Source organism: Ciconia boyciana, chromosome 1 (assembly GCF_034638445.1).
Source record: "Ciconia boyciana chromosome 1, ASM3463844v1, whole genome shotgun sequence".
NCBI classification, from domain to species: Eukaryota; Metazoa; Chordata; class Aves; order Ciconiiformes; family Ciconiidae; genus Ciconia; species Ciconia boyciana.
This window is the reverse complement of record NC_132934.1, coordinates 57994806-58113316: the sequence shown is the minus strand read 5'-3', so window position 1 is coordinate 58113316 and position 118511 is coordinate 57994806. Positions and strand designations below refer to the sequence as shown.

General features: G+C 46.9%; 8 protein-coding genes across 33 annotated transcripts; 4 read left to right on the top strand and 4 right to left on the bottom strand.

Moving 5' to 3' along the window:
• Positions 1-1155: 1155 nt before the first annotated feature.
• Positions 1156-2280, bottom strand: LOC140644226 (endosome-associated-trafficking regulator 1-like). Its single transcript, XM_072846879.1, has one exon. It carries the CDS (start codon positions 2278-2280, stop codon positions 1156-1158), a length of 1125 nt encoding a protein of 374 aa, XP_072702980.1.
• A 14780-nt stretch (positions 2281-17060) lies between these two features.
• KDELR3 (KDEL endoplasmic reticulum protein retention receptor 3) lies at positions 17061-23908 on the top strand. Its single transcript, XM_072869207.1, has 5 exons — positions 17061-17571; positions 18553-18653; positions 19285-19443; positions 19771-20023; positions 23072-23908. Exons 1-5 carry the CDS (start codon positions 17481-17483, stop codon positions 23110-23112), a joined length of 645 nt encoding a protein of 214 aa, XP_072725308.1. The 5' UTR covers positions 17061-17480; the 3' UTR covers positions 23113-23908.
• A 4-nt stretch (positions 23909-23912) lies between these two features.
• Positions 23913-44546, bottom strand: DDX17 (DEAD-box helicase 17). The gene is made up of 13 exons (XM_072869103.1): positions 44182-44546; positions 39819-39969; positions 37646-37745; positions 37376-37509; positions 36562-36627; positions 36124-36265; positions 33863-34023; positions 33602-33774; positions 33172-33282; positions 32631-32692; positions 32185-32244; positions 27711-27950; positions 23913-27041 (listed from the first exon to the last, which is right to left on the bottom strand). The coding sequence occupies exons 1-13, from the start codon at positions 44223-44225 to the stop codon at positions 26518-26520; spliced, it is 1968 nt and encodes a 655-aa protein (XP_072725204.1). The 5' UTR covers positions 44226-44546; the 3' UTR covers positions 23913-26517.
• Positions 44547-46919: 2373 nt separating this feature from the next.
• Positions 46920-80859, bottom strand: DMC1 (DNA meiotic recombinase 1). 17 transcript variants are annotated; one of them, XM_072869115.1, is made up of 26 exons: positions 80417-80483; positions 79735-79927; positions 79113-79242; positions 77895-77995; positions 76599-76981; positions 76037-76110; positions 74932-75048; positions 74105-74140; positions 71350-71409; positions 68304-68374; positions 66621-66711; positions 63308-63432; positions 60579-60686; positions 58756-58847; positions 58080-58124; positions 55081-55227; positions 54702-54784; positions 54051-54103; positions 53088-53129; positions 51802-51874; positions 51071-51162; positions 50158-50231; positions 49946-50060; positions 48999-49059; positions 48333-48449; positions 46926-47644 (listed from the first exon to the last, which is right to left on the bottom strand). In XM_072869115.1, exons 14-26 carry the CDS (start codon positions 58813-58815, stop codon positions 47575-47577), a joined length of 1032 nt encoding a protein of 343 aa, XP_072725216.1. In that variant the 5' UTR covers positions 58816-58847; positions 60579-60686; positions 63308-63432; positions 66621-66711; positions 68304-68374; positions 71350-71409; positions 74105-74140; positions 74932-75048; positions 76037-76110; positions 76599-76981; positions 77895-77995; positions 79113-79242; positions 79735-79927; positions 80417-80483; the 3' UTR covers positions 46926-47574. The 17 variants fall into 17 exon arrangements, 15 of the variants coding, with proteins under 15 accessions (XP_072725216.1, XP_072725207.1, XP_072725236.1 ...); XM_072869106.1 differs by lacking the exon at positions 71350-71409; XM_072869135.1 differs by lacking the exons at positions 66621-66711; positions 71350-71409 and having other exon boundaries at positions 76599-76740; positions 76820-76981.
• Positions 80192-84585, top strand: CBY1 (chibby 1, beta catenin antagonist). The gene is made up of 6 exons (XM_072869234.1): positions 80192-80468; positions 81140-81406; positions 81879-81984; positions 82069-82184; positions 82995-83971; positions 84560-84585. Exons 2-5 carry the CDS (start codon positions 81329-81331, stop codon positions 83073-83075), a joined length of 381 nt encoding a protein of 126 aa, XP_072725335.1. The 5' UTR covers positions 80192-80468; positions 81140-81328; the 3' UTR covers positions 83076-83971; positions 84560-84585.
• TOMM22 (translocase of outer mitochondrial membrane 22) lies at positions 83836-85892 on the top strand. The gene is made up of 4 exons (XM_072869219.1): positions 83836-83971; positions 84082-84200; positions 84560-84677; positions 85127-85892. Exons 1-4 carry the CDS (start codon positions 83864-83866, stop codon positions 85199-85201), a joined length of 420 nt encoding a protein of 139 aa, XP_072725320.1. The 5' UTR covers positions 83836-83863; the 3' UTR covers positions 85202-85892.
• Positions 85893-86162: 270 nt separating this feature from the next.
• JOSD1 (Josephin domain containing 1) lies at positions 86163-97081 on the bottom strand. Of its 4 annotated transcripts, XM_072869099.1 has the most exons (6): positions 96008-96073; positions 95362-95580; positions 94771-95126; positions 90293-90421; positions 89982-90176; positions 86163-88587 (listed from the first exon to the last, which is right to left on the bottom strand). In XM_072869099.1, the coding sequence occupies exons 3-6, from the start codon at positions 94953-94955 to the stop codon at positions 88488-88490; spliced, it is 609 nt and encodes a 202-aa protein (XP_072725200.1). In that variant the 5' UTR covers positions 94956-95126; positions 95362-95580; positions 96008-96073; the 3' UTR covers positions 86163-88487. The 4 variants fall into 4 exon arrangements, with proteins under 4 accessions (XP_072725200.1, XP_072725180.1, XP_072725190.1 ...); XM_072869079.1 differs by lacking the exon at positions 96008-96073 and adding an exon at positions 96793-97081 and having other exon boundaries at positions 94771-95580; XM_072869089.1 differs by lacking the exon at positions 96008-96073 and adding an exon at positions 96565-96584 and having other exon boundaries at positions 94771-95580.
• A 514-nt stretch (positions 97082-97595) lies between these two features.
• Positions 97596-117689, top strand: GTPBP1 (GTP binding protein 1). Of its 7 annotated transcripts, none has more exons than XM_072869017.1 (13): positions 98998-99357; positions 100573-101305; positions 103475-103586; positions 106001-106292; positions 107395-107743; positions 108195-108318; positions 110273-110387; positions 110847-110991; positions 111134-111316; positions 112137-112272; positions 112857-113035; positions 113544-113741; positions 115347-117689. In XM_072869017.1, exons 2-13 carry the CDS (start codon positions 101273-101275, stop codon positions 115437-115439), a joined length of 1959 nt encoding a protein of 652 aa, XP_072725118.1. In that variant the 5' UTR covers positions 98998-99357; positions 100573-101272; the 3' UTR covers positions 115440-117689. The 7 variants fall into 7 exon arrangements, with proteins under 7 accessions (XP_072725098.1, XP_072725108.1, XP_072725147.1 ...); XM_072869037.1 differs by having other exon boundaries at positions 99012-99357; positions 106112-106292; positions 115347-117688; XM_072868997.1 differs by lacking the exons at positions 98998-99357; positions 100573-101305 and adding an exon at positions 97596-97802.
• Positions 117690-118511: the final 822 nt, after the last annotated feature.

Sequence of the window (118511 nt, the reverse complement as noted above, 5' to 3'; positions counted from 1 at the left end):
CATCAGGAAAAAGCACTTTGGCACTGAACTCTGCCAGCACCCACCCCCTCACCGCCCTACAGCGTCCAAGTCTTTTAGGAGGGTCAGTTTGGCCAGATACGAGAAATTTTGTTGTGCGGCTGGGTAAACCTACAGCAGAAACTGGGGTCGGTAACCTAAATTCATCAGAAATGTTGAGGGATGACCAGGTGATGAAGAAAGGTCACTTCATGCCCACAGATGGTCCCACTAGGATAAAGCTAAGACATATCTTCAGTGATTACATGGTGAGTTTGAACTGCCAGGTCCCTCAGGTCTTTAGGAGGTGACAAAGGCAGGTAATTTAGGTATACCCCTCTATGCCAGCTCCAGCCAGGAGACGAAGGGCATCCTCTCCAACCGGCACCTTCCTTAGCCAGCCTGCATAAGCAAAGCTCATCCTTAGCCAGCACTGACACTGATACCGGAGGAAAGGCACTGCCACAGCTCATGTATGGATGCTTCACAACTTCCTAAAGGTTTCTAACCACCACTACCACCCCTTTCCCCAGCTTCAGGAACGGGTGTGCAATTTCTAGAGACTTCGGATTTCTGGCCCAGGTGGTGGCCACTTCCAAAACAAGAGGAAGGAGGACCTAAGGAGCTTCTGCCCACTGAAATTATGTGCAGCAGCACCTGGATGTCTGCTCCTAATCTTCCCTACCTCACCGAGAAGGGGCAAAGGAAGCAGATGAAATGCAGGTACCGCAAGGGCTGTGCTCATCTCCGGTTCTGGCTGGTACAGCTACGGGGAAGGGATGGGCACGCTGTTTAAGAGCGCTGCATCCCCTGCTGCTGTGCTTCCTCCTGGCTCCCATGCACGAGCTCAAGTCAGCCAGAGCTGTGGCACGGCCTCTTGCGCAGAGCCCCACCATGGCTGGACCTTGCAGCTCAGAGCCTGGGAAACATTTGCTGCTGGCTCTGCAGTGCCAGAACAGAGCATCAGCAGCTAAAACTACATCACTACCTGCAATTTGTACTCAACCACAAGAAAAGTATTTCCATGAATAATAAAGGCTACAAATCTGAACACAGACATTCAAGCACATGAGAGCAAATGGTTTTAGTATAGGCTGTAGTGGGAGACCCATGGTCTTGGTTCATACACTCATTTGTAGGACCCACACAGAATTGAGTTCATAGCTCTTTTTCTGCTTCAACTTCAGAAATTTTGCCGGTAGATTTAAGGACCTCAGCAACAAAATGCAGTGAATCCGCTCCAGAGGCAAGCTGTCTGATGGACCAGTTTGCGCCCATTATTATCTTGTGGAGGTTCTGCAGGGCAAAGTCGATGTTGTGCTTCACTGCCCCCAGGTCGGTCATTTGGTCTGCTCTCAGGTTTTTGTTCTCCACCTTGGAGCTCTCCAACTCCCCCTCAAGAATAAAGATCTCCTGCTTCAGCTTCTCCACGTTGCTTTCTGCCTCCAGAGCCCGCTGGGTCATTAGCTGGAGACTCCACTCAGTCCGCTGGACAAAGGACTGTAGCTCTTGGGCTTCCCTCTTCTCTTTGGCCAGGCTAGCCTTCAGCTGCCTCTCCAGCCTCCGCACCGTGCACGCCTGGCTCTCCAAGGAGCTTTGCATGCTCCTGACCATCCTCCTGAGCATGGTGTTCTCCTCCCTGAGCACGTTGTAGGTCAGCTGCAGGGACGGGGAGTCTCTGTCCCCGATGGCCTCCTCGTGCAGCATGTGGGGCTCTGCTCCCCTGGTGCACTCTGGGTACCCCAGATAAGGGTCACTGGCATGGGCCCATGGGGCAAACAGATCCATCCCCAAGTGCTTGCCCGCGCTAGACTGGAAAGAGTCGTAGGGGCTACACGGTGCTGTACTGGCAGCTCGGGACACACGCAACCTTTGATGCACAGGAAGGTGATAGGTCCTGGTCCAGCTGTGGTCCTCGTCTTCAGACAAGCTGCCAGGCATTTCCGTGTCTTTATAAAATGTTTCCTGAAACTCTGGAGCCTCCTCCTCAAGCTCCAGTGCATGCTTGGCCAACATCTTGGCATATATTCTATTTTTCACTCCTTCATCTTTCACCATGTGAGAGTGCCTGGGATTTAGGGAAAATGGGATGGGTTCCCCCAGATCCTCCCCCTGACTGTCACTCGAACTGTCATGGCTCTTGCACTGGGGTGGAGGACATGCGGAGTGGCAGGGGTAGCTGAATTCGTCATCGGTGTCATCGTTCTCCTCATCATCTTCCAAGCCTTGAGATTCTGGGCAGACGCTCTCCATTGTCCCAGGGATGCCAAGCAGCCATGACATTTTTCAGGACGCTTTGGGCTGCAGCAAGCAGGAGGATCCAAATTATTCTCCTGGAGCCTGGGTCATGCAGGCAGGTGGCACTGACAAGCAGTGTGCCAACTTCTGCAGCCTCAGCAACCCTCGTAGGGGAAGAGGCAGTCACCAAAATCCCTCCATTTAGATCACCAGGGTGTTCAGGAGGGAGCGGAGGGGAGGACCAGGCATCTGTGTCTTTGCTATGGGGAGAACAGGAATCACCAAGGTTTGTGATGTCATTGTGTGACTTCACTGCCTGCTGTGAGGTCATGGCCAGGGGGGAGAAAAACTGATCAACTGCAAAAGTGCTTTTTTGGCAGCAGGAGGATGAGCTGGGTCCCCATGGCCGCAGAGTCGACCCTAGCTCAGGGATGCTGACAGTGTGCAGAGAGGAGCTCATGAAGCCACCTGAGACCTCTGGCTTGCATTAGGGACAGGGACCGGCCGGCCCCAGGCAGGCAGCATGGGGCAGAGGGGACAACCCTGCCCCGTAGGCTTCCACAGGTTAGCTGCGGGAGGGTGAGATGAGACCGAGAGATCTCTGGCACCGAGATCAAGCCGCCGGCATTTTGGTCCCAGGGCTCACCCTGGGCAGAGGCAGGAGACATCACCAGCGCTTTGGCCAGAGGCATCACCCCAAGCTGGCCGGCCGACGAGGGGTCCACGCCATGGTGCTGCCGATCTGATTCATCCGCTGCTGCCAGCTGGCGCAGGGAAGTGTTAGTAATACCGGGCGCCACAAACTTGGAGCGGCACGAGCCAGGAGACGAACAAAAATAAACCCACTTACCACTTCCACCCCAACACACCCCCACAGCGCGCGGTGCCGCCATGGGAAAGACAGACAGGCAGGTGAGAAGCCCTGGGCTGGGGGCTGCCATCACATTGGGTTGACATTCTCATTAGCCCCCCTGGAGATGCCACGCCGGCAGGTGATGTAGCCACCGTCCCTCCTCAGCAGCTGGTGGCCCAGGGCCACCGCTGACATCCCTGCCTGCAAAATGGGTGTCGTGAGCTCGGCAAGGCCAGGGGCCATACCAGGAGCCCGAACCCTATGCAAACTCTGTTCAAATGGCTGTGAAAGGTTCCTGTTGCTCCTTGGAAACCTGAAACACAAATGGGATGAGGGGGGAAGGCTCAGAGATGCCTCCAGCAAAACGGGATGCCATTCCCATCCTGAACAGGCAGCTGCCTATTGCACAGACCAGGGGGAGGAAAGCCTGGCCAAAGCCAGAGGTGCGAATCCTGGAGCATGCCCGAGGACATTTCTTGGAGTTTGCTCTGCCTCCTGGGACCCACATGTGCACAGAGGAAGCTGGGGAGTCAGCGGTGACTCCTGGGGAGTGGGATGAAACCCCACCAGTGTGTGCAGCATGGGGCGCCCTGGGAGATGCTAGGCAGGAGACTGCACTCCTGAGAGATGCCTCTCCATCCCTCCTGTCCCCAGCATACATGAACACCCACGTATTTCATGGCCTGAGGAAGCCCCCCGGTGCTTTAGGAAGCCACTGCAGTGTGGGCATCACAGCCCGTCTTGCAGCTGTCAGCCAGGTTGGTCCCCAGGGGCCAACAGCCGCCTCCAGCCCTGCAGCCTGGGCTGCCTTTCCCTCCTTCCCAACCACTTTCGCCCTCCTGCACCCTAGATTGAGCGATGCCGGGGACACCGCCACCGTGCTGCAGTCATCCCCACCTTCCCAGGTGACACGACGCTCCAGTGGCACAAGCCATCGCACCAGCCCACGCTGCCAGCCCGGCGCTGCTCTGACCCCGAGCAGATGCGCAGGGCCAGGCTGCTGCCATAGCTTTCTGAGGGCTCTGCAGGCTAATAATAACCTTAGGGCATGTGGTGCTGATGCAACGCCTCCATCACTCCATCCCAGTACACAGTGCATCACCTCGTACATCCCAGGCTTTCTCCAGCCCCTCCAGAGCGGATCAGATTTGTCAATCCTTCCTTAAATTTGCGGTGGAAGAGTCTCATGAAACAGAACAGAAAAGTCCACACTGAAGCACTCCCCCACTTCTCTTTTTATAACAACCGTATCTGGTGCTCTGGGATGTACACCGTGAACGACGACGATGGAAAAATCCCAGGGTATTTTTACACTCTTAGTCTTTGCTTTATCTGGAGTCGTCTGGCAAACGCTTCCCTCCTGTCTGTGGTCAATACCGCAGCCACTGGTTGCGCTGCGCTTTGTGCCATTATTCCTCTTACCAGCTGCGTAGCACCGTCTGGTTTTGAGATCAGCATCCACAGACCCATCCTGCCAGCTCAGGCACGGTGACAACACGGCAGATATCTTCTCACCTCTCGGGGAGCCGGGGTGGAAAGACCCGCAGCAGAGAGGGGACCCCTTTGGCTTTTTGCAGAGCCTCACAGACCCGTGGCATTCAGTTTGTCCTCTCCATCCTCTTTGTAACTCCGTCTCTTCTCCTTTTCCTCACAAATATTCCCGGGGTTCAAGCTGGGGCTCATAGGGCAGGCTTGGTGCCTTGGGGCTGTCTTGCCGCAAGAGGCAGCGGCTGAGCTCTCACTCCTCCGTGCCGGCAGGGCTGGGTGCTAGGCGCTGTACGAGCACACGCGAAGGCACAGTCACCGTGCGGGAGACTTTTACCATATTTAAAAGGCAAGTGACATATGGAAGGTGAGGGGAGGAAGCTGTAATCAACTCCATACCATTTTTATATACACACTTCTGCCTTTTCGTTCAATAATTATAAATAGATCGAGTAAGTGCCAACAGTCCCCATCTGCCCTGCAAGGCATGATCCGCTGACCAGTTTCTCTCTCCAAAAGAGGATTTTATTAACGTGCCTCTGTCCAGTTTATATTTTGGGGTGGAGTGAGGGGGGGGATTTTTTCCCCCCTGTGAAGCCCTGGAGCCTGGGGATGGGTAATATGAAAACAAAACAAAATGATTTGAAGTTAAACCATCTCAGTGTGTGACTCAGAGCTATTCATAGCTCCCTGAAGCCAGCTGCAGCAACGGAGCCAGAAGGATTCTGCCCGTATTATTATTCCAATTACCATCTGAATTAAAAGTTTGAGCAGTGATCAGCCCACATACTGACGGGAGGGGGAGAGAAGAAAGCAAGAGAGAAGGAGAGAAAGAGAGAGAGGGAGAAAACACAGATTAAAATGGGATCCACACAAAGGTCCCCGGGATGACAAAGTCGGGAAGAGGCACGGCAAGGTGACAGCATCACCTCCTGCCTGCTCCCACACCGCCCCGGCGATCCCTGCTCCAGCCGCGCCGTCCAGGCAATGGTGCTGCAAGAGCGGCCGCCCGCTCCCCGGGATCCCGGCCGAGTGGGGGTACCCCACGGCGGGGCTGGTGGGACTGGCACGGGCGCTCACCCGCTCTCCTCCAGCCGAAACGGGGCTGGGGGGACAAGAGGCAGGGGCTGGGGGCGGCCGAGCAGGAGAATAAGGGGAGGATGCTGCTGGGGCGGCAGCCAGGGAGAAGTCCCTGCTTTTTCTTGTCGAGTGAGGTAGGTGGGTGTTATTCTTCGTGGCTGGCATCACAGGGAAAATTAAATGCTCAGAAGGCCCCTGGCCTTCCCTGGGTGGTGTTCTCGGCCAAACAGGAGCCGGGCTTTGTGGCAGCCAGGGCGCAGACCGTGTCCCATCTGCTCCCGAGGAAGCGCTGGGACTGATGTCCACCCCGGCAGCCGTCTTGCCAAAACTCTGGACTGGGCACTGAAGGGTTGGTGCAAAACCCGCAAGAGCTGAAAAAACGAAAGCGCTGGGGTGTTCCCCAGGTCCCCACATCCCAGGTGGCTGCGATGTGCTCAGGTCACCTCCTCCAGCTTCCCAGTACGACTGCACCAGCGAAAAGGGCATCTCCCCTAACCCCACCACCGCAGGAGCTCCCTTTGCTGAGCACCCCGCCCTGTGGGAGCCTTGCCGAAAGGCCATCCCCAGCAGCGTCCCTGCGCCTCAGCGTCTCTCCAGCACAGAGAGCCTCTTGAGCCCGTGCCGGCCTGGCCAGGAGGGCTGCCCACACGTGGCCTCTCGATGGCTTTTAGCTAGTCAGGGACAAGGATCATTTATCGGTGCACAGGAAAAGGGGGGTAAGGGTGGCCGACGTCATCTGCCGGCCCGCTACGGTTGCACTCCTGACAGAGCAGGGATGGTCTGCCAATGCCTCTGCAAAGCGCCCAGCAAGGCAGGAACCTGCAAATGGGTTATGAATGATGATAACAACAGCGACAGCAGCAAAGGGTGAGCAATAGCCAGGGTGAAGCCTGCCCTGCACCGAGCCCCCAAGCTAGAGAGGCTGCAGCCACTGCTCTGCACCCGGCTGCTGCACAAGGGCTGAGTTCTCAGCCTGGCCTGGCTGCTCAGTGCTAACCCATCAGCAACAGGGGAAAAAAAATTCCCCCCCAAACCCTTGTCGCTACTCTAACAAGGAACCCAGCGGAGCCACCAGCCTCCTGAGGGGCTCCCAGCTTCTCCCCTTTCAGGCATGCCTGCTGGGCACCAGGAACAGAGCTGAGGGAGCATCCCAGGTAAGCTGCAAAACTGCACTCCCGCAGAGACCGGATCGACTATTTCACTCTAAGTCTGTTGACTTGTATTGCTGCAGCTTGCTTGGTCTGGTTAAACAAATGCACCTGAAAGACGTCAAGCCTAAGTGCTGCCCAACGCCCGCTGTACCCAGGACCGTCCCCCCCTCCTTCACCTGCCCCCTGGCTCCCCAATGTGGCAGGGGCTGCCAGCGCGGACGGGCTTGGGCGCAGAGGGAGAGTGGTGTGAAGCGGGACACGGCAGCTGCGTTTGCACACTGCTACGCCTGCGATCATCCCCCCGCCATCATTACGGGTTGCTGCCATACCCCTGCTCCTCTGGGCTGCGATGCTCACTCCCACCGGCGCCCTGCCTGCTCGCCTGCCTCTGCCCCGCTGGCCCTCGGTGCTGCCCGTGGCTTCTGCCTGGTCGCCTCCACCCAGACACGAGGCTCTTTCTTGGTGACAGGGACAGGAGAGGAGAGGATTTCTGGGGCTGCTGGGTCTAGTCCTGTGGCAGGCACTGCCTCATCAAGTGCATCCTCAGTAAGTTTGGGGATGACATCAAGTTGTGCGGGAGTGTTGATCTGCTTGAGGGTAGGAAGGCTCTGCAGAGGGATCTGGACAGGCTGGGTCAATGGGCTGGGGCCAATTGTATGAGGTTCAACAAGGCCAAGTGCCAGGTCCTGCACTTGGGCCACAGCAACCCCATGCAACGCTACAGGCTTGGGGAAGAGTGGCTGGAAAGCTGCCTGGCAGAAAAGGACCTGGGGGTATGGGTTGACAGGCGGCTGAATATGAGCCAGCAGTCTGCCCGGGTGGCCAAGAAGGCCAACAGCATCCTGGCTTGTATCAGAGATAGTGTGGCCAGCAGGACTAGGGAAGTGATCGTGCCCCTGTACTCGGCACTGGTGAGGCTGCACCTCGAATACTGTGTTCAGTTTTGGGCCCCTCACTACAGGGGAGACATTGAGGTGCTGGAGCGTGTCCAGAGAAGGGCAACGAAGCTGGTGAAGGGTCTAGAGCACAAGTCTGATGAGGAGCGGCTGAGGGAACTGGGGTTGTTTAGCCTGGAGAAAAGGAGGCTCAGAGGAGACCTTATTGCTCTCTACAACTACCTGAAAGGAGGTTGTAGTGAGGTGGGGGTCGGTCTCTTCTCCCAAGTAACAAGCCACAGGACAAGAGGAAATGGCCTCAAGTTGTGCCGGGGAGGTTTAAATTGGATATTAGGAAAAATTTATTAACCGAAAGGGTTATCAAGCATTGGAACAGGCTGCCCAGGGAAGTGGTTGAGTCACCATCCCTGGAGGTATTTAGAAGACGTGTAGATGTGGTGCTTAGGGACATGGTGTAGTGGTGGACTTGACAGTGCCAGGTTAACAGTTGGACTTGGTGATCTTAAAGGTCTTTTCCACCCTAAACGATTCTGTGATTCTTCATAGTGCCATCGGCCTTCTCAGAGGGATGAAGTGCCTGCCTGTCCAGCCCCCGGGACCCCCGGTGCCCTTCAGCCCCCGCACTCACCAGGCTGCTGGCGGGGCTGACCTATACAGCTCTCACGGGGCTACAGGGCTGCTTTACCCTCCTCTACAGTGGAGTCACTTTGGACATCCTCTTTCTATAAGTCTCTTTTCGGCGTGGCCTCTGTGCAGGTGCCTAAGCAGGCTGCCAGCAAATGCCTTGGCCCGGCACAGAAAGGGAGCGGGCAAGAGGAGAGGGGAGAGCAAAGATGAAGGCAGGGGAAGGGAGAAGAGGCAGCGGAGAGGCAGACGGGACGAGGCCAGCAGCTCATTGCACCAGTGCTGGCACCGCTCGCCGGGGAGGGAGGAAGGGAGGGAAGGAGGTGAGGACGAAGGCAGGAAAGGTGTCGGGGTCTTTTCTCTGAGCCTTCCGCAGAGGACAGAGTGGGGGAATGCTGCTTCCCTTGTTTTCACACAGCACCAGGCTCCCTCTGAAGCATTTCAGGAGAAATGTTGCCATAGAAATAAAACAGCCGTCCAGATTGCGAGGGGCAGGCCCGCCGCCATGGTGGCAGGGGCTGGCGCAGGCACAGGCAGAGCGGTGGCAGGAGTCCCTGGACGGCAGCGTGGGGCAGTGCCGGGCCAGAGGATACCTCGTCCTCCGTCCTCCGCTCCCTCACCTCTGGTGAGAGTGGCGGTGGTGCTGCCGTGCCAGTGTGGCCGGTGCCAGCCCCCGGTGGCATCTCCTCCCCAAAGGCACTGGTGGGTGAATGCCGAAACCACCCCTGTAGGAAAGCTGCCTGCCACCAGGCTCCCAAGAGGATGGGCATGGAGGTGCACGGGTCTCTGGGGCAGCTGGGACAGGGTCAGGCTCCCGTCCTCATCTGGCCGGGCCGCAGCACCACCTTCACGGCTGGAGAGCAAGCCTGAGAGCTCTGAGGGCGAGAACCAGCTCAAAGACGGCCCCTGCCCATCCCAAGCCCCCCACTGCCGGAGGATCAGCATCTCTCCCGAGATGGGGCTTCAAGACCAACCATCCCGGGTAAAGCCACCTTGTCTGGGGAAGAAAACCAGAGCCGGTGCCTCCGGGGGCTCCACGTGAGACCCCTCCACCCTGGTAAGGGGCACAGGAGCAGCGCCGTCGAGGAACGCAAATTTAGCCCGGTTTCGCAGCGCTGCGAGGCAAGCGCAGACAGCTTCACTCGGTCCTTACCATTCACAGAAAAAGGAGCGCCAGTGGGAGGCTGGGGAGCTGCACGCGTGTGAGTAAGGGATCGATCGTTAAGACGCGAGCATCCATCTATTGATCCCCGTCCACGCTGTCGGGTTAAGCCAACCCAGTGCAATAACGAGACAGGACAGTGGGAACTTGCTGAGGGCAGATTGCCATTAACCGCTCTGCTCTGCGTCTGCACTGATGTCAGCGCGCGGCAGGCGCAGGTATCCATCGCTGTGTCCTCCTCCCCCTTGCTGGCACCCTCCCACTGGCAATACCACTCCAGGAACGCAGCTGCTCCCAGGGTGGGGGCCGGTAGCTGAGCTTGGGGTGGCCAAGTGGCCGGAGGGGCCAGTGGGGACCCATCCTGACAGCTAACTCTGTCCTTCCCTGGCCACCTTCTGGATTCTTGGCTTTTCTTGCAAACCATGGCGGGGGTTGTGCAGGGCAAGGACCACTGCCAGCCCCCCGCCAGCACGGCACGTCATGGTGCTCGGTCTTAGCACCCGAGGAGGGGGAGAGATGGAAGAGGAGAAAGGTAGAGGAGAGGGACCTCCACTTCCCTCTGGATCAGCCCTCTCCAGCTCATCCTGTCTGTTGCCATCCTCACCATCCCTCCTCTTCCTCACCATCTCCTGTCCCCACCAGGCTCATGTTTCCCTCCTAAGACACATATTCCCCCTGTACTTATTATTATTCTCAGTGGCTACAAACAGGGGTGGCCACATGCCGGGGTGACTCAGGCATCTGCGCGTGCCACTTCCGATGGCAAATGGAGAGGGGGCACGTCCCCACATCTTCGGCAAGACGTGCTCCCCGCACACCCCCCTGTCCCCTCCCAGGCTCTGGGTAACCCCAAGCCCGGGTCCCTCTCCACACCTCCCACCTCCCGCAGACGCCTCCTCCCAAGAAGCCGAGGAGGGCATGGAGCGGGGGTTGAGGGTAGTCTTGGAGCCATGTCACTTCTGCCATGCGTCCCCCGCGTGCGCTGTCACCTCCTGCCCTCCACAGCGCACACCACGGCGGGGGTGAAGGGAGGAAGGGGAGAAGAGAGAGGCCCTGGAGCCGCCATTCGCTTTGCCACGAATGGAGCCGGGGCTGGGCAGTGGGGACAGGAGACTCCAGGCTCTTGGCAGAGGGATTTGGTTGTCTCCAGGCAGTTTGCCCAGGAGGGAGGGCATCGGGGGCTGAAGGTGGCACCAGGGATGTCGGAGGTGACCTGCCCGCGCCATGCAAACCTGCCTGCCAGCTCCTGCCCTGGCAGGGACACTGGTCTTGCCAATGGGGAGCAAGGGCAGAGTTTCTCCTGAGATCCTTCACCCAACCCCAGTATCCAGAAGACCCTTTGCACCCTGCCTATCTGGGCAACGTTGGCCCACCACCAGGAGTATCAGCCATGCTGGGACTAGACGAGCTTGAAGGCAAGGCAAAGGGGAGCAGGTCTGTGGAGCCCAAAAAGCTCCACAGGCAGCGGGAGAGCCAACGCGGGTGCTTCGGCCCCGGACACATCCGAGTGCTTGGAGAATGGGTCTCCAGCTCCATTCTTCTCCAGGCTGCCTTAGGGAACCAGGCAGGACCATTGCCCGTGCAGAGCAGGAGAAATAAATGGCGAGGAAGACCCAGCCACGGGCGGAAAGCACTAAGGAAACACGGGGAGCCGAAAAAATGAAGAAGTTACCTGCAAAGCGAGGGAAGTCAGGGCAGCGAGGGGAGGGGAGGGGATGGAAGTTGGGGAGGTTTACAGGCAGGTACCCACCCCTGCCCCTCGGCTCATGGCTGCCCTGGTAGCCGTATGTGCATACGCCGTGCACACAGGCAACTTTATTATTCACTGGCACGCTCACATGAAGCCACGCATCTCTCCCTAAGTTATATTTATAGCTGTTCCTCAGAGCAAGCGCTGATGAAACAATACATTATTTTCCTAAGGAAAAAAACCCTTCCCGGTCTCATGCCGGTGAGGGGAGCAGCACGCCCCGGCACCGCCTCTTACCCGGGTCCTGCCGAGGGCTGCCGCCTGCTCCAGCCGTGCCGAGCCAACATCAGAGGAAGGGGAAAGCGGCCGGTTTCTCCATCTCACCATGAAACGTCTCAGCCGGACCGGAGGAATCAGGGAGGTCTCTCTGCAGCCCTCGCTCGCCTCTGGCTTGGGGTTCCCTCCCTCCCCCCCAAGGAGCTACTTCTCCACCGCGACCTGCTCCTCTCCTAACTCTGCCCTGCCCACGCCAGTGCTCTCCTCCTGCCTCTGCCTCTCCTCAGCATTTTTCGCTCCCGGGAGCGTCCATCCCACGGAGCGCTGATGTGCCTTCGCAGCTCGGCGACGGGTTCAGGTCTTCCCCTCCTGCCTGGCTCCCTCCTTCCCTGGCATTATTCGCCCGTGCCCCTCGCTGGCCCCCTGCTCTGGTCCCCAAATTCCCCCCTCTCCCTTCCACTCTTCCTCCCTTTGCGCTCCGCTCCCTTTCCCTGGCTGCCTCTCCCCCTCGCTGATTGCTATGCAGTCTGTAGCTGAGAAGTCAGTAACTCTGTGGTAGGATCCAACAGCTTTCCGCTACTTTAGCCCATCCTCGCGTGTGAGCTCAGAGCCGCGGAGGCACCGCTGCGGAGCCGCCATGGGGGAGACGAGAGCGCAACCATTGGCAGCGGGAAGGGGTCGGCGGGGCCGCCGGATGCCCCAGGGGAGGCGAATCCTCCCGCCGGGCTGGCACAAGGGACTGAAATACCCACTGTCGGGGGTTTCTTCCCACCTGGATTTGGGGTGCTGGGCTGACACCTTGCCCTGAGGAAGGACCAGGCTCTCCCGGCCCGTGCAGAGCATTTGCCGCGGGGCATTGCCTCCCTGCATCCACAGCCCGGCCTCCCCAACCTGCGGTGCTGGGGCCATCCTGCCAGGACGGGCGATGCCGGGGACAGGGGCAAGGAAGGACCAGCCCTCGGGGCTCCAGGATGGTGCATGTCCGCCCCGCCAGGAAACCCGACCTGGAAACCTCCCCCGAGTTTCCATGGCCGGCAGCATCTCAGGGGCTTTGAAGAGGTCCCTTCTTGGTGGCAAGGCAAGGGGCTGGGGGACCCTGTGGCAGTGAAGCCGCCCCTTTCATGCAGGAGGGAAGCCAGAGGCTGAAGAGGGCCCTGACCCCGCAGGCAGCGGCTGTAGTCACAGGCTCCCGGGGACAGCCCTGCACCAGGCCAGCGGGGTCCATGGGCATGGTTTCCATCTCAGCGTCTCATCTGCCATCTCAAACATTAAGACCTCTGCTAGAAAGTCAAAAAAGATCAAAATAACCACTTTTTGAGTGTCCTCTGGGTCCCAATCCTGCAGCAATCGTGACCCTCCCTCCCAAAATCATCCCAAGATCCCCTGGCACACGGATGCCCCCTCGCACAACACGCTGCAGGGACCGCCCTCCCCTGCCAGCATCGGTGAGCACCACCGCAGCGACTGCAGCCCCCTCTCACCTGGCAAAGCCACCCCAGGGGGAGCAGAGGGTGTTTTTAGCAGCTCTGCGTGCAGATGAGCAGCTGCAATCAGGGAGCACAGCAGCCTCCTGCACTGGCCAGCTCGCCCCGGCCCAACTGCGGCTGCTCCCCGCCGCTCCAGCTGGGGGTCCCGGGGAGCCACAGCGCCCGGATGGAGGGGGCCAGCCTGCTCCCTCCATCTCCTCTGCAGACGTCCCTACGGGAACCTGCTTGGGGGGGACTTGCTTTCCCAAAAGACCCATCCCCAGGGCCCGTGGGGCTGCATCCCAAGAGCTGCTGTCTGGGAGCTGCACGGGTCCCCTGCTGGAAAGCGTACCGGCCCTCTGGCACCACAACAGGCCTTTCCCCTCTGTGCAGTCAAGGGATGAAGATGCTGCTGAGACATCTTGCTCCTTCTCCAGGCAGGTGAAGCTGCCAGGCACCTGCACACCCCTGCAGCCCCCTCAGCTTCAGGTTGGGTTTCACCCTCTCTGCCTTTCACTCCTCATCGCTGGCTCCCCCCGAGACCTCGCCGTATTTCCCTCCGCCTGCGCGGCAAGAGGATGAATAGCTGCACCTTGTGCATGGCGCGGCACCCTGGCACGGCCAAGAGGCAGCCGGCACGGCCAAGAGGCAGCCAGCACGGCCGGGGCCATTGGGAGGGACATGGAGATGTTGCATCAAGGACACCACCAGCCCCTTGCTGTCCTTGTGCCCCCGGGGTGCCGTGCCCCGGCCGCCCCAGGCCCGCCGGCCCCAGCAGCGGGGTGGCTCACACTCACCACCCCCGCCCGTCTCCACCGGTACCGTCTTTAATAAGAAGCATGGAATATTTTAGCACCTATGGAAAAGCCACCACAGACGGTGGTGGCAGCCGTTGCCAGGGAGACGATCCCAAAAATAGCCCCTCTCCGCCAACCTTTCCCGATGCTGCTGTGGGGATGGGGGAGGCAGAGGGACAGAGGGATGGAGGGATGGAAGGGTGGGGGCATGGATGGAGGAATGGAGGGATGGAGGGATGGATGGAGGAATGTTTGGAGGGATGGATGGAGGCGTAGAGGGGTGGATGGAGGGATGGATGGAGAGGGATGGAGGGGTGGATGGAGGGGGAGGCAGGAGCTCCTGGGAAGGTGAGCAAGTGCTGCCTGACCCCTCTCCTGCCTGGGGATGAAGACAAGCACAACCCCCGTGCCAGCAGCCCCTGCTTGGGCACATATGGTCCCGCTTTCCTGCAACACCAGCTAAGCCAGCACGAGCCCTCTCGGCCCTGGGCAGGTCTGATGTTTAGCGTTTAGACCAGACAACACAGTTTTGGACTTAGCACCTGCCAGGCTCCCTCTGCCATCCTCCTCTGACCGTCCCATCTCTGTTCCCAGTGCTCCAGGACTGCCCTGGCCAAGCTGTCCCGGTCACGGGGGCAGAGGTGGTGAGAGATGGAGGTGGCCCATGGTGCTCAACCCCACCATGTTCCCCAGACCTTCTGGGAATGTCGAATTGCTTCCCTCTCTGGGCCTGCTCTGGGATGAATCCTGGGGGCTGCCCACCTTCCCAGGGGGTCTGGATGGGGCCTGAGGTGCAGCCTGCAGCAGAAATGGAGGGGGACTCCCGGCCAAATACCTCCGGGGGCAAAAGCACAGAAGCCTTCCTGGTGGCAGGAAACCAATGCTTTAGTGAGAAGGAAACCCCCTTCTCCCATCTTCCTGCGCCATTGCTATCGCCTCGCAGGACAGGCGGAGGTCGGGAAGGGCCCTTGATGGAGCCGCTGCCGCCTGGCCCAGGGGCTCTGCAGGAGAAGCAGCCTCCCAGACCAGCAAAGGCAGAGAGGGAAACCCAAAAATAGAACTAAAGGGAAAAAAAAAAAAAAGAAGAAACCCAACAACCCCAAATTCCCGTTTTTAATGCCAAATCCCAGCTTGCTTGCCTCCCTGTCACCCTGGCGACATTCCTTGTGGTCGCCATGGAAACAGGAGGCATGGAGAGAGCATCACCGTGCAGGGCGGTGGCAGCGCCCGGCATTATTTCGGGAGGCAGGGAGACACCCGGTGCAAGGCGCTTCGTGTTGTGGCAAAGAGGGAAGGTTTATTTTTACTTGCTCCCACTTCATGTGCCAGTTTTTCCTTCTCTAAGCGTCCGGGTGCCCCTCGCCCTCCTGGCAGCCTTCCCGCAGCCCTCCCGCATGCCACACGGGGACGTCCCATGGCGAGACCCCGGCCCCACCACCATCGGCTGAGCTGCTCCCGTGATGTCCCTCTGACGGTCACCTCACATGGCGGTTCCTGGTGCCACAGCCGGAGATGATGTCGTGGCTTGGGCCCATCAGCTCTTCTTGGGAAGGCACAAGATGAAGAGAACAAACCTTTGCCACCCACAACAGCCTTACCCCTCCGCAGGAGGCTTCATCCCCTGGGTGGGACAAGAAGCTGTGAAGAGGAGCAGAGGGACCAGAGGATGATGACGGCTCTCAGACATCGAGCCCCAGGGGCTTGGAAGGGGATCTGTCAGCACAGAGGACCCTAAATCTGTTCCCCCAAAACCTCCCATCCCCACTCCACAGCTCAAACCTTTCTCTGCCCACCTGCAAAAGGACCTGGGACACCAGGGACCTGCTGGGCCACCCGGGCTGGGGCTTGGCTTTCACCAGCACCTGCATCTGCACGGCCTTGCAGAGCCCTGCTGAAACCCCAGGCAGCTCCACTCTGATGGCTGGAAACCCAATTTCAGCCAGTCCCTACCCCCTCGCTCCTTTGCTGATGCTCTCCTTTGGTCTAACCTGCTCTTCTCCCACCACACTGACCTCTGCCTCGATGCCCTGGCAGGGGCAGGCAGGGCCCTCCCCGGTTTCGCGGGGCCAAGGGGGTGTTTTCCAGCCCAGCCCGGGAATGTGGCTGGAAAAGCCGGGTGCGGCAGGTGCTGGAGCAGCACAGAGGGAAAACACGGCAGCCAGCCTAATGGGCAGAGAGGAAATGTATGCAAATGTATTCAGAAAGGAATCCGGTGATGCTAATAGACTCGTTAGTCCTCTCTGTAAGCACCGGGAATAATATTTTTACGCTTTAATCATTAAGGATTTTACTCCAAGCGAGCCCATAAGGACATGCCGACGGAGGAAGATGCGGAGGAGATGGCTGTGGGTGACAGCTGGGGACAGGGAGGGCGGCAGCCAGAGCTGGCCCCGGGGCAAGAGCAGGTGGGGTCACACAACCCTTAAGTAACCAAATTAGACCCACGGCCAGATGTGATTTGCGTGGGGACAAGGTGACAAATTAAAACATCCATTTGGTTGTATTAAAGCAGCTTTATATTAGTGATTAGATAATGAATATCTAAAGGCCCCGTCTCAACGCCGAGGTCCCCTCGCGCTGCCATGAGACCTCCCCGCATAACCGCAGCTGCAAGGACAAGATTTACCCCAACCAGGCTGGTCACCCAGGGCTGCTTCTGAATATATTAAAACTTTATAACCATCACTACTAAGCTCATTTCTGTTAAATCTATAAAAATTAAATCTATAAAAATGTCAGTACCGATGCGCTGCTTTCACACAACAGATGTATTACGTTGTTTGTAATCCACTTGCAGGAATCCAGGATTAACATTTTCAGTGAAGCTTGTTTCAAACCAGCCCTTGGGAGGATCTTTTTTTTTTTTTCCCTCCTGGGCTGGGCTCTGGGAGCCGCATCACTCCAGACAGGACACCCAAAGGTGGGGGTAGCTGGTGGGGAGCTGCCGGGGAGCGGCTGTGCATGACCTGCCACGGGAGGGAGCGGGTCCGGGTGGGATGTGACTTAGAGCCGCAGCGGCCCGATAATTCAGATCTCTCCCTGCTTCTTCGTTTGCTCCAGGAGACGAGGTGGAGCACCAGGGAGAAGGTGCTGGAGGCGGGATGGGGCCGGGAAGGGCAGAGGGCAGAAGGCTGCAGCTGGGAGCAGGACAGGGGTGAATGCACCCACAGGGAATGTCCCTGGGAAGCCCAGCCCTCGCCAGAAGGTGCATCCCCAAGGACAGAGGATGGGGATCCCTTTCCTTCTGCCTTTTCCCCTTTAACGACACTTCCGCGTGTAACTTGAGACAAGTTGGGGAAGAAAAAAGAGGAAGGAAAAAAAAAGAAAAAGGGAAAAATAGCGCAGTTATTCCCGCCTCTGCCTCCTCCTCCCTCTCCTCCCCGGCCAGCCAGGAGCCACGTCACCGTCACCCAGCGCTGGTTTCGGGGCTGCTCAGCAGGCTCAGCCTGGGGCTTTCCAGGGGACAAACCCCAACTTTCGGCCTGGAGCAGGGAGAGAGAAAATCCACCTTGGAGGAAAAGTAAGCAAGGGAGACATCCAGCTTGAGCACTTGGCAGGAGAAAGACACGGGCGACCAGGGGAGAGAGGAGCCTGAACTTTTCTCTGCCAGAAGAGAGGGCTCTGTACTGGGGAAAAAAGGAAAGTTGAGCCAGAGGAGAGTGTTCGCTTGGTCAAGGCTCGGGGGGGAAAAACTCCCTGCCCTCACCCTCCCCGCTCGCAGAAACTGCCCCGCTCCCTTTGCCCCAGAGGAATCATCTCGGCGCCATGAACGTCTTCCGCATCCTGGGGGACGTCTCCCACTTGCTGGCCATCATCATCCTCCTGCTGAAGATCCAGAAGTCCAAGTCCTGCGCAGGTGAGTGCTCCCACACCCCGGAGAAGTAGGGGGGCCCTTCTCGGAGGGTGGCTCAGCGAGGGGCGCGAGCAAAACGGTTGCTGAAAAGGCTGGCAATAGCCCATGCAAGCTGGCAGCCCTCCCCGGTGGGCTTTTTGAGGGTAGTCATCCTCCTCCAGGAGGTCTCCCTGCCAGGAAGAGAGGGCTGCGTTGGAAAGTTGTGATGTGGCAAGGCGCACGGCCGCGGGCAGATGTTGGTGTTGGGGTGGTGAAGCAAAGGCAAGGGCAGCAAGGCCGGAGGGAGGTGGAAAATGAGTGTGAAAAGTTGTGGTGGCACCAAAACCAACGAACTCGAGAGAAAGCTGCTTTAGGTCGGAGGTCCTGCCAGCTGGTGGGCAGGTACCACAGGCCCATCCCTGGGTGAGGAAATCAGGGCAGCAGCTTCCTGCAGGAGGATTTTGCTCAGAGTTCATGGTTTCATCCCCAAAAGACTTTGGGGCTGGGCTGCAGCACCATGGTCATTATCACAGGTAGAGAAATGGGTGGGTCGGTCTCCCTCTCCCCACCAGCGGTGACTAAGCTCCATCAGCGTCCCTGGGCTGGTCCCTGATCCCGCGGGTCTCCCCTGGTGCGGCAGATGTCACATCACACAACCGCCCGGCAAGGCGGGCAGGCGAAGGGGGCGAGGGAGGGAGCAGAAAGGCATTTTGATGACAGTAAGGATTGAATTGGCCAAAACAGTGAACGTGCCCACCCAGTGCTGATCCCTACAACCCGAGGCAGGGCTCAGGGGTGTCAGCAGGAGCCTGCCCTGTTACCTGGGAGAGTCCGGCCGGTCCTGTGGTAGGTCTAGAGCAACCACAGCACCTACACGCCAGACCAGGCCCACAAAGCAAAACACATATATACAACCACTTCCAAAGAAGGTGTAATGGGAAACCACCATCCTAAGCGTCCTTCCTCTCATCTGTCTTACCTTCCTTTCTTCTCCCTGCCACGCAGGTATCTCTGGGAAGAGTCAGATTCTTTTCGCCCTTGTCTTCACAACCCGCTATCTGGACCTGTTCACCACCTTCATCTCTGTCTATAACACCGTGATGAAGGTAAGGAGAGGGCAGTGCAGAAGCAGAGGTTCCCCCCAGCTCGCCATGGTTTCTCGGGGAGGCGAGGGTATGCATTCATGGCAAGGGTATGCATTCACTAAGTTTTTCAGCCAGAGGGAAGAAGGAGCAATTCCATCTTCTTCACTTGTCACCAACACTACAGGGGGTTATTATACATAGGAAGGGTGGATAAAGATGCTTCCTTTGGTGTCATTGGCCCTCCATTGACCAAAAAACCTCCTCACCACAGTCAGTGGGCGAGCTGAGCCTGCCACATTTAGTACCACCAAAGCCAGAACAAGACATCATGAATCAAGCCTGGGTGTCCTTGCACAGCAGGAGCATTAACAGACGGCTGCCACCAAGCCAACCTCTTCACACAGAGCCCTAGAGGGCTCAAGCAAGTGTGATCCTCATGGTGGGGCAAGCTTTATTTGACCACTGGAATATCTCCAGCAGAAGTCAATCCACAAGCCAGTGCAGAAAAAGCATTTACCGCTATCTCACCCTGGCATGGATGACCCCACCAGAACTGGGTTAAAAGATCTTGACTTTGGCAAAGCCATCCTCTCTTCAAGCACAGAAGGTGTAATTGCAGGTAAGGTCTTGCCATCTCCCTTCCCTCCCCCAGGTCATTTTTTTGATATGTGCCTACGTCACCGTGTACATGATCTACGTGAAATTCCAGAAAACATTTGACAGCGAGAATGACTCCTTTCGCCTTGAGTTCCTGCTGGTCCCTGTCACAGGCCTGTCGTTTCTGGAGAACCACAGCTTCACCCCCTTGGAGGTAAGGAAAACCTGAGGCAGGAAAGGGGAGGGGAAGCAGCAGCCTGACACCATGCAGCAGAGTGAGCGGCATGTTGAATAGTTGAGATTTTTAATAGCAAAAGCAGGCAGAAAAGGCAAGGTTGGCAGGCCTTGAGGATCGTACCATCTATAGAGCAGCTCAGTGATGTCTCCTCTCAGTCCCAGCACAGCAGGCTCATTTTCTCCAACTCCAGCAGCACTATTCATCCCCCTTGCATATCGATGCTCTGCCAAACTAAAGCTTTGGCTCTTAACGTGTATTAATCAGCACCAAGACTCTCCACTGCCTTCATTTTGCATCGCACAGATACTCTGGACCTTCTCCATCTATCTGGAGTCCGTGGCTATCCTTCCTCAGCTCTTCATGATCAGCAAGACGGGGGAAGCAGAGACCATCACGACACACTACCTTTTCTTCCTGGGCCTCTACCGTGCTCTCTACATTGCCAACTGGATCTGGCGCTACTACACAGAGAATTTCTACGACCAGATCGCTGTAGTTTCCGGGGTGGTACAAACCATCTTCTACTGTGACTTCTTCTATCTCTATGTTACCAAAGGTAGGTAAAGGGGTTGGTATAAATCCGAAACATTCATTCGGCATTCTTGCAATGTACGGTGGAGCTGCAGCTTGCCATGCATTAATCCTTACGTGACTCTATTCTTTGCTGTATTTGTGATGCACGTTGTCCACCTAAAATCCAGTTTAAAAAAACGTATCTGTTGAATGCAAGTGGGCATCTCTGCTCACAAGGCTCTAGACGTGCATGTGAAACAAAGTAGAAGTTAAACCAGAGCTAAGCCTGGTTTAACCCCACCTTGGGAAGTTAACAATTGAGGTATATTCAACTCTACGTACATTTTGAAAGATTATGAGTCATGCAAAAATACTTTTGAGGGGGGGGGGAAAATAGCTGTAGGCAGACAATGTACCTGAGAAAGCAACTGCAGACATATGGAGATATTATTAAGCCTACTTTTTCTTTTGATGGAAAAGATGTAACATTCCCAAGAACTGATTCTGTAGGAAGATGGGCATCTGCACGGGCAAGACACCCCTTTCTGTTTCCCAGAATCAGACGCCCCTTCCACTTCAGTGCTGTGCTTTGGTAAATGGCTACATACCAGAGCTAACAAGTGCATCAAGGGCATAAAATTTGGTGGAACACGCTATGGTTTGCTGAGGCTGAAGTACGCTTTAAAACACTTTTCTGTTGAGGAGGATGGAATTTGATGAAATCTAGCTGAGCGAACAAATATTGTCTCTTCCTTCTTCACATTCCCAAACTAGTCTGCCAAAAGCAGTAGCAACGGCCCGCGTTTGATGTTTTGAGGGATGGATCTTTGGTAGCTTCATGCAATATACCTGCTGATAGAGAGGTGACAGGAGCACTGAGCAGGTGGCTGGCCTTGGCAGATTAAGACTTCCTTCTGTCATTAAAACATTTTTTAGCCAGAAAAGTACTTTGTAAAACTGCCATCAAGGTGCTCTACGTCAATTCCTTTTCTTTTTTTTTTTTTTTAAACTAATTCCCATTTTAGCTTCACTCAATTCATGTGTCCCATGCCCTTCTGTATTTTGTGAGAAATCCATACCCTTTGTAGTTGTGGATGGTGGAACAAAAGGGGGAAGAAAACCAACTGCTGGCATTCAGTCTCGCATTGCTAGTGATAAAACTGCAAAATTTAGATGATACAGGAGGCAGAAGAAAAAACATTTGTCCCTGGGACGTCACAGCAGGAAGAGAATTGCTTTTTTTTTTTTCTTTTACACAAATGTTCTGGATCATGGGAGAGAAGAGGTGACTGAAGATATGCAAATGCTTTGCAGTCATTTATGAAACCAGCAATATTATAGCAGGTTGCATCTCTCTTACGCTCTTGTTAAAAAAAAAAAAAAATCTTTTCAAAACATTTCTAACACAGAAGAGCTCAGACAAAAGGGCAGTGATGCTGCCAAAAAAGCAAAGATGTGTTACATAAAGAAATGTATTTAATAAGACTTCAGAGCCTATACCAAAGCATTGTAAAGGCGTTTTTATAGAACACAACTTCTCTTTATCTTGTTTTCAAAACTAGATGAGCTCCTTTCTGTTTAACACAAGGACCTGAAAGATATCCCGAGGAAGCTTTTAGCTCCCAAAAGCTTGTATTTCACAGAACAGCTGTGGTTGGGAGCAACTCGAGGGACCATCTCATCCACCCCCCTGCTCACAGCAGGGTCACCCAGAGCAGGTTGTTCAAGGTCCTGTCCAGGCAGGTTTTGCGTATCTCCAGGATGGAGGCACCACAGCCTCTGAGCAACCTGTGCTGGCGTCTGACCACCCTCACAAGTAACAAACTTTTTTCTTATGTTTACGTGGAATTTCCCCTTGCCCCATCACTGAGCAGAGTCTGGCTCTGTCTCCTTTACTCCCCTCATCAGGCATTTGTACATGTCCGCAAGATCCCCCTCAGCCTTCTCCAGGCTGAGCAGCCTCAGCTCTCCGGCTGCGCTCTTACGTCAGACGCTCTAGTTTCCTTAACCATCCTTGTGGTCTTTCTGGACTTGCTCCAGTATGTCCCCGTCTCTTTGTACCCATCGCTCCAGCTGTGGCCTCCCCAAGGCTGAGTAGAGAAGAACCAGCTCCCTCGACCTGCCAGGGATGTAGCTCAGGAGGCTGCTTGCATTCTTTGCCACGAGGGCACAGTGGTGGCTCGTGTTCGACTGGTGTCCACCTTCACACCCAGGGCCTTTTCTGCCAAGCTGCTTTCCAGCTGGGCAGCCCCCAGCACAAACTGGTGCGTGGGGTTGTTCTACCCCAGGGGCAGAACGTGGCATTTCCCTTTGCTGACCTTCATGAGGTCCCCACCAGCCCATTTTTCCGGCCTGGCACAGTCCCCCTGACCCTGTCTAGTCTATCAGCCACGCTCCTCCGTTGTGCATCATCAGCAAATCACTGAGGGCACGCTCTGCCCTTCCCTCTGGCACCGAACAAAGACGTTCAGCACTACAGGAGATGGGGCAGGCTCCGGGGGGTCTGGCCACAGACCGTTTATTCAGGCCATGTTCTCTATTAAAAGGAGGGGGAAAGCACTGGGGATAGAACAGTAGACTCCATACTACGTCATCAAGAAAAAAATGGGGAAATTAAGAGGGTCCACACATGAGAAAGAGTAACCATGGAAAAGGAAACACAAACTTTTTCCTTTAGCATAGGGGAGAATAAATAGGTTGTGGAGTTTCCACTCTTAGAAGCAATTTTGTAGTGGCTGTCTCCCACAAAGGATCACAAATTCTCCCGTTCTCAGGATTCCTTAATTTTACCCTTCTCGCTAAACTCTCCTAGATGCTCCTTCCACAATGAATGGGACTCTCCGTAGCTGTTAGCGCTGTCATAACTGAGGACAAGCAGTTGAGTTACTGAAGACAGCACAGCTCTATTCCTACTAGCCTACAGCAGCACATGGAGGTCTATTCGATAGCCATAATCTCATTGCCGTTTGCAAACCTGGCAACCCACTACCTAGGACTCTAAATAGCAAGTTCAAAAAAAAGATTTGTTGAAACAATGAAACAGTTGAATTCCCGGAAGTTCCTTCATTACCTTCTCTTTCTCTTTGCACAGTCCTCAAAGGAAAGAAGCTAAGTCTTCCCATGCCTGTTTAAAGACATTTCCACAGACAATGCAAGAAATGCTGAAGGTGAAGCTCTTAAGATCACAGCTTTCCTTTCCTGGCCTTTTTTGACTAATGGAAGGCTCAGCCAAGTTTCACTCCAGTGCCAGGAAGACAAGGCCTGGAACGCTGATACGCTTTTCATCCATATGAGACTTGCCCTCAATTTTTTTTGGTTTTTATTTCTTCTTACTTGAATTTGGTGCTAGTAAGTAGTGCTGGCCAATACTGAAATACTGCAAATTATTCTCTCCCAGCTCTTCCCAGCATCTACCTCCAAAACACGCCTCTACCTTCACCCTGAGGCAGCACAAGGAGTATAAGGGAAATTGTCACTGCCTTCAGTCCTTTAATGAGTGCCTATGGTAAAGGGAACATGGTACTAAGTCTGGTAACATATACAACGGCCATTGACCCATTTCACATGTGGCCACATCTGACACAGCAGATGCTACAAACTATTACTTTAACTCTGTATGAACTAACATCCTCCTGAGAGTTAACTCTGCCTGACGCCCATTCTATTCAAGTCCCATAAGATTCAGGAAAAAATATATTCCCTTTGCATGACATGCATCTTCCAATTCCACAGGTATTCAGACATCCTCCCCACGCACTCACTTTCAGTGACAATTCCTCATATTCTACAAACAGGATCATTTCAGTTAAAATTCAGTGGGTTGCCAACAGGTGTTTCCAACTCCTGGAATTTAACTTTTTTTAAGAACTGGGAAGAACAGGGGCAAAGATGGTTTTACACTCCAAAAATAAAGACAAAGTTCACAATTTATTGACAACAGTGTTTTTATTTATACCTACAAAAGAAAACAAGATGGTATCAAAAGGACAATTTACAAACTAAGAATAGTAACATAGCTCTTAGTATCCTGTGTCTGAACACCACAGATCTATGAATCTCTCAATTCAAGTCTTCATTAATACAACAGGAATGTGTTCAGAGACCAGCAGGTGTGTGAAACAAGATGCTGATCCCACACAAAGTCACTAACCCTTCCATTGTTCAGAGAAGTCCAAACAGTAAATTACTTCAGGAAGTGGGAGGGGAGGAGACACCCAACTCATTTGACACTCCCACAAACTTTTACAGATTGAAAACAAGGCAAACAGTACTAGACGCTAACGCTTTATCAACAAGGGCCCTCCAGCTGGTATATGGAACAGAGCAGTGAGCACCAGGTGGGACAGGGGCAGCACATGCCACGGTGCATTTATGCATTCAACAGTCTGGTTAACACTCCAAACTGAACTGAGACCCTGGACTTCAGCTGACCTCAATGGCAATAAAGCACTGCAAGACTTGGCATAGACATTTACATGTGCACAAGTCCCCCCCAAAGAAGTGAAAGCTATAGCAGACTATAAGGCAGCTTTGGCGGTCCAGAGACCCTTTTTAAAGCCAGTCAGTGAGATGTCCTACTCCTACACCCCTCAAACACATTTCTGCATTGAAATCACAAATTAAAAAAAAAAAAAAAAGCTCTACATTTGCTTGCGAGGGAGGCCAAAGACAAATCAGTCAGTGCCTGGATAAGCGACATGTTTCTGGCTTTCACTTAACACAAGCAAAGAAATTTCCTGCCCCAGCACTGGAATTAGAAGATGGGACGAGGGAACCAAGGTTCTGAAGATCTCTCCCTTTTCCCTCTGTGTCAGCAACCTACCTGTGTACTGCACAAAAAAAAAGTGCATTCATCCCCCAAAATTTTACTCTGGGAAGAAATTAAATTAAAAAAGAAATAATTTCTGTGTAAGCAAGCTCTTCTCCTGGGCTATAAGAAGTCCCACTCTGCTACAGAAGGAGTGGGCTGCCTTGTTCATCCATATGCAAGAACACCAACAGAAAAAAAACCCCAAACCCTGCACTCTCACAGTGCAAAGATTATGCCTCACAAATCAGGAGATGTATCCATTCTTTTGTCATATTATCAGATCAAGAGCAGCCAACTCCTGTTATCATCTACTGTCTCTGAACCGTCTGGTATTAGAAATAACAAGTCAACAACATGCTTTACTAAAGGGGGAAACCCCCTCACACCCACCTTAGCCTGTAAAATAAACAAGTTTTATTTACGTATTTACTAAAATTTCACTCTTATCTAACATTTTCTAAAATGCTACCTACCTGCGAGAGCTCAGCTCAAAGGGACCAATGGAGCAGGGAAATGCACTCAAAAGCCAGGAAAAGCAATAGTCAGAGCAAGGTACAAAAGAAATAAAGCTTCAGAATCAAGATGCACTAACCAGCTCACCGCTTACCTCATGAAAAGGAGATTCCAGGCAATCTCCTCCTCCTCCTCCCTTCCTCCCCTTGCCCGCCCCCACCCCCCCAGCCCACCCTACTTAAACCTCTTAAATTTAAGTGTGGAAAACTCTGCCACATTTTATTCAGCGAAACAGCATTCAGAACATTCCCTGTGGCAAAAGGTAGTTTGTTCGTGAAGGACAAACAAGATATGCTGTTCATCATCCCAGTTCTGTTTAGTTTCTGGGCTCTCAAATAAGACTTCTTTCAATAAACTCAACAATAGGAATTTGAGAGCAGAAACTAACTTAAGGATAACCAGGCTCCACGCTTTTACGATGCTGCAATTTACCAATCATAGGGAAAGAACTTACTTGGCTAAACATTATAGCAGCAGTACCTACAGTGACCATCTGCTTTTCAGGTATCGCATCCAAGACAGGTTTGGTCTCTTGACACTGGGGTTTTAATCCCAGCTTCCCTACTGCAGGCTGCTACAGGTACCAGAAGATGCAGAAAACACCAACAATGTGCCTGGGACATTACTCTGAACACCGCCCAGCTCAGACAAATGAGCAGAGTTTTCCTACAGAAAGTCACCTATGATAGATTACAAGCAATAATAGTGAGCTATTTAAAAAAAAATTAAGATTAGGAGAAGTGAGCATTGCTCCCTTGCATTTGTAATTTTAAATGAAGTGCTTTTTGGCTCCCCAAAGTTTCCCACCTCTCTTGATACTTCCTGAAATTAATTTAACATGTTACAGAATAGAAACTTCCTCCCCTCAAAAGCAAGTTTTCACACAAACCTTAGACACCAAGATGATCGAGCTGGGACCTATCTGCCTTATACCCATTTCCTTTAGAGAAAATAAAATTTCCAATTTCCTCAACATGCAAGACAAAAAATAATAAATTTTCCAGTCAACTATATATATCTCTTAAAAAAAAAAAAAAAAGGACAGGGTCAGTAACGTGGACTGGGGGCCATTTTTGATGGGCTCGAGGGATTTGAATGGTGAATTCTAAGCCTAACCTGCATGAGAGAGACATCACAATGGGAAAGAAGAGAAAGAAAAGGTTCCTTTAAATGCAAGAGGTCTACACTGGTCACCAGCAGGCGGGTGAGTGGTCTCATTTGCGCGAGGGGGGCGGGGGTGGGGGAGGGGGCGGATATTGGTAGGTGGCAGTCTGTCCCATATAGCCCATCACATTAGTGGCAGGGGGCTGCGGAAACTGTTGTGACATGAGCGGCTGCGGCTGCTGGCCCGAGCGCCCCACCATCCCTGCATACTGCTGTTGGGTAGTGCTCTGTGAGGTTCTCCCAGCGGTGGCAGCTGTGGTGCTGGCACCATAGCCACTAGCACTGTACTCTGCAGTGCCATAGCCACTCGTGCCATAGGCAGCTGCTCCATAGCTCCCTTGAGTGTAACCATACTGGCTCTGTGCTGCCCCAAAAGCAGAATTTGGGCTCCCGTAGGCACTGCCATAGGTCTTGTTGGCTCCGTTGGCATAACTGTCACCACGCTCACGGTCTCTGAAGCCACCTGAGTCTCTCCGGCCCTCTTTCACTCCCCGGAGCCTCCTGTCACACTCTTCCTGGTACATCAGGTTAGGGTTGTTTACTGAACTGCTCGTTCGGTAACGAGAACGACCTCCTGGCGATGGATATATTAAGATTTAGTACCATGAACAAGTCTTAAACAATGAACTCTGGTACAATTATGCCACCCTTTCTCCCCCTTCTACATGCACAATTTTGCCCACAAGGAGCAAGTTCTTTTGACTTCCCTGCACAGCTGTGCACACACCTGTTCAAGGTGTAAGTACGAAGTTCAAAAAGGGTTCTCAATGCTTGTTCTTGGAGACAAAGAAACAGAAGAAATTCAGGACTAACTTGGAAATATAATGAAACTTACTATTCCTTCAGGGAATGGGAGGAAAAACAGTCTCAGTCCCTGAAGGTAAAGTCAGTGTATCCCTTTGCTGATTTCAATGTCTCATGTGCATGCACACACATCCTGTTGCCTGTGCTTAGGTAGAAACTGCAAGGAATTAATTAATTCAAGCAAAATTAGCCTTGTGAGGACCTTATCAGGAAAAAAAAAAATCTACAGCTAAGGCAAAACAGTGGACTACCTCTTTTTTGGACAGAAATACTACATCTACCTAACTTGTTGAGATCTCAGGTACAAACCAGCTTTATTACTAATCTACTGTTTGTTATCCTAGACTTGCGCTTACTACTTCCCTACCCTCTTTCAATCTTCCCTCCCTCAAAATGGGGAACCTATTCCCTGTGTAGCCCTTTTCCCATGTGCCTTTACCTCCACCACCACCTCCTCCTCCTCTGTGGTCCACAAGCTGCATCAGTTTTGGATTGATGGCTTGATTGGCTTCTTCCAACACTTTGATAAGCTCCCTGGCTTGTTTCAGGTTTCCTGGTGTGAAGAAGGTGTAGGCAGTACCTTTGTTGGTACTACGTGCGGTACGGCCAATACGGTGCACGTAATCTTCAGAGCTGTTCGGATAGTCGTAGTTTATCACAAATTTAACATCTTCCACGTCTTGTGAAGTGCCCAGGTGCGAAGCACAGTGAAGGGGTGGGGTTGAGGAAAGGGGAGAAGAAGAGAGGACGTGCCAACGAAAGGTGGGGAGCACGAATGCAGGTGACAGTAATAAGAAAAAAAAATACAAAGTTAGTAATTGCATGGAATAAATACAAGACAGACTCATCCCAAAAGAGTAGAAGACTCAAATTTAAGATCATCAGGAACAAAGATCAGTGCCCTGAAAAACAACGGTAATTTTAAAGCAGTTTTGCCCTGCACTCAAATTCATCCTCCCCGGAATGCATTTCTCTGTCTTCATACGTCAAAGACACTGATGTTTGTCAATGAGCTAACTGAATTTCATACTTTTTTTTTTTATTTATTTAAACACAATCTGTAAAGTGCAAATGCCACCATCAGACAGAGCAAACTGGGGTGGAGGAAAGGCAGAACTGCCATGGTAAAGCTTTTACTCTGTTGGGAGAAGTCTAACAAATAATAACGGTAATAAGATCACTTACCTTCCACTTGGTAACATGAAATAAAAGGCAATCTTAAAAATATTTACTTTTACAGTCCTAATAAAAATACAGTGAACTACTTTCCCTAGCCTAAAGCTTAAGACACTCCAATTACATTAGTATTATTCAGCCAGCTCATTAAAAATTATCCAGACCTAGAATATCTTAACTCAGCTTTGTAGTTATCACCAGAATATATTGCACTAACATTTCCTGTGCTGTTCCGTCCAGTTGTGGCAAGCTTTGTAATCTGGACAATCCTGAATTCCATTAGCAATTCCCTACTTCCAGTGTCAGACAGAAGCAGGAAATGAAATGATCAAAATTGCTTTGTATACAAATATTAAAATTTAGGAGATCAGAACTGCATACCTTTTGGAAAGTCAGACTTCGTCAACTTATGGGACCGAAACAAAGTAAATGTTAGTGTAACACTTCAGTGAAAGCACCTCAAGTACCAAAAGCACCTATTTGCTATAGTATACAATACTTTAAAAAGCATGTTATTACAGTAAGTGCCCTAACAGCTCATAAAAAAAAAAATTAAAAATCTGCATTTTAAGAAGAATATTCTGAAAATATCCAAGATAAAACACAGATTTTTGTGATTTCCTTTCCTTTTTTTTTTTTTTTGTTGTTGTTTTGTTTTAAAGAGAGAAACATTCTCTGTTTGTTACCAGACCGATGCACACTCCCTCCTCCTGTGGGAAACCGCTGCAGCCGATCCCGTCTCTTTGCCTTTTATTTTTGGCGGCCTCCTTTCGAAAACTCCGCCCTCTGACACGGGACCACTGGAGCGCGGGGAGCATGCATCAAGGGTCCATGGCAGCGAGAAGTCCCCACACACGCTCGCTCTGTGAACTGGCTTAGACGCTTCTCTGTAGCCCCATTTGGTTGTGAAGCGCCGGAGAACCTGGGTTCAGGTAAAAGTTTCAGGTCCTCCAACGCTTTTTGTCCCCTATTCGGGGTTCTTAGGGGCAATTGTCAAAAAAATGAAGATACAAAAATTACATCCAAAGGGTCAGACTGCATCTATTGCCCAGACTGCATCAATTTCAAAGGGGTTGTAGGAAAAATAAAAACAAGAGGGTTGTAGTGACAAGAGGGGGACTTTATGTCTGTTTCTTATTACAGCAAAGGGGGGGCTCCTCAGTCTTTGCTGACTCCAAAGTCCTGAATCACACCAATAAAAGGGAGTGAGAAGGCAGGTTTCACAGGGGGCTGCGCGAGTCTCCAGCTAGGGTCGTTGATGCAACAGTTTTTTTAAAAAGGGGAAAGTGAAGTAAAGAGAGGAGTGCATATGACAGATTGCATCTTCACAGCCAGGGTGTAACTAGTCTGATAAGCTGCAGGCTACATGATCCTCAGTCAGTCCCGTTCTGCACATCCACCAGTAGCAAAGCGACTTGAATTACCACAGAAGATACAAGGACGTGCTTTCCCAGCAGAAAGCACAGGGAATTGTAGCTACCAGTGTAGACGGAACTGACTTGACTGGGAAGGAGTGGGAAGAATGGGAAGGCAGGAAGAGGAAAATGCAAGGGTGTTTTCCAGACTAGAAAGTGGTCCTGGTAGAGCACGCAGCTTGCTGAAGAAAGACCAGAGCAAGTACAAGACTCGGCTTCTCCAGTCTAGCATGCTCCAAAGTGTTTGTGCACACTCGCAATCTTCCTGCGCTTTTAGAAGATAACGTAGCAGGATCAAGAATTGAAACTGTAAATCATTTTTGACAGCTACCTGGGAAACTTTCCCCTTGGCAGACCATCAGAATACCCTATGGCACAGACAGTCTCCGATTATTAATCGGGAGAGATATAAACTAGCAAACATGCTAGTCTAGAGAGCTGTTTAGACCATCAATGTAGATGTGCCCCCACCCCTGCACTGAGAATGATCTGCAGCTGATATCAAAGCTTCTGTTAAAGAAAACAAAACAAAACAAATTCAATGTTTTTAGTTTAATAGACTGAACAAAAAAATAAAAGTTAAAAAAAAAAATCAGTGCAGAGAGAGGACCTCACTCCAGGGAATTATCACAAAGAAGTCATTACGGGACTCAGAACTTACCTGGAAGAAGCTTTTTTGAAACCAATGTTCCATTAGGAAGAGGGAAAGCCCTGGTGACTCAGCCAAAAGGCGCGCGCCCCTGTTTTATGTTATTTAGGTAGAAGCCTTCACTTTCCAGGATCTTGGAGGAAGTCGTCCAGAAGTTTGCCAGTTAAGTGACTTATTTTAAGAAGCAGCAAACTCAGGGCCCCAAAATAAGCAGAGATGTTGTTCAGTAACAAGAAACAGACTCTGGTACCTTTCCCCCTTAGCTCAGGTGAAGTGGAGGATGGGAGATGGGGGGACTGTTTTCTGAAGTGTTATCCAATTGAGTAGTTTTGGGGGGAGTGTTTTTTTGAGGGGGGTGAGGCTGTTTTAAATGTCTAGGCAAGATGCACAAAGAAGCTACCAGCACATAGCAAGCCTGTTTAAAAAATGCTGCTAGAGAAAGCAGCTCTCTTTCATACAAACTGGTTTCAGGCCTCAGTCCCTTCTCCCAACAGGCCCAAGTTCTAACTGCACAGGTCCAGACATGACCCTAGAGGGCAGAGACTGAAGTCCATGTAATCACCTCTCTGAGGAAGTGTTGGACGTTTTTTGAGGGGGGAGGGGAAGGAGGGGTGAAGGTTGTGTGAACAAAGGCTGCCAAGTCTAGTAATGGTCTGCCTGTATTAAAGTGACCATACGATGCACAGCACAGCCACCCTTTCAGCATATGAAAAAAAAAAAGAGAGCTCAGATAACTGAGATTTTTAACAGCTAGAGATTTTTCTGAGCTTATTTGCAATGACTTGCAATAATTTTGTCTAAAATACACTACAATGAGACATCGACCCCCAAGTAGTTTATCTTCTACCAGACTCAGGGAGGGGGCAATATTCAACGTTCATTATTAAACTCAGAGCACTTCAGAAGTCATCCTCCCCTTCTAGAGTGGGCAGATGTATAAGGACTGTGCTTAGCACACAAAGTGTTTCACAATACAAATACGCTTATTAAAAAAGGGGGCACAACTGATGCATCCAGACAGATCATTTTCATACCACCAGAATAGAGCTGTGCAATTTTGATTCAATTACACATTTGGGTAACATGATGTTAAAGGCCATATATAATCTCAGTGGTCCTGCCTAGAAGGAACACAGAGGAGGGAAGGTTACATGTCAAGACCAAAGATCTGGAGCAGTGCTTTCTCAGATGTGAATACATCTGTGGGGTAAACATGCGTGTACACTGGGGTTGGTATGTTCAAATCTGTGGTGTGTCATACAGGGAGAATATTAGCTATTTGCTGTTGAAATGCTCTCCCACAACTTCCTACTTGAACTTTATCTGACACGCTCTGAACTGAGAGCAATCCATCCCTATCCTCCAGCAACAAAAGCTGGATTTGGGGAAGAAGTGAGTGTGGTGGAAGGGTTGGGTTGCATAATTGGACGTCTCTTCTCCCTCTTGGCGATCGATTGGTCATGCCTAGGCCTTGCTGCAGACCAAAGCCTGTTCATTAGGAGCAGGAAGAGACTTTGAATATGAAAGAAAAAAAAAAGATTAATGTTAAAAAACGTATTTCACATGTGGGGGAAAATCACGCTTTGAATTTTTTTTTTTTTAAAAGAAAACATATTTCAGTCCAAAGAAGAAAAATATGCAGTAGTAGGCAAGAGTGGTCTATGTGTACAAACCTAGCCCACGAGATGCAACGTCGGTAGCAATGAGGATAGGAGCCTTTCCAGAACGAAACTCTGTAAAACAAAGCATGCTATGAAGTAAGATTTTTCAAAAAGATAACAAGTTACCTGAACTCGATTTACACTAAATGCTCATTTTCCAGAATCTAGGTAAGATGGGTCAATTTCAGAAACCCCAGCAAGTCGGGATATAACGTGTCAACTATTTTTCAAAATCCAGCTCTCTAGGTTAAAGAATTTTCCCATTGTGTTTTTATAAAAAAAAAAAAAAAAGGGCAAATACAAGTACTGAAATTAACAGTAAAAAGGCAAAGGAAGTTCTTTTGAAATGCATCTACTGGGTAGAGAGACAAAAAAACAAAAAAAAGACCAGAGAAAAGCACGTCTCAGTAAATTACGTACAGCAGCCCGAGTTATTCTCCCCTCAGTGATGGACTCACCATTAAGCACCCAATCTCTTTCTGGCTGACTCTTGTCTCCATGGATACACATAGCTGGCCAACTGCCAAACAGAGATGCACATTAGTATAGACAGAAAGTACATATATTAAAGGCCACAGGAAGCTTTATTGGCATTTCAGTAAAGAGACAAAAAATAAAAGACTTGAGAAATATTTTATTCCCTGTCCTCCTCTGGCCTGTACCTACCTAGCATGTATGCTGGTTTGTTTCTTGCATGTTAAACCCACTACCTACATAAATAACCATCTAAGCCAAATCACATTTGCTACATCGATACAGTCCCGTTCAGCGTGTCAGTGTACCGATACACTAAAAGCTGCCCAGCCTACAAATACTCTCTCTTGCACTAATGCTTTGATGGACTGGAACCTTCTCAGAAACTAAGACTAAATTCAGCCAAGAAAAGAATGGACAAGTTGTTCCCAACAATAGCATCGTGAACACTTAAACCTTACTGCTTTTGATTACAATTTCTGTTTCCCACGAGAAACAAGGGGAGGGAGGGGGGAAACTAATCACCCATCTCTGCGCATCCTTCGAGTGAGATCATCACATCGCCTCTTTGTCTCCACAAAGATGATAGTCTTGTTTTCCTTCTCCGCCATGATTTCTTCCATCAGTTGTATCAGTCTAAAATAGACATGAGAGCCAAGATGTATATCCACATATACAAGAATATAGGAGCACTCTCTCAGCTTACATTGAGAACATACACAACACATCTACATGAGTAACTCAGTATCACTTACACAGAATTTAGGTCTGTTGTACGTTACGGTTAGAATACGCAATAGACTAGTTAATTACAGGACTTACTTATTTTGTAATACTCAAAGGTTAAATAATACTACAAGTAACTTCACTATCCAGAATTCGTATTTGGCTTTCAAAGCAATGTAGATTTTTAAGTACAACCAAAAAAACTGAAACGGTAGGAAAATCAGCTTACTTATGGTCTTTCTCGCTTTCCATGCATACATCCACTATCTGCAGGATATTGTGGTTGGCACTCAGCTCCAAGTTTCCCACATTGATCTGAACATAGTCCTGCAGGAAGTCCTCAGCAAGCTGGCGCACTTCTTTTGGCCAGGTGGCACTCCACATCAGAGTCTGTCTGTCAGGCTAAGAAAAAGGGAAAACGGATTTATTTAAGGTACTAGACTTTGAATGGGAAACCAAAGGAGGCTGTCCTTTTACAAGGTTCACGCACCCTTATCTGGTCAACAATTTTACGAATTTGGGGTTCAAATCCCATGTCCAACATCCTGTCTGCTTCATCCAGCACCAGGTACGTACAGCGACGAAGGTTGGTCTTTCCTGCCTCAAGGAAGTCAATCAAGCGACCTGGTGTAGCAATGCAGATCTCCACACCTTCAAAACAGAATGAGGAAAAAGAGTAAGACTCTTCATTTGAATGTCAATTGGTATTTTTAGTCAGAATGAATCACCTTCCAGAGCAAAATTGTTTAAAAAAAAAAAAGCACCACCCTCATTCGTACCCAAGATTGAGTCATTTCAGTAGAAGCCCTAGTTTCTTTTAATATTTTTTTCCATTCTGAAATTACTGTTACAGCGCCATTAGAATAATAAATGCAGTACAGAAGCTAAAAGCTTATTGTCAGAAAACACCAGCGAAGAGCTGTCCAAAAATCAGAAGTATAATAAGCTTCTACTCAAGCCTGACCCACCTTCATCCAGAATTATACAGTCTAAAGAGCTCTCTAGAAAAATAAGAGCAAACTCCAGCTGAACTCCCCATGTTAAGCAAACATGAAGTGCTCCTCTTACTATACAGGTCAAATTACTTCCACCTTTTTTTTTTTTTTTTAATATATAAAGCCAAAGTGTGGGCTTTAATACTGAGTAATTATGCACCAATAGTGACAGACAACCATCCTGCCCATATCTGTTAGCATCAACAAATATTCATAAACTAGTATCAGGTATGGCAATTTATACATTCCTCAAAAAGAGGGGCTGGTTTCCACCAATTCCCAAATCTTACGGGCAAGTCCTTCAGTGTCACTGAAATGCCCGCAGAAGGTAAGTTTAGGTAAGCAGTGAGGTGAAAAAGAGCAAAAGCCCAACAGCTTTCTTGATACTGCACTTACAGATGCAGAGTATTTTGTGGCAAACCAGATCTTTTTGTCTGTGTCAACCTGGACTCCTCAGAGCTGTCAAAGCTGGGCATACTTCTAGTTTCTATAAAGCTCATGCAAGAATTAGATTTCTAATGGAGCCATTAGTCTGCCAAGGAGACTGAAGAAACTGCAATATCTGTTGTTAATGCTGTACTCCTCCAAAGTAAATTCACTAAATACCCAAAAAAATCACAAATGAGGAAAAAAAAAAAGTTTTCTGGACTCTTATCTATTCAACAATCTTTGCTGCAGAAAATACTAAGCAATCATCCAAAGACAGTAACACCTGAAAGGACTGAAAGCACTGAACCTGTCCACATGCTCTAGCCAAACAGTTTTCTTCGTAAGCAGGAGAACACCTATTTTACAGCACTCCACAAAGCTGTGCAAAAACCCACCAAGCTGATCCTCCCAAGGTCTCTTCATGTAACCTTTGACTCTTCCATTGAAGATGCTACATTTTAATTGGAATGCACTACCACTTTCTTGAACAGAGGTATCCACACCGCCTTCTACCACGCATGCCTTTATCCCATTCTTGCAGTTTTCAATAATGACTCTGCAAACTGCAGTGGTTAAGTAAAATTTTCTGATTTCTTGAGTAGGTCTGTATATATAAGCTTACCTTGATAATACTTCTTACATCTTTTCACGTAATTCTATTACATTTTTTTAATCTAGTGAAGATGAAAGCCATCAGCACATTCCTGCATTTGAAACTGTATGTAACTAGCCCTTGATACGAAGGTTAGGTCACTTGCGCACTACTGTGTTACAGTGGTTGCTGTAGAACCATGATTCCTCATCATTCCCAACTCCAGCCCCTTGCTACGTACAGAAAGGCAGTTACAGAACGTTATGGGGTTCATGAACAGAAATAGAGCTTAGCGCTTAAGAACAATAAAAAAACCAAAACCGACGGTCTAAAGAAGTTTCTATACATTCAGAAATTAAGTTTGATTATTTGAACAAGCCTGGGCAGAAAACTTGCAATTTGGCTTAAGAAAAATAATTTCTTAAACCTGCTGCTACTGCATTTCCTCAAAATAACCTGTTCTCTTTCTGGTAAGTTTCCCCCTTCCTATGTCCTGATGATCTTCACAAGTGGAAAGTTCAAAGAGAAAATGGAAAGGAAATCTAATATCCAAGTAAGCCGCTACACAACAAAGAAGAGAAATACTACATGCACTATCATTGTAACTGGAGAAAGAGATAGCCGCTCATTCACGTACACCCCCCTCCAAACAGTTTTTAAGACTGTTTTATTTTTACAGAGATTTTATAATACCACCTCCTCCAGAAAATGCAAACGCCCATTTTAAAATATTACCTCTTTCTAGATCTCTGATTTGGGGACCTTTGGGTGCTCCTCCGTATATGCAGGTACTCTTCAGTCTTGAACATTTGCCATAATCATCAGCCACCTGCTGCACTTGCTGGGCCAACTCTCTAGTAGGTGCTAGAACCAGACACTGCAAAAGGAATCGATTCAGGATAGCCAAGCTGCACACACATCCCTAACTTAAGGGCTCTGCACAGATACCATACGCAAAGTTGGACCATCTGCTCTTTATTAGCTAAAACATTTAAGTATCTTTAGACTATGTCAACAATTGCACAGAATTTCAGCTAATGAGTGGGATGTTCACATTGTGATAGTAAACATTTCTCTACTTACTATTCTGATATACCAATTAAATAAAGTACATATCTCATTAACAATGCCATGCCATACACATAAAAAGGAAGAGAGTTGACAAGCACTTACAATTGGGCCATCCCCTCTCTCCAAATATGGCTGGTGGTTGATGTGAACAATTGCAGGCAGCAAGTACTAAAACAGAAGAACTTTAAGTCAAGACACAGGACTTCAATATTCAGTGCCAATGATCACCTGCCATGACAACTGGATCACAGCAAGAGCCCACTTAGCCTAACATCCCTTCAAAAAGCCAACACCTGATGTGAGAGACAGCAAGAAAACTTGGTTATATAAAAATCAGGATTCTGCAAAAACAGATACTTGTTACCCAACAGAACATAACATTTTCAGAGCTGCTGACCAACCATACCTGCTTTGACATGAGCACAAAATATAGTTGCTCAGCACCTCTGAAAGGAAGGCTCATTTAAATTTGGAGTCTAAGTTAGTAGAATCAAGCAATCTTGGCTCTAACCAATGCTTTTCATAAAGGATAAAATTCCTTCTTAACCACTGCAGATAAAATTAAAGTATATCTTGAAGACTCAACCATTCTCTAACTTGCATAGTTAATAAAACAAATATGCTAAAGAACACATACTGTTTTTTAAACCACAATGTAAGCATAGACCAAAGAGAAGTGACTAAGCATCCAAAAAGACATACACATAAAATACATGCCTGTGAATAAGACAGACTAGTTGAGTTGAGACTTAAGTCTCACCCATGATGCAATAAAGCAAGCTTTAAAAACAGGTAATCATCTCACTTTATGCTTGTAGTACTGACAAGCCCAAAATCTACTAACAAGTAGCCAAGGGTAATTTCTGCAAAGCGACTAGGAAAACTAACCAAATAAATAAAAGGGAAGAATACATACTGCTAGTGTCTTCCCAGAGCCAGTCTGCGCAATGCCCACCATATCACGACCACTGAGGGCTAGAGGAAAGCCTTGGCACTGAATTGGAGTGGGTTCTGTGAAGTTCTGGTCCATCAAAGCATCCATCACATACTCTAAGAATTTAAGAGAAGAAAAAATTTCTTAAAGGATAACTGAGGCTTCAGAAGACCTTTTAGAAAACAGAACAGGTCTAAACAGTTATTGTTTTTGAGTAATTGTCGTTATCTTAAAGAATGGCAAAATACTTACGCGGAAAGCTACACTGGTGGAAGGCAAACACAGGCTTGGGGCAGCCTTCCATTCCTCGAATTGTTATCTCTTTCTTTCTTCGCAATTCTTCAACTTCATACTATTTGGGGGGGGGGGGGGGGGGAGGCAAAGACAAATGTCAAATGTCAGCATGGACTTAAAGTGCACATTTCTAACTATTAACTCATTTCACACCTCTAGATAACAGCTTCGTTAGGGAACTGAATTGAAACAGAGATCTAAAAAGGACTGCTTTCCTAAGGATTTTTTCTTGAGATTGAGCTATCACATAGCTTCTGCAATATTCAGAGGTATGAGCTCTCTATGTAGTCTAGAAGAACTAACATCTCTCTCTTCTTCCAGCCAGTCCTTTTTAATGGAAAGTATATTAATATAGTATTTTTAAGAAATTTACTCTTCTTCCAGAGGCCAGAAATGATCAACAGCTTCAAAAGTGATTAGAAACAGAGGATCAGATAAGAAACATGTTTTATGTGGCAGTGCTAACAACTAAACAAAATAAATAGGCCCTAATATACTACAAACAAGCAGAAGGCAGGGCAGTCTCCCTCCTTCAATTAACACATTCCAGAGGTGGTTAAATACAGAGCTCTTGCTGGACAACTTGCAACTCAGAAATGTTGCTTGGAATCTTTTCAGAACCAGCACTTTTTTTCTGCATGAAAGCAGCCCAGGCAATGTCATAATGACACCCTAAGACCTCACAATTTTTTTTAATAATGGAACTTCTTAAAATATTTCTGAAATGTGTTACCCACATAAGCATAATTTTAGGATTAGAAAAAGTGTTTTATCTTTGTCTAGGTTGTCTTGCAAGTCCAACTGCACCTTGCAACATGCTTCCACAATTCATGACCTTATTCTAATGCTCATTTAAAAAAATCAATAGAAAGATGCGCATCAATACCAAACGTGCACTTTATCCACAGCAATAAATTTACTATTTGTGAGAATCTCTTGAGCTTGAATTAAAAGGTAAAAAAAGAAAACAACCTCTGGGAAAAACGTGAAAATCCTTTTAGCTGGCTAAGGCAAAGACAGCTACAGCATCTAACACTGTGGTTCAGTAGCTCAAGTTGTTGTCTCTTTAAAAAGCCAATGCCTCCTTCAATTCCTTTATGCTATATAAATATCTCATTAATATTTCACATAAAGATTTGTAAGTCTATGTAATTGGATAAGAACATTTTGTCTGTTTGTTTCCCTGTGTTAAGAATGAAATATCTTAACTTCTAAATATAAAAAGACATTAAAGAGGGAAAAAGTACTCTATACTCAAGTGGGGTAGGAAGGGGAGATTACTGTATCTACAGAGTAAATACAAAGTACTGTGTCCAGTTTTGAGCCCCCAATGTAAGAAGGACATTGTTTTAACAGGGCATGTCCAATTATGGGGGGAAAGCTAGAGGCCAGAGCACAGGCGGTACGAAGAAAGACTGGAGCGCTGGATTTGTTTAGCTGGGGAAAGAGAGGATTAACAGGGGAATTCAAGTGCTACTTTCAACTACCCCATGGGTCGCTATAGAGAAGATGTTGCAAATAATTATTAGGGGGGAAAAAACACCATGAGAAACATTAAGCCCTGAGACAGCCACCCAGACAAGATATAAACTCTCCCCATCGCTGGGGATATTCAAACTCAAAAGCACAAGGCACTAAGCAACCTGCTCTAGTTTTGTAGTAAGCCCTGCTCTGAGCAGAGGATTAGACTAGACATCTCCCATGGCCTTTTTCAGCCTGAATTATCATTACAATAAAATACTCTTTCAAATGTTTCTCATATATTTCTGCAACTCTTAGTTCATTATTTTAGGTTCTTTCAGGGCCTTCCCAGTACTGCAACTCTCAAGCCCTCTAAGTCTTATCGACACTGACGAATAGCTAGACCAGACAAGCATTATGATTATGAATTACAAGTGACCAAAGGTAAAATATCTCGTATAAAACCAGCTAAGAGCAGAAGCATCAACTTTGCTAATGTTAAATGTTGAAGGCAACTAGAACAGGTATCCTGCAGAGTACACACGTACCAAACAAGCTTAACAAAAAGACAGTTCTATTACACACCGTCCCAGACTTCCTAGGACAAGTTTTCCCACTTGTGAGATTTTTTTGTTGTAGGCAAAATGGAACAGACAGGATCTGAACTTACCGGAGTTAGCCTGGCCACTTCCGGATGTTCCACATAAAAATTCTTCTCAAACTTGGGCAGTTCATTTAAATCCCATTTTTTCTTACGTAAACGTTCCCCTGGATTACCAAATTTCTTTGGAGGAAGAGGACCTCCACGACTTGCTCCAAACCTGGGAATGTCAATGTTAGTTATAAAGAAGCGTATTTAATTACTCTGGAATTTGCAGGTTTCTTAAGCATTTTCCACTCTTTTTTTCTCCCCAAGTTCACACAAGCCCAATATTCTAGCAAAAGTCACTCCTCCTCTCTCTCCTCCAACCACTATGATGGCATACAACTTCTTGAAATAAAACAAACCTGCTCTAAGTCAGTTCTAAACCCAAAACCATCTTAAAGTTTCCTTCTTCCAGTACTGCCATTTGAAAGTCACCGCCTTAAAGCTCCTGTCTCTAGGTTTCTACCTCAAGGTTCTCTCCCTCAGGACAAAGCTGCGGGTACAGCTGTAGTACTTATCTTTTCTTGAAACTGACAGTACACTTAAGACACGGTTAGATGAAAGGGATAAGAAAAATCTCTAATTGCAAGTTCCTTGTATTTCTCTCAAGGTTAGTTTTACACAAAAATAGCTACTTCACTGTCTTCCCCTCTACGTCGTCTCTCCTTTCTTATCAAATGGTATGCCTCAAATAAAAACAAAAGAGTGAAGAACAGAAAGTAAAGTCCAGCGAAGCCTGCAAGTCCATCGGTAACTCTGGAACCAAATTAAAAAAAAAAAAAAAAAAAATTTTTAAACCAGAGTCTAACTGGGGGGAAGGGGGGGGGCGGGGGGGGAAGTATCTGGGAAAAAGCTAATGTTTATTCTGCTAAAAAATTCCTAACTAGCAGAACTACTCAGAAGTTACTGCTCTTTCTCTCTCTCATAAGTTTTCTTCACCTAGTTAATTTAATGCACTTAAGAAGGTTAAGAACTAACTGTAATTAGTAACTGATGCATTAGACAAAACATGAGCTTCCAGCAATAATCTGGAAGAGTAACTGAAAATTGAGTAGCATAAGATGATTATTTACTGTAAATATTATAAATTATATATTTTAAAATTCCATTTAAAAAGTTATAGCTCTTTTATTAGTATCATACAAACACAGCAGAAGGTACTTTTCCAAATGCTATCAAGTCAAATTTTGTCCTAATTCAGATTTTGGTTAATAAGGCTTCATCTTTTGCAAAAAGCTGTATTCATGAGAAATGCCTGTTTAAAACAAGACTTTTATTTAGATAGCAAATCCAAAGTGTCTGCACCCTACCCAGGCAGTCCACTAGTAAATAAAAAACTGTTAACGAAACAAATGAAAGCAACAAAAATCCCAAAGCAATCTTCTTACACTAGTAACTGGGGGGAGGGAGGTGGAGTTGCTAAAAAATAAAGACGATCTGAAATAAATTTCTGAATTATCTGAAGTACAAGACTATCTGTTCAGACATTAACTACGTTTGTTCTTTAAATCACTTCCCAAAGGAAACTACACATTACAGTGTAATCACTGTAAGATTGTGAGACCACTGTGAGACCAAAAAACCAGAATTCAGATCAACATATTAACAGGAAGAAGGGGTTACATTGTTGGAAAAGCTAAGTATGGTAGACATAATGTAACTTAAAACCTGCTAAGTTTTAAAATGTTTGCTTTGTTGCAACTGTTTCATTAAGTCTCTTCCCTCTCCTATAAATATCCCTTATTTTCCTATCAGTATGTCAATAAGATCCCCCAGACAGCCTGCATAATCAGCAATTTTTGTCATATGAAAAGACTGAAACACAACTTAAAAAATTCATTTAAACATTACATTTTCTTTCATGACAAAGTAAAAAAAAAAAAAGTATAGCTTTTCATTCACAGGAACATTCACCTTTATTGAAGATGTCTGCTACCGATCATGCTAACTTGAGGCCAAAATGACAACTATTTCTGTATCCAAGGAGTTCTAACAAAACCCATAGTCTCACTGAAGTCAGCTGGAGGCTCAAAGGGTCAATGAGTTTCCTTATGAAAGGAAACATATGGAAGAACTGATTGCAAGACTGGACACTGGAACAGCTGAGTACTATGAATATTTGCTCCACAGCTATCCAGAGGGAAGAATCAATACATTTTCCATAGAAGTCACATAACTTCAGTTCTCCATTTTTATACACAATATGGCTGTATGCTGACCTGAAAGAAGTGAGCCCCGCAGCAGCCCTTGAACACTGCCTCTGCTGAAGTTCATCCGCTAAACTGGCAGTAACTGACGCTTTACATTCCAATTACAAGTAAAACGAGATTCCAATTCCAGTTAAACTGATTTAAATCTAAGATTATTCCACTGATTTGCCAACAGTTCTCTTTTTGAGTGTAAATTCAGACTGACAAAACATTATTCTCTAATATTACTGGTGCCATCATTTCTGGGACAGAACCAAGTGAATTTGTTACATTCCAGAGCAAAACAGTACAACTTTCCAAGAAGTCACCTACAACTCGTTCCTGACATGAGGAAAACAGAAAGCCTGTATTTGTTTAGTCTGCAAAAGAATCAGCACTGAGGTGGTGATAAACTTTCAAATGGTGCTTAACCAGCATGCTGGGTGGCCCAAAATTTTATAGAGGTTATTTATGAAGTATGATGGCTGTTAGCGGTTACAAATATTTTCACACCTTAAATAGACGTATGTAACAAATTGAATCCCGATGCATTAAAGCTTCCAGGATAATATGCCAAGAAAACGATTTTCCATGCAAGTGTCCAAAAACTTCACAAAGAACTGTGTAGGCACTCCTTTTACTTATGCAAAACCCCTGATCTAAAAGGGAAGCATCCACCTATAATCAAAAGTCTTTACACAAAATGAGAGTACACAAATTTTAAGGCACATCAAGCATTGTGACAGTGCTTTGGACAGTGTTCTTTTAAGTAGCTGTATATAAATCTGCATACCCAAACCCACTCACTAAACTCCAAAAACAGCTGGGGTCTGAACTATCTCAGACTTGCCAAAGCATTTACTCCAGTGTCCTTGTGTTAAACTGAGCTGGAAATCTCATAGTGGAAGAACACCAGAACCCTCCTCTCTGTGAAAAAAATAAAAGTATCTTTTAATTTCAGAGCATGAAATGTGGGTGTAAGATAAAGCAAGGATGCAACTATCTCTCTCCACAGACGACGAGAAACTAAATGTTAAAGTGCATTGCAACATATAAACAAAATATTCCTGAATCTCCCAGTGAGGAGGGAAAACAAGAAGGAACAGAAAGGCAAGGGAAAAAAAAAAAAGAAAAAGAGAAGACTCATTAACTGAGATTCTAGTCTAGTCTAGAACCCACATGATATGTTTATTGTTAATCCTTGAGAATGGAGGCCTAACTACTTGTGATCTGAAGGACGGAAATGCCACTCTCCTAAATTAGTTCTAACTTTCTCTTTAAAAAGACCTGGGATGAACGTTTTATTGCTTTCAACCCTTAAAAAACTCAAGTCTCACACTAGTTATATACAATAATGCTATTGTATTTATTGCTGCCATCCTCAGAAGGAAAAAAAAAAAAACCAAACAATCAAACCTGCAAAAACCTTTTCCAAGCCAAGCTTCCTTTAAATAGCAGAATCAAGAGTATCAAGCACTAGGCCTCTGCCGTGCCACACAGACAACTCCTGTTTGACTGCTACGTAAGCTTGGTCATGCTCGTTAAGTGTGGTCCAGGGCCATGTTTACTGAGATCACCCTCCCGAGTATGCAAGTCCTTTGCACGGCAGCAGTTTTCAATCTCATTTCCTCTCACGATAAGCCTGGGAGTGCAACTGAGAAAGATCTTTCATCAACTGCCATCTTTCTAGTAAGTCCAGAAGGAGCAATGACAACCAGAAGGGCACAGCGTCCAACCAGCCTTGCCAGGGCCACCAACACCTTCGTGGCTTGCGGGGGAGGGGGGGGAGGGGGTAGGGTAAAGAAGAAGAGGGCTGGAAGAAGATAAATTGGGGGGGTAAGGAAAAGGCAGGCCTTAAAATTGCAAGCAAGGCAACACACGGTTACACACGAACGATAGAAAAACTAAATTAAAAAAAAAAACCAACCCACCACGACTCCTTGCTGCCAGAACCGTACTAATAAAGTCTACAGCTCCCCCCACCCCCACACGATAATTTTTTTGGGAAAAGCTAATAATTCCCCCCCCAATATCACAAGCAGAACGCGCCCCCCTCGTCCCCACGACTCCTCCCCGGCCTTCCTCCCACCAGGCCCCTAACGCGGGGGAGACGGCTCCCTCCACCGCCCCCATGCTGTGTCGACCCGCGCCAAGCCAACTCCCCCCCCCCACCCCGGCCTGTCCCCCCCGCCCCTTACCCGCCGCGGTCTCGGTCGCGGCCCCGGTCCCCGAAGCCCCTCATCGCACCCGGAGGGGTGGGAGAAAGGCAGCGGAACGCCGGCCGTGGGGACGGCGAGGGACTGGGGGTACGGGGAGACGGTCCAGCCAGGGGCGGCTGTGTCTCGGAGGAATCGCTTTGCGCCACCTCGCTTCTTTGGTGGGATACAAAAGGAGAAGAGGTGGTCAGTGGGTCAGAGACCCGCTGGACGTCGGCGGAGGGAACGGCGGGGCTCTCGGTCGGCTCCAGGGCCCGTGAAGTGTGGAGACACCAGCGTCTTCTTCCTCTGGGCTCCCGGCACAAAATGGCTGCCGCCGCCCCAACCCGCTTCAGTTACGTTACGGGCGGCCCGGCGCTGCGCAAACTGCGGCCCTCGAAAATACCTACGCCTATTCCCGGAAGCCAACTACGCCCTAAACTCGCTTGGCGAAACAGTGCTCCACGCGGCAGGCAGGATACGAAAGGTGCGTAGCGTTCTTTACTTGAGCCGGGCCCCCGCGTGAGGAAGGGAGGGAGGAGAGTAACGCTCTCCCTATTCCTCAAAGTCTGCTACGCAAGGAATCAACCCCGTAACCCCTTCTAGCCGGTAAGGAAAACCTAGGCCGAGGCGTACGTTACGTAAGTACACGGCGTACGCAAGTTGCGTAATTCAGGCTGGCGTAGGGCAGGAAGAGCCCGTGCTTTTTGCGTAAAATTCTTCCGCGGGTTGTGCAGGCAGGGTTGGCGGAGGGTCGGAAGATTACGTTAATTTTGCAGCGTAGCCGGGTTTGGAGAATACGGCCTTTCGCCTACGCACTCGCTGGCCCCGTGGAGGGTGGCAGCGGGGCTGAGCAGACAATAACGGCAGCGCGGGGGCCCGGCACGGCACGGCACGGCGGGCGGTAGCGGCCCCTCGGGCCTCCGCGGCGGCGCCGGCCAGGCTCCACGGCGGGTCCGGCGGGTTTGCGTTTTTCCCCCGCTTTTTTTCCCTGGCAGATCACTAGGGGGATCTTGGCGCGGCGCTGGGGCAGGAGCGGGAGTGACAGCAGCCATGATGTTTGCCTTCACCTGAGTGCCAGAAGGCCGGGAGAAAATGGCATAACGGGCCCCAAGATGGGTCGTGCCGGCAACCGCCGGTCACACACCGCCCTTCGTAGCTGGAGGAGGTTCGTGGGAACCTCTCCAGAAAGTAAACTGGTAACTAATTCACCCCTTCGCCCACTGTGGTGTTACTGCATGTGATCAAGGGGATGTTCTGAAGTACTTGAAGGACACGAGGCACGGTGTAGGCGCCATGTTTACGGCCTGCTGGTGTTTGACTCCCCAAATCAACCCGAGACTTGTAGCTGAAAGATAAAACAAGCCATGAGGCAATTATGTGACATAGGCCGTAAGTTATTTTGTGCTGTGCTCATGCTTCTAGCACCTACCAACAAGTAGCCAGTCAGTCCATCCTGGCACGAGAAGCCATGTCTGGTGGGTGATCTGTGTACACCAGCCAAACCAACCCTTGGCCCAAACCACAGTCGCGCTATCAGCAGTGCCTTCTGGGCTATCAGATTATCAAAAATCAGTTACATTGGCAGAAGAGAAAGTGAGTCCCCTTTACTTTCAGACCCTTGAAACAAATAACAGCCTGGAACGAGACACGAATTGTTTACCGTTTTAGTTTTACTTGCTGTATGTATGTATGGCATATGTGAGAAAGCAAAAAGGAGTCTCGGTGCTTAAAATAAAATATTGGAACAAACTTGGGCCTTTCTAAGTGGGTGGGAGGGAGTCAAGTGACACTAAGCTCTCACTGACATGTGGTACTTCGCCATTAGATATGAATGCCTGCTGTGGGAAAGACTGGTACATGCAAAGAACTAGATGTTACGGGAGATAACAACTGATCCAACATGGCTGATCCATTCCTGGTTCTCGCAGATCAGCCAAACTCCCTGCCTTTGTCTCTCTAGACTTCTCTCCACTGTGAAAAATAGTGCTTTACCTCAGGAAAAATATCAAAGATACATTAAGAAACCACTCAAGGAAGGCAAACTCTCTAGCTCTGTCACAAGGTAAACCCTGGCTACAGCATCGGGCTTTTCTTGCATGAATTTCTGGTCATTGCTGCCTTTTTACTTCATGTTATCTTACATGCATTGGTTAATCTAAATGAAAAAATTCTTGTATCAGTGAGGACAAGCTCTCTAATCAGACACCAAAGTTAGACCCATTCTAATCAGCATTTTTATACAAGAAGACAAAGTAAGGCCTTCCCTTAAAGCATCTCATATATAAATTTTTCATTTTAAAACAAGCAATTCCATGAGCATTGGAGGTAATGCACACTGAATTGGTATTTCGTCCCCTGATCCCCATTTCTCTCTCTACTCCCGGCTTCTTCGCTTGCCCCCCGTGACATACATCTCTGGCTAGTTTGGAGCTATGCCTGTGCTGGCTGGCCTGCGGGCACGCTCTCTCAAGCTGAGTCACAAGTACCTTTCTCTCGGTGTAAGTACTGGTGTCAGCCTCTCTCTCCTATCTAGCCACTGGTTTTGTTTTCGTCTGCTTTTTAATAATAATATTTAATACTATTTAATAATAACTTTTAATATTCTTATATTAGGAGACTGACAAGGCAATTATATAAAGTTTGTTTCTTTAGAGAACTGGACAAAAGGTTTTAAAATGTTGGGGCGCATCCAGTTTATTTCTCTCATGAAAGATCAGTGAGATTATTGAGAGCAGGGTTTGATTCAAAGCACCCAAACATAAGCAGAGTGCTGTTCTAATTCATAATCTTTATTTTTAAGTTTAATAGGAACAGTTTTAAAACATTCTCTCCAAAAAGTAGAAAATGCGAAATAAAAATACAAAAATTACCTAGTCAAGACAAAAATGCCTAAAAACATATTTTTAAAGTAACTCATTCGTCTACGGTACATGAGAGTCCGTCAAGTTCTTGGGCTGTTCCTCCTGCCACTGCCTTTTCCATCTGTCAGTTTTATAACTGAGTTTATTCCAATTCCGTTCCATTTAGCACTATTAAATTCTACCACATAGACACTCTTTGAAAGAAACTAAAAAAGAATATATTAATCTCATGTGAAAGGACAGCCTTGATTTTCACAAAATATTGGAAAAGGATTCTTTGAACAGTTCACAAGCCTATTTCTTAAATCTTTGTCTGCTGAAAGTTCAGTTGAGAAGCGAAGACCCTAAATGAACCAAATTCTATTAAGATCAATAAAACTGAACTGTACAGAGTTCACCCCAGGGTTCTCCCAAAATGTCTCAAATGGTTCCCAAAAGATAAAAATGCAGCCAGGCAGTCAGTGACTTTGCACAAATCTTCATCTCAACTGCCCAGGCGGTTTTCAGCTGTACATTTACATCAATTATCTACCTATTCCTTGGCATCCCCAATCCCTCCAGCAGTTATTGCAAATGTGGCTTCATTTTCAGGCATCTCAGGGCTGGGAAGAAAAAAGAAACAAGGAACTTGTGGGTTTCCCCATGTTAAATACAGTTGTGAAACAGTCCCCAAAATGGGTAAGCAACCTGGAATACTTCATCTTTACACTTAGGTGCAAACTGTAAAACATGATCAAGATTATCAAGATCAGAAAATGCGAAATCCACCTCTTGGAAGATGACAAGCACAAGAGAGGAGAATGGAAAAGGTGCAGGAGAAGGAAAGATTCTGTCTGTGCAAACTCTCATTTCAGTTTCTTAGTTCCTGACCAGAAACACTGGTCTCTCCATGCAGTTCCACTAGTACAATTTTTAATTACTTCCGTCTGCCGCAGCTGACCAGGCAAAATGATACTAATTGTGTCAGCAAAACTTAGTAATGTGACAGCTCTGGCATTTTCCTGCCAAGGGACCACCCGTCTTAGCAAATTATTTGATGGTGGTCTTTAAGAGATGAGCATCTAGTAGAATTTATGATGAAAGATTATGTAATTTAATGTCTGTGATATGCAAGACAACTTTAAGTCTATTAATTAGTTTGTCCTTTCAGATTTGCTCTCAACTTACCATCCAGAAATGCAGTTAGTTTGAAACCATGTTGTCCAGGTATGAAGTTTCAGTACCATAAACTTTGTCACCTTATGGTTGCTCATAACATAGCTTCCTTCCTGTGAAAGAAAGGTGATTTACCTGTCGTATATCTTTGCAATACGCAGCTCCCCTCTCCCTTTCCTCAAGCTAATCCTGGTAGTCGAAGCATGAGCAAGGATGTGGCCCCCAATGGGCTTTTTTGGGTCCGCCTGAAAGCTAAATTAGCAAGAAAATTGGGATGATTCACTGTGCAAATTCTATAGGTTAATACTGTGATTAACTGTCAGAAAAGGCATATTGAACTCAGTAATGAATAATAAATAGGTAAATATATCAAAAAAGGACTTTAACACACTTGCCTCAAGATAGGATGCTCACATGTTCGATGCTGGCATGATTTTCCTCTCATTAAATTCAAGAGGCTCAAGAAATACACACCTTAAACTTCATATGTAAGCTGCTCCAAAACAAAATGGGGTGCTTTTTCCATACTTGTTATGGCTTGTTCTCTTCGTTCAAGTCACAGTGAAAGAAGCCATCATGCCAGGCAGCAGATAAACATAAAAAACCTCATTATGAAAACTGAGAGAAACCTATAGGTGTCATCCATGAATGATTCATCATACCAGAGAGACCAATGACCAGTCTGAATCCTCATTTTGGTGCCTCTTGCTCCATACAATCTCAGTTCTCATCTCTGTTCAATATGTAATACAAAAGAGAAGAAATCTTTAAAAAAAGAGAGAGAAAAAGTATCTATCTTACGTCATAGTTGCTCCTGGATCAGCAGTCATCTGGTTGGTCACAAACACGGCCACATTATATTCTGCAATAGAAAACAATACAAAGAAGGTGGACTATATCCAATTCGAATTCCAAAATATTCTCCCATCCATGGTAAAAGCAAGGCTGCTGCTGAAGCAATTCACATTTCACATGAAAGACAAGGAAATATTCTTTATGTCTGATGGCAGGAGTTAATCAGGAGACAGCCTAAATTTGCTCCTGTGTGACTTCAGCTGTAATACTTATGCCAAAAACGAGCACTTTTCAGAATTCCACTGAACAAGTCTTTCTCAGTTCCCATCTTCTCTGTTGGCTCCCTGCCCTCAGCCCCCTCTCCCCCCCCCCCCTTTGTCTGTTTGCCTTTTTTATTTATTTACTGCATTAAAAAAAACATTTACTCATTCCTCATCAACATTTCTGAGACATTCTGATGAGGAGGAACCCTATTCATCCTGTCCATCCCTCAGTGCATTGCAAAGTACTGGAAACATGGTAATGTTTTATCATGTTTTTTATCATGTTTATCATGTTTTATCACAGCTTTTTTATCTCTCTGTGCCTTCATCCTTTTTTCTGTTCTTCATGTTTCTCGTGTATTTAGACTGTCAAAATTTGGGGAAGACAATTTCTCTTACTGGATATTTGTCCAGTTCTACAACCTATTCTCTCATTTAGGACTTCTCTTAACAGTATTTCTAGGAAAAGTCTACATGTTGAATAGTTCTAAAGAGTCCTTAATCTGTCATCCTGAAATAATGCATCAGTTTGATCTTTTTGGTGGCTGACAGAGGTGTAAAGTGAGGAAAGATTCCTGGGCCAGTGCCTGACTGATAATACACTCGGACTACTACGTGGTCATGCTACCAATAGCTACTGTTTCAGCAACTCCAGTCCACGTTTTCCATATTTTGCAATGTTTCCCTTACCTTCTGATATTTTTTGGAGCCTTGACAGCATCTGAGCCAGTTTCTGTTGTCGTTCAGCCAACTCTCCACGACCACTGAAATCCACACGGAAAAGTGCCATTACGGAGTCAATGATCTGCATTATAATTATGCTAGATAAGTAAATATAGTGAAAGAAAATAGGAAAACATATTCTGAAAGCAGTAAGCATACAAAAAAAATTAGTCTTGTACCAACAGCTTGAAGATACCAGCTTCCTCATGGAACTTGGCTGCTACATAGTCAAGCAATTCCATCTGATGTTCACCTGGTGGGAAGTACAGTTGCCAAATGAAATTAGGACCAGAAAGAGCTCTGAAGCAACAAAAGCCTGAATTTTGTAATTCCACTGTAAACATCTGCACTGTTTATATTTTCACTGCCAGCAGTTTTAAATCCAGTGCCCAGTAACAAGCTACCTCTACAATAACCAGCAGTGCCTGTGCTTCTGCCAGTTCCAGTTTCCACTTGCCCAGCTAACAAAACTTCTTTGTGAAAAGCTTCACAACAAAACTATGCATGAAGACAACTTTTTTGTGTGTTAAGAACTGAAAAGCAATATAAACATTTGAATTTAACGTTGAATTAAATGACACACAGAAGTTGTATTAATTATATTATTCATGTTCATATTGTACTCTCAAAGTAAAAGTCCCATTTAAAACTTCCTTGAAGTTTTAATGCCATGTCTTGTGACAGAGTGTGTTGGAGCTGTCCCTATAAAGTTCCATTCACAAGATCAAAGAGCATTTTTAGAATTAGCTTACATTCAGGCAATCGTGGTTACATTAACTGGTGCTTCTCTTACTAAGATGCTACACTGATACTCATCATACACATGGCAGAGTTCACTTACTGTTGTGGCAAACTGCAAAACTTTATTGTTTATGTAGTGCAGCTGAGCTGGAATTCTTACACTGAGCATGTCTGTTCAGTGTACAACACCAGAATCAGAAAATGGAAGCAAGCTTACAACTTCTTTTGTTAGCAGCGAAACATTCTTTATGATCCTCAGTGGGCAATCTCAGTTAATAAACTGAGAACTATTAAAACGGCAGCCTTAGAGAAAAAACATAGATATCATGGCAGTTGCAATAATGATCTTACTAGTATATGCACGTGCGTACAGCACGTTGTCAAGCACTGCATCATGGTCAACGTTGAAGCGATCAGCAATGTCACGAAGACGGTCTGGTCGGCTGACATTAGTCAAAGTTAAGGATTTCTCTTTGTACAAACCATGCTCTGAAAATAATAAAACTCCATTCCAAAATAGAACTATGGAAAAACAAATAAGAGAATTTATTTTGATCTTAGAGAAGACTGACTTTTTCTCTTCACACTGTCCCACATACCCTAAAGATAGTTTAGGGCTCACAGTGATAATTGTTTTGTGTTTAGGGTTTGAGGCAGGGGGGGTTGACATATGGGTAGCTCTGCTCTAGGAATTTAGCTGTGAGCAAAACCTACTTATACACAGTCTACCACAGATATGAAGTGTTAAAAATAGTGTTTAGTATTTCGATTAATTTCTCTTGAAGTAAATAGAAAAGCTTCTATCACCTGTATCATTATCAGGAAGGCATATTAGATCTCAAAACAACCAGTTAAAAAACATCTGTGTCCTAACTCTAATTTTTCCAGGTTGGATTAGATCAAATGACAGAGAAAAAAGTCACTGCCTTGTGGGCCACTACACACTAGGCTCTCCGGGCTTTCTGTGTCAGTCATAATATTTTAAATGTATGAAGCTATCTGGAGCCTCCTGCTTGCTTATAACATAATGAACCATCTTTCCAGTTCATCCTACCTGTAGCTTTCAACAGTCCAAAAGATACAAAGTGTTTTCAGTATCTATGAAGATAATCTTTCCACCTGTGTAGCCATTTGGTCCTGGAAGCTGAGCTGTCACTACAGTGAATCATAGAAGATCAAAATGAAAAGGCAAGAAAAATATTTTCTTACTCGCTCTATTATTATTTTTAAATAAAATACGACTGCTTATCCATATCACAAATAACCACCAATTGTAATCAATGTGGAAATCACAAGTATCTCAAATCTTACTGCCAGCTTGAGAAGAAACTCAAGCCACTTTTCTCGATTTGGGATCAGACGAGATTTAATTAATGGTGTCAGAATTGTGTTTTACTCAGTACCATCACTAAATCTGTATGTTTTCTATTTAAAATAGGTAAGGATATTATTAAGAAGTTCTTGTGCACAAAGCATCCTCTTAATCCTCTGCCCAAATTAATGTTATTGATTTAGTAGTGGAGGTTTCCACCTGTAACTCGTGATCAAAAATTCTTTGGATATGAATTTTTCCTGATACGTGAATAGTTCCTGATTGTGGGTTTAGTCTCTTTGGAGTGAATAAGCTAAAATACTCAATTCATTCAGTTGTAACCATTCATGCAAAAGGGTATGACTCTGCTGATCATTACACTGTACTAAACGGAAGAGGCCTTATTTTTCCAGAAGGTGCCATAATTCCCTTTGTAATATAGGGTTCATTTAAGGGAATATTTGCCTACCCATTGTCTGGTAACTATAATCCAGCAGCATTAATAGTTACATTAGTTATTATTTACTACTATTTACACATTGAGGGATATCACTGGGAAATCAGGGTCCTGCTGTATTTGGCACTGCCTAGATACGGCGACTGCCAAAGTCTTTGTTTAGCCAGTTACTGTCAGCCAGCAGTATCCTTTCAGTGCCCTTTCAGAACGCCATATTCACCAAAACCTCTTGAAACCAGGAAATTAAAAGAGTTGCTGAGAAAGAATCTTGCCTTTGCCCTTTTCTGAGCAATGCCCCTGTCCACCTGTAACCCGTATTTGTGCTCTGCTTTTCCAGGTGGTGTGCTTCACTGGTTTCCCTAAGACAGTCTATTATCTTCTCTCTCCTTATGGCAAAACTTGCATTAATGTGAGCACTATTAAAAAGTAATCGTTGAGTTCTCTACTCAAAGACAATTAATGGAGGTAAGAGTCACCAAGGTCTGTTTCCCTGTACTTCTAGAGATAAAAAATTCTGACTTGTCTCTATGTGCTTAATTCTGATATAGTTGTAAAGAATGGAGAAGAAACGGTTGTCTGTTTTAAGGTAGTACACCTACCACAAAGGGTGTGAGATAGCTGGGTTTTGCCTGTCCGGAACTCTGTTAAATAAAGAAAAAGGGAAAAAAAAGGTCAGGGTTTCTTTTTCTGAGTTTCCCCGATTCAGGAGTTACTGCAGTTAGAAACACTCTTACTTACAAAATTCACCTCTATCTCTACCTTTTTAAATCATTTAACCCCAGTTTATAAATCATATTCTGTGCAGTAGAAATGTGTTACATGAAAAGCAAAACTGAAATGCTTCAATTTGATCATGCTTGACTGCTAAGGTCATTTATTCTTTTCTGTGTAGAAGTTAAAACCACATGGCACCTGTGGAAAAGTGTTAATTGAGGGGGGGGGGGGGGGGGGGGAAGAAATGGTTGATTCCACTGACCTGGCCCAGTTTCATTTTCAGTAAAATGATAAAGGAGAGGCTTATGAGTTTATTAATCTCATTATATCAAATCATGTCAGTCTGCAGTTTACCTTTTCTAGAGGGAATAGTACTGTGTTTTATGAACTCTTATTGTTGTTAAAGTGTTAACCATTAACTGATCAAATTTACTTTAACAGTAGCTTAATTATGATTTCAAAATCTTGTATGAAATGCAATGTATCCTAAGTGTGCATAAATAAAATATCTTTTGTGGCAGTTTTGTTACTGGAAAGGAACACAGATTGCATCAGGGGAATCTTTCCTATATGACATGTTAGTAATAGTATTAATAATGCTATGTTGTACTGAATCAGCATGCCCCAAGTCTAATGATTACTCAGCTCAAACTTAGCCTGCAAGCAAATGAAGAGGAAAAATGGGAAAACACTGAGAGAAGTGAATTCTTTCTTCTTACCTTCCTGCAGGTACTCATCTTTATGACTGCAATGTGATAAGTTTGATGGAAGAAATCCAGCTTGATTTAAAATCTAAACTAAGTTGCAATTCTTTGTTCATTAATACTCATTTAATGTGATTTTCTCACCTCCAAAGGCCTCAGTGATTGCCATGCTTTCAATCCCACCACCCAGAAGTTTACTGGAGAAAGGGAGAGGATTATGATATAGTTAAACCCACAAAATCACAAGAGGAAAGTAAAAAAGAGAAATTTTTGCTACTTCAGGAAAAGTTATTTCTGCCCTAAAGCCCCTCACTTGATGCATTAAGTGCAGGGCACTAAATGATCACTGATTCATAAAGAATTAACTCTGTCTCAACCTTCCTTTCTGTGTGCAAGAGAAAGATCCATAGAAATTATTACTGGAAAGAAAGAAAAGAGAAAATACCTTTGAAAAGATAACATTCCATAAAAATATCTCAAGGGAGGTCTTGAAGACTTACAGTTTTGACCTGAGACCTGCAGGTTGTTTTGACTAGGTGAAAAAATGATGATACGTTCAGGATTTCTGGATGCAAACTCTGTTTATTTACAATGACTGTACAAAGTCCAGTTTCCCCTCAGAAAAGGAGTTGGTTTTGTTGCTCACTGATGCAGGCATCTTTGAGCCAGCACTAGTTTCAAATACGTGTCCTAGGAATATTTGTTCCTTTATATTTTTGTGTCTCATTAAAGGCAATAAATATGATTATTGGAACAATTTGGACTAAGGAAGGATTTAAGTAGAGATCAGCTTACTCAAATTCCTGGCTGCCAGTAGTAATATGAAATACCATCTTCCGTTTTTCACTGTACTCGAAGGCGGTCAGGAAGCCTGGTTCCTGAGGAAGACCAAAGAGAAGACGAGAGGTTTATTTTAGCTTTAACCTGAAGGTAAAGTGCAATATCCCACATAAATATCTTCTCTCCACCCTAGCCTCATTTACACAGGTTGGGTATGAAAAGCACCACAGCATTTGTCTGGTTGTTGTAGAGTATTATTCCTTTAGAGTAATGAGCAGAATAATTTTCTAAATTATCTTGATGATGTGGTGAAAAAATCTGTTGAGAGACATGTTGCACAGCATTTTGGAGAAGCCAGCAAAAGTTTAAACCATCAGGAAAGTGATTGACTTACAATAAGCTTGTTTGCAGCTTCTTTAATCTTGTCCACTTTGGCCTCTGAAAGCCCTTTTACATTGCACAGTGCCCGTCTTGTGGTCATCTGGATTCCTTTGATCGTGCAGATCCCAACTGACTTCAGTTTTTTAATATCTGCTACGTTCTGTGAAGAAGTTCCTTTCTGTGAGTACTCGTGACAGTTAACAACTAGAAGGCGAAGTAAATCTTTGAAACACATTTTATTATACATTCATACGTATGTGTATTTTCACCAAGAAAGAAATATATTTACAGTACTCTCTGTTCTGACACCAACAACAGAAAATTTTGAGTAATATTGGTGTGAGGGATCATGGTGCAGAGCTATCCTGGTGCTTTTGAGAGAAAGGTGTCTTGGGTCCAGTTGTATTTACTTGTCCCTGTTCAGTGCCAGTCTTTCTAGATCCGAGCTGGTAGTAAAGAAACAGTATGGATTATTTCAGGTAGTGTGGAGCCCAGCCTAGTAAACCCTATAACAATCTGTCCTTGGTCTCTTAGAACAGATAATCTGTAAACCAGATAATCTGATGGTGGATAATTGGGAGCTGACTCTAACTGCTGTGCTGTTTCTGCATGTTCACACTATGTCCACTTTGAAACATACGTATCCTCCAGATCCAACCAACACTTTGGCCTGGAATGAACTTACTAGTTTTTCATAAATTGGGTGCAGCATTACTTCAGTCAGCACCCTACTGACACGTTTTGCCTCCTCTCACCTCATTTTATGATTCTGACATCACTGGAAACATAAAGGCAGGCAACAGATTACTCACAAGAAAATATACCATGTGCAAGGTTTGGGATAATACTTCAATTTACCATTTCCAGCCAAGTTTTTTCCTTGGAAAAAACTATGAACTGGATGTATCATCTATTTATCTAGAGCGTGTGGGTGCATACGGCATAAGAAGGGAGGGGGTCAGAAATTAGTCATGTTCATTGGGAAGCTTATTTCTCATCCTGTGATATGTTTTTTGACTATTACATTAATAGAGATGGATGAGGTAAAATCAACCACAAATAAAAATTACTCTTCCACCCAGAATAATATAATAACCAGCAATATAAAAAGGATTGAGCTGTTTTATTGTGTTTTTCTATTAAGACAACAGACTACTGCTGCAAAGATCTTTTTTCTAGACCAAAACTTTAAATGCATTACCCTGCTTCTGCATTTCTTCAGTTGCTGTCTCTTTCTGGTCACATCAACCTTAAGGCTGTTCTGCATGACAAGTCTCTGCATGGTAGACCTGGTTATAGAAGTTCTTGTTCTCTCCCTCACTGATACAACTTTCACCAACAGCTTCTGTACCAGCCAAGGTCCTAGGATATACTCCTTCTTAGACTATAGTTCAATACTATGAAGTGTTCAGCAGTACTCCTGGCTTAACACACTGGCGTGCCTGCCCCCTTATACCAGCTGCTTGTCCTGATCCTCTACCTGATGTTGCAGCCCTGTCCCAGTTGTACGCCTCTGAGGTGGAAAAGGGAGCAGACTGAGAATTTACAAATAAAAAAACGAAACCACATTTTTTGTTGTGATAATTTTTTGACTAATTGATTCACAAATCCAGTTCACAAGGTGACTACAAAAGCAGATGTGCCAGAAGAAGGGATAGCATGCTGCAGCGGCAGGAACACACTCAGCAAAGGCTGCGGGGTCACAGCACCTTAATTCCTACCAAACACTTTTGAACATCAAATCACAGCCTACGTTGTGCTAATCTGACTCTCTTTGTGCCCACACTGTCAGATCTAGTAAATATTTCTCTCTCCACTCCTAGGAAAAAAATTCTAAACCAGTAGAAACTATTTCTTTAAGCAAATGAATTTAACAGATATGGGTCATCATATGTTCACACAAAGATTTTAACTGGCACAGCTGAGAACAAAAATTTCCCCTGGGATGTGGGAATAACTACTTGGAAGGAAGAAAAAAAAAGAGAAAAGGAGCAGGAAACCCTTATTAAGCCAGAACAGCCTAAGTCATTATTCTTTATTTTCAAGTTCTTTTGTACCTTCGTATCATTCTTTGCATACCATGCCTCATTTAATATTGACAGGCTAGTACAGCTCCCTTCCAGCTCATGAGGTCAGCCTCCATGGTCAACTTGTTAAATTTTTAACACAGGAATTTGTGTATTTTTCCTATGTCACTTCATAGTTAGAGCTCCCAACCTCGTGATCCTTCTTCGGAACTCTCTTTAAAACTGTCAATGAATTGCCAGTAAAAGAAGTTGACAACAATGATGCTGCTGACATGCTGAGCCCAGTAACTACAGTGCTGAATAATGCTGTCTCATTGTGTCTGTGTCCTCCCCATCTGTATCTGTCTGTAGTCATTCGGGCAAACTCAACTTTTTATTCTGCTTCTATAACACTGAATCTAATAGGGTTCTGATCCATGAGCCAGTCTCCTGGATAAACATATAATAATAGTAATTCAAATAAATAGGTGACATTTATGTGATAATAATGATGAAGATGATAACGATTACAGGAATTCATATTTGATGAAGAAAACTAACCACTTATTTCTCTAGCTACTAATATTTTCTTCACTCCCACTCTACCCCCTTCACCAGCATGCTGAAAATAGTATAGCAACAATTGTCACCGTGTAATTTCACAGGCACCAAAAATGCAGGAGTAATTACAAAGATTGGCAGGAATGGGAAGTAATCTATCACACAGTTTTCAAATAAATTAGCAAGTAGTTGGTTTTTCAAGAGTGCTGGGTGCTAAATACTTTGAATATCTTGTCACTTTATTTAGAAATCTGATGGGAATGAGATTTTCTGAAAACCTGTCTTATCACCAAAGGCTAAATTTGTCTTCATGTGACTGATTTAGAATTTATTGCAAGGAGGAATTTCAGTTATTTGTATCAATGCGTATAGGCTTTTGGAGAAATGACCTTACAATAGCTTTATGTGGGCAATTCTGTGTGGTAAAGTCATTGCTAATACTTACAATTCCGTGCTTCTGTAGCAGGTCAATATCCTGAAAAAAGGATTCCTAAAAAAAAAATAGCAGAAAAAAATAAGAATAGATTTTGCTTTTTCTTGTAATTACATCTATCTCACTAGGTGTCTGTTTCAAATTTGTAAACATTTAAATGATTTTCCCTAATAATACATAACTTGTTGGACTACCCAAATAAGCAAAGCCATAGTGAGCCAAGAAGGCCTACACATTTCTTATCGCCTTCTTCATAAAGTGTATCTTCACAGGCAAGCAATCCTCTGCTGTGCTAATAAAACTTGTGTTACGATCATCATCATCTTGATTTTTTCCACCACAGTTCCTCAGCCTTTTCAGGCTGATGACCATTCCTTGGAAGCATAAAATTAACTGATCGTCCCCTTGCATTTAATATAGAAGTGTAAAAGATAAAGAAATAATGATAATCCCATTAAAAACTGTGCATAGCTTTTGAAAGGTTAATGACGAGCACTTGAAGAGCAAGGCTGTGCAGGGACTAGGAGAGTGAGGTTTTCTTGGTATTAGACTGGAACAAAATTTTAAATGCATTGAACTCCCTGATGGTCTTTGGGGACCTCCTGACTCTCCATAGATTTCAAAACACCATCAAAATACCTTCAAACAACATTTGCTGCACATATTTTTCAATGAACCGTGAATTTACCTCATCATCCTGGTATCCTGGTTCTTCTTGGACTACTTGATCCTCCATGGCCTTCATCATTGAAAGAGCAGGCAATAAAGTATTGATCACTACTGGGAAATGCAAACAAATATAGTATTGGGGTGGCAGTAAATGAGTAAATGACTGTAAAAGGACTTTTAAGAAGTCCTTGAACTACAGAACCTTCTCAGCATGCCATCACATATGGATTTAAACTCATATTCTGCTGCCAACTCTTCGTTTTCTGACCTACCAGACCAAAAGGAGAAAATCTGCTGCGTTACTCTCAGATGAACCAGTTTGGCTAGAAAGGGTTTAACAGGTATTAGGAAAAGAGATCTCATTCCCTTGAGAATCTTGGGTCAGAGTATGAGTTTGGGGGTGGGAACATTTTAAATTATTTAGAATTAGTGGAATTTATTCTGGTAAGAAAGTTAAAGGAAGTCTGTATTTTTATAACAAAAGTCAGCAGAGCTGCAGACAGAATGGGTAGTGGAAAGGCTATGCAACATCTTAGCTTCCCCATCTTTACGTGACAGGAAGCCCACAGAACAGTGCTATTGAGAAGGCTACAACTCCTTAGTCATGTATCTTGAAAGTAGACTATAAAGCTGTATTTGTTTTCAAGTTCTGGCTGGAGTTCAGAATACATAATAAATGCTGAAGATGTGCAAGTAACACCTGCAAGATGTATGCTTGCATGAAGATAATAAAAAAAGGGTAATAATCATCTGAGGCTTTTATTATGCAAAAATATACACAGAGAGCTTATTTCATGGTTAACTTGCCATGCCTGTACTCCAGTACTGCTTCCCTGCCCTCTTTATGTGACTTTCTCTAAGCAAGGCCTAAAGCCAGAATAGGCACTTATCAATAGTAGGGTCAAATCAAAAGCAACATATTATCTCCTTAAATTTTATGAATGCAAGAAAAATTAATACAAAGGAGTTCCCTAGAAATGTGACCTTATAATCTGCTCTATCAGTTTTGTGATTTTGTAAATTGATAGATTGCTTCTGTCTTAATTGTGAGCTTGCCTTCACTGTTCTAGCTATGGCTGATCAAAAGTTTTGTAAAATACCTCATCCAGATGTGTATCTATGTTTGCTTGCTCATCCCGGTTAATAAAATCCATGAAAGTTAAGACGGGTTTATTATGAAACTACAAGATGGGCTATGTCTATCAGAGAATGGGATAATTTAGACTAAATATCTGCAAATATCTTTTTTCAGCTTCTAAATGGATACTTAAGGTCTGCCTAATTTGCTTGCAAGAATCTTGTGTATACAGAAGATGGGAGAAGTGAGAAAGAAAATATTATAATTTTAGAATGATCTTATTTGGTTTTGGAGTGAAAATACGATGGAGTAACTTCTGTTAGTATTTAATGTAAATATTCCTATAGTATCAGTTGTTTCTGTGTCAGGATATATTTCATTTCTATTTCAGAACCCTGACAATTATGGAATGAGAAATCATGCCTTCACATCATGCTTTATATCAATCAGAAAAGTAATTACAGTAAAACATTAATTAAAAAGTACTTGAAGAGATTTAAAAAACCCCTTAGCTTCAAATACTGAAGGAAGAAAAACAAGTAATGCAAAAGGCATTACAGTTGTATTACAATCCCCTTATCCATTAAAAATATCCTCCTGAAATGCACATAATCCTGCACTCCGAGCACAGCTGAACAGGTCATGGGGTTGTTCTCCTACTCCCCATCCTTAGGCAACTGGCATCTCACAGCAGAAAAACGAGGCAGACCCAGACCTGTGCCTTTCCGCGGGCTACGAGGGAAAACGGAGAAATTGTACCACACCCTACTAAAAGCTTTAGGGATGAACGAAGTCCTCTGTTTTAGTGGAGAGTCTTCGTGTTGCTGCTGCGTTGGCGCACTGAAGACCCAGAGGATTTCAGCCTCCACTGCCTGCAATGAACCAGATAAAAGGGTGAAAGTCTGAGACAACACAGCAAATCCATGAAGAAACGCGGATCTTTGTGAGGAAACACACACACTTTTGTGCCACCTCGGGTGCCCCGACCCTGCTGTTACCTCCCTGGGAGCTATTAATTAGGATACGTGAGCAAGACCTGTATCCACAGATACGGACTGCCGGCGTGACAGGGACCTAGCCCCAGCACATAGCGTTGGGTTTAATGAATTGATTTTGAACTGACAGAAACATCTCAGCTGACTTGACTGGAGCGGGGTTTGGGCCCCACGTGAGGGGCAGGAGTCGATCTGACCTGCCCCGAGGGGCGCCAAGGTGGAATTTCACATCTCTTGACTCAGAGGAAAATAAATGATTAATCATGTATCAACACACCGATTTATTTGGCTTTTCCTTGCCAGCTGCCCTTTCAGGGGATGTAAATTTCTGTTCCCAAAGGGTGAGGCACCGCAGAATTTCCCTCCCCCGTCGAACACCAAAATTCCCCGTCAAAATTACAACCGTAATTAAACCACAGCTCATCCCCGGGCACCTCGAGTGCTTGCAGTACCCCAGCCCGTGGGGATCTGAGCTCCCTAAACCAGCCCCGGCTGCAGTGCCTGCCCGTCTTCCTCCGCCTGAGGGAACAGACCCGCCGCTCCCCGCCGCAGCGGGGGCGGGGAGAAGCTGCCCTCCCGCCAAAACGAGGCGGCCGCGAGCTGCCTGCCCGCTCGCGCCTGGGGTCCCCGCGGCCGCCAGACCGCCGTGAGGGAGGCGCGCAGGCTCCTGACAGGGATGGGGACTGCCCCTTTCCTTACCCCCCCGCGCTGAAATACCGTTGAATTATTGTCTTCAATTACTTTGTCTTCTAAAATTTATCAACTACTGTATTTGCCATCTCTGAGGAATATTGGATTACCCTTATTTTACAGCTGGCAGACAGGCTTAATTAAAAACATGGAGTGGCATTGGTTTGGAGGACGTTCAGTTCAATACATCTCAGCTTTATTTTACCGGGGTGCCACACGTACGCTTTCCTAAACAAGGCACACAGCATTTTTGGATTGGATGGCTAAAACCTGTCAGAGAGCATCTGTTTCCAAAAGCTGGAAGAGAAATGACTTGCCTGAAGTCACAGGACAAGAAAATGAGGCTGAGTCATATAGATGACTTAATCTGCCATTTTAAAAGGATGGAAAAGGTGCTTTTTAGGATATGAACACTTCTACAAGTCTGCAGTCTTCTTGGAGACAGTATTTGGAAAGCAATCACCCGTTTTAGCTCGCCTCTGGTAGCACAGTGGGTGCGGGACTGCATGTAAAGGAGACGTGGGTGTACTCTGAGCACGAGGAGTTGCTGGCTGCCCCTCAGGGTCACTGCCCCGGTAGGTGCGGGGTTTCAAATGGCAGACAGGATAGGAGCAGCATCTCAGACTGTTTCAAGGGACTTGTGAAAACTTCCCCACCCTCCACCTGTGGGAGATTAAGAGCACACACGAGTGTCATCAGTGCTAGCCAAGTCAGGAAACCAACCAACAAAACCCGCAGCCCCTAACCATCATCAGCACGCCACAGGAGTGCTCGCAGGGTCCCCATTTGAGACATCAAGTGATTTATGTAAGTACCTAAAGCCTAACTCTGGGTGCCCAAGGCTTTGTCTATACAGAGTGGCTGGCACTGCTTTTGAAAACTGTATTATTCCGCAAGAGCTATTCCAGAAGAGCACTTAGGCCTTAAAAGATGAATTGCTTCACAAAGTATGCTTTTATTCCAGAACAGAATGCACACGCCGAGAGTGATCCTTCTGGTGCTGCTGAACAGCTCTGCAGCAGCTAATGCCTTTGTAAACAACCTTCCCTCCATTATCCTTCTAGTTCGTAAAATTGTTCTCAGAGGGGTCAATGAATGCATGGAATCTGAAGATCATTTCCCATCCCAAAGTGCTACTTTGGGCAATAAATTACATTCTACATCTCCAAAATGTTGTGTGATCATTAACTGCTCATTCGGCTTCCAGCTGGCATTGTGCAATAACCGCACATATCCCATCACATTACACACCAGACAGTGAGTCAAGGCATCCCAGAGTCTGCTCCTTCCCTCTTACAGGCTCTGCTGCTGACCAGCGCGCCTCCAGCTGCAGGTCAGGCACTGGCAGTAAGGCACACCACTGTGATGGGCATTTCTTCTCACCTGAGATCTTATCCCAATTCAGACAAGACAAGAGCCAAGTCAAACCACTGCCATAAAAATACTAAGTATCCAGCTGATTTTCTCATCCTCGCAAACCATTTTAATCCACAGTTGCAGTGGGGAAGTCACATATGTTTGTTTTGGTTGGTTAGTTTTGGTTTTGATTCAGATTTATGTGGATCAAATGGACTAGAGTGAAATATAAAAGCTAATGCCTTTTCTGAACTTTCAAGTTGGCAGTTTGCCTGTTCTTAACCAGGACAGAATAATCTGATATTTGGCCTCCCAGAATGTAACCCATGAAGATTCAGCCTGGGATATGAGTATACATTTATGCCTGAATTGTTTTGGAAGAACTGGGCCTTCTCGTTTCCATAGGAATGCATTTCACTTACAGTTGGCCCCAGACTAAAACTGTGACACACCTGAAATCTTCCCAGAATTGCAGAATGCTTCTGGGCAAAGATGCAGCAATTTCTTCATATTCTTCAGCTCTCCCTTCTCTAGCAGCAATTGTTTGGGGTTTTTTCCCCTGTAAAGTTGAAAATGCCTGTTGGGGGGGGAGAGGGGAAGAGAAAGAAAGAGAAAGAATACTGAATATTTCAAAGGCAATCCAAGTATTAACAAGGTGAAAACTTTCTTATGTCTCCTACAGCAAAGGAATATGCAGAGTAAAAGTCCAGCACCACTTCGGAAGTTATGTTAGCTACTATATCCGCAAAATTACCCAAATCCACAAATCATGATAGGCTTGTATCGATGTCTCACTGTAGCTACTCCCTTAGTCACACTGGAATTAATGATCACGGCTTCCAAAACAAAATCTGACGAAAACCTTTCTGCAAGGAAGCACCAGGCAAACAGATTCCACCTCGGTCAGTCTCAGGGAAAGGCCATGCAGCTTTAACGTGCCCGATGGAATTTGTACTAACTAACTGCACATATCACAGCTCCCTCCTCTTTCTCCACACCTGAAAGCTCTTCTGAAAACCACTGTTAGCTAATGGGCTATACTTCTAGCAAAAGAAAAGAATAGCAGAAGCCAATTCAGAACACAGTAGGATGAATCCACACAATTTTTTTGTACTTAAGGAATTCTTGCTTATCTTTCTGCCGCTTCTGGTCCAAATCCCTCATTTATCTGCAGTGTCTCTGGTACGCTTCTTTGAATGCTGTGTCCGTCTTGTGAATATGCCTGAAACTCTGTCTGCATATGTTGGGGTAGACTCTAAGTTTTACATAAAGGAAACAACCTTGCCTATGTTTTCCTTCTCTTTGGTCAGCACTAAGATGAACTGCAAAAGCTGTACGCATACAATGGGTCTCAGGGTAGGACTGGCAAAATATCAGACCAGCCAAGCTTCATCATTCAGACTGGAGTAACAAGAGGGCTCCATTGTTAAAATGGAATTACTGGAAGGAATAGAAATGGTACTGTGAGACTGAGTGATGTCTCTGTCCCAGTCTTGAGATCCTTAGGCAAAGCCTTGACAAGATACTCAATACTATACTGTTGGGAGTGATCCTGCATTAAAAAGACACAGATTTTGTGACCTCTAATTTACTTTGAGTTAATCATTAAGGATATGGTATAGGATTAGAGATCTCCCTTCTGTGTATCAAGATGTCCCGTCCAGACCATGGCTCAGCATTGCAGCTCTGGAGGAAATGACGAATTAGAGGGCTGTGCCCATTGATATTAGAGAGGTGCCAGGTCAAGTCAGGACCACAACAGGTTGGATGTGACTGGAGAAGAAAAGATGCCAAAGATAACTTACTAATATCAAAACACCGACTAGAGAATTCAGGCATGGGTGTTTTTCTAAATGAAAAAGAAATAATCTGTAAGTATGTCAACTATACAAATACAGTAAGTGATAGCAGTCCAAGCACCATGAGCTTCATTTTCTTTGTAATCGTTTTAATAGGTGATTGTGAAATAAGTAATTCTTTATATATAATAAAGGATGACATGATAAAAAACCTGCAGGCTGGAATAAACGAGGCGACTTTTAAGCTTTGCAAAACCTAAACCCAGTTAGAGGCTTTCTGGAGAAACACAGCAGTATATCATATGCAGAGTCTATCAAAAAGACAAAGGAGGTAAGAAAAGCAATCCCTTTTGAGAATGCACAAGGAATTTTTTATTTAAGGTAAGAAAAGCAAACTAGTAATAGAGAACAATAGGACTAAAAGGGACATCAAGATATTATCTAGCTCAAAGCAGAATCAGCTAAACTTGGCAGATGTTTGTTTGCCTGGGCAGGCTGTGGATTTTCTTTTATCCAGAGGTTTTTGAGAAAGAACCAGACAATTGCAGTGCTTGACTATCCTTGCCATTACCCTTGTTTTCCACTATTCACTACATAATGCAATTTGTCTGTAAAAATATGCAATATACTTTGGGCTAACTTCTAGTTTTGAAAGGTCAGAGATAACTGAGACTCTAATTCTTGCACTCTTGTGTTTTCTACCCCAAAAGAGAAAAAATGCCAGCATATCCAGTTCTAAAGAAATTGCTCAAACCTGATGGATCATCTGGTAGTGTGTACAGCTTTGCTCTTACCTGCTGTGGTTTTGGCTGGGACAGAGTTAATTTTCTTTATAGTAGCTAGTATGGGGCTATGTTTTGGATTTGTGCTGAAAACAGTGTTGATAATACAGGGACGTTTTAGTTGTTGCTAAGTAGTGCTTATACTAAATCAAGGACTTTTCAGCTTCCCATGCTCTGCCAGGTGCACAAGAAGCTGGGAGGGGACACAGCTGGGACAGCTGACGCCAACTGACCAAAGGGCTATTCCATACCATATGACGTCATGCTCAGCATATAAAGCTGGGGGAAGAAGAAGGAAGGGGGGGACATTTGGACTGATGATGATTTGTCTTCCCAAGTAACCATTATGCATGATGGAGCCCTGCTTTCCTGGGGATGGCTGAACACCTGCCTGCCCATGGGAAGGAGTGAATGAATTCCTTGCTTTGCTTTGCTTGTGTGCACAGCTTTTGCTTTACCTATTAAACTGTCTTTATCTCAGCCCCCGAGTTTTTTCACTTTTACTCTTCCGATTCTCTCCCCCATCCCATTGTGGGGGGAGTGAGCGAGCGGCTGTGTGGTGCCTAGTTGCCAGCTGGGGTTAAACCACAACACCTACTCACGGCTTTTGGGGCTAAAACATTGTAACTGTGTACCCCTGTAATACAGTATTGTCATTCCCAGTAATTTGCCATAACCTTTGCACTGAATTTGCAAGGCCTCAGGACTGGGGCTTGTCAGGCTTGCTTTGTTTGAACTTCTCTCAACCCTTCTGTACCTTTGTTTTACTTGGTTAGCTGTGACAGCGGTTTCTGTAATTGACCAGGTCTATGGCTAATTTGTTTTACTTCTGCTTATCTGTGTGTGGTACAGCCATCATTTTATATAAATAGCAGTAACAAACAGTTATTCTAGGTAGAATGAGAGATTTACGACTAGCACAGGGATGCAGTGTAGAGATACACAGGCCTGGTACAATAGCAGAGGCCTTGAGAAGTGGGGACACAAGACGTGGTGCAGAGGCGTACAGGCAGGCGAAGATAACAGTCAAGGCACAGGCTTGGCGCTGGAGACCTGACAGCTATAAACAACTCACTAGTGATCAGTCAAGGAAATGCTGACCTGGAGCTGGATGAAACTGCTTTTAGGGGTAACAAAGAGAACAAAAAAAATAGTAACTAACACATGTAATAGGCACCACATACCGTAAGATCAGTTGTAGCGTGGCGCTGCAGGCCAATGAAGAAAGGTGTAAACGCATACTAGCAAACATACAAAAATGACACCAAGTGGATCCTAGAGCAAGGAGGGAGAAACCATCAACATGATGATCATATTCTCCCAGCAAAGGACTCCAGATGCTGACAACTCTCCATATCACCCCCACACACACACCAGAACGAAACCACCCATGTTATGACCCACAGGAGCAGTGGAAGGGTGAGCGAAATACAAGGAAAAGGGATAGAAGCCAGGAAGTGTATGTGTTACCATTTTATAGAAGTACTCTATTGCCATTCTTTCTGTTTCTGTAAGTTATATATGCATCAATAATCATTAGACTCTCAGGATTTCAATTACACTAACAATAAATTCTTTGCTTTAATTACATATAAGGTGGGCTTCCTCTTTGTCCATAAACAAGCTTTTGAGTGTAGCAGCATGTCGCTAACTAGTGGATGACATACCCACTTCTTAACTTCACTGGTAGCTGATAAATCGGAATAAACTCGAGGACTACCTGAGCTAACAAGCAGACCAGTAGCAAAATGGACAGACTTGGATTAAGTGCATATCCTGGTTGTAGCTAAAATTCATTCCTTTAAAAAATCTATCACTGAGCACATTTCTAACCTATACTAATACATATTAAAAAAAATTAAAATCTATTTGCAGCATTGCAAAAAGCAGCTTTTTTCATTTTTAACAAAATAATTCTTCCTGTTTGCAAGGCTGGTGCTGTGATATCCTGCAATTTATCGATCTCTGCACAAAAATCTCTATTACAAGAAATGAAATGCAGTTGGGAAAATACATTACTCTGAATCATGAAATGTATACTTTGGGAGATACCGGTCTTTTTTACACTGGGAGAACTTTCTAAATAGCTTTTGCAAATTCCAAAATAACTGCTCTTGACTAACTCCACATACGTAGATTTTTGTTCTGGAATAAAATAAGCACACCTTGTTCTACTTTTGCTTCATCAACTTCATGATAAACAGGAATAACAGACTAATTATTAAATAAGACTGCCCACATATATAGCTAAGTGGGAGTAGTAACTGCAGTTACATATATTTTTGCTCATTTGAATTGACCTTCAAGGTCAGGTAAAAGTAGGATGAAGAAAGCAACAGTAAAATATATTTGCTATGAAACTGTTATCAGTCTTCAAAGTCGGTGACAATGCCAGTGACAAGCTTGCATTTGAATTAAAGCTCAGTCACAGGCCTGGTTAAAGTCCATGGGTGAATTATCTTCATTTCACTAAATAAACCAGAAGAATTGACTAAATATTCCTCCGCTTGCAGATGAAATGGGAAGCCATCACCCAAGCGAATGAAGTACATAATACAGCCAGTCAGGCACTGGGGCTGGGCCTGAGCGGACAACAGAGCATGGCCAGGCTCCCCTGCTCCCCCTAACCAACATCTCCTGTTGCAGCTCTCAGAGTTAGCCAGAGCTTTGGTTTGAGCCAGCAGGGCGTTATGCTCTCCCTTATCTAAATGGCTTTGCGTTTCTCCTATTTGTATTCACTCTGGTGCTCACCTGAACAGTAAAAAAAGAAAAGACGGGATCAGGCAGCTGGGGGATGGGGAAGAGAGACAGGGAAAGACTGCCTCAGCAAGGTGTTGGATCAGTTTTGCCATTTGGTGGACTCTCACCATTCCTGTAGACGGAGGGACTTCTCTGGGACTGGATGCAAATACAGGAGGTAGGATTTGCCTGGCGGGAGCTGTACACATCGGTTGATGAGACAGGAAAAGAAAGAGAAGCGACAGGGTTTATCACTTTAGGAGGAAGCTGAGGCAGAAAACTCAATTCAACCACAGTAACTCATCAGAAAGAGAGAGTTAAAACAAGAATATTGCTCAGGGATGCATCTGCCATGCTATGGAACACAGGACTGCATGTGTTTTCTTCACAACAAAGAAATTCTTACTCTTAATACAAACAAGCTGGAAGTACCACAAATAATGTCTTAACTGTCATGGCCAAGAGAGTCAATGCTTCTCTAACTTATTCATACACCAGCATTGAAAATTAATCTGAAAAAGACACAAAGCAAAGCAGCTTTATCCACAGAACATAGGAGAGCAGAGTTTTCAGTGTTACAGCTAAAAAAAGCATAATTCATGGAATGGGTGTTTTTTTCTTCGCTCTAATACATTCCAGCTCACAGAAGCTGAGTGCTTCTGTTGTCAAGTAGGTTGAATAATGACTTTGAGTACACTGCTCTGTTTTGTACTCAGGACAGCATTTTCATTGGCATGCTTCAGAAAGAAGAATGTATTTAAAGTGCAGCTAATAGAAAATTTTTGATTTCCAGGTCACAGCAGAATTCACTGGTCACATCAAAGAATGGCGTTTTACAAGAAAAACATTTTTAAATTCACACTTGGAAGAGATTCAGCACTGGTATTTGAGACATTTCTTCATTAAAAAAAAAACCAAACCCAAACTCTGAAGAGCCTCAACTTGAAAAACTAATCATTTTTGCAGTGTTTCCACATACCTTATGAGTTTGGAAAAGTTAAGGCTTTCTAGCTCAGCCTCTTGGTTGGTAGTAGCTTTTCTTTTAAACCAGCCATGCTGCAGAACTGAACTTGCTCTTCTTTTGCCCAGTTTTCTACTCTTGGCTTTGCCTGCTGCTTTTGCAAGTGAGTTTGTATGTAAACTACAGAAAAAAAAACCAGTCTTGCTCCATTTGTATTCCATATGTTCGCCAGGCTAGTGGCCAGAAGAGATCATAAGCAGTTTGTTTTTCAAACCCTAAAATTTGGATAGGCATGCATCATCACACAGTTATTTTTAGGTTAGAATAATATTTAGAGCTCTCAGGAGTTGTAATTAGCTTCAAAATACTATGTTTCCTTGATTTTGCTACACATAGAGCCTTAATTTTCAGTAGTGGTCCAACTAATAATTTTCTTCAATCCTGCGCCTTTCAACTTCAGATATTCATTAGCCTGATTATTCTTGTTTTATCCCTTGTTCCCCTTTCCTTGAATTATCATGGTTTCTTTACCTGCCTTACTGGAAGTGTGTCTATTTCTTAAACATTTCCTCTGTCCGTATCTGAAGAAAGCTTTTAATCTCTCCCCCTCATGTTTTTGCTGAATTGGTGATTATAAATGACATATAGGTGTCTCTGAAGCTCGGTGCAGGTGCACAACTCCCACTCGGTTCAATATACCCCAGTACTTCCTACCACAATCTTTCTTCCTGTTTTGTCTGTCCCCACTGTTATTTTCCCACTGGATTATTAAGGCAGCACTTCCTGCTTTAATGGCCAGGCAATCCAAGATAGAGGAATAGGTCAGAGTTTCTGAGACCAAATTTCACACGTGACCTCTGTTCTTAGGGCGATGAGTATGAGACAAGTAGGAAATCACATGACACCGAAATCTTTGATTTAAAAATAGTATACAGTATTGAACTGCAGCCATGAGATGTTCCTAACTGACCAGCCACTGTTCCCCACCCTTGGCTATCACAGTGCTAATGCAGCAAAAGTAAATTGGAGATAAGAAGCTGATGAGAATAACAACCATCTTTCATCCCAGGCATTTGTAAGGAATGACTGAGTGGCCTTGACGGAGCGCTCTCTAAAGTAAAAGTATCTGTGAATCAGCTCAGGAGTCTGAACTATCTGGGTGGAGGACTTTTCTGGGTGTTGCTTCAGGAAGAATTCAAGTATATTTGATAGGGAAAAAAAAGGCAGAGAAGGAAATTCCAGACAGTTAGAATGCAGTATACAGTTTGTCACCAACACTATATTAAAGTTCCTAAAGAGCAGCTGCTAAAGGAGGCCGATTGAGAAGCACACAATGCTACAGACTTCAGAACTGTCATCATTATGAGACTAAAAATATATCCAAAGCACTAAGGTTTGGAAGCTGTACTTGTCAATAGTTCAACACAACAGAAGTTGTTTCAACTCTCTTAGAGGACCTGCTTCCAGAGAAAGGAGTAAAGTTCTCTCATCCATTCTTCTCAGGAAGATGAAAGGTTTTAACAGGGGACAGGGAAGGTGTCTTACTGGCTTAGGGACAGGATCTGTGCAGAAAAACTGACAAAAAAAGGCAACACTAAGAAGTGCAAAGCAATCCCACTTCCACACTCCCTTTACATGAGCAGCTGCCCTTAAGAATCTTTCCTGTATTGCAGGGCTTATGTGGATGCCAACAAGATCAGCTATGTCAGCAGGAGAGAGAAAAATTCACTCAATCTATCACATCATCTCCCATCCTTCTCCAAACACTGCATCACCTCTCTAGGATGAGGTGCTATTTTTAGTCTTCTAGTTTTAAGCATATGTTGAGACTGCTTCCAAACACTTTCCTTCTTATCTTTTTCAGGCTTTTGCATCTTGGGTCTGGAGGTCTGAAATGTTAAATACTAGCAGTCTGGATTCCCCTCGCCTGGCACATGTCAGTGAATCCAATACCTAAGGAAGTATTTGCACTAATTAGGCACACACAAGAGGATACACACAGAAGCGGCTTTGATGGGTTCCAGCTGTCTAGGATTGACAAACATATACACATATATGTATACACACTCTCCTGCTTCTTGTATGGGGAGCACATATTATAGCACAGCAAAGGCCTTCAGAACAACAAGCCTGCAAAGTGTTAGTAAAATAAATAATATTTTACCTTTTCTTCCCCATTCTATACCTGGAAAGGTCACTGTTTTACATTTTACCTGTTTGGACTTGGAAGACTTTGCTCATTTGATGAGGTTGGTACTTGCTAGAAGCTTTCCCTCAAGAAAAATGAAGTGCAGAAAAACTTTGAGTAATTTACCATGTTGGTAGGATTATTGCCTTAATTCTCATGTATTCTCTTTAAAAAGTCTAGCCCATCCACAAGCGGAATATAGCTGTTTCTAGGGCAAAGTACAGCAGCCACTAGTGCTGGCAACACCACATTGCAGTCATGGGAAAAGGAATAAAAACATCCTCTCCTGCTGAAATGGCAGGAGAAATTTCAGGGTCATACAAGGCAATTACAGGCTTGCAAAACAGCTATGACACCAGGGTAATGTCCTTATCTAGTAAAAAGTAACCGATGGAACTATCCCATAAAACGCCCAGCCAAGTCAGCCATCTCCAACAGAAGTGAGTTGGGAAGATTTCTTCCCTCAAGATTTATTGACTCCATAAATTGCTTTAACAAAATTAATAAAGCACAACACACTCGTGTGTTTCAATGTGCATATCTGGGTAAAAAATAGCACTAACAGCACATGGTTACTGCGTTTCTCCAAGCCAGTTTTATAAGCAAACTAATCTCTCCCAAATATCCACTCCTCGCATAATTACTCAGTGAAATATGTTTCCCCCTTGCTGCTCCACAGTGACAAAGCAGCACTGGTAAGGGGGCTTATTCTAACACTCTGTAATGGCAAGACCCTGGCTGCAGTGGGAGAAATTGATATGCTGGCAGCATGGCAGTATCGCTTTGATGATATTTAAATATAAGCAAAGACAGGGATTCCAAAGAATAAAAGTAATCTGGAGCCTGGCAGGATTGCTCTAATAGTGTATATTAAACGAAAAAATACACCAAACTCGATTTAGCTTGTTCAAGAGAAACAGAAGTTGTTGCCTCCACTTGTTGACAGACATGTGACAGCACAAACTTTCATTACAAAAATATGTAGAAATCAGCAAGATGCAAGCTGAGTAAATCATGCATTATGCCAAGAGAAGTCCTCTGCAATATCAGTAAATAATAATAAAAAAAGCTTGATATGCCTAACTTCAGATTTTATAAGGAGAATAACTTGCTCTCCTGCCGGCTTGTTTTCCAGGGCTCTAGATTTTAGGGAACAGGCAGACCTTATGACTGATCACCTATTTCTTTTCCCCCCTCTTCAACGTACAATACAGGAAAAACAATCACAAAGTGTATAGCAATACACAGAATGTTCTTAACTTCAATTTAAGAACAATATAATTCAGTTTATTTCCAAAGCATTTGCAAAGAAATAAATGACTGGCTCTATCAGTACTGACTTTGAATATTCTCACCGACTTCTTTATCAGGTTCAGCGTTCCCGGCCTCCTATTCAATGCAGACTCCGTGTACATTTACCACTACCATTCCTTCCACCAGTGATACTTTTTTCCATGCTACTTTGCCCAAATATCCTTCTCTTACTATTCTCCTTCTGCCTTAACTTTCTTTGCTCTCTGTGCTTAGAACTTTTCCCTTCTTTATGTGACAAATAACCATATTTTCCTTTCTCCTAAACCACTAACAAAAAACATGTCTAAAAAACCAATGAATTTCTATTAGACATTTCAAAATAATTTGCTACTCTGTATCCAAGTACAGTGGTAATGCTCTTGCATTAGTCCATCATCCAGGTAATTCAGGTCCCAAGATTTCAAAACAGTAATTCAGTCAGAGGCTCACAATTAAACAGCCAAAGCCTAAGTGCCAGGCACCTGCAGTTCCCATTGACTGCAAAATAAATGCTTATAATGGAGCATTTTGGAAAATGTCACTACCTGTCTAGGTAACTAAGTATCAAATTAGGACATTTGTTTTGGAAACAGCAATCCCCATTTTTTACTGACTTGATTATCCTTATTTGCAGCGTATTGAACACTGGCTCACCTGCCTCAATTTTGATTACAAGCTTTCCTGTGTTCTACACAAGGCTTGACATACTGACACAATCCCTGACAACAAGTTACCACCACCAGTTGTTTAATCTGGGAACTGAAGTAGCACGTTACTTCAGCAGTAAATGAATGAATGAATTGTGAGAACAGCCTGTCTGCTGACCCATGAAAACAATTTAGCTTTCTTTCAGACTGACAAGATTTAAATCTTCAGAGACTCAGATTTTCATCTGCTTTTATTTCCAGAGTGAATCAATTTACATAGATGTGTGAGCTGGAAACCAGTTTCCAAATATGACACCCCTTCCCTCCCAGTAACATTAAAAATACAAGATTCTTCACAATATTTAAGCACTTGATGCATAAGTCAAAGTTAAGTATCATTTTCCCTGTGCCACATTCTTCCTTACTTCTTTTCTAAAGGAAATATCTGCTGTATCTTGGCTGGAGAGTACAATATAGACAACGGGTGTTACCTGTGGAATGACCACCTGCAGTGAGTGAGAATCCCTAAACAACAAGGGAAGTGTAATGCTTGTGGGACATGTGATTGAAATTAGTAAGATCAAACATAGAAAACGAGAAGACTGCTGATGACTTCAAGGAATTATTTCTGAATAGTTAAGGAAAAACTCCTTTTTCATGTCATCTGACAAACTGATCAAAAAAAACCTCCAAACCAACAAACTTGTCAGTAATAGGAACAAGATGAAGAGGTCAGCAATGGATAATTTTAATGAAAGCCTTAGCTTCTGTGACACATCCACTTGCTGGCCACACATCTTTGTGAACATTTTATCTCACATTCTTGTACAGAGTGCTTACCAGTCTTCACTGGACTGCTTGTCATCTTGAAGGAATCTGGGAAAGGGAGGCAGAATGAAAAACACAGCTCATAAGTTTAGAATCCAAGACTTAGAACCAAGTTTATGCAGAGAGAGCACCCTCCATACGGCTCATTTTGCTTGGGCATTCAATGCAAATGCAAAATTTGTATTTTCAAAATTTCAAAATTTGTCTTTCCCTTGTGAGCCAATGAAGATCCCGCTTTACTGCTGCTGAACCATCCAGCTGACACCATCCAGGTATTTATACAACAACTGTTGAGCTATCAAGACCACCTTCTACCTGGTCCTAGTATGTCTCATATTTGCATCCCTTGCTACCCCAGGGAACAACAAAAAATTAAGACAGGAAAACAAAACAAAACAACCAGATCTCCCGTTTACTGCACTACAGTACCTGGCCTTCACAAGTCTCAGAGGAATGGATTCTAAATCTCCTGCCTGTCCCTGAATAGCTTTTACCTCAGGCTAGTTCAGGCCATTGGTGAGCAGTCATCTGCATTCCCCAAAAGCCTGAAAAGCTACCTCATCTGCATATGAGCTTGCAAGCAGATACCCAGGACTGGAAAGGACTTTTTGGGCCACACAGTCCATTCTCATGCCACTGCAGACACGACATCATCTGAAGCCCACATTATTCCCAGTTTTTGCTTTGGTAAAAGGCCATCCACAGGCATACCTCTCTAACACAAAGAATCGGTATAGAGTAAGACCTGTAGATCAAGGCATCCTGGGGAGGAAAATGGCCACCCAGTTTGGATACAAAACTCCTATTTAGATTAGGAGGGACTAGGGAAAACTGCTTACATCAGTGTTCTTATAACTCCTCTCCCTTTGGTGACAGCAGATTGTTCATCTTTAATTTTTCTGGTTCCAAATGGGAATAGTCCCAGTTAGTGCTGCTTCTTGGGACTGGTAGCATGCCTAAGTGGAGAGAAAGAAGGAACAGTGAAAGAACATGGAAGAGAAAAGAATACTTGGCACTTTTCTCGCATCTTCATAGTGTGCTATACACACTAAGCTTCACATTTTCTCATGGTGCAGTATCACTTGTTTGTATGGACAAAGCATCTAAGGCATGAGATAAAATAAGCTTAGAAGGGGGTTTAGAATGCAGGCCCTGTTTGCCCTCCGTATAAACACCACAGTAGCTCAGCCTGAAGGCCTAACATCTTGTCTCCAGCAGCTGCCAGCTGTGGAGGCTTACAACAGACCATAAGAAACCGACCCATACAGAGTGATCCTTTCCCTGGTATAGCCTCCCTGCATCTGCTCATCAGGAATCTACAGACTGGAGGTTTAATATTTCACCATTTCCTGGAAAGGATATCTTAACTGACCCACAGAAACAGATGGCTGTGATGGTAAGAGACAAAGAGAAGAATGAAAAGACGGACATGGAAGCAAGCAAGGAGTAGCCAGGTAATAGGAACAGAATGAAATAGAGCTTAACAGAAGCTTTCACTGCTGTGTGGCCTGCACGTGTCCCCTGAACCTTCGGTCTCCCGGTCACCAAGGGCAGCCTCGTGGCCAACTCCGTCAGGAAGCAATGGATTCTATCCAGACCATGTGAGCGGTAGAACTGCCTGTATATTTGCTTAAACTCCTTCAGCTGAACAGTGTAGCCAGAATGGTGAACAATGACTGGAAAACCTCTTCAGAGGCCTGGGAACTTTGTATACATCATCACGACTTCACATACACTTTTTCTGCTTCTTAGAGCAGAAGATGCGTTTTACACGTTAGTACATATAAGAAAGGCTCAGGTAAACAAATGTAAACGTGTAGAATGTCTATGTGTGAATTCAGGGAAGGAGGGCAGAAACTGAGTTTGAAAGACAAAGGACAACTCAATTTTCAGCCTACAGCTTGCACAAGCCGCATTTCCTGACAGGGGCAAAGCCACTCTCACCTATCGTCCACTGTGAAATTGCATTGCAAAGCTGTGTCTTGGACTCATCAGTACCGAAACATGATATTGGGAAACTGGAACAGAAGCAGATATACAAGGCTTGAGTCAGCAGTGAAGAGCAAAATCTACAATTTAAGGAAAGAAAAACGATAACTCTATATACTTTTTAGTTAAGATATCACAGACACACTGTTCTTTTGAATAACAAAGTCTACATTTCAGCCAAAGGAATGACTGCAGCTTTGAAGAGCCAGTAATTAAGAACTGCACAATTTGGCAAAAAAAGGATGAAACATTTCTCCTTCCCCCTTTCTTTAAAGAAGGTCATGTTAGCAAAAGAGAACAATCAGACAAACTGTTAGTGCAGATATTTAGAACTTTTAGGAGACAATAAAAGCCTGCTGTGAAAAGTGAAAGAAAATTAAGAACCCAGGAATAAGCAAATAAGAGAGAAGGCAGAGGTGAATTAGGTGATGGCATATTCCCTGGGTGAAAGAAGAGGGCAGACGTGAATGACTAGAAATCAAAACCGTGCATTACCCCATTTTATTGTTTTACTTACGTTATTAAGAGCTTTCCTATCCAGAAGACAGAGGCATGAACTTTCCTGGCTATCGCTTGGTGATTCAGTGCAGGGACACCACCCATGACACACCAGTATCCTCAAAAGTTACAGTACAACTGATGATTGGATATTAGGATTCCTGCAAGAATCAATTAATAGATGCCTGCACAGCACTCTGAAAATCTCTATTTATAGGGTAAGTATTAATTTCAGATTACTCTTGTGGGGATGGATTTCTCCATCTCATTTCACTGCTCTTGCCTAGCTATAAGCACTTTAATGAGGGCCTCCTGGTGGTGGAATCTGTGACAGTCAAGCAGGAGGAAAGGATAATTCTTTGCAATGCGGTGAAACAGCTGTTCTTCCATCTCTTGAGTTGGCTGTAACGAAAAGAAGAAACAAATAGAGAAAAAGATGCATTTGCTTTGTCAATATAGGCGAGATATTTATTCTAATATCTAGGTACTAAAAGGGACATAATTAACTGCAGAGCACTGAGGCAACAGGAATTCTCACTGCTGAAGAAATTAATTAGGCATGGAATTAATTTCACTATGCAAAAAAAAAAAATATTTTGTAGGTTTTAAACTCAGTTTCATTTAGCCCACTTAGCGCATTAACATAGCAAGTTTCAGGCAGCAATAATTACAGTAAATATTCTCTTTGACATCAGAGTAAGCCTGGAGTAAGTCTACTGCATTCACCAGTCAGTGGGGTTTCCCTGTAATTATTGATATAAGAGAGAACAATAATAATCCCACAGTGCATATGAAAAAAGGCAAGAGAAACACTAAGGAGTTAAAAGCAGCTCTGAGACCATCTAAGCTATAGATTCTGTATTGCTTGTGAACTGAAAAAGCCAAAGAAGATGCTCCAGATTAGGCTACCAAGAACAGCTTGGGTCTATTCCAAAATTTCCACACTGTCATGTGCTACAGCCCTATCTTTCGTCCTGTCACTCTCTCAGCTTTCCACCAGTGTTCCCAAAGATGTCTTCATAAAAAGATACGCAGTTTCCTTACACAATGACTGCAATATGCAGGTTCCTCAGCAGTTAATGAGCTTTTGCAGATCCTAAGCGATATCTCTAGTTATTGTGCTGGGAGAGAGAGTGCGCTAGGTGTTTGCTTCCCCACAAAGTGACAGGCACAGAAGGATGCACAGTGCTACACCGAAATGCTTTTAACATAACTTAAAATCATATGTCAAGCTACCCGCTGGCAGGAGAACAATGCAACATATTGAGAGGCAATCCTAGAAACAGCAATGGTCGGCTCTCGTCTCAATATCTACCTGATGTAAGTGGAAAAATAACCACCAAAAGCTACTGCCAGAGTAGCCTGGGAGGTTGGTGCAGCAAGGACATTCCACAGCATTTTCCGAGGAAATGGAGTCTGGGAAGAAAGGAAATTTAGTAAAACCATGCAAAGGAAGAAAGACTCCTGAAGCAAATCACACCGAAAACCAGACCCTGAACCTCCTTCTCTTGCTCTCAAACTTCTGGAGAAGCTTTCTGAACTCTCATTCACAAGCCCTGCCAACTGTGAAACTATTCACGTACATATTATCATCCGTGGACACAGCAATCAGGCACACCGAAGTACGCATTCGCCTCGCATGCCAAGGTGGAGGGGATGGGCTGCCTGGCTTTTTCCGAGTCTCTGCCTCGGAGGAAGAGGCTGTCGGAGATTCTCTCTGTCAGAGAATCACTGTGAGACCCTGGATAGTTTAGTTTTACAATAATTATAATGTATTACTACAATACTCACCCCGCTTAGCACAAGGAGAGCTCAAGCACACAAACTGTGCTGAAACATACAGGTTTCTTCTAGGAAGGTGAACATTACCAGCCCTGTGTTACTGGCGAGGCTTGTCCTGACCAGAGCTTCTTAATGCCTGTTTTTCCCCCCTCAATAACAAACCCCTGAAGTATTTATTAAAGGAAACATATGTGCCTTTGTCTTTGAGCATCTCGGGGAGATGCTTTTCTCATCTGGAGCTCTTCAGGTCTGAGTATGTGTTTGGAAACTCAACATTTTTCAGTGCATTTAACAACTAAAAAAAAAATTAAAGCGAGTGTTAAGAGCTCAGTTCCTCGCTATCCTGTACGGTCTATGACTCTTAGCATAGCCCTAGGTTAGCTACAGGTTTTTTTCAGTTCAAAATTGTAATTCTAGATTCTCTCAGCTTTTCTTCCAAGGTTCTTGCCTTCATTTCACTTCTGGTCCTTCTTTTCATCTTTCTTATCCAACATATGTGCACACACACATATGAATGTTAAATGCTGACAGGAGCCACAACTACTTCACAAAGCCCTTGCTCCGATCTGCAAGGTTTTGTTCTACTTTTAAGGGTGGTGGTTCCCCCCCCCTCCCACTGTAATCCCTTCTCTTATAAAAAAAAAAAAAACAAACCAACCACTTAATTTCCAGTGCACAGACTCCAGTTCACAGGGTCAGAAGGACACTGTTTTTACAGCACGCACCCCGGAAGAATCAGATATTGCTTAACTGGACTACCAGAAGATACTGCAGCACCAGAGATTCTTCTTGTCTATAGTCACTGGGTTGGTATCTTCCCAATTTTCATTCCAAGTGAGCAATTTTCTGGTTCACTTCAGGCAGTATGCCAATTAAGCACTCTGGGAATGAAAGACAAAGAACTTTTTTGTGGAGTGTTAATACATGTACAAACCAAATTAAAAGGTTGGCAATTCTCTTATTTTATCCTCTCTTTCCTGGCACTTCTGTTTATCTGCCCCTCCCCCCCTTTTTTTCCTTTTCTTTACTGTTCCCCTTTAAGTAAAGTCAGCATCCTAATATCTCATTAATCTAAAATTTTCAGGAAAGCCTCACAACATCCTCAACAGAAGCTTTTCTAACAATGAAGCGAGTGATTTCAGATCACTAAGTTCTAACAGATTGGAGAATTATTTTAAATTTTTGAAAAGGAGTGGTATTTTGCCTCTGCAATATAAAAGGTATTGGTGATATATGCTACATACCCCTGCTGTTCATTCAAATTATTATCCAAACCAACTACGAAAGCCACCTCCCATGGAATACAAGCCAGCAAGTAACACAATAAAACTAAATTTATCCCACCAAGTGCTGAGAAGGGAGGAGTTTGTAACCTGCACAGAAAATCAGGACACTGTGACTGCTTCGGAGAACAGCTTATTAAAGAACTGCCTGCTCTTCTCCCTCCAACTTCTAACCCATCATTCCCTGAACTCGGGGAGTCCAGGACCCCCGACCTTCTCCGCTTCTTCTCCCACGTTCCCAAGTAGGGAGGGATTCTCTGCCTAATGGCGTTTCATTGTTTATCTGCAAAAGCAGTTAAAAAAAGTCTTCCAACCAATTCAAGCATTTCAGAGAGCGTGTAAGGAATCAGCGGGCAGACCATCACAATTTTGATGCAGCCCGACCATGAGAAGAGCCCCATCCCCACAGCAGCGGCTCCTCCATGCTCCCCCCTCTACACCACAGCCAGCGGGTCCGAGGGGAGGCTCGGGGGCCGGAGCGGGGCGCCGAGCCGGGACGGCAAGAGGCCGCCGAGAACACCCGGAGGCCCGTCAGCCAGACCCTCCGGCGCGGCCTCCCTCCCCTCCCTCGCTCCCGAGGCGGCCGCGCCGGAGCATCCCCTGCGGCCATACTCCCCGCGGCAGCTGCCGCCCAGGCACGGCCGTGAGCCCCGTCCCGCCGCCCAGGCCTGAGGGCCGCCGCGGGGAGGAGCGGCGGAGCCCCGCCGTCGCTATGGCAACGCAACGGCCGCAAACCGCTCCCGGGGCACGCGGCAGCAGCAGCTGAGCCCACCGGCGCGCTGACGGACGGGGAGCACCGGCAGCAGGAGCGGATCGCCGGAGAGGTGCTCTTCATCCCCCTCCCCCCCCGTAATTAAGGCGAACCCCGATGGAACAGCCTGGGCTAGCCGCCCCCGCACCGCGGGGCTGACCCTACCACTCAGGGGCGGGGGGTGTGGAGGGGTGATTCTCATCTGCTCGGCCCTCGCCGAGCCCGCTGTTTTCGCCAGTGAGATGCCGGGAGGGAAAACGGGACGAGGGACTATCCCGGTGGCGGCCCGTGCGGGGAATAATGCTCCCCTCTTCTCCGCTCCCTTCTCAGCGTTCCCGCTGGGTGGTACGGCCCGTGCTCCCCCCCCCCCCGGTGCTGGGCCGCGTGGCGCTGGGGATAGCTGCCGAGTGCGCCTGCGCGGGGGGGTGGTGGCCGAGCGGGGGGCGCGAGAGGAGGGGGCGGCGGCGCCGGGCGCAGGTGAGGGCGGGGGGGCCTCGCTTCCGCTTACGGTGGTGCTGGGGGGGGATGACGACACGTAAGGGGCGGACACGTAAGGCGCCGTTCGCCTCCCCCCTCCCGCCCCGGTTCGGTCACGTGGCGGCGGAGGTGCGAGGGGAGCCGCGTGCCGGCGGGGAGGGGCGCGGTCCTGTCAGGGCGGCGGCGGGTGGGCCAGGCCCCCCCCACCATTTAACCCCTTCTGAAGGGCGGGGGTGCACTGCGTGAGGAGAACGGGTCTGGTTTTAGGGGGAAACCGGGTAACGTCAGTGGAAGTGCTGGAAAACAGGCCGCCAGAGGAAACCCCATCCCCGCTGACACGGCCGTCTCGTCGTGTCGCTGCTGCTGGCCTACGGCCTCGGACCGGCCGCGTCCCTCCTGCTCGGGGAGCAGTGCGAGGCCGTCAGGGGCTCCCGTACGCCCAGCCAGCAGCGCGCGATGCCTCTCTTCGGGAACACCTTCAGCCCGAAGAAGACCCCCCCCAGGAAATGCGCCTCGCTCTCCAACCTGCACCTGGTGAGTCCCGGCACCCGTGGCGTGCCTGCAGGAATGCTTGCTCGGTGGCATGGGGTGGGTGGCTCCTGCGAGCGCCGTAACCCTGACGAGTGCTCCCCACTGTGCCTCTCTCCTCCTGCAGTGTGGCACTGTTTGTGATCACCGGTGACCAGATAGGAAGGTAAAAATGGAATAGCTCAGGGTAGGATCATCATCACCCCACCCGCAGCCCAGAACTGTTTCATCTAAAGCTTCTCACCAATAGTCTCTAAGCCCAGGGAGATGAATACAAGTTTGAGCGGGAGGCAGTGCAGGCACAGTGGTGAGAGGAGCCGGTCCTCTGCTGCAGCAGTACATGACTAAAAGTAGGGTTTCAGGCTCTAGAGACAGTCGGACCAGCATCTTCCATTGGAATGCCAGTTGCTAAGAAATGGGAGAGCAGGGCCTGGCTTTGGATTTCTGTAAAAGGCTGAGTGTCATCTTCTCCCTGCAGCTGGATAGATCAACCCGTGAGGTTGAGCTGGGCCTGGAGTACGGCATCCCCACCATGAACCTCACTGGCCAGAGCCTCAAGTTTGAAAACGGCCAGTGGGTGGCAGGTAGAGTGCAGCTCAGCGTGCTTTGATCTGAAGTAGCCGCGGTTGGCTGACAATCCGTATTTTGACCTCTTTCTTTCCTTCCAGAATCAGGAAGCTTCACGGGGGATCGCAGGGAAATGCAGCGCTTGCGCAAACGAAACCAGCAGCTAGAGGAAGAAAACAACCTCCTTCGGCTGAAAGTGGATATTCTGCTGGACATGGTGAGTCTTTGCCGCACTGTCACCTGCCCGTAGCAGCGGAAATGCCCAAGCGAAGGGTGCTGGGACCACCAAAGGAGGCCGTTCTCGCTGCACCCCGCTCTTTCTGCTTTACCCTGCTATGCAAGACAACTTTAACGGCAAAGTGACTGTGGGAGTAAAGCCTGATCTCCTCTGTGAGCAGCCCTGCAAGTGTCGTGTCTCCTCTTTCCCTTTCTGCATGGAGCGCGCCATTTTCTTTCCCCTCTGGCCTCTTCCCTAGCTGTGACACCAAGCTATAGCCACCCTTTCTGGTCACAGAAGATTAAAGCTTCCATCTGCTGTGACAGGCGGTGTGACATCTATTCTGTGTGTAAACCTATGGATGAAAGAATTCCCAAGCCCTAAATAAACCAAAATTCAACCTTACCCAGAGATCACAGCTTTCACGCTTAAAATCTCGAGGTGTTTTCAGTGCAATAGAATACGTGTGTATTCTCGCTTCCCTCTTGCTCAAACAGGAACAAATTCCCTTGCGCGGGTGCTGGCCTGTGGCCGTAAATCTCGGCGACATCTCTGGAAAGGTTGTGCTGTGAAATCGGAAAAGCTGCCGAGGCACAAATGTCTCGCTGCGTGCGCTGCCGCGACACAAGGTGTTTCTCCAGCAGGAGAGCGATCTCTGATCCCTCAAAGGGGCTTTCACGTCCTGCCACGCCTGTCCGAGGGACGCGACAGACCGTGAGGTCGCAGATCCGCTGTTAGCCCCGCAGCCGTAGCCCAGGCTGGAGGTTGGAGGAGTCGCTCACCCTTGTCGTTGTTCGCTCTGCGTTGCAGCTCTCCGAGACCACGGCCGAGTCCCACCTGATGGAGAAGGAGCTGGAGGAACTGAAGAACCACAGCCGGAGGAGGAAGTGAAGGAGAGGAAGTGGCTGGAGGACGGGGGAGCGAGGAGGCTGGCTTGGACTCTTGGCCCCACCGGCACGCGGGACGCCGGGGCTGGCTTGGGGCTCCTAGCTGTGTTGGGACTGCGTGTAGGTGCTTCGTTCCATGGGACCGCGAGTAACAAGGTGCCTCCAGTTTTGTGTGGTGCTGCAGGTACCGCGTAAGGCCTGGTTCGGCACCCCGACGAGTCACGCTGCGACACTGTTAATTAACGCTCACGTTTTTCCTCAGAGCGCTTTGCCTCGCTACGCGTCCTCGCAGCAGCCCAGCGCTTGGTACGCTCTTTCCTAAGGCAGCCTGACAACGGGCGGTGGAGAAGATCCACCTCCGGCTGGGCCCCTCCCTGCTTTCTGGGCTTAAACCCGCAGGGAGACCCCCGCCCCGCCGGTCCGTGCCCCGGGGGGCTCGTACGAGTTTCACCGCTTGCCTTTGGCGAGCAGGGTGCTGGGGTTGCTCGTTCTCGAGGTTTTGCATACTCTACATAAAAATGTACACTTAAAACCGGATTCCACGGGTGTTTGTTACGTAAAGGGGCGTGCTGCGAGCTGGGGGGGGCCGGCGGGAACCGCGACGGGGACCGGGGACGGCGGGCGGCCCGGGGGCGCCCCGCGGAGGGAGGCGGCCGGCGCTCCTCCCTGCCGCCAGGGGCCGCTGCCTCCCCCAGGCCCGGGCGGCGGGAGGACGGCCCCGCTTCCGGCGGCGCTCTGGCCGCCGTTCCGCTTCCGCTGGCTCGCCGCCCCCTCCGTCCCTGGCTGGTGGTGATGGCTGCCGCTGCGTCCCTGTCCCCGGAGGAGCTGCTGCCCAAGGGCGGCTCGGGCAAGGCCGAGGAGCTGGAGGACGAGCTGGAGGAGGAGGACGACGACGAGGAGGTAGCGGAGCGGCCGGCGGCGGGGCGGGCCGGGCCGGGTCGAGGCGGGCGGGGTGACCCCGGCGGGTCGCAGGGCCGGGGCGGGCCTGACGCGGTGCGTGCCGCCCGCAGCTGGACGAGACGCTGGCGGAGCGGCTGTGGGGGCTGACGGAGATGTTCCCCGAGAGCGTCCGCTCGGCGGCCGGAGCCACCTTCGACCTCTCGCTGACGGTAGCGCAGAAGATGTACAGGTGAGGGAGCGCCGGGCCGGGCCGGGCGGGAGTCCCTCGGGAGCGGGTCCTGCGGGCCGCCCGGTGGGTGCAGGGCGGCTCCGCCGGCTCCTGCTGCGGCTTTGGCCGCTAACGGCGCGGCGCAGCGCGGGGCGGGCAGGGAGCGGCAGGGCCGCGGCCTTTGTTTCTCGGCGGCGTGGGCAAAGCCGGGTGGGGAGGGCGGGGGGAAGGTGCTGCGGACGGGCCGCCTCGGGGCGCGGGGGTGGAATCGGGGCAGGCTGCCGGCTGAGGCAGAGGGAGGAAAGCCGGGAGAAGCCTAGTGCCTGTAGGAAGCGGCTAAGGAACCGTTTCTTATTCCTAATGTGCTTTCTCCTGCCTAGATTCTCCAGAGCAGCTCTGTGGATTGGGACCACCTCCTTCATGATTCTGGTTCTTCCTGTCGTCTTTGAAACTGAAAAACTGCAGATGGAGCAACAGCAGCAGCTGCAGCAGCGACAGGTGAGGCGGGAACACCCCGGCCCTCTCTGCTGGCCCTTCAGAGGCAGCTCGGGGTGCCTGCACCTCCTCCCGGCTACCAGCTGTCGAAGGAGCTTAGGGAACAGGGTGCGGTTTGTTAGACGTTGTGGCCTCATTCATCCCACCAGATGCTCTGGTTGGATTTTCCAGTGGGACCATCTTGCCGATTCCCAGTAACAGGCTGGCGGCAAACTCCGGCAAACACAACCTGGCTTTCGCTGGGCGGAAATATGCAGCAAGGTCCAAACCCGCCCCCCTTGCAGTTGGTGTGGTCAAGCATTAACCTTGCTTGTCACAGCAGGGGAGGAACCGATATTGCAAAATGCTGCCGGTACCTTCGGCATCCCGCTGAGTAGCTGCAGGAGGGGAGGGCAGCGCGTGGCGGCCGCCCTGTGTCCTTGCAGCCCCTCAACTGAACGTTTTCCTTCCAGATCCTCCTCGGACCCAACACGGGGCTCTCAGGGGGAATGCCAGGGGCCCTGCCTCCCTTGTCTGGGAAAATCTGATTTGCGGGAGCTGCGTTGGATTCGTATCATGTGGGAAGACCTTGAGATTATGATATACTGAACTGTTGATTTGTTGGGTCAGGGCATTTTTTTTTTTTTTTCGTTTGTTTGTTTTTATTTTTGGTTCTCCTTTGGGACATTGACCTGTTCATGATGAGGGGGGAAGCCTCCTCTCTGGACCTGATGACGGCTCCTGTCTGCATCCCCCCCGTAGAAGTCGTGAGTCTTTCCTTTTATTCAATCAGTACGCCGTAACCAGTTACAAAGACTTGAACTGGGGGAGTTCCTCTTCCAGCCTCCTTGCCCCCCACAGAACCACCCCGGGGCACAAATCAGGCTTCGAAAGGTGGCAGCCAAACAAAACAAATCCTTTCCTGGCTGACTCGGAGCCAAAGGACCCCGATGACAGGAGGAGGAGTGACTTTCCCAGGAGGTGAAGCAAAGGAAGGAGGGGTGCAGGTAGCCGTACCCTGTGGGAAACGCCCTCCGGGAAGGTGTGTGTGCAAAAATACTTTCAGTGCAACTTTGTGTGAGTGTGCAAGTATGGAGGGAGCAGCAGGCCACGTTCAAGACTATCTATCACATCTGCGCTGATCCTCTGCCTCATAAAGTAGAACTTCAGATATTGGCTGCGTATTTTTTTGTATTGAATATTAAATAAATCCAACCTGAGCAGTGTGGTTTTAATAGATGTCCTTTAGGGAGGCTCAGTTCTTTCAGAGCTGTGGGTGGCTTTGCAGGTAGAGGCCCTTCCGTTTCATGCCTGGCATGGCCACAGGGGAAGGGACAGACATGGCTTTGTCACCTTTGGGTGGCTGAAAGCTTTGCTTGGCTTAAGGGAGTTCTCAGAGGCAATTCTGCCTCAGCACCAGTGACTGACTTTCAAGGCTCTTAACTCTCAAAAAGGTTGCAGTTTTATAACCAAAGAAAAAAAAAATTTATTTTTCCTTTACATACTTTGTTACAGAACAATTCAGTTGAACGTACAGAAGTGATAGGACATTTATATGGAAATTTTTTTTTTCCATTTTTAATATTTGGTTAAACAAAATACATCTCTGTAAACAAACCCAAGACAAGGCTCTAACAAAACCAAACAAGCAAGAAAACAAACACGGGCTTCCCCACTCCCAAGCGGTGGGACTGGACCAGCTCGCCCACCCTCTCAGGCACAGCAGCCTCGCCTCCCACGGGGGTGTGATCGTACACTTTCCCTTTACCTGAGCAGCTGGATCACACAGTTTCCCCCCCACGGGAAAGGTGCTGACATACAAGGAGAGGAAAGTAGCCCCAAAATATTTTAAAACATCTTTGCATATTGTGCACTGATCTGTTGGCTTGCAGTTTCCATGCAAAGGGGGTTTCTCCAAAGTGCGACTTTAATCAGCGTAGAAAATGTTGCTGTTGAGATTTATTTTTTCCCCTCTTGAAGAAATGGCTTCAAGTCACAAGCAGAACGCCTGCAGGCTGCGCATCCTGCCTGTAAAGTGTTTAAAAACTCTGCCAGCTGGTATTGGTCAGTGGAATGTGTTACGAAATAGGACTTTTTATAGAAACGTTGGGTCTTTAAAACGTAAGAGCCATTTGCCCTTGACTGCGGGAGGCTGTGCTCCAAAGACAGCAAAATGGTGCTTGCCAGATGTCCGGGGGTCGGTGAACACCACCATCCTGTCACCACATGGCCTCTGTTCTGTTAGGAAGGTGCGAATATGGTGGTCTCTCAGCTCCAAACACCCACTCGTGCTTTGCAGAGCTCTCAAGATAAAAATAACTGAGAAAAGGTAGTTACAAACCCCTCTCCTTTTGCAAGCTCCAACACCAGTAGTAAGACTTTCCTGCATGATGGAGTGGGATCCTTCAAGCTCCGTCACGTCCCAGAGACTGCTGTTTAACTGAGACATCCCATGCATAAAGGAGGGAAGCAAACGGCAGCTCAGCCAGGAAGAGCTAAGTGCAACAAAGTCTGTTCCAAATTCAGCGTTTCTTCCTCCTGCTGTGGAAGGCATGACTGAGCTACAGCTCACCCAGGTGACCGGGAAACAGCCGGTGGAGATTCCTCTTAGCATCTCCATGTCTAGTCACTCTTCCCCATGGAACGGAGGGGAGGAAAAAGCAATTCGTCCGTTAACGGAATGTTTGTCAGCCAACGCTATGAGAGATTGGTTCAACTACCAGGCCAGGGTCTCTCTAACGCCCAAGGGCTCTGGTGGACCCTCTGCCTCTCCCACATTATCAGCTAGTAACTACAAAAAGGGCAAAAACTATTATAAAGGCTTCCCTCCTCAGCCAATATTTGCTTTGTAACTTTACCTCTTTCTGGGACGTTTCGCATGACATTTGTGACTGTGGGCTAGACTCTGGAAAGAGGAAAATAAAAGGGAATGAATTCCTCTCAAAACCCCTTCAGTTTTATTCCTCTCTCCGAGCAGTCCCTAAACTACTGGGTGACCATGCAGAAAACCAAAATAGATATTAAAAAGAAAAAAAACCCCAACATAGCACAAAGAAACCCAAGCAGACTATGGCCTCTCTCCAGTCCAGAAACTTTATACTCCTCAATTAGCCTGTGCTTGCTGTTTCCACGTCGCCTTAGCCAGCCACATGCTGCCGAACAACCGCTCAACCACACACATAAACCCCTGGAGACACTGGGGAAGAATCCTCTAGCTACCTGAAGAATTTCTTGAAAGATGACACTGGTTTTATTATTGTTTTCTCATTCCTGGCACAAACCATCCCTAAGAAGCAGAGGGTCGTGCTGAGCACCGTACCATTCCTAGTGTTTGAGAGCATCCTGAGAGACCCTTAGGAATTGCAAACATCTTCACGACGACTTGTTTTGACTTGTTTTGGAGGGAGAGACTCGTGAAGAGGCGGTGGTGTGCTTGGCCCCTGCTGCTCCCCAGCAAGCCCCGGAGGGAGCAGTGTCCCACCACACACGGCCTTGACCAATGTGGGGAAAGGGAGGCCAGAGGCTTCCAGACACCCTAGCCCCAAAGCCCAGTTTTAAAGAGCGCAACGCCTTCTAGCTAGCTGAAGGGCACGCAGCTCATCTGCCTTTGCAATTAAAGTGATTGGCTTCCAGTTTCCTCCACTCTGCCCTCAACTCTTCCCCACCCCCACAATGTCATACGCCGTCACCCTATTGCACCAAGGAAGGAAGAGAAGAGCCTAACAAAGGAAGTTCCAGATGAGAAGAGTCAGGGCACCCGCTATCCAGGTTTCAGGACGTCGGGAGTTCAGTAAAAGGGGAAGAGCTGTAGTGGGAGGACAGAGTCGGTCCAGGTCACACATCAGCTCTCCAGCTCTGATGTGCTTCCACCTCCTCTGGCACCACCAGCAGGAGTTCACAGTTCTTTCCTCTCAGCTGGTGTTTCAAAAATTTCCTATCGTAAAGAGAAGCAGAAATAAGCACTACTGAATGTAGAACTTCATTGTCTTCTACAACAACTAAACACAACTAACTCTGCAAACATGACAAGAAATGGATGGGAAACCCACAGACACTGTCTTTAGTTATTTTCTGACAAAAAAAAAGCCCAAATATTAAACTTGCCCCATGAGATTCAACACACCTCTAACCCAGCAAGTTATTGCAGAATCAGATGAGCATGATCTTAACCTCAGCAGAGAGGTCTATATAGATATCACTTTCCAATTTTCCAAGGTGGCAAAAATAGAATTAAAACCAAGTTCAATTTCTTCAGTTCTCCGAGATCAAGAATCCCACTGCATTTTAAAATAGTCCCAACAAATCTGGAATACTTGCGGGGAAAAAACCCCACCATTTGGATGTCCTCATCACAGGCTGTAGGAGCAGCGTACCGCCTGGTCATTTGACATGGTTCTGCAGCCCCTTTCTGCCCATAAGCTTTTTCTAATACCAAATTTGAATTATCTCCAACAACTGTGAAAGTCAAGTCAATGTTTTCCCTGATATCTTTCAGCCCGGATTTCCAGAATTCCCTATATAGGAAGCCCTTAGTTATTGCTGAAGAACAGCACACCCAGGATAAAATCCACCAGAAGCCCTGCACAGCAGTTCCAGAACTGTGTTACTTTATCCCAGAAGTTCACAAAAGGCTGACATTCACTTTACCAAGACTTTAACGGCATGGTAGGCTCTGCAAATACTGCTCGTGTGCAATCCCTCCCTCAGAACAAGTCTAGCTGAGGCAGCAAAGCTGCTAGTAGGCTTTGCAACAGGATGGAGAGGAAGCTGAATGGCAACTAAGAGCACATGAGACTGTACAGTCAAATTACACCAACCATCCTGTGTTAAGATTGAAGAGGGGAGTCAAGCCAGAAGCACAGCGCACGCTTACATAGGCAGGTGACTCCTAGCAAGCAACTTTCATTGCTGTCAGGAATAAGGCTGCACTTCTAATCTGGAAAGCCTTTTGTTGGGAACACGCACAGATCGCTACCAAAGAGGCAAAGGAATGCTGATACTCTCACATTTGAGGAGAGGGGGAGGCACAGCATGTCTTGTTGCAGGTGTCACTGATACCAGACTTGGCCTCTACCTTCAGCACTAGTGGCAGAGCCAGCCATGTAGGAGACTAAGTTGGGCTCTCCTGAGCTCACAGAGATCACCACTGGCAAAAGCATTTTCCTAGCTTCACACAAATGGGGAATAAATCTAAGTGGGGGTTATTACTCTCAAATCTTTGCTATTGAAGTTCAACCATGAATGTTTCAACCGCTTACTGTTTAAGGACAGATTCCCCACATCCAACAGGGAAGGATTTGAGGAGGAACAGGATACAAGAAATCCTACCTGAGCTCACTTTCACCTCCAATCCACTCGGGCACCTTGAGTTTGGAGTCAAGGTTGTAGTAGGTGCCTCCCACCTCCCGGACACAGATCCAGTGCTGTCGCTTGAGGGGGAGCTTCAAAGGGCCCCAGCAAAGGCTGGAAGGCAGATTCATGATGAAGCCCATCACGTTAGACAGGGCAATGACGTTAACATCCCTAAAAGAGTGCAGAAAACAAGACAGCAATAAGATTATATTCTCATACTTTAACTTCATCTCTTTCTTGTTTTTATGAACAGCAGCCATCTCCAGAATTACACGAATTCTCAGTACCTGCGCTTGTCCCACCAAACCGCCTCATAGCCTTTGGTCTGAAGCGCTGCCATGATCACATTCACATCATAGTTTCCGTTTCCCAGCATGCTCTTCTTGTGGGGCGTCACCATGGTGTTGGGAGACAGCCTGTAAACAGAACAGGAGACTGCTCTAGCAGGCACCTGGAGAACCTATACCCACAGTTGGAAGGAGCTACCTGCAGTATAACTTGAAGCCCATTTTCAGGGGTTTTGTGTTTAAACACAAAAAGGTCCCTTCCAACCCAAACTATTCTACGATGGTATTCTGTTCCCCCTTACCACTCAACAAAGGGGCTGAGAGGGCTAAATAATGCCATAAGAATAACTTTGATGTACAAAGCCTCCAAAGATCCTAGCTTTGATGCGAAAGAGACCACAAAGCAGGAAGCTCCCCCCCCCGCCTTGAACTGGTACTTCTGAAGGATGCGTCAATTATTTTTTCCTCAATTCATGGTTGGAGTAAATGCCAGTTTGACATTTAGAACAACAGCTATCACAATTTGAAGAGTTCAACAGTCAACACCAGTCTTGAAGACTGTATGAGATAACAAGAGGCAGGGCGGGTTGGCTGCAGAAAAGGTTGTTCTCCCCCACCCCCCCAGTAAATGAAAGAAGTATTCAGACAAAAAGCTATGAAGATATTTGGGTTTGGGAGCTTTCCAAAGCATTGCCGTTGCTATATGATAAAGAAATATCTGTTGCTGTAGGTAACTAAACAGCTAACCTTGTTGCAAACAAATCTCTTCAGCTTTAATCCATAAGCTTGCCTAGACATCACTTGCATTACTATAGCATCTAAAATCCAGAATCACAGTCCATCATGTTACACGCAAAAATATGACAGCCTTTGCACAAATGCAGATAATGACGCAAGGCATAAAACATGGAAAGACATGGCAAAAAACCCCCAGTTAGACACTTTTAATGTTTTATGTTTTTTCCCCCCTAAGAAATTTTGTAAGAAGGGGAAACAAGGGGGTGAATTATTAGGAAGGTAACAGACGGGCTTCAGCAGCTAGAAGAGCAAGCAGAAGGGGGGAAACTGGGAGCAGAGAACAGCAAGGTTTTCATGCCAAACCAAAGGAAGTCAAGCCTGAGATCAATTCTGTTGTGATAAGTTGCTCCTTTGATTGGCAAGGAGTCCATTAGCTCTGCTGGCACAACATTCAGATGTTTCATATCATCCAAATACTCATGTTTCACCCACCTCTCCCTCATGTCAACTCCATCCCCCAAAACTCCTGATGTTCCTGCACGTTTTTTTGCTCAGCCTTTAGCACGGTGCAAGTTCTGCAGGCATATTTCGTCCAGTGAAAACCCCTCAGCCTTTCTGCATTCCTCCCCTGACAACATAAGGCATTTGACAAGAAGAAGAAAGCAGTGGATTGAGTAGGGAGTTTCAGACCAACCAAGGCTAGAGAGGCTACAGACAGGTACCTTTTTGCATCAGCTGTGAGTTTTCTTGCAGTGGAGCACACTGCAGCAGAACAGCCTGGGAAGTGACTTAACTACAGAAGAGAGAAGAGCCCGAAACAACGTGGTAATCGGAACAGCTATTAATACCCACCACTGGGCATTTCTGAGCGAGGCAGTGACATTTTCAGAGAATCATGGTTTCCAGTCTCCAAAGCTCTGCTGCATTTTACTAATCACAGGGATGCTACTGTAGCTTGTCACAGATCTTCCAGCGTCTCCATAAAGCAAGATCACTTGGCTACAACTAATTCCTCAAGATCATTGCTTCAACCTATTAACTCCCACAAGTGCTAGCAAGCTCAGAAAGCCTTCCAATTAACAGAGCCCTTTGGGTTGCACAGGCACCCTCTGGTGGCACCGTTTTCCAGAGACAAGCTCATCTGAGAGCTGATCTTTGTTCCTTCCCGTAACTTTCAGACCCCAGAAATGAGACAAAGAGACCAAAAGAGGTGACATACTGAAAGAACTGGTACCTGTGAGCAAACTTTCACCAAGAATCACCTCAACGTCTCTACTCAGACACACCTAAATAGGGTCCATAATCATCAGCTGAAGGATTCTAATTAGACAAGGATTTAAGTTGCCTCCCCAAAGTTAATTTTTTTAATCTAGACATTAAGCTGAGGAAGACTGACAAAGTTGGACAGAAATAAAGGTAATAATCCTCCTGAGCTTTCTAAGTCAGAAACTTTCATCCACATGTTGTCTTAACACAATGGGCTCCAAGATTCCAGTACACAGTTGTCCTTCCTAATCAGGTCTCAATACTCAGACTGCAGTGAAGCGAAGAGATTTTGTTTGTATCTCCATGCAACATTTGGAACACACAATCTTACTTCCTGCAACAAAAGCCAGAGGAACATCAGAAAGGTATTTCTTGTGCTAGAAGAAAGAAGAGAGGAAGGACTACAAAATCAGAGGGGAGCTTGGACCAAGTTTTAGCATACGCTTAGGTGATAATCATCAGACTACGCTGGCCTTATGCAATGGGATGCAGCAAAAGGGAAACATGATTAAGCAACATAGTTCAATCATTCTTCAAGGGATGTGGTAAAAGCTACAGAAAGCTTAAGCTTTTTTGTGATTTCGTTACCTTGTCAACACCGGGTTTAAAAATCACACCTCGCAACATTTTTGTAGCTTATTAAAAATATTAATCAGTCCTTTATCAGAGTCATCAACACACAGAATATGACTAGACACAGGAAAGACATACAGAAAAGTGATGTATAAAGGGCAACTAAACCCACACTTCTTAACGGCAAGTCAAAGAGCTAGACATGAGTAGTAACCCAACAGAGATGCAAATGTAGGGGCAATCCTTATGCATAGCTTATAGCTCATCCATTTCTGAGAGGAATTTCCACATATATTTCGATACTTCCATGGGGCTGAATCAATCTATTTCCATACTTCCATGGGTCTGAATCAAAATATCTGATCCATATTCATCAAAATATGGATGAATATGGTTCTTCCATATTAGGATGGAACAATACCAGCTTGGAATCAAAGACAAATTCTCCATCTAGGGCAAGAGGTCTGACAAGGTTAACATCCCAGCTCTTTCTGAAAGGTTTCATGCTGCACACTAACTCTCTCTCACCAAACCCAATGAAAGCCAACTAATTAGATCATCACACTCCTTCTACCACAGGAACTGCCTTTGTTTGCTTCAGGCCAATAGCAATCCATCTGTGATTAAGATTCTGACAATTGCTGCTCTGGAACAAAACCATAGCGTCTTTACACTGGACAAAGAGCGCCTTGAGCCTGCCGTGGACCAGCTCCACTTCACCAACAGGAATTTTATTTACAACGCTATCGTAAATAGCATTTCAATCTAGTATTTGCTGTTGTCCATCACCACACTTATTTTGCCACACACAGGCATGTGTTTGATGCATCAAGCACCAGTTCCATAAATCTACCGATTTTCAGGACAGCAGCAACAGGCACACAGCTCCCTGCTCATCAGCACAGGGTACCACCACTGCCTTGTCCAGCAGTACCTGCGTAACCGCTGCCACGAAGCGTGATTCCCTACCCGTCACAAACACAAGATGCTGTCAACTGCTGGTATTCAAGCATAACTTATGCAACGTTCACAACATCTGCAGATTGAGTATCAGAGGAGACCCCTTTTCCTATTTGATTACTTAGCTTCATCAATGAAAGGTCACCAGGATTTTCAAAGGCACACAGGAGAATTTCCACAAAGTGTCGAAACAGCATAAAATAAACATTGAGCAAAATATGAGCTATTGTACAAGCCACATTAATAATTCACATTTATCCCAGTAAAACTCAAAAACACTTTTATTCATTATCTGAAGCTGCTGGGAAACATTTATCAATGCCAAATAAAATGGGGATCTAGCTACTGAAATTAAATCCAGTTTGACAGAGTACACAGGGTCTTGCTGCATGGAAAAAAAAACATAATATTTTAAGAACTTCACTTAACCACTTGAATAAGAAGTCACTCATTTGGCAAAGCTCCTAATTTCCAAAAAACTTAGAAGTGTTGCAGTACTAAATCAAGGAGTTTTTATGATGACCCATTTGTCATTCCTGCTGCCTTCACTCTCCCAAGGCAATCCCAAAATCCATTATTAACATCAAAATAACATACCTACGCGAGGCAGGGGCAAAAACATGGAAGACAGGTAGAAGATGCATTAAGGTGGGTGGGGGAGAAGACAGCAGTCCAACCACATGACAGCATCTGCAATAAAGCCCTGGGACCCAAAACTGGCAGCCAGAATAGGTTAAGAAACAAGTAAAAAGAGAGAATTTCTGCATGGAAAGAGGGGGGGAAAAAAAGGAGGGGGAGAATTTAAAAAAGAAGCTACATTCAGTTCAAAGCATACTCTGAACCCCTCCTTTGCTCTATTTTTCCCCCAAAATAAGATAGGAAAATTCCTCTGAGCAATAGAGGACATTGGGAAGCTAACGCCAGTGCAGAGAGTATCCTACCTCTGAAAAATCTCCTGCAGGGTTTCCCTAGTGAAGGCGTTGCTGTCCTGGAAGACATTGTTGAGGGCATGGAGGGCACACAGCTCCCTACGCTGCTTCTCATGGTAAATATGCAGTGGCGGTAGCTGGGGTGGCTCTGGTGATTCCGATTTGGTCTTGTCACCTTTCCATGGCACGCAACTCATTTTTGCGTAGGGTGGATGGAGAGTAGGTGGTGAGAAATGAAGGAGGCTGGAGTTTCTTCCTCCACAGTCACAACAGCAGCCCACTGCCCCTTTCTTTTGCAGGCTAGCGCTGCTCCCAGCTCACAAACCCTCCTCTTGTGCTTCAGTTTATTCAGTAATTGCCTCTGATGGCTGGTTTTAAAAACCACATAAAGATCTGCAACATATTTTTGCTCCCTCCTCCCATACCCCATAAAATGTAATACTTCCCTCCCCCCACAGGAAAAAAAAAAATGTCAAAAGATATGAATCCCCTTAGTCTTAAGGTACCAGCTGGAATTTATCACATCGCTCCTTTTCTTCCATCTCCTTTGGTCTATAGTGCCACTAAAAAGGTACCCAGAGCAGGTAACAAAGAGAGGCCCACCCCAAAGTGCCAAAGTGGAGAAGATGAAGCCAGCTTCTGGTGCTGCCTATGGGAGCACAGGGTGGTTAAGGACTTATCAGCTGCATTCCTCCACTCCTTCGGGAATGACTGAATTCTGGCAAGAAGATGCCAACAGCTTGGGAAAGGAAACCGCTTCTTGCTAGGCCACAAAAAAACCCAGGTCCAGGCTCCGGGGAAGGCAATTCCTCACAAGTCACCCTGCACTCCGACAAAGGGAAGTCTCCATTAGCAATGAGAAGAGACAGCACAAAGCCCGTGGGAGCGAGGGGAAGGCAGGCAGCAGGCGGGACCAGCCCCAAGGCCTGCCTCGCACCTTCCCACCCCGGCCCTCCCCACCCCGCGCTCGCACAACAACCACCACCACCACCAACAACAACAACCCGGGCGGCAGCCGCTTCCCACAGCCAAGCACAAGGCCAAGGCCAAGGCCAAGGCCCAGCCCCACAGCCCCCCGGCAGCCCCGCCCCCCCCCCGCCCTGAGGAGCGGCCCCCCCCCCGCCTAACCGCCCCCAACCCCCGCCTAGGCAGCCTCCGCGCCCCTCGGGGCTCGCTGCCGGGCCGAGACGCCCGCCCTTCCCCTCAGGAGGGACGGGAAAGGAGCCGCTGGGCCCCGCCGCCGCCTCACCCGCTCCTCGGCCCCGGCCGCCCCACACCGACAGCCGCCCGCGCATGCGCACCAGGCCCCGCTCGCTCCGCTCGTACACCCCCCCCTCCGCCCCGTGACCCCCTCCCCCCGCGCCGCGCGTGCCCCGCGGCCCGCCCCGCACGCGCCGACGTCGCGCGCGCGCCCCCGCCCCCTGACGTCAGCGGGCGGCGCGGGGCGGCCGGGGGGGGGAGAGGTGCGAGGGGCGGCGGCGGCGGCGGGGCGGGCGCTCCCGCCCCCCCGGGACCGCAGCGGAGCCGGTGCCCGCCTCAGCACGGCAGCCAGCTTTTCGGTTCGCCCCCGAAACGTCCCGGGAGCCAGAAGCGCAGCGCGGCCGTGGGTCGCGGGGCAGCTTGTGGGCTTCGTGCCCGGAGAGGGGCAGGCAGCCGGCTGGGTTTGCTGCCGGGGCGCGGGCAGGGCTTGGCGGGGGGATGCCCCGGCGCGCAGCTTGCGGCAGGCGGGGTTCGTTCCCGGCCCTGGGGCTAACTTGCTGCATAACCTTAGGCGAGTTAATTTCCCTGAGCGTCAATTTCCCTTGCCTTCTCTTCTCGCCTGCTTAATTAATAAGAGCGTCGAGTCTCACGCTGCGATAAATACGCCGGGACAAGTGAAGTGGTTTACCGCCTGGTGAATAAACATAAATCCTCCCCGGCTTCGTTTGTGCCAAGCTGGAGCTTGTGGCGGCTGGGGAGCGGGTGCGTGACCCGGCGGAGGAACAGGACGGACAGCTTCCCCGCCGGCCTGCCCGCCGCTTCGGGGTCACCTACCAGCCCGCAAAGCCCATCAGCGGGCGGGATTTTCTCCTTGGCGCTGGCGTCCTGCCGGCGGCCCCCGCGGGCCTGCCCCTCACGGCCCTGAGTACCGTGGGCTCCATTGGCGAGCAGGCGGGGCGGCGGAGGGGCTTTCTGTCAGGAGGCCTGAGGGGGCGGCGGGCCCCTTTGCGACCCCCAACCGACCCCGGGAGCTGGCGGCTTCCTGAGCAAGGCGTGAGAGCCGCCGGCACGCCGGGACCGCGATGCCCGGGCTGCTCGGCGACGCCCGACGCTTCAGGGGAGCGCCCAGCCGGGACAGCCGGGCCCGCGGCTTGAAGGTACACCCGGCGCGCTCCCTCCCCGTTCCATTGGCTTACACAACTGTCCGTGAAAAATCTCCTCTTTCTCATTGGCCAGCCCGAGAGAGCACCCACCCATCAGGGCGGGCCCTGCCCATCTGTGGCAGCGGCTTAGTCCTACCCAGTCCCTCGAATCTTCTTATCCGATTGGTCTTTAGGGTTGTTTGTCACGAGGGACAGCTCTCCTATTGGGTAGGAAAGACCGGACACCTGGAGCGGGCTCTGTTGTGTGTGTATATATGGAAAACAAGTCGAGCTGGCAGTGGTTCTCCCATTGGCTTCGCGCGCTTCGCGGGGGCGTGGCAACTACCCCGCCCGCCGTCGTCATGGCTACAGGCTAATCGCCCCGTTCCTCCGCCGGTGATTGGCTGGCACCGCCTTGGCGGGCCGGGGGCGGGGCCGTCGCGCCTCCCGGGGCGGAGGGGCGGGCGCGGGGAGGGGAGGGTGTGGGGGAGGAGGGCCGGGGCAGGGAAGATGGCGGCGGCGGAGCGGAGCCGATCCCCGATGGGGGGCTCCCCGGTGCCGGCCTGTATGTTCGCCCCGGAGCCCGGCTCCCCGGGCGGGGGGCCTCGCGTAGCGGCGGCCGCCTGTCCCCTCCGCGCTGCCTTCGACGCCGAGGACGGAGAGGCGCTCAACGGCGAGCCCGAGATCGATCTCACCAGTAAGGTAGGCCCGGCGGGGGGTGCGGGCGGCGGCGAGCGCCATCACCCCGCCGGGCCCCGCGCTGCCCTCTCCCCGGCGGCCCCCTTGCCCGCGGGGCTGCCGCCCGGCCCGGCCGGAGCGGGGCGGCCCGCCAGTCGGGGCCAGTCCGCCAGCCGGGGCCAGCCCCTCTCCTCGCCGCTCCCCTCACCTCAGGAGAGCGGAGGGGCTGGGGAGGCCCGCCTCAGCCGGGGTAAGGGTGTCACCCCGGGGCTTCCCCGCGGGCTGGAGTTGGGTCCCGGCGGCTCCCCCCCTCCCGGCCCCAACATCAGCCGGCCGGGCGCGGAGGGCCGGGCAGCAGAGCCCGCCGTGCTGTGGGGAGGCGGCCGGGAGAAGCGCAGTAAAGTTGAGCTACGAAGAGCTAGCGCTGGCTGTGCCCTGGCCGGGAAAGAAGGGTGCTGGCAGGCTTGTCCCCCCTACTCCTTCCCCTCCTCGGCTCCCCGGGGAAGCGCCTGCAGCGAGTGTTGCATCCTCTCAGCAAGCGCAGGGTTTGAAGCTGACAGCTGCTTCAACGTCTCGCTAACGTTTTTCCTCTGCGCTGGTTCTCTGTAGCTATCTGTGCTGCCAGTCGTACTAGTTCCTGGAGCTTTCTTCACAATCTTAAAAGCAGGTTAGAGCTTGTAACTTTTGAGCACAAGGGCTCAGTGACAAGGGTGCCTTGCTCTTGCAAACCGGGTTAAGACAACACAAAAAGGTTTGTTCACCTTGTGCAGTTCCTTTCTAGGATCCAAGTGACAAAACTGTGTGGTGGTCTTATTTCTGTCAGCATCCATTCTCGCTTCCATCTTGCAGGAAGGTACATTGTAGTAATACGTGCATGCCAGAGCCCACCACAGACTACATTAGCTGCCTTTCCACACTGTCTTCTATTTTTTCTCAATTGGCTGATCTCTTTAACTGTATACCTTTTGCTGCCAAGGGTTTGATGTATTGTGATGCCATCTCCCACTCTAAAGTCTCCTGAAAACTTGGTTCAGTCCACTTGTAATTATGTGATCCAGAAGTCAGCATAACCAGTGTTTCCTCCTGTTTTTTTGCCATCCGTCCTCTTCATGCTTCCAGCTGGAGTTGTTCCAAAGTCCTGGATTTTCTTGCCCTCTGTGGAAAAAAGGAGAGAGAGGAATAGTGGTGTGTGGATGTGGAAACGGTTGTTTTTGAGGGGATGACCGGATATTTTACAATGTGGTACTGTATTAAAAGGAACGTTATGAAGATGTCTTATAAGATAGTAAAGAACAGAAATCAAATCTGCAGTATCTATTGAGCCACCTGTTTGTGCCTTAATGAGCTGGACAAGATTTTGATACAGGATGCCAGTATTGATCTGTGCTTTGTCTTGGACGTGGCTGATGTGGAAGAGGGCCCCGGAGGACGCCAAGGGCTGTGTCACTGATTCTTGACAGCCAGGAACCTGACCAAAACTCTGACAAAGAGAGAGGAATGCTTTTCTCCCACAACCTCCATTTGTGTTGTCAGCCTGTCTTCCATTCCTAGAAATCTGCAGGCACTATCGAGGCAATAGGTAAGCATTTTTTTACCTTTATTTCAAGTTACTTTTCCATACAGCAGTGTACACCTGCTATCTTTTCCCTAGACCTTTCATTCATCCCCATGGATGAGAGCTAAGACTATGAGCTCTGCCCCATCTCTCCAAGTTAGTCTCCCGCTATGTGCTTAAAACAGGAATCCCATATGGTGAGAATGGAGTAGCTAACCTGCCCCCCTCATCACCCCATCTTTTCTGTCTTCCCCGTTGAATTGCTGCCCTCCAATTCCTGCTTAAAATGGTGATTCCCACTGCAGTCAATTTGTTTGCTAGTTGCTACTTCTGTCCTGGTGTGACCCGCCCCTTGCTGTGTTACATGCTTTTGTCCTAGTCCTCCCCCAGTGTGTTCACTGTAAGGTGTGCTCTTTTTAGTGAATCCTCACTTTAGGATTCAGTTATCAAGTGCACCTTGTCAGCTGGTCAAGCAAACAGTTCCATTCATCAGCACAAGTTCATTATCGTGTCAATTTTAATGGGTGGCCCTTCAGTCCTAACTGTTTCCCTTCAGTACTAACTGTGTTTTCCCTTCAGTACTAACACACTGCAGTAGTAATCATCTTTCAGGTCAAAACCATATCACACAAGGCTGTTAGTGGAGCTGATACTTATGTTAGATCTACATTGACAAGTAGCGCTTGAGCTATGTATGTCCACAGGAAACAGAAAGCAAAATATGACATTACAGAAGGTGCCTTTCCCTTGACTTCCCAATGGCTGGTGGTGGCCTTCCAGCCATGCAAAATGTCAGGCTGTGTTATTCCAATAAAGAGCAGCACTACGTACCACAGAATATTTGGTTTGCCCTTAATCTTTATAGTTTGTCCGCCTCATGGATATGGGATGCTTCTTTTGTAAGGACTGCCCATAGTAGTGCTGATGCAACCTTAGCTCAGTCTCACTGGTGTCTTGAAATTGCTGTTAGTTAATACTATGGCCTCTTGCTTGCTGTTGGACAGCGCAGAATGGCACAGTCCAACTTGTCCCCTTGGAGTAAGCTCAGACAGCTGTAGCTATTACCCACCTCTGGTGTATGTTAATCCTAAAACTAATCAGAGGAAAGGTGGGAAAAGCCACTTCTCCCCGGAGACTAGGAAGGGACTTTACAGATGGCATCTCAAACTTGTGAGATACATTTCCTTCTGCTGTCATGAGAATAAAACAATAACTGGTTGTTACTTTTTTGCCCTATAGGAAATGCGAGGTTGCTAGACCCACATGGCTCCTACTGCTAACTGCTCAATGCCTGGCAAAGTGGAAAGAACAAAAGTGAAAATTTTTGACTTTGTGAAAACCTCTGAAATATGAATACGTAGTGCAAGCATGGAGGGGATTGCTCAAAGGTGAAAAGCAAAAAAAGCAGAGAGGCCAAGGTGGAGGGCCTCTCTCCGACCAAGGAGATGGCAAAGAACAGGCTCCCTCTGTCCAGGAAGCTAGCTAAAGAGATCTTCAAAACATCAAGTAAAGTCTTGCAGTGACCTAGGAAACCGCAGAACTGGCTGGGGGCTGTGGGCTGCAGAAGCAGCTGTTGGCAATACTGAACGACATTGGAAGGTGTGATCCATGAAAGCTGCCGTTTGTTCTACACATCATTCTCTTGATGTCCCACTATATCATATCAGCTGTAAGCTTCATCGGCCCCAGGGTAGGCTTTGGAGGCAATCTACCACTGGAACACCCTTCAGTACCACCTTTGCATGGCAGTGAAAGCAGCAGGGTGGGGGAACAGTGTTTTGAGCTTATGTATGTGGGTACCACGCTGTTTGAGCCCCCAGCCCTCCTGCCTGGTGCCATGAAGAAAGGCTACAGTGAGCTGCTCAGCTGAAATGTCCCCTGGTACTTTAGACAACACCCTGCCCACTCACACTGCTGAAGCATTTGAACTCATAGAAAAATGAAGCTGGTGATGAGACTTGAAGAAGCTGAAGTTAGTGTGCCTCTACGCTGGTGGCCCCTGTTATTTTATTGATCTTTATGTGTACGACAGCCTGTTTAATAGATCTTCCTCAGTCCCTGACCTGTGCTGGTGCACTAGCCTAAACAGTGAGCCTGTCTGCTGTGCTTCCAGGAATTCCTGAAAGTGCTTGCTGGGCGAAACAAGCCCCACACATCAACACACAGCCTTCCATTCCTGTCCTGACCAAGCCTCTGAAGAGTTGCTGATTTCCCTCTCAATACATTTACATCCAGTGGTGTCCTTTAAAATGAGAACAAAACCAAAAGAATGACTAATAAAGGCAAAACTCAGTCCTTTGTAGCATGACATAGAAAGACTATGTGGCCTTCCCGATCAGAGTGCTTTGCTACCCTTTGCAGACCATGCCAAGCAGTTAAAAGGCTTAAGTACGGCATGTGTCTAAAAGAGGCACGTGAAGGTCATTGTCTCTCTTGTAGCTGTCTGGCCCTTGCAGACACATACATGCTCTGTGTGACCCTTAACATTTGAGGAAAGCATTGCTTTGGCTGCCTTGAACCTTCTAACCAGCACTTGCTGTCTGTGCTTCAGTTTTCCAGATGCATGCATCACTATAGTTTTGAAAGCTGCTTAAGCATTATTTGTGGGGGTTTGGGTTTCCTTACACTCTAGATTTCTAATAAAGGTCTTCAACAACTATGTAGTAGTAGTAGTAGGTGGTAAAGGTAGTTCCTCCTTGAATACGCATTGTGTTAGCTGTGCTAGCAAGTCAGGATGTGTTAGTAGAGAATGTTGGGCAGGCTTGAAGATATAATAATTGTGAACTGCTGTAAACCGTATGTTTTAGGCAAAGCTAGCACAGATTTCAGACTGGCCTTGGTGCGTAGTGAAGGGAAGTACGTCTTTCTGGGTGTGATTTTGGAATGTGTATGTAAGGACAGCCAGTGGAAGTATGGATTTCATTGAGTGTTGTAGTGTGGCACAGGGCTACCCCATAGGGCTATCACTAGGTGATAGCCTTTACAACTCTTACTAAAAGTGCTTTTTTAACAGAAATGCATATCTGAATCACAACAGCTATTGAGCCACTGTACCAGGATGCTTGGCCACCAACAGATTTGTAGCCATGGAGGCAGCCAGAGAGCAGATAGCCAATCTGTCCTGAACGGGTGACAAAGGTCTCCTTGGTCTGCCACTGCCATACCACCATTGTGGCCACTCTGTGCAAGTGTCCTCAGCTGTACTGTATGAGTGACACAGGTTTTTGCCAGAAATGGTGCTACACCATTCTGTTCTAAGAAAAATCCTTCCTGAAACACTGTCTTGTTGTCCTCATTTTCCACTTTGTTTCTGTCCACGTTTTCCTTCTCTTAATGCCTCTGCAGGGAAGGGCAAAGGAAGTTGTGGTTGTTGCAATAACTGCAGTCAAAGCTTGTTGGTAACACAGTTGCTGGCTTGCAAAACTGCAGCTCTCCACTGGTGAAATGTCCAAATATGCTAGTACAAACTGCTCTGTATGTCTGCCTCTCAGCACTGTAGCGTAAAGTATCTAAAGTTTTGTTAAGAGTTTGAAAATAATGCTTATTCGTGTTGTCTCTTTCCCCTTTGCCCCCTCAGAAAACAAAAGGGGAGATCAAGTATATGAAAGACTTATGAGATGCTCTAGGTTTTGGTGCCTAGGTGTGCTCTGCAGTGAGGTCTGGCTGGCTTCCTCTGGCTGTCCTCATGCTTTGGGGGAGCAGCAGCACTCTGTGCAGCGGAGACTGTGGAGTACCCAGCTAAGGAATTTCTTTGGAGAAAATATCTCCTCCCCTTTCTGTTTTCCTTGCATGGAAACATGTATGACACAGAAGTAGAAGTGGGATGTTCACTTAAATGTGGCTTTTAAACATTGGTTACTTCAAAATGAGATGCTTGGTATTCTTATTTGCTTTGAAGTATATCTTCCAACATAAATGAACTCTGAGCTTAGACAAATAACCTTGTGCAGTGTCACAAGGCAATAGCTGTCAGCGAAGCTGGTTTAAAAAAAAACAACCAAAAACAAACCACCAGAAAGCGGTCCTTGAAAAAGAGCTTTTCTCTTTCAATAAAACACACAGATTGATTGTCCTTATAACTGAATCTGGTTTTGAAATGTTTGCTTGACATCTGCAAATGGATATTTAATCTCTTTTCCAGCTGGTGATGGTGAGTCCAACTTCAGAGCAGTATGACAGTTTGCTCCGGCAGATGTCGGAGAGAATCGATGAGGGATGTGGGGAGACCATCTATGTCATTGGTCAAGGATCAGGTGAGTATAGCTTCCTCAGGAAAACAACAAAACCCATTAAAATTATAAGAAAAACCTAGTTCATCTCACTGGGCTGCTGCTGAAGGTAGTAATTACTTCTCCAGAATAACTTGGAAACTTCCATGAAGTATAGCAGAACATGTGGGACAGATTCTTTTATTTTATTCCTGCCAGCAACTGTCTTATGTAGTGGAGCTAAACATATTTTTTGTATAAAATCATACAAGTTCCTTTTGGAAATAAGGCATAAGTTGTCTGGGCATACCAGGAAAAGATGAATGATCTGAAATTATAATAACGGTTTTAGTACAGATGTCCTCAATGTCTGATGGAGGCCTTGTTCTGTCTGGGTTTGTTCACTTCTCCATTGTAAATAACAATATTTTTACCCCACAGGAATGTTTTGGAGATACTTCAGATAGCCAAAATATATGCTGCTGACTTTCTTTGTTAGTGTGTGTCTGTACTATGGAGAGAAAGGTTTTCCTTTTCTCAGCATGAGGCCTTTATTGTCACATTAACTCGAGTGTGACTGCAGTCATTTGCCTTTGCAGATTTTAGCAGTTAGCATGGGTTACCTTTTTGTTCTTTTTCACAATTTGAATATTTGCATCTGATGCTGGTAAAATAATATTGAACACGGCCTTGCTTTGAAATTGAAATTTCTTTTCTGAATACAAAAAAATTGTCTATGGCTATCATAAGGCTAAAGGCATGTTTCAAATATTAGATATCTGCTGGATATCAAATTGTTGTGACCAGACATTCTACTAGTTACTATGTTTGAGGAAGAATACAAAACCCATGTCATCAGTGCCAGGGTTGGCTGAGTTAATGGAGAGAGAGAATTGTGTTACCTCAGAACTGTGTGCTTTTTGGGTTTTCTTGGTATCTTGTGAAGCACTCAACATAGAAGAGAAGCCAGGATTACATGACCAGCTGTCATGCAGCCAATATCACAGGGATAATGCTCTTGTGTCCAAGCGAGCTTCCCACGTGTAGTCTGAATCCTTGGCGTTTGGGATAACCACATCTGCAGGGGAGATCTAGCTAGTCGGGCTAGTAACTGCTTTCTCTTCTAGGATACTTTGTGAGGGTGTTAACTGGTGGTTGTTGCAATGATGTGCTTAGAAGTAGGGAGTTGTTTCTTAAAATATGAGCTAAAACTTCTGACTTCATTTCAGATACTGCATAGTCAAGGAAGGTGGGGATCTTTTCTGTAAACTGGAAACAATAGCCAACTGAAAATAAATCTTGATATCCCTGCCACCGTCCCTCCTTCTCATTCACTTTGAGTGTCTATGATTTTGATCATCATGGATACCCAACTCAGATGACTGAGAGCGAGTGAAGGCTGCCAGGTAGCTCACTGCTTCATCAGTAGTGACCCTTCCCTTTCTCCCTTGGCTCTTACCCTCTCCTGTCCCCTACTTCTCATTCCCCTTCTATGACCCAAGACCCCAGCTGTGGTGCTTCTTGTTTTCCCCACCATCTCAACAGCTTCTCAGCCAGCTTATGAGCTAGGTTGGAAACCACCCAGCAACTCTTAATTGTTGTAGAGCTGTGCAGTAGTTAAAATGCTGATTAGTTCACGCAAACTGCAGTTACTGCGTACCAGCTGATGAGTCAGCCATGCGTATGAATGCGCACACAGCAATAGGTTTGGTCATCCAGGTGCTATGTGGCTCTCCACCTTTGGTGGTTGGGTTTTTTTACCCACAGAGGAGATTCTGGCCTGAAACCTGTGCAGCTTCTCAGCACCTGAGTTAGGAGAGAAGCTGAGAGCTGTGGTGACCTTTAAACTGTCTAGATAGTTGCCACTGGCTTGCTCTGACGGTCAGCTCTTTGCTTGGGTGGACTGTACAGAGGCAGCAGTACCTCCTTGGTTTTTTCTGGTCTCATGTGCTGTCAGCATTTCTTTCAAGTGCCAGGATGAAGGCAGTGAGACATGCCAAAAACATTGTTTTAACTGGAGTACATAGGGGCTAAAGAAATTGCTGTGGAGGCCAGACTTGCAGAAAATGTTCACTTGGGATGTGGTTTTATAAAATAAGCTGATTGTTTAAATTGGTCCCACATTCACTGGTTAGTTGTGGTGATATTTCAGTCAGAGCTTTCCTTTTGTTAATGCTTTTCCCTTTATTGCAATGCGAGAGGAGATGTTTTATCTGACTGAAGGGAATTGCATGCAAAGTACCTTCAGCACGTGAAGTAAGGGAAGTAGACAGAAATGTGTCTTTCTCGCCAATCCTTAAGTATTTGCTTGTAGAAATTGTGAAGAAAACTCCTCTAGATGAAAGATGGTGCTTTTCGAGTATCTTTTAAAACATCCTTTTTTAGACGTCCTTTGAAGATGTCCTTTTTTATTTTGGGCAAAGGGTGCTTATTCTGTTTACATGTCTTGACATCTCCAGTCCACATACAAATCCCGATCGTCGTGTCAGTCCCGGGCAGAATGACATTGCTGCTGGCTGTTGCAAGGTGGTGCTCACTGACTGTCCTTTGTCCCCTCAACATCATACTAGATGGGACTGAATACGGCCTGAGTGAGGCAGACATGGAAGCATCCTATGCCACATTGAAGAGCATGGCGGAGCAGATCGAGGCAGACGTGATCCTCCTGCGGGAGCACCAGGAGGCAGGGGGCAAGGTGCGCGACTACCTTGTTCGGAAACGTGTGGGTGACAACGACTTCCTGGAGGTCAGGTGAGGAGCCGGGTGGAGACAGGGTTAGTCAGCAGCCCAGCTGCATTTTTACCATGTGAGCAGTCCGTGATGCTGAGCCAGCAACACTGATTCGAGTCTGGGTGTTGTAGCTACCCAACAAAAGGAATTGAGTTTGACCACTCCTTGCTAATGAAATCACCTTTTTGTTGTTGTTGCTGTCTCTTTTGTGAGCAAACTGTTTGTGGAGATTTGGCTGTGTTTAGCTGAGGGCTGTTGCTGACTGGGTGACAGCTTCGCAGTTTGGGGATCTTTTGTGGGCTGGAATCCCAGTAGGGAGTCACATGTGCGCATGTGTCTGTATGTGTGTGCATATACACACGCTGCTGGAATACAGTGCTTTTGACTAAGGGTTCAATTCTATTCCAAGACTGTGATGATCCAAGTCACCTTTTAATGGACATATAATAGCTTGTGTAACATGACTTGAGAGTCTGCCCAGACCTGGATGGAATGGATTTCCAACATTTGCCAACAGCCATAATAGCCACCTTTATCAGAGACAAGAAAGGAGATTGCTGTAGGAGAGGGTTTTTCCCTAAAATATTTCATTGTTGTTAGAGCTTTTCCTTTTCTGGGAACAGCAATTTCTGTTCAGAAATAAATCAGAATAAATTTCTGTGCTCTCCCTAGCACCTGCTGCTATTTGCAACATGAGGAACATGAGAAAGGCAGAGGTATTCTAGACCAAGTTGGGATTTAGTCTTTCTTTTGAATTGCCTGTGTATTGAATTGCCTTTGAAAGTGTATATGTTGGATTGCAGAGACTAGGGGTTGGAAGAGAGATATTCTGTACGGCATCGAGCAATGTTGGGTTCAGCTGACTGTTCTGGACACCAGTGACATGTTTCTACAGTCTTCCACATCCCAGTCCCCAGAGTCTGGGATCTCCAGTGTTAACTAATAACTGTGAAAGAATCTCTGCTCTGCTTGGGAAGGTCTAACATTTTTAAATCTCTGTTTGAAGGTTAGGGAGAAAAAGATAGTTATTTGCAGGAGCAGTGGTGTTTGGGGTTTTTTTGATTGCTTGTTTATTTCTTCGGGTATCAGATTTTACCAGGTTCCTTTTTCCTTTCCTCTCCAGGGTGGCAGTGGTTGGCAATGTGGATGCAGGAAAGAGCACGTTGCTAGGTGTCTTGACACACGGCGAACTAGACAATGGACGAGGCTTTGCTCGGCAAAAGCTCTTTCGCCATAAGCATGAGATTGAGTCAGGCCGCACCAGCAGCGTGGGCAATGACATTCTGGGCTTCGACAGTGAGGGCAACGTGGTGAACAAGCCCGACAGCCATGGTGGCAGCTTGGAATGGACAAAGATCTGTGAGAAATCCACGAAGGTCATTACTTTCATTGACCTGGCTGGTCATGAAAAGTACCTGAAAACCACCGTCTTTGGCATGACCGGCCATTTACCTGACTTCTGCATGCTGATGGTAGGTAGCAAGAAAGATGTACAGTACCAGCAGGAGCGGGGCTGTTCACAGCTTTAACAGCAACTTCTTTCCTATTGCAAAGTCCCTGTGGGGTTGTGGAGGAAGGCAACATCTCCCAGAGGTGGAGAGCAGCAGCCACTGTGGATATCTAGTCAGGGCTCTGAGGCAAGTGCCCCAGGACTGTCAGGCCCAAGATGTATGGTTCTTGAAAACTGAAAGATTTCTAAACTCCAGAACACCTTGCTAAAATTGAGGAGCCAATTGAGCTAAAATTGAGGCCTTAGCCAGTGTCCAACAGCATTTGAAATGAGCTAGGTCTGCTCATACAGTCCCAGTGATACGTGTACAACCTAATCACAGCCTACTGCATGTCTGACACAAGACCTTCTCTGTGACCCAGCTCTCTGCAGGATGAACATTTACATCACCGTATCTTGTATCCCTGGTGTAGGTTGGCAGTAACGCTGGAATTGTTGGAATGACCAAGGAGCACTTGGGCCTGGCGCTTGCACTTAACGTTCCCGTCTTTGTTGTGGTGACCAAGATCGACATGTGCCCTGCCAACATCCTGCAAGGTGAGTCTTACAAGCTCTCTCCAGGGCTGTTTCTAACCTCTCTGTGTGCTGTTGTCCTCTGCTTGGGTTGAGGAATTACTGCTGGAGGAAAGCTGCTTTATCTCGTTTTGGCTGCATCTTAAACACTTTCCAGAAATCTATTATTTTGCCTTGCCCATTTTGCAGGCAGTTCACTCGTAGTCACCATTTCAAAATTACCTGAGTTAGGGGACTCAGCTGGGCAACCCAAAAGTGTTTGCTACAAGATTTTGCTTAATTGAGCTCAAAGGGGAGAAGCATACATTTGGGGTTGTGGCTTTGCTTTCTCTCTGGGTATTTAAACCTGGAGGGAAAGTCTGGGAGTTCTCTTGAAAGCTACTTTCCTCCTTGCCCACAGTTTGAGTGTGATCTTAAGCTGTGATCAGACTTGTTCTTCGGCAGCTGTTAGGTGAAGGGGCAGCTGCTTGTTACATCCTGCTCACCTGGGCACTTCTCAGATATGCTGGCATAGCTACAGCAGCTCCTTCCTCTGTCTGAACAGCCAACTAACACTTAATAAATCATGGTTCAAAGCAGCTGCATATGTGGGCTGTGGTAGCAGGACTGGACTAGACACAAGTGGGGATGGCAGTGAGCAGCAGGGGCTAGCAACTTTTTTGCTCAGCAGCAGTTAAAGCAGCACCTCTAACCCCAGCAGTGTCCCTTTAACCTATGCTTGACATTTTTTCAGGCTGTGACTGACTCTCACCTTTAAAATTCTCTCGATGCATTTCTCATACCTTCAGGAACATGCTGTGGTTAATTGGAGCAATGTTTTTTTTGATAATCAGTCCTAAGAATCAGGAAAGTGAATGTTCCCGGTACTGTCTGTGGTTAGTTCATGATTGTAAAAATCCTAAATATGTTTCAGGTAAACAGATGCATGTGATCAGAAGATAATCTAAATGTCTCTATAATAGATGTTTGGCAAATAAATGTAAGGCCCAACCATAAGATAATAATGGGGAAGGAAGGATAAAGTTTGGCTCGGGGTGAGGAGAGAAGAGCTGTTCTTGGGAGAAGCCACTCCTGTGTCATGTTCTGTTTAAATTAAACAGACACAAGATTTGGCTCAAGTGTATCTGTGAAGAGCAGATGGCATGATTAGATGTTTGTGTTTCTCTATCCAAAACATTACTTTCCCAGAGGCAATCATTTGTTCACAAAAACCATCTAATTGGATGACAATTGTAGAATATAAACAATTTGCTCTTTTAAGCCCCTACTAGCCTTTTTTTTCCCCCCATTTATTGTAAGTCACTTTGCAGGAGGCTGATGCTAGTGCATCAGGTAATGCCCCTGCTGGCTGATAGATAGGAGGCTTAGAAAATGAATTAAAAAGAGGCAAAAGATCAAAGTTGAGACCCATGAGATTTGTCCCAAAATATTTATTTCTGGATCTGGTCCACCTACACTGTCCTAGTCTGTGATGGTGATCTTTACCTCTTTCATGCTTCTCTAACCGTCTAGGGCAGGTTGATTGCCAGGGAAGGTCTGTTGAGGTTTGTTTGGTCAAAACTGATTTCTAATTCACATATTCTCAAATATTTCAATTCCTGAGTGCTGCTGGTTTTCATTGAATTCAGTGTGAAAAATCCTTTATAGGACAAGGAAATACCTTGTAACTGCTTAAAGCTACTTAATAGACAGCTATAAAATGTCTACTTCACAGCATTGCACTTGCAGATGCAAACATGTATGTCTGTTCATGTATGGTGTCACTTGGCAGCAGGCTAGCTGGCATGAAATGGAAGATGGAATGGCTCCTAAGTCCCACCTGGGCTGCAGCAAACTCAGTCTCACTCACACACCTTTAGCCATCTTCTCCTGTCTATCTGTGGCAAGAGCACCAGTCTCCCTTTGGGGAGAGACCCCACAAAAGCGATTTGTAAAGACGGGAGATGCTGCCCTAACAATATTCATTTCACCCTTTAAGAAACCCTGAAGCTGTTACAGCGACTGCTGAAGTCCCCAGGGTGCAGGAAGATTCCCGTGCTGGTTCAGAGCAAGGATGATGTCATTGTAACAGCCTCCAACTTCAGCTCAGAGAGGTAACGGGAGTAGAGGAGAGTTGTTTCTCTTTCAATCTTATTTGGAGACTGGGTGAGAAGATTCAGAAAGAGAGTCCCATTGTCTAGATGTGTGAAGGTTGCATCTGCCATGTGGTGTGTTGATTCCATAAGAATGTGTTGATTCTGAGATTGACCTGCTTGTGTTCCCCTCTCTGAGACAGAAATGAGAGGCTGCTTCTGGGCAGTCTGCAGAAGATGGCAGGGTATTCAGCTTCCTTCGGTCCTGGAACCTTACACCTATCCCTGAATGTCATTAGAAGGCAGAGGCAATGTTGCAGGTTTTCAAACATGGGGTGTTGTGCATCTGACTGCTTGCCAGGCTTTCCCTTCCTAGCACTGTGTATTGAATTCAGTCCCAAGATTTTGGATGTCTCCCTACATGTGGAATTCCAGGCAGGGAGGTGAATTAACTCCGTTTTCATCAATTTTTCTTTACAGGATGTGCCCAATTTTCCAGATTTCAAATGTCACCGGGGAGAACCTAGATTTGCTGAAGATGTTTCTTAATCTCTTGTCTCCACGGACCAGTTACAGGGAAGAAGAGCCAGCAGAATTCCAGATAGATGATACATACTCTGTCCCGGTAAGGGGCCTGCTATTTGGAAGAACTTTCTGCTCCCTCTTTCAGGTTGAAGAAGGCATCTTCCCTAGAGAGGGGAGTTCTAGAGCTCTTCTCCTACCGTGGTGGAGTAACCCCAATTACTGCTTTTTCTTTTTTGGCACAGGGCGTAGGAACAGTTGTGTCTGGGACGACACTGAGAGGCCTAATCAAGCTAAATGACACCCTGCTGCTGGGGCCAGATCCCCTTGGCAACTTCCTACCTATTGCTGTCAAGTCCATCCACCGCAAGAGAATGCCCGTCAAAGAAGTGCGGGGAGGCCAGACTGCCTCCTTTGCTTTGAAAAAGGTGAGATGATCTGCTCTAGACTCCCAGAACAGGAACCAGCCTCCTAATTTTAGAGTGCTCTTGGAGTTCAGCTGCAATCAGACTGCTTCTGCAAACCTCAGCTGCCTCATTTCACAGCGCATTAAAATCTCATAGAACCTCTGTGGGTCCTGTGTCCCAGTTACTCCACCTGACAGCTGCCAGGTAATAGCAGTAGGACCCAAGGTAATGAGGAATAGTGTTGGAGATGTGTAAAAAAGCGGAGGCATTGCAAGAAAAGTCTCCTCTTGTGCTGCAACTGCATTAGTGACCTAGGCAGGGTATTTACACTATTCCTCTCAGCTTGCAGGACCAGCTGCATGATTTGGGGTTTAAAAATCAGCAAAATTTGATGTGATTCCTTTGGTGAAAGGTTTCTGTCAATAGGAGCTGCACTGGTTTTAAGGGGGTATAGTTTAAGCTATACCAAACTTCATGTGTTCAGTCTTATAATTTTGTGTTAACAGACATCATGCTTTTGGAGAGATCATCTGCTTGGGTAATGTGCAACCAGGATGTATGTTTTGCTTTTAAAGGATCAGTGAGTTAAAACTTCTGTGTCAGTGTCCAGCATTCCCAGCACTCTAACTAAAGCTTCCTTAGAAACTTCAGCTGAACTTGATTTTTGCAACCTTTGCATAACATTGTTACATACTGCTAAACAGCTCTGGCTTTGCCTTTTGATGAGCACCAGTGAAATATCTGTGAAATCCCTTAGGATCCTTCTGGATGCAGTCAGCCAGAGAAGCAGATTTCTTCCCTGGAGAATCACGCTAAGGTTTTTTGTGTCTCTGCTTTTCAGATCAAGCGTTCTTCCATCCGGAAAGGCATGGTAATGGTGTCACCCCGCCTGAATCCACAAGCATCGTGGGAGTTTGAAGCAGAGATTCTGGTGCTCCATCACCCGACCACCATCAGCCCACGATATCAGGCCATGGGTATGTGTCTCAGTGTTGTGTCATCTTTGTTTCCCAGTGGTAACAGTTTTATATCAGCTCTAGCCTGAGATCATTTTTCTCCTGATGGCTCTGTCAGCCTGAGCATAAGCCATAGTTCTGGGTTTGACCTTTCCCAGCAATGCATTAGAGAAAGGGGAGGGAGCTGACAGAGGAGAGTGGCGAAGGCTGTAGGTAAAAAGGAGATGTGTGACTCCAAGTGTACTTGGAGCCTACCTGAGCCAGATCTCCATGGTGCAAAGATTCTTCAGCTTCAAATGCTGACTGAGAGACTCATTTTAGGTCCTGCCCTTTAGCTTGGCTGCTTGGCATGTAGGATTCTGTTGAGGGTGCTTCAGGAAAACCTCCACTCGAAGGCAACTGTTCTAGCTTATATGTGTTTTCTTTTTGAGGACTGAAAAAAGGCAGCCGTGTGACCTGTATGGTCTTTGTTACAGAGTAGATTTTTACATTCCAAACTCAGCGCTGTTAGCTGTAGGGTAGCGAGAACTGCCTTAGATGTCTGTCTGAAGCTTGTTCCACTAATGGCACTGGCTGTTGAAAGCCTTTGTGCATTACATTCACAGTGCATTGTGGCAGCATCCGACAGACGGCCACGATTCTCAGCATGGACAAGGACTGCCTGCGGACGGGCGACAAAGCCACAGTGCACTTTCGCTTCATCAAAACCCCAGAATATTTGCATATAGACCAGCGTCTGGTCTTCCGTGAAGGCCGCACCAAAGCTGTGGGTACCATCACTAAGGTAAAGGCTGAAGAGTCCAACTTTTTTTTTGCCCATTAGCTACTTTTGGCACTGAGAAGCCAGCAGGAGAATCCAGATAGCTCTGGAAAATTAAGAGGCTGTCCTTCGATCACAAACGTCAGCCCTGACATGGGTTGTAGATGACCAATGTGCTTGGTCGTGTGGTGGGTCTTAGCTGGTGTGAATGAGGGAAATGTGAAGGTGGGGGGTGAGCAAGATGCCTCTGGTTCTTACGGCTTGGTCTCTTTCTGACAGCTTGTAGCTGGTCCCTTTGAGTCACATTTTGGAGGGCTGAGCGTCACCTCAGCTGAGTGGCCCTTTCCATCCTGTAAGGGTTCTTGAGGGCAGCTCAGGGGCCTAGATTTCTTTGAACAGCTGCTGCTGCATTCTTCTCCCGATGACTATTGGTATCAATTCTCTCAAAGCTTTTTGTTAAAAAGCAGCATTGAACCTTGCCATATTGGCCCATTTTAATGCTGATTTTGGCCTCTCCCTTTGTAATTTGCAGTTACTTCAGACCACCAATAACTCGCCAATGAACTCCAAGCCACAGCAGATCAAGATGCAGTCAACCAAGAAGGGAGCTGTTACAAAACGAGAGGATGGTGTTCCCCCGGCTGGGACGGCAGCTGGAGGCCCACCAGCTGGGGACGAGGCCCCCTCCACAGCCGCAGCGCCACTGACACCTACTGCCCTGCAACCATTGGTAATTGAGGAAAATATGTCTGTCCTAGCTGTTTGCATCCTGGTTTCATCTGTTGGAGGAAGGGCACTCTAAAGCACAAGCATTATCCCCTCATACCCTTGAACTCATCTTGGGACTCTGTGCAACAGAAACAAATAGAAATATAAGTAGTCTCATAGCAGAAATCAGAATTCTCTGATGACTGAATGACTCCTCATGGCTGACCTTTCAGCAGCTAGCAGCTTAGGGTCCTGGGACTATGCGGGTTGGAGTTCAGGAAGTGTCTAGTCTAACCTCCTGCTCTAAGTAGGATTAGCTGTGAGGTCAGACCAGGTTGCTCAGGGTTTTATCCAGTCACGTCTTGAAAACCTCCAAGGAGGGACTGCACAACCTCCCTTGGCAACCTGTTTCACTACTTGACTGTGCTCACAGTAAAGAAGCGTCTCCATATACCCAGTAGCTGAACTAGTGAAGCATCTAACAACCAGTCACAGACTGGGTGTCTGCTGTCTGAATGAGAGGTAGAACATACGTACACTAGAGAAATTACAACCTAAGTAGTAGGATCAGACACAGGTTGTCTGCCCTGTCAAGGAGAGAGGATGGAGATGTCCAAGGAGGAGGAAAGGCTTATCTCTTTCGAGAGAAATTTATCTAGGTTCTTTTGTTGGTTAGGACTTCTCAGCTCAGCTTGTCCGAGAAGGATACCTAGCCTTTCTGGGCTGAAAGAAATGGAAACTCAATTCTAACTGCAGGCTTTGGGACCTATTTATCAGCTTTATTACATGGATCTTCTCCTTTTAGTGTACTTATCTAGTAAGCGAAATGTTCAGGAACTGACTCTGTCAAGAGACCTGGTCAGTGTTCCCCCTCTTAATTTTAGCTATATCTTAGTTGTCATTGGTCAAATCTCGCCCTCTTGAGCCAGGCTGGCTGCTGAAAGAGGGCCCTCTGGCAGAGGTTCTCTACCTTTGCGTATGCCTGTGGCTTCTTACTGATCCCCCATCTCCTCCTTGTCTTGTTGTAGCGTCACTGTGGTTGTAAGTAATGCTCCCAGCTTGCTCTTTGTTTCATCCCTCCCCCTGAGAGTCTGCGTTGCTTTTGCTCTTGCTTACCTCTGCCTCTCTCTCCTTACTGCTTCCCCTCAGCCTGCGCTGGATGAAGAGCCCCACATCCGTGAGGGCAATAAGGTATTTGGCTGCTTTAAAAGAGAACGGTGGGTTTGATAGCCTGAGACTGGGAACAGAGTCAGGTTAGCAAGAGAGCCCTGGTAGGGGGTGAAGGGCTCTCCTTCCATTCTCCACAAAGCCAAGGGAGTCTGAGGCCTCGATTTCCCAGATGCCAAGCCCCATGGCACCTGCTGATTCTCACGGGAGTGAAGCATTCAGAAAATTGGGAAATCAAGTTCTCCTCAGCTTGAAGGGCTGAACTTCATAGTGTGTCTGTCTCTCCTTCCTTCATGGTGTGTCTGTCTGCCTGATCTCCTTCCTGCAGTGGTAGGAAGCTGATCAGTCACAACTGACCTCCTGCTGTCTGGACATGTCTGTAATCCATCTGAGCTCCTGCTGTGTTGATACTTTGATTCAGAGATTGCTGCGCACTGAAGTGTATTTTCTTGTTTTTCAGTCAAAAGTCGGAGGAGGAGGCCGGCGACGTGGGGGTCAGCGCCATAAAGTGAAGTCTCAGGGAGCCTGTGTGACTCCTGCCAGTGGCTGCTGAATTTCTTACTCCTCCTCCCTCTGAGGAATTCCTCCCCTTCCCTTCATTTCTTATCCAAAAGATCCGGAGCAGCTTAAACCAAAACCCATCCCAGCTGATTGGCTGCAGAAGAATCATCCTTCCTCCCTGAAGGAAGCGATGGAGAGGAGCATAATTTATAAGCTAATGAAGGTGGTAAGACACACAGAACTGAGTAACTGACACCTTCCTCCTCCCCCTATCGACACATTTTTGTACATCATGGGCTTAGTTTTTATTCTTATTAGTTTTTATTATATTTTGTGTGCATGAAGATGAGAGGAGAGTCTGGATAGAACTGTGAAGAGCCAGTTAGCTGCCTCCCTCCTTCCTCACCCCATTCTGTCCACAGGACTTGCTGCTCTCCTCCTATTTGCTGTCTCAGATCCAGGGGTTATCAAACGCCTGAAATTTCAGACTTGCAAAGGTTAAAACACATTGCTTAGGATGGCTCCATAGGGCATTGTTTCCTCACCACTGTGGCCCCATGCCAGATATGTTTCTGGATTCCCTCCATCGTAAACTGTTTCTAAGTGGGTTTAATTTAATGTTGTAGTGACTGAAGTTTGAAGGAGATGGTAAGAAAGTTCATTAGTTGGAAATCTAAGAGGGAAACAAATTGGAAAGCAGTTCTTGATGTTAAGTTGAGGAATTCTATACTAAATATCCTTGTCAAATACATTGATAGCACTTAAGATTTTAATTAGAGACAGAATTAAATGGGCAGTCACTTGCCCATCCTGTTCCCCTTCCCATCATGCTGCTTTTCCTATTGTTTGTTCAGCACACACTGGAGCAAATCTAACCTGCCTCTCAAGGCTGCGGCAGCTCAACTGACAGTATTAAGAATATAGTGCAGGAACACTCAGTCCATCCCTTGAGCCAGAGAAAGCCTTCTCACCTCGATGGACAGAGATCACAGGTGGCAGTATACCTTTGGGACAGAGACACCAGGCAAACATGACCTCCCCTTGATTTTGTTTACTCCAAGATTTCCCAAATCTTTTCTGGAACTCACTGGCCAAACTTTGCCATGGCAGAGGTAGGATTTGTCTTCTCCCCTCTTGGCCAAAGAGGGCGATGATGAATTGGTACCAAACTTAGGGAAGTGCTTTCAGGTTTGGAAGTACGTGATAATTTTTCTGACTTTCTTTTTTTTTTTTTAAGATTTTTTTTTTTTAATGACAAATTCTGGCTTCTCCAGCAAGGCCCTGCAAGGACAGTCTGTGAATTAACTTTATTGTTATCATGTTTTTTAACCCTGGGTTGTGCAAGTGATCAATTCCCTGCTTATTTTGATCTCTTCTCTTCTAACCCTGCCTCTTCACTTAGCTCCTGTAAGGACAGGCGTTATCCTCTGCCGGCTTGTGGCGAGCTGTGGGAGCGTGGTAGCATTTTGAGGGAGGAGGTGGCATCTTCAGCAAATAGTTGCTCTCCCCAGCAGGTGCACTCAGCCTTGTTTTCTTTGAGGGCTTCCTTCTCCAATGAAGGACTTTTATTTTAATTAGAGGGAGGCTGAAAAGTTTCTGTCCCTCCTTAGTGGGTTGTTCCTGTTTCTCACTCTGGCACCTGTGTGGAGTTCATTCCAGTTCACCTTGTGATTTGAGGTAGGCTTTCAAGCCGACTGAGCGACAGCAAGCTCGAGGTAGGGGGAGAGCGCATGTCCCAATACCAGCACCAGCACTTCAAGAGCATTAAGTGGTATGGGAGAGGTGAGGAACGTGGTTTGGAGACAAGAGTACTTTGCCTTAGAGACTGCAGTGGCCTGAGCATGGGTGGAAGCGGGGAGGTCAGACAGTCCTTTCCAAGCTATGTGCCTAAATACCAGCACTCTCCTGGCGAGGGAGGAACTATAGGCGGCTACAACACTAATAGCACCCGCATTGTGAGGGGGTGTGAAGTGTGGCTAAGCAGGGCACGAGGGCCTAGTTTGTGTTCTGGCCCTGTAGCAGCATCAAACTGCATCTGATTTCACTGCCGGGAGGCACAAGCTGCATCTGATTTCACTGCTGTGAAAAGTTGGGGAGCAGGGAGCTCCAGGCGGTTTTCTCTTTCTCCATTCCTTGTGCTCCAAATGAAGGAGACTGCTGAGACTGGAAGAGGGTTTACTTCAGTTTGTGCAAAGGAGGTGGTGTGATCTCTCTTTTGTGACCAGCATTCAAAGATCACTCAGGCTGATGTGATCTATAAAATAAATTTTAAAAAAGTTTGTTCCAAGTTAAAGTATGTTGTTGCTTTTTGTCCCTCTGGAAAACCAGCAGTTGCTGCTTTAACACCAAAAGCTGGACCAAGCGGGTTTGCCTGGCACCATGCTCCTTTGCTGGCTACGAGAGGAGGCTGCGTTTGTAGTGACAGCAGGGGAGGGTATGCCATGCCACAGGAGAGCTGCTGCTGAGCCTCTGCACAGCCCCGACAGCTTTTACTCTGCCTAAGATTTAGTGCTTCTTGGTAGCAGAGTGGTGAAATGAGAACGCCTGCGTCGTGTGGAGCTATGCTGTGTGAGATGCGTACGAGCATGTGTGTGAAGAGCTGCTATAGCAAATCATTTGGGTCCAACTCTAATAGAGACACTTTGCTAGAGGATGCATTTTAGCACAGCACTTCCACTGCCTGCATAAGCTTGTGCTTCCCTGGGCCCTCGCAGCAATTTGCACCTCACCTGTTTCTGTAAATACAGCAGGACTCTCCGAGGCTTGGAATGGGCCTTTTCCTGCTTCCTCAGTTGATCTCGGAGGTTCATGAAGGCTTTTCCTGCCCTGCATGGCCCTTGCCTAACAGAGGTAAGTGTTGGGCTGGGAGCTGGTGGTAACCAGAGCAAGGCCCACCCAGCACCTCTACTGGTGTCTCAGGCACTATGGACACCTGTGGGGAGTGGAGATGCTGCTGGGGGTGTGCTCAGTCCTCTGCTCCTGTCTATGCTTGAGCCCTTGGTCCTGAGCACCCAATACCCCATATCCCTTCCCATTTGTTGTCCATATCAGTTTTTCTGTGTCCCTCCCCTAGCTGGGACACTGACATGCCCAGCATCCCTCTCCCCAGGGAAAACCAGCAAGG

Bases quoted from the DNA above. Each gene is read 5' to 3' on its own strand.
- LOC140644226 (XM_072846879.1), bottom strand. From the start codon at position 2,280: ATGTCATGGCTGCTTGGCATCCCTGGGACAATGGAGAGCGTCTGCCCA.
- KDELR3 (XM_072869207.1), top strand. From the start codon at position 17,481: ATGAACGTCTTCCGCATCCTGGGGGACGTCTCCCACTTGCTGGCCATC. The intron at 17,572-18,552 runs GTGAGTGCTCCC...CCTGCCACGCAG, and splicing joins GAAGTCCAAGTCCTGCGCAG to GTATCTCTGGGAAGAGTCAG. The intron at 19,444-19,770 runs GTAAGGAAAACC...TGCATCGCACAG, and splicing joins ACAGCTTCACCCCCTTGGAG to ATACTCTGGACCTTCTCCAT.
- DDX17 (XM_072869103.1), bottom strand. From the start codon at position 44,225: ATGAGGGGCTTCGGGGACCGGGGCCGCGACCGAGACCGCGGCGG. The intron at 37,746-39,818 runs GTAAGTTCAGAT...CCCCCCAAATAG, and splicing joins AAGTGGCCAGGCTAACTCCG to TATGAAGTTGAAGAATTGCG. The intron at 27,951-32,184 runs GTTTGTACACAT...GCACTTCACAAG, and splicing joins CGTTGCATCTCGTGGGCTAG to ACGTGGAAGATGTTAAATTT.
- DMC1 (XM_072869105.1), bottom strand. From the start codon at position 58,815: ATGATGAAGGCCATGGAGGATCAAGTAGTCCAAGAAGAACCAGGATAC. The intron at 51,163-51,801 runs GTATCTTTTGGA...GACTAATGTCAG, and splicing joins ATAGATACTGAAAACACTTT to CCGACCAGACCGTCTTCGTG. The intron at 49,060-49,945 runs GTAAGGGAAACA...TTTCTATTGCAG, and splicing joins GCTCCAAAAAATATCAGAAG to AATATAATGTGGCCGTGTTT.
- CBY1 (XM_072869234.1), top strand. From the start codon at position 81,329: ATGCCTCTCTTCGGGAACACCTTCAGCCCGAAGAAGACCCCCCCCAGG. The intron at 81,407-81,878 runs GTGAGTCCCGGC...TTCTCCCTGCAG, and splicing joins CGCTCTCCAACCTGCACCTG to CTGGATAGATCAACCCGTGA. The intron at 82,185-82,994 runs GTGAGTCTTTGC...TCTGCGTTGCAG, and splicing joins TGGATATTCTGCTGGACATG to CTCTCCGAGACCACGGCCGA.
- TOMM22 (XM_072869219.1), top strand. From the start codon at position 83,864: ATGGCTGCCGCTGCGTCCCTGTCCCCGGAGGAGCTGCTGCCCAAGGGC. The intron at 83,972-84,081 runs GTAGCGGAGCGG...TGCCGCCCGCAG, and splicing joins AGGAGGACGACGACGAGGAG to CTGGACGAGACGCTGGCGGA. The intron at 84,201-84,559 runs GTGAGGGAGCGC...TCTCCTGCCTAG, and splicing joins GTAGCGCAGAAGATGTACAG to ATTCTCCAGAGCAGCTCTGT.
- JOSD1 (XM_072869079.1), bottom strand. From the start codon at position 94,955: ATGAGTTGCGTGCCATGGAAAGGTGACAAGACCAAATCGGAATCACCA. The intron at 90,422-94,770 runs GTAGGATACTCT...TTCTGTTTACAG, and splicing joins CTGCAGGAGATTTTTCAGAG to GCTGTCTCCCAACACCATGG. The intron at 88,588-89,981 runs GTAGGATTTCTT...TCTTTACGATAG, and splicing joins GGAGGTGAAAGTGAGCTCAG to GAAATTTTTGAAACACCAGC.
- GTPBP1 (XM_072868997.1), top strand. From the start codon at position 97,611: ATGGCGGCGGCGGAGCGGAGCCGATCCCCGATGGGGGGCTCCCCGGTG. The intron at 108,319-110,272 runs GTGAGTCTTACA...TCACCCTTTAAG, and splicing joins CCCTGCCAACATCCTGCAAG to AAACCCTGAAGCTGTTACAG. The intron at 113,742-115,346 runs GTAATTGAGGAA...CTTGTTTTTCAG, and splicing joins CTACTGCCCTGCAACCATTG to TCAAAAGTCGGAGGAGGAGG.